At 39.0% G+C, this 144179-nt stretch overlaps 4 protein-coding genes and 1 non-coding gene across 30 annotated transcripts in view; 2 read left to right on the top strand and 3 right to left on the bottom strand.

Annotated features, from left to right (window-relative positions):
- The window catches only part of LOC115444506 (mucin-17-like), a 66858-nt gene extending 2704 nt beyond the window's left edge, over nt 1-64154 (top strand). Inside the window, exons 1-17 of one of the 24 annotated variants that reach the window (XM_037440268.1) lie at nt 1938-2137; nt 30132-30336; nt 30700-30984; nt 31353-31724; nt 31904-32239; nt 35962-36418; nt 39305-42670; nt 45401-45621; nt 46376-48334; nt 49139-50905; nt 51739-52446; nt 53133-54896; nt 55774-56676; nt 58320-59027; nt 59506-59814; nt 62795-63160; nt 63412-64154. In XM_037440268.1, coding sequence (XP_037296165.1) covers nt 30136-30336; nt 30700-30984; nt 31353-31724; nt 31904-32239; nt 35962-36418; nt 39305-42670; nt 45401-45621; nt 46376-48334; nt 49139-50905; nt 51739-52446; nt 53133-54896; nt 55774-56676; nt 58320-59027; nt 59506-59814; nt 62795-63160; nt 63412-63471 — 13782 coding nt within the window. In that variant the 5' untranslated portion in view covers nt 1938-2137; nt 30132-30135 and the 3' untranslated portion in view covers nt 63472-64154. Of the gene's footprint in view, nt 1-1937; nt 2138-25279; nt 25344-25861; nt 25976-30131; nt 30337-30699; nt 30985-31352; nt 31725-31903; nt 32240-35961; nt 42671-45400; nt 45622-46375; nt 48335-49138; nt 50906-51738; nt 52447-53132; nt 54897-55773; nt 56677-58319; nt 59028-59505; nt 59815-62794; nt 63161-63411 lie in introns of those variants that run through there. The other 23 variants (XM_037440261.1, XM_037440253.1, XM_037440265.1 and 20 more) reach the window with 23 other exon arrangements.
- Nucleotides 64155-71492: 7338 nt separating this feature from the next.
- On the bottom strand, nt 71493-78606 carry LOC115444537 (cyclin-dependent kinase 6). The gene is made up of 7 exons (XM_030170349.2): nt 78302-78606; nt 76415-76583; nt 75304-75442; nt 74869-75036; nt 73062-73222; nt 72346-72481; nt 71493-71842 (listed from the first exon to the last, which is right to left on the bottom strand). The coding sequence occupies exons 1-7, from the start codon at nt 78411-78413 to the stop codon at nt 71756-71758; spliced, it is 972 nt and encodes a 323-aa protein (XP_030026209.1). The 5' UTR covers nt 78414-78606; the 3' UTR covers nt 71493-71755.
- Nucleotides 78607-80372: 1766 nt separating this feature from the next.
- On the bottom strand, nt 80373-80444 carry Trnap-cgg. The gene has a single exon. It is a non-coding gene; the product is annotated as a tRNA-Pro (tRNA).
- A 391-nt stretch (nt 80445-80835) lies between these two features.
- LOC115444518 lies at nt 80836-112412 on the top strand. Of its 3 annotated transcripts, none has more exons than XM_037440059.1 (21): nt 80836-81161; nt 92469-92670; nt 98521-100080; nt 100190-100396; nt 100698-100877; nt 101226-101403; nt 101494-101567; nt 101819-101934; nt 102242-102316; nt 102834-102950; nt 103402-103549; nt 103642-103720; nt 104163-104303; nt 105228-105261; nt 105398-106033; nt 107074-107182; nt 107488-107556; nt 108408-108490; nt 109134-109216; nt 109559-109665; nt 110126-110364. In XM_037440059.1, the coding sequence occupies exons 2-20, from the start codon at nt 92589-92591 to the stop codon at nt 109620-109622; spliced, it is 4035 nt and encodes a 1344-aa protein (XP_037295956.1). In that variant the 5' UTR covers nt 80836-81161; nt 92469-92588; the 3' UTR covers nt 109623-109665; nt 110126-110364. The 3 variants fall into 3 exon arrangements, with proteins under 3 accessions (XP_037295956.1, XP_037295958.1, XP_037295957.1); XM_037440060.1 differs by lacking the exon at nt 80836-81161 and adding an exon at nt 87564-87622; XM_037440061.1 differs by lacking the exon at nt 105398-106033 and having other exon boundaries at nt 80838-81161; nt 105228-105353; nt 110126-112412.
- A 708-nt stretch (nt 112413-113120) lies between these two features.
- LOC115444539 lies at nt 113121-123093 on the bottom strand. Its single transcript, XM_030170355.2, has 10 exons — nt 123060-123093; nt 117273-117362; nt 116864-117025; nt 116164-116333; nt 115795-115924; nt 115291-115432; nt 114898-114989; nt 114581-114722; nt 114012-114208; nt 113121-113747 (listed from the first exon to the last, which is right to left on the bottom strand). The coding sequence occupies exons 2-10, from the start codon at nt 117349-117351 to the stop codon at nt 113626-113628; spliced, it is 1236 nt and encodes a 411-aa protein (XP_030026215.1). The 5' UTR covers nt 117352-117362; nt 123060-123093; the 3' UTR covers nt 113121-113625.
- Nucleotides 123094-144179: the final 21086 nt, after the last annotated feature.

Here is a 144179-nt window from a genome sequence, read left to right as displayed (position 1 = left end):
ATATTTGCTATATAGGAAATAAACTATACAGCAAATATTTTCAACGAGCATGTTTTCTGAGTCTGAGATATCTCATATTTCTCAAAATTGTTTTAAATCCTTATCTATGACGACATTACACCGAAACGTTTTCGTGTTTCCACTCAATAACCAAACTACTCATGTTTGTTGGGCCGTATGCTGTGTTGATTCAACCTTTATAATACCGTTTAGTATACTCGGATATACTACGACTCTTAGTGATAGATCTACGGGGAGAATTAGTGGGAATTTGTGTGTGGAAATTTTAAAAAAGTTGTATAATTGTAAAATGTAGGTAGATATTGTAACTTTGACTTTACGGATGAACAACACCTCAGTCCCCCCCGTGACCATGAAGGCTGCAAAGTCTTCGAAACGTCGGGAGAAAAATAAAAAACAAAAAACCGCGATAGAATCCGGAAAATTAGTTTAATTTCAATGTCTAACATTCGCGTAAATATAAGAAATCATTAGGATCAGTGGGGTTATGCCAATACGGATCTGCAAATGTTTTGTTAGGCAGCCTTTGATTTACATAATTTTCTTTTTTAATTCCCGGTATTAGTGCAGCACGTCCTATTATCGAAGGTATTTGATGGCGTTGGTCTATCACAGCTCAAATATTATAACAGGTTCCATAGACTTCTGACATCTTAAGCTTACAGTATCTCTGATTTGTTTTTTCGTGACACGTGACGTACTGGCATCTCTATCATGTGATGTTAAATGTGAATAATCAAATCAAAGTATAAATAAAAGATTATCTTATATTTGTTTTGGAGCTGAGAGTTGCTTGATCTTTTATGAAGCAAAATCAGAATCTAAATGCGCTCGCCTTCTGCTCGACGCGCTCGGGCTTATCGCAATTTATAGCTATATACAGCGTGCTGCAAGCTCACCGAGTATAATTTTACATTCAGCCGTGGCAGGACTATGTGCCAAGCATGCTTCTTTGAAAACTGTTTAAGTGACTACTTAAGTAGTATATTTAAGAGACAGCGGTTTCTATAATGCCTTTAGTGACAAAGACTAAGTATATTGCTGGTACCCCTGGTGACGCACGCTTTGCACATACTTTAGACTAACTATACATTTATGTCACTATGTATTGTTATCGAATATTAACAAAATTTGTATTTAGTGATGTATTGAATGACAGCTGTGTCAATAACTACACTGATCGGTTTAGTGGAACCGTACAAAACAAACTAGGAAATTACGCATATGTTGTTGGCGCGACCAATATGCGAATCAGTATAAGTACATGTTGAACGTCATATTATAAATCTGTACAAATCTCTGTTTTGTGAGAAAGGGATATAGGTTCTAAAGTTCCCTCTAGGTGGTGAATCTTTTATATAATTTTATTTTATTTAGGCATAGCTACAGAGTATAAATTATAATTATACAAAAAAAATAACGGGTATAGTATTATTAACAGTGCTAAATTCAAACTCCGATAAAAGCTACGCACATCATTAATATTATTATTTTACTGTAACGTCTCCAGTAGACAAACAGTGTTGTGTTCCAATTTGGTGTATATATTATAGATATTAGAAAATTGTTGGCTATAAGACAGATAATTAGGTATTATGACATCTAATGCGGTGTGACGAGTGTGGAATAATGTCATGCAATACTTTGTAGATCATAGTTTCAATTGGCATTGTTACCATGACTTATTACCAGGGGTACGGTCTACAGGTTAGTCACTATATTGCAAAAATACTAAGCTTAAAATAATGTTAGATTATCTCGACAAAAGCTGTTGGATGTAAGATTGAGTTATCGCCTCGACGTTCGATCGTATAAATAAAGATCAGCGCAGAGTTTTAGAACACCCTGTGAACGACAACTCCAAAGATATGAAAAGTCTTTACAAAATAAATGATTGTTTATTAATTACAAAACACATGTACGGACGGTATCAGTTTATCGAAATCGACAAGCAATCGCCGCGCGTCGCAGCTATGAGCCGCGATAGTACATGTGCTGCCTCTGTTACGCGTTGTGAAAAACTGAACCAGTGAGTGGACCTGGATCATCTTCCTGGCCCTAGGTCCTGCTATAATTGGGGACCAGGCGGTGTCGCGCGCTGTCACCACACCCTCACGTAAGTTCCTTAGTCTGGTGGCGATCGTGCACTTCGCTTTTGGTGTGTTAGTTAATGGATGCTGCAATGATATGTCGTTGATTTGACATCAGTGACCTAGGCAGCTAGACCTAGCGGCTAGTTTTATCGTTTTGTTTAACTGATTACGGATCAGAATTGCATACTATTAGGACTAGCTTGGGACCTGCGTGAGGTTATAACAATTTTGTTATCGCGTAGCATAAGATAAACAAATTAGCAGATAATATTTTGGGAACGTAAAGTGCCTGTATAAGCGCATTTTTTTATTTTTGTTTTATTTTATTTATTTTTATAGATAAGATGTTGCTCAATATAAAGCTAAATAGGAAAGCTTGAGTCCGCCATCTGTTGGATGACGAAGTTATGCCAAAGACGTTAATGTTTTGTTAAGTTTTATAAACTTTTAAGAAGTACGGGAACGGAATTACTCTTAAAGGGTTTACTGAATTATTCATAATAATATGTCGTAGGTACTAATAGCCACGAAGGCCTGAGTCTATCCAAGCCTGTGCCGAAGGTAAACAAGAGTAATTCAGATGCGACACAGATATTTAGCGTGATCCAATCAGTCTCGGTGCAGGAATTGAAGCACAGCCTTCGGTCCAAATGACACCTGGGCCACGGTCTGTCTGCAATTTTTTTAAATATTTATGAACTTTAAGTTTTTTTTTTAAGAAATATAGTGATATATTAAAAACAATGTAGATAAAAAACCTTGGACGCTAAATATCGCTCTCACATGTTGATAAGGTGATATCTAATTATTTAATCTTTGCATTATAATATAATTTGGATAGAGATTAGAGTTATAAGGGGGAATAACGAGCGCCTTTCTCGACCTCAGTAGCAACAACTAGTAAGAGGTAAATAAGTTTCACATTAGGTTAATGTATTTTTATGATGTGCACGATAGCCTAGTATAGGAATAGAAAATACTGCTGAGACGAAGGACCACAGGTTCAAAACCCAAGCTACACACATTTTCAAACTTATGCATTTACCTATTGTCTATCAATAATTATATTATTAATTGGTCGCTTTAACGGCGAAGGATAACATGGCGAGGTAATCTACATACCTAAGAATATTCCATAACAATTTCGAAGGTTTATGAATTCTGCCAACCCGCACTAGATCAGCGTAATGGAAGGAAGCATAAATCCTCTCACTAGTGGCTAGTATATAATACAAGACCTGATTTGTTTTCGGGCACGTGTAAATAACTATTCTGAACCGAATAATGTCAATTTACGTTCCATATCGCCTCGCTCGACCGCGTCAAAATTATGTCGGTCCGTTCTAAAACTGTTCATGACGACTTCCAGGTCAGATGGTTCTAATCTGTACGAGCTTTTTGATTCTTGAGACTTATTTGAGTAATTCGGTATGATTTGGCCGAAGGGGTCGTAGTTTCACACCTACATAGCCTACCCTGCGTTCACCATTAGATTTAACACAGCCTTGTCAAAGCAAAGGTTCACTAGTTGTCTGCCTGCCCCTTGAGGGATGGCAACGTGACCTACCGTTACTATTATCGTACCACAATAAAAATCATTTGAAACGTATGCAGGGAAAACATTAATCGGAGCGATTAAGGCGATTAAGTTGATTAAGACGTTATCGGTTTAGGGTAATCTCTATTTGCTGTGCTATCTGTTGCAGTACTTAGAGGACGTCGCTTAGCGCCATTTGAGTTGTCTATGTCGGATCGAATAGGGCTGTCACTCCTTCAATACGAAAATTAAAAATGTATAGTGTCATATATAAATATTTAAATACTGTATGAATAGTTCCAACTTAACATAACTTATGAGTATTTTGGTATTGTTGATCGTAGGTATTGTGATTCTATTCGAAGGACATTAGAGTTTTGCAAATACTTAGTTTTATAAAACGGCATCTAATGTCTCATTGAACGAGCATCCTGGAAGTTTGTGACAAATGGACTAGAAATCTGTAAATAACTTGAGAATTTTCACAAGGTTGGGTCTCTAACAACTGTCCCTGAAATGACATGATTCGTGTATTAGGTATATTTTTCTGCTTAATAATAATCGTTAAAACCAATAATTGGGAAATCAATGAAACAAAATACTTTTTAGGCTAATCACTGGTCTTACTTCTCACTTGCTTTCTCTTATTAATACATTTATAGTCCGTCGCAAGTTATCAGAGGAGATATAGTGACATAACACATTTATTCGGACACTGATTTCATTGTAGTATATAAATAAGACATGAATACAGGCTTAAATGATATGGTATTCACGTAGGAATTTCATATTATCAATTATTGGACTAATTAATTTATCAGACGAAATGTTTTTGTTCTTAATATACGCACCTACCTACAATGTACATAGATATTTAAATATATCGCTTCTTTGTTTAGTGTCGTATACATACTAAAACATTAGAGGTCCTAAATTAATATCTAATGTGGTCAATCTGTTCGAGCTTAGGAGTTTTGTGACGGGGAAATCCCTGTATTATATGAGTTTAGAAGGCCTGAAAATGTAGCGACAGGCGCGCCATCGATGACGCGACAATATGGAGAATTGATTATACATATTATATGTTTTCATTTCTTAATTACAAGCTTACGAAAACTTAAATTGATGACAATTACCGTTCAAACATTTCATAAATATTATGTACAGGAATTACTTAGACATGTTTGTTAGAGAATTAATATGGAAATCTATATTTACAGTAAATACTTATAATAAGTTCGTTAATACATTTTCAACAGTATTTTCATAATTCCTTGTAAACTTTCCGTGTATAGTAATATAATTATCAATTATAGGATTTTTCTTTTACTATTATTAAAAGATCTGCCAATTATAATTAGTTAATGTAATTGTTTTAAAATAAGTTATAAGTAATTAGATTATCATTCGATGATATATATGCCTAAAGTAATCTTCAATCAAATAATATTTGTCACAAGTCAATTATGCGGGAAAATTTAGTTATTTAATTTAAGATTATATCTAGAAATAGTCATTTAATCGCGTATAAAACATTCAATGAATATTGATGTTTCGTGTATTGTTAGATTAACATTACACGTTATCTTCGAACAAAGCATTGTCGAGCATTTTTAGGGAATCTTCCACGCGGGCGATGCTTCGAGCAAAACCAGATTATGTATTGATAACTTTTAGACACTCAATTTTGAATCCTTTCATACGGCATTAAGTAATGCATTTGCTACTCTCATTTGAGTAAAACCTCACTCAGACAGGGCAGTGTACTAAGCTCAGAGAACAGTTAGCAAATACAATTACATTTCTCAAATCTCATTACCCTGTTAGGGAAACCGGCGTGAGGTAATTATAAAGCAAGAATACAGAAGACGCACAGTCTCTCGTTGTAAACTTTAAATATATTTTTGCTGCAGCATTTGCTGCTGGATGCTTTGGCGTAACAGGAATAAAGATGTTTCCGCCTTATTTGATTACCAAAGTAATGGTAGGCATTTAAACACGGAATCTATTAGTAATAGTCGTGTGCGTGGTAATTGCGATGCGTCGGCGAGGCCTCTGCCGGCTGCCGCTCGGCCACCAGTATCGTGACCCATCTGCTTGTAACATTGGCGTGTGATGCATCGTCGGACTTCTTGTATCTAAGGGTCAAAATATACACGTTGTTTTGCGCATCGGCGATTGATAATAGCCGTTTGTTAAACAGTTAACAAAAAAGAAAATGGTAGAGCCACATTGGAGACTTATTTGTTCAGAATGGCTCGAACGTGGTTTTATCTCAGTCTTACAGAAAACCCGTGTGAGAGTTTGACCTAGCGTATCGGATGTCCAAAATCCAAACATCTCGAGTCCTTCCTTAATCAATATTCCTTTACCTGTATGATGGCCCAATTGTTCTTTATATGCTACCCTATGGTTTATAGAAATGTTTTTTAATAAATTATTACAATGTACGACCATTTGTAAGACATATATTTCGCCATTATATTAAAAATCGATAGTGTTTGCGGCATTTTGATGTAATTACTGCGATGCGCCCGGCATTGATGGGTCGGCGTGACTCGAGCGCGTGCGCATGCGTGAACACATTTCGGCCTCTAGGCTCCACATCCTTAATCGAGCAGAAATAATTAGTGTTAGAGATATTTTATTACTTAACCACGACCTTTTGTTTATTACTGTAAGCTCGGAAACATGATACGTGAGTAATATGAACAATTATTAAGAGGTCAAGTGCGTTGCATCGATTACTTGTGATAGAGAAATGTAAGTCAAATGGTTCGTGCAGTATGTTGCGCTGACTACGTATCCTAGGTAAGAGGAAGGATGCAGTAAAGATGTATCGCCGAAAGGGTATACGTATAGCTAACGTATATTTGGAATAAATTTCGGATACTCGTGTGTGTCTAAAGGTGGAGAGCAAATAAGATTTTTCTGGGACAAATTTTCGAGGAAACGTCTTAGACTACGGGTGTAAATCTAGCTAATTACGAACCTATGCCGTTAATATAGGATATTGGACAATTTCGGAAGTTAATTTCCACGGCAGCGAAGTATCGCAACTGCATGCCTTTATTACTGGTGTGGCGGACATAATTCATTCATTATTTGTTTAGCGACGACCTCCGACCGCACACCGGCATTGAGAAACCCGCGCGGGACAAATAATTCACTTTTTAATAATAAACATTTGATTCACTTAGTCAATGGTTTACCTCTGATTCTAATGTTATGGAAGGAAGACACTAATAAGTGGTATCTAGTTACAGCACAGATTAACGATATATTAGTTGGCGTAATCTATATCGTAAATAACATTATGAAGCTAATCACATTGTGACTAATATAACGTGACGTCACTTCGCTTGTAGTTCAATCCTATTTCTTACTAATATTATAAATTCGAAAGTTTAAATGCTTGTGCGTTTGGATGTTTGTTAGAAGAACATTCAAATAGTTGAATGGATTGGGATGAAATATAGCACACGGGTAGTCTATGCTCTGGATTAACACATAGGGTACTTATCCACTAATTAGCTTGGAATTTTTAAATCTAATTAATTTAAATAGATGTCACTAGCATCGATCAGATGGCGCTACAGATCGGTACAGTGTTGTCGGGAATTTATTAGCAGGAAAATCTTCTAATGCGGGCAACGTCGCGAGCAAACCTAGTATATAATATTACCCTAGGTGATTACAATAACACATATACTCATGCTTTTTATCCTCGAAAAGTTCCATAGAGGCGCCACTGGTGCACCCACTTTGTGCCGTACGTATTTCGTCCCATACTTAGAGGCAAGTCTATCGCCACGCCAGGCACAAATTCCAGTCTTCGAGTAGAACAGTTGAGTAGAACAACCCAATATCATTTTGCCCACAACCTGGCGATCAAACCAGGGAACTCAGCATTGCATCACAACAAATATAGGTAATAAATACTAATTTATCCGGCGACCTCCTTTTTTTTATAAAATATTATACTCTCTTTGAGCAGGCTCAACAGAAAGACAGTGGCACAGGGCTGGTATTATTAATAATAACAGGGTAGTTATATAGATCTTCCAGCCCGTGAATTCGTAGCCAATGATATAATTACTTTTAAGTAATTATAAATTCACGAATTTCAGTGTTCGCTTTTGGCGGCTGCGTTTCCGCAAATATCAGGTATTCAAAACTAAACAACCATAAAGATACTGTATGTTATGTCGAAGGATGTAGTACATACGTGACCTTTCCATAGCTAGCTCGTTTGTCTGTGAATATTTATTGGTAAACAATTAATTTTGGTGTTAGTGAGTATATTATTTTCTGATGGAAGAATAGAACGCCGCATTTTAAGGTATTTATGTTTTATATTTTTTTATGGTAAGTTATCACTAAAAATCTAATATTTCTTCGCCCTTTAAATAATGAAGAGGGATTTGAATTTGATGTATCTGGCAATTGCATACGAAACGTAACAGCAGGGATGCCACTTTACATTATTTTTTTTAAAGTCGTTGGTATCAACTCGGATGACACAGTTGCCACATGAGCCGGTTTCTTTTCAAACTAGGCGGGATTTTACCACCTTGGGGGGAAATTTGAGGGATATGAAACGTACTGTTTTTTTTATGTATAGTCTTCTTTTTAGATAGAATATTGAAAAATTTAAATGATCAATTTTTGGTTGCTACCGGATACCATTTTTGGGCGGATGTTTTCCGAAAGTTCAACGTTTGGGGATTTCTTAGCCCAGTTTTGAGGTGTTATAAAATAGACAGCTGGTAACACTGCCGAATGAGAAGACACATTCATTCTTAACTGCCTGAAGTCTATATATTAAAACTTTTGCCCACGCTTTCGATAGAGATAAGATTTATTAGCTAATCCGTACCTTTAGCAGGATTTTAAGTGTTATGCATTATATATAGTATTTTAATATCTAGTTTACGTATTTCTCTAAAGTTGTTGATTTGTGCAAATTTCTATACAAAAAATTATTGAAACTGAAGAACTTAAGGTACTCTATGACGCTTAAACGCATGGTAGAGGTATTGAAGTATATTACATATTAATTATAAACATTGCTTTCAAGTGATTTAGTTATATTTATAAAAATATTCTTTTAATGCTCTGTAAATTGAATCAGATTTTTTTACGTAACGAGCATACAAACTGACTCGGCTTTTGATATAGATCGACTAAAACTTAATTTCAATTATCAAACAAGCTACTGTCGCCACGAGTCTGTAGGAGTGGCTTGGTATGTTTCCGAGCATGTGTTTAGATATAGAAACATGCATTTACGATGTCATGTTTAGTGTAAGAGCTACTACACCATCACAAAGGAAAGTCACAAACAGATAGCGGATCTTAATTTCGGTACAATCTGTAACAAAATATTTACGATGAATTACAAATTCTTTATAATATTATTTTATGATGAGTAATGGAAAGATAAACGGATCAATTATGTTTATTTTTGTGCGCTGACAAATATAGCGCGCTTCAAATAAGCCTTTTATTTTTTTCTATTGCTTTGAATGATGAGACGAGCTTGCCGTTCGCCTGATGGTAAGTGATACGACCGCCCATACACAGTAGAAACACTGTTCAATACCTTGATTTACAAAGTATTGTTTAATATTCCATTGCGCTGCCATTACATTGGTTCTTCACCTAGCCCTAAGTAAATGTCAGCAATGCACCCAAGTTTCTGTTGATATCTACAAAGGCGTTGTATGAATCGTGGAGAAATCTTAACAATAGATTGATTGACCTGCTGGTCAATGGTTAAAAACCGCTGCAACAGTAAATTTTTAGAAACCATCTCGTATCTAACGAGTAGTGTACGCGAGTACCCGCGCACGTATACCCGTGATTAGTATTTCATGTTACAATACGCGGTATCGCAAAGATTTGCGGCGATTGCTGAGATTTCCATGAAATGCGCCGCGCCGCCTCTAGCTGCTATCTGGCCGATAATCACTCCGTTCGTGTAAAGCCTAATTGAAGGGCGGATTACTCGCCGTTTATCACACAAATATTTCTCAGAGTTGTCGCTTTAAACGGCTTGCGTGACGCGTTCCGGCGACTAGAGGACAGTGTGGCTTTTTAGGGACCTGTTGCAGATATCACTCGGTTACCTTACGAACATAATATAGGGGACTCCGCGGCTTAGAAATCGCAGTGGGGTTGATTGGTAGTAGGGAAGGACATGGGGGAAGTAAGAGCAAAGACGAACAGCCGTGTCAGTAGTATTAATGACACCATATATGTAAGGTCAGACTGGAAAATCTGTTTGTATGGATGCTGCGTCTCTGAAGAGCTGGAGGAAAATTTTGATTCTGGTCAGGTCTTGTACAAGCTACTCTACTGGTAGTTAGGTTACAAAGGATTAATGTCGAATATGAAGTATGAACATTGTCGTCGCGCGATTTTGCGATTTTGCTATAAAAATTTCGGAGGTACCTATGCTTATAGTCATTAGGCTAGCATGGATGAATAAAGTAATCCAGTAGGTACTTAGTATGGATGGCATGCGTTCTGCTGTAGTTCTACTAATTTAATTATTATGGCGTATTTGAGCTAATATTTGCGTTATTTGGAAAATCAATAATAACTTGGTATAAAGGAAGGAATTAATATTGCTTTGTTCCAAACGCGCAAATACATTGATACATACACCACCATTAGAAAATACCTTCATTGTCTCATAAAAATATTAATCATATACTTACATTATCAAATTTAAGATCGAATTGCATTTTTTGTATGTACCTATCTAATAACTTTATCGTGTAGTACCATTAGTTGATATTGTGTTACGGTGCTTGGGTGAGCTGAATTCCTTGTGGTATGTTTTGTTGGCTGAAATGTTGCAAATGCGAACGGGTTACAACGAATATATTTTATTACAATGATATTTAAATGTTAAATTAATTTACTACACAAATTTTAAGTCTTAGATCAGGGAATGGGAATGTCCCCTTTCGAGATTATGTTGATTTCACCCGAAATCATAAACCATAAAATAATATTGGAATGTTGTAAAAGACTGCAGTATTGTGTAATATAATGCGTAACGTCGCGGGACTTTCCCGTCGACACTTACATACACACCATACCCGCGACATCGCGCCTTTTTATTGAAAATTATGCAGTTTGAAATTTTGTTCGAATTAAAGACTATTTTGTCTATATAAAACATTTATTCAATATAAATTTCAGTTACATTTATGGACAATTTGCTGCAATTAAAGGCACCTACTTCAAACTAGTCTATGCTTAAGGGATAAATGGATAAAAAATATGAATCTAATATACTTCTTATATACTTTCATTATTAATTAATTAGCATTATATTAGTTTCTGTTTATAAAGGACTGGACTCTCTGGACCATAACAGTAACAACGCCATTTCTATATACTTATCTGTGAATTATAAAGCAATGGCACTGCACTCTTTGCTAATATTATGTATAAAGAAAAAAGCCGTAGAAATCTTGTATTTTTGTTTGTAATAGATCAACTCAGAAACTACTTGACCGATTTTGACAATTCTTTCACCTATCGGTAGCTACAGGAGTGTCATAGGCTAATTTTAATCCTTTTTGGCGTTAACTCAGGCGGACCACGAGCGAAAGCCAGTATGTATATAGGCTAGCATGTCTTAAGTGTTTATGGGCGGTGGAAACTAAACCACATTAGGTGAGCTGCTAACTCAAGGTAGAGTTTTCCAGGTGGTAGGTCCGAAACGTACCCATACAGAGATGTTCTGCTTTGCAGGTACCATCAATAAATCCCTGTGGAATGGGGGCGTTTGGAATGTTCCACCACGGTATCCTGCCTGCCTGTCGTAAGAGGCGACTAATACGAAGGGGGTCGTCGGCGGGCAGCAGGGGGCTGTCCGCCCTAGCGCATTTTCGTGCACTTTTGCACATGTTTCGGTTGACCCCCGGGATGGACGGCAGTGTGTAGTTGGCCTCATGCTGCCGTAGACGCCGAGGGCGTCCTTCGGTGCGCGGGGGCTTCTAAGTGTAGCATGTTGTAAAATAAAACATTTTAAAAGTAAAATGCTGGCAATACACAGACAGGCTGTGCCATCTTTATATAAGCATACATAATTAAATTAATACCACTTGAAGATAACGTGTAAATCTCTTTCCTAAGACCCGTTGTAAAGATACCGCTTCTGCAAACCAAAACACAGTTTATGGGTTTAATCTACAACACACGTTCGCGCGATATGAAACTCGCCCGATTGGGAAAAATATATTATCAATTACCTAATACTTTACCACCTTCTTTTTTTTTAAGATTCAGTATTTATTTTTGTTTAGCTTTCTTTCCTTAATTTGTTAAGCATTGTAGAGGACATTATGGTTTTTTATGTTTGGTTCGCGAATTTTCGACATTGATATTAAACTACTTAATGGATTTTCTTGTAGTTTTTATACCTATAATTTTATTCCTGACGTTTTGAAGACTTTGTAGCCTCCATGTTTCGCCCCATGACCAAAAATCCGTTAAGGCGATACCTCAAGGTCCATTTTCATACATTTTGTTTCGGCTTTAATCTGGGTAACTAAACAAGTATTGGCAAGTAAAGAATTTAAATTCACGTCTAGTTAGTGATTAGTTCTCGCAGTTGAAGAAAAATGTAAAAATAATTAATAATCATGGATATTTCTGCCTTTAAAATTTCGTCATATTAAATTTTAAAGGCCGAAATATCCATGATTATTAATTATTTTACGTTTTTCTTCAACTGCGAGAACTAATCACTAACTAGACGTGAATTTAAATTCTTTACTTGCCAATACTTGTTTAGTTACCCAGATTAAAGCCGAAACAAAATGTATGAAAATGGACCTTGAGCTACCACCTTAAGTAATTTTATTTCAATTATTGACGGGTTGGCGTTTGACAACCGCACGACTAGATGTAAACAGGAATATTTAAAACTTTGGTTGGCAAAGTAGTGCATTGAATTATACTGTTACCTCATATTTTATGTTTAGCTTTATATTGATCGTTACACGGCAAAACATAATAACAGCACGAAAAACGACAAGATTTAACTATGGCGTTGAGTGTCTATTTTTATCATTATGTATTCTATTCATGAAAGTGGTAGGTCGTGTCCAGAACGAACGGGACGACGAGCACAGCGCTCTAAGGTCAGTCGTCGGAGGAGACGTCTTGCTGCCGGCCGTGGTCGCTTCCATGGTCGGTATCCAGAGGTCCTGGCGTGCGGTAGCCCACTTCTGCGAGGTGGTCCTCTCGCAGATGGCGCGTGCCGAGAGGGATCGGTAAAGGGAGAAGCTCTCCCGCCGCCAGAGAAGACGTAGGGGGCGTCGGGTGGATGACGGACTGGCGTCTCCGGCCCTTTCAACTGAGGGCGTTTGGAGAATTCCACCGCGGTATTGCCTGTCGTAAGAGGTGACTAATAGGGGCCAGCGTGGTGACCCCAGGGATGGATGGCAGCGTGGAAGGTAGGCGTCGTGCTGCCGTTGACGCTGAGAGAGTCCTTCGGTTACGCAGGGGCTCCACTTCCCATAGGAGACGGGTCGCAGCAGGCGACATCGCGCAGGAGCAGCTGCGGACGAAAGACTTAGACAATCCGTCAGAGGAAGCCCGGAGCTGTCCCTAATGCGCCGAATAGGGCCACCGCGGAGTTTTAGTTGGTATGCCGAGCGTTGCATATAGGGTAAAGGACTCGGCCTGGCGGTCACCTGAAGATCTTCATCAAATCCGGGCGGCACAACGCCGGCTCGTAAAGCATGGTGACCCCAACATAACCGCTCAGTCGCCCCCCACGAATGCTGGACGGAAGTAATTAAGCACTGTCTCCGCGAAACCAATAAAAAAAACAATTCTTACCCAGAAATGGCACTTTTTGCAATCGAAACATAGCGCGTTTTCAATCTTTGAAGTAAGTAATAGAAGATTACAAATGAGAATAACTCTCACCTAAGGAATACTTCACGGTATAGGACAGTGGTCCCCGAATCCAGCCATTCACCGCCAGGGCTCTTATAAAAGCGCTGTTGCAGATAATTGAGGAATATGAACTGATAGCGCACTATCGCGGGCGGCGGCGTCAATAGTGCCGTATCGGACCACGATCTGCCATTACACGATACACATCGCGGTAATTATAATTAACGAACAACACAACCGCTTGTATCACTACTGATATATCTACCGGTTTCGAGGTACCTACCGATGTTTCTAGGGATCCGTAAGCAGAGGAACGAACGAAATTCCTCTGGTCAACTTTGTTTGTTTGCAATAGATAGCTGCCTATTCTCGATATGTTGTGCAGATAACTTCACAAATAGAAGTGACAAAAGTATAGGGAACCTTCGTAGCGCTTGTCCGACTCCCACTTGACTGGATTTTTTGTAATCCAATGCCGGCAGTTGCACATGGCGGTAACCGCAGCGATGTCTAAGTGACATGTCGATCAATGCACGACGGTTTACTTCCACGGTCTATTCTCTTTAATGTCGAGCTGCCTATACAAACAAATAATTAATTGACAAGAAATTAATTGTTTCAGCAGGTCCAAAAATTTTCTTTTCGGATAAACCTTCCGCAGAGTGTAAATAATAAAAATGACCTCGGGAGCTACAACATGATTTACAATGACCAAAGTTTACAAAGGAGTTACTACTTTTTAAATAAGTCGCCTAAATGGCTAATCGCCAAGTATTTCGTGCGTTGTGTTTACAGAACATTGAAACGATTTGTTTGTTTTTATTGTGAGTTAAGTGCTGCTCGTGGCTTCGTCCTTGTAAAAAGTATTTCTTGCTAGAGAAATCCCTAAATTACTGTAAAGGTCAATTACACCATCTGTACGAAGCCTGCGCTCTCCACTTAAAAAAATAAATATTTCCCACGGGACCAAATTACCGGGATAACATCAGCGTATTTGTTAATCCAGGACATAGACTATCCGTATGCAAATTTCTAAATGTGATCTAAATCCGTTTAACCGTTTCTGGGTTTAATTTTAACAAACATTCACACTTCCAAAAATGTTTATAAACATTAGCATTTATAATATATGTAAGAAAAGTATTAGTATTTAGTGAATAAGTTCCTGGGCAGTCTTAATAAGTAAAACTGCGGCAGACTCATGCGTCAAACGGCAGCGCGGCGGTGTTACCCTCCTTGTGTTCGCCTAATCGATTTTTAATAACTTAATTAATTAGTTTAATTATATATTAATTTTATTATTTTTACATCGCCGCTTTTTGACTCATTGCAGATTTGTATCAAAATTACTTATTATCAGATGCTATATTACTTAGTGGATATTGAAATTGCATTTTTTATCACGTGGAAGTGATTGCGTTCGGCCACGTTTGCTCACAACTGTGCGCAGTTAGCTTTACGAGGTTTTGTATTACTAAATCAGGAATAGAAAATTACGAAGCCAGAACCATCAGATGTTCCTCATGTTTGCCTACTTATAATAAAAACGTCGCCAATGAGTAAATTGCCAGCATTGTTGTGTTCCGGATATATTTGGCAGAGATATTTATCATCATCATCATCAACCGCAGAATGTCCACTGTTGAACACGGGCCTCCTCCAAAGATTTCCACATCGACCTACTGTAAGCGGCCCGCAGGGAAATTAATAGGGATTAATATTTTTTTCTTTTTTTTATTGCTTTTAATGACGAGACGAGCTTGCTGTTCGCGTGATGGTAAGCGATATGACCGACCATCAACAGTAGTAACACCATCCAACATTGAATTACAAAGTATTGTTTGGTATTCCACTGCGCTCGCCATCCTGAGACATGAGATGTTAAGTCTTATTATGTCCAGTACTTACACTGGTTATCATGTTCTTCAAACCGGAACACAACAGTGACTATACACTGCTGCTTGGCGGTAAAAATAGACATTGCGGTGGTACCTATCCAGGCGGACTCTCACATATTAGAGACCTACTACCAGTAGAGTCCGTCGCTATTGGCGTTAAGGATAGTATAAAGATATTTTAACTAAGGCCCCTGGTCTTCAGTCAACGTACGCTGTCACTAGTCTACTTTAAAAATAAAACCGAAAAATGTGATACTAGCCAAGGCCTGCATATCTAAACTTTATCTGTTATTTGGCTGTTAACATGGTCTCACCTCGACCTAGCAATGTCAGTGATTTGGAAGTAGGATTGTTGGAATCATTATCAATCGATAACGCGTTCCCTATGATACCGATTTTATAATTTACGATCGAAAGTTAACATATGTGACGCAGCAAGCGCAGTGTTAGTTACATTTGTCTTATTTTGAATAGTAGCTGGATATTCACACGTGTCTCTGGGCCGTGTATAAGTACCGTGGCCTCTGTTAATTAGTGATTTAGGAGGTGCTTGCTGTACTATTGCTGATTATAAGCACTCATCTTTGCATCAGTTATTTGTCAAAATTAGTTTTATTGATGATTGACACAGCTGCTGCTAACAATAGTAGTAGCAGTGTGGCAAAAAAAGACAAAACGTTGTTATATTACATGTGAATATACATGCACATGAAATCCAGGTCTAGCGTACAAAAACTAATTGTCAATTACTTTTGACAATTTACCATAGATAGGTATGTAATAAAACATAGTCAAATATAACCTATTGATAAGGAATATTGGAAAAATTCGATCTAAATCCAATTATGTCGCAATGTAGATCTCCTGATACTACAATCGCGTTGATTGAACAACACCAGCACTCCACAGTGTAGGTGCGCGCCGCGGCTCTCAGCACTACACGTAACAATTGTTTTCAACATGCAAAACAATATTTATGCTATTGTATTAACAGCTATAAACATTTACACATAATAATTGTTTGAAATATTTTGTAACCTGGTCACACGTTTCATGTTATGCACTGGGAGTAGACAAATCTCATCGAAGATAAGGTCAACAAAATACAGTTTCCATAGCACACGCGCCTTTCATTTAAGAGCAAATGGTAGACGAAATGACATGAGGCCCAAACCCACCTATGCTAATGCCACGCGCCCATTGTGGGTGTTTCGTTTATCAACGTAGGTCTGTTAAGATGGCGCGGTCACTCGACTTAAGTGAGTTCTTACTCGCAATACCCGCAATATCTGAAGAATCGAGGATGTTGTTGGATTTAAAGGATAACGAATAGATAGATTTTAGAGGAGGGAGAGGGCTACCGAAAACCTCACTCATTATAGGAAACGCAATGACAAGCAGTCAATTTACTTTAGTTATTATGAGACAGTGAAGCTACCCTGGTGTACCCGGGCCGCCTGCAGATAAAACAAAACCTTAACCACTTGCTTGCGTGATATCTTTAAAATAAAATAAAAGTTCATTTTAGATTATTGTATGTTTAAACGTTTTGTCAAGGGAACCACTGAATCCGCTAAATTGGTTTTTGAGTTTAATATGGATAGACCAAGTCATTAATTAATATTCAATCCGGAAGATATATCATGGATTTTTGTTCTGTACTTCTATATAAACGAAGCCATGATCAATAATAACGAATAAGTAAACGACAGCCTACATTACCGAGCAGACAGCGGGGCGTCGCCGGGCCCGACACGGCGCGATTGCAACAGTGATAAAGGCATTAACATATTTAGAATACGTGACGTCAGGCGTGATAGCGATGCTTTTGTCCACCAAAATCTTACCATCAATGTAGTAGAATATAGAAACAATAAATATACACTTAATTAAATCGGAACCCAAAAGACCGGCTGCCAGACTTCAAGACGTGAGCTCATTTTGCGTAGATTGGACCGTCAACAGTTAAACTTGAAAAGCAAAATTGTATTATTGTATAATGTAGGTAGATATTGTAACTTGGACTTTTCGGATGACAAAAACCTTAATCCGCCCCGTGACCACTAGGGTGTTTTCGAAACGTTGGGAGGAAATTATAATATAAAATCTTAAATATAGTTCTATTTTAATGTCTAACATTCGCGTAAACCTAAGAAATCATTATAGAAAATCAGATTATAATATGATTTAAATTAGAAATACGTAGCTCTGCTTCTTGAAAAACGAAGCTGCGCTGTATGTCGTATATAATTAAGTTTTCGCCACCTATTCAGAATCTTACCGACTTTAGAGAAGTTGAAAACTTCCTCTGTTCTTCAACACAGCAAACACTTGAGTTTTGAAGGACTTGGTACTAGTCAGTGCAATTAACAAATTTTATAATGTGTATTGACTTAGGGAGACTATATCCTGTGTTATATTCAGGGTTCAAAATGTTCTTACTAAAGACAGAAATACTTCAAGGCGGGATGCGAGTGAGCGCTTTGCATTTGTAAATCCATAGATATAAAGAAAACATTATATTACAGTCATACTTCCCTGGTAACTCTTGAAGAGCTATCAACTCATCAACTTGTCATTGTAATAAATCAAAGAAACACACTCGAGGTTTATTAGTACTTTATCGCCATATCAATGCACGATTCTAAGAATATGATATATAGGTACTTAAGAATAATTTCATGGAAAGCAAAACGGATTGACTTTACCACGATCATAATTTATAATATTAGTTAAAATTTATAAAATTAATATACTGCAGGATTTATATTATGGAACTTGAACCCTTAAATCAGCGGTCGTTCGTTTCGCCGGATCGTTCCATTCTCATCTAAGCTTTTGCTTGAAGCTTGAGTGGTATCTTTTGACAGCTACTAAAAGGGAAATAATTAAAATAGTTATATATCTGCCAGAACGATATTATTAAACAGATCAATGGATCGTGTTTGCTGAAAATGATAACTGTTTTATTCGTGCATAATTTTTACGACTAATGTATCATACAGTCACTCGTCAAAATAACGTAATTAACAGTAAAACGCCAAGCAGAAATATGAAGTAGGTACTGTAATCCTGGGACTGGGTTGAGGATCCACCACCCTAGAACCACTAGGTACTTAATATACATACCTGTGTACGAAGACAAAATAATTACACATTACAACTTGGCGGCAGAAATAAAGCAATGCCTAAGGAAACCCAGCGTACGAGGTATCCACCAACAAATAATTGTCTGGAAAGTACTAGTCGTTTATTTTTATATCCAAATAAATACTTAAGGATTTCGTATCAATATCTTTGCGTTGTTCATATATTTTTTAATTCGATAACAATCTACAGATGGTTATCAGAATACTTTGGTATTTAATCCTATTGTGAACATAATCTCATTACCGTGCAATAACGTCATTTAAAATATTTTTAGGCAGTGACACCAGAGTTGTTCTGTTTAATGCGGGTGCTATTATGATTTTGTTTTCGTGGGGAAAGTGGGAGTAGCAGTGTTAAAAATTCTGAGGTGACTGGCGACTTATGACCCAGTGTGAAGGTTTCTGGCCCGCGGAACTATCACCGCTGCGGCGAGATTCTAAAACTATCATGAATACGGCATACACTGTCAAATCAATCAAAACCACGCGATAGTCCTCTTTGGCGTATTAGGCTATCGGACGTACCACGTCAAATACCGTCTCTATAATGCCTTTATTATTTTCCCGAAACATGCCGTATAAACTGATCTTTATGTTTATGTAAATGTTTGACATTGATCGCCTGTGTGTTAACCTAATTCACAGCAACTTTTTTAATACTTAGTTCCTTCAAGGAAATTATAACCTCACTGAATGTAAAAGTGAGACAAATGCACAACCATTGTCATTTTTAATTCGTTTTTGTTATACTAGATCATTATAGCCAGTGTAAGTATTAGACATTATAAGACTTAACACCTCATGTCTCAGGATGGCGAGCGCAGTGGAATACTAAACAATAGTTTGTAATTCAAGGTGCTGGATCATATTTCTACTGTTTATGGGCGGTTGTATCGCTCAGCATCAGGCGAACGGCAAGCTAGTCTCGTCGTTCAATGCAATAAAAAATAACTTCATCCTACAAATATTTTTATCAACAATTAAATAATCAGCGTTTAATAAACCATTTCGATGTTTCGAGTTAATCTAAGGTGATATTAAAAACCGATTCTCGGTCAAGAGTGAGGGTCGAGGATGTGTGGCGGAGCGGCGGCGGGGGGGGGGGGTGTTGTCAGTATTGCCGATAATCTGTAGATTAAAGGATAAGCTCGCATATAGAATTAAATTAATGACTTTAATGTTGATTAACATCGAAACAGGTATCTGATGATGATGGAGAGGTTTCAGATGAGTGAATACGTATTGACTGTGATACACCCGCGACATGTAGAGCTGTAGTCATATATGCAGCTGTATTCGTCGTAAGACTACGTGATGTCGCATATTGTATTGGCAGTGATATTTTGAGATGAATGAAGTGCGAAACCCAAATAGCCGACTGCCTTGATGGCGTAGTTGTCACGTGCTACGACTGCAGCGTTGAGGACTCGGGTTCGATCCCCAAATCGGGCAATAATACTGGGTTTTTTCTACCCAATATTAGCTCGAAGTCGAATTTGTACCTGAAATGAAGACAGGCTCACCCCATATCACATTACGAGACGGAATACGCTCGACGGAATGTGCACCAGTTCTGTCTCTGCCTGTGTGTATGTAACAGTTATGTACTGAAATAGATCTTTAGTCAATTATTTGGTTTGTGCTGTAATGTTCGCATTCTTTCTGTCTTTTATAAAGTAGCGACTAAAGTCTATGTCGTTTACCTTATAATATGATAGAGGTATAGAATTTAGTATGAATGGTAAGATTTGTGATGATGAATTGCCTATCGTTTAATATTATGCTTAATATAAAAATGTGTTGCTTATGTCTGCAAATTAAATATAAAAAAAATACACATCGATCGATAACCTCCTCTTTTTTTAAGACGATAAAATCTGAAAAAAAATATATATTTTAATGTAAATTAAGAATATTTTTGAGTTCGGTATATCACGATTGACAGTCCGAGTTTGATGCCACTAGATGAATGACCGATATTTATAAATTAATTGAGTAATAACAATTAATTAATATTACTCATAATAAAGATATCATTGTGATTATCAAATAAATTGTTTATTGAAATGCATTATACCAGATGTCAAGTATGAATAAAACGGCAACAACCAGAAACACTTGTTTTCAGAACTTGAAATATCGTTGATATATTATCTTAATAAGAACAATACGTTCTTATCTAATGAAATATTTATATTAAAAGACTATAATCTAGTTGGGAATGGTAAGGTCTGCAGATTCAGATGTCCGCAGGTTCAAAACCCAACGCACACACCACTGAGTTTACAAAGTTATGTGCGTATCAATTATAGTTCACTATAACCGTGAGCGAAAACTTCGTGAGGAAACCTACATATCTGAGAATTCTCTATAGGAATTTCGGAGGTATGTGAAGTCTGCTAACTCTAGGCCAGCGAGGTAGACTAAGGCCTAAACCCTGTTAGTAGTAGAGGACACCCGTGCTCAACAGTGGATAGTACAGTGGGCATACGGGGATGGTATTATTGTAAAAAATAATTGAGCTAAGAAAGGAATACCTACTTACTAATACTTAGTCTAGTTTGTACGCCAAACAGTTTGAAGCAGCTCCGGTTTGAACACAAGTACCTTTCACGTCAAACTAATTGCTGCTCTTCGAATATATTATCATAATATGGGCAAGATATATTAAAGACATGATTTCAATTATGTTTCTAAATAAATGGTAAGCAAACACAATAGTTGTGATACGTTAACTGACTAATAACATTTACATGCACATCGTGTAACAAGCCCTAAGTGTTGTTACTCGTTATGATATAAGACGAATGAGCAGGTTGCTTATCTATGATAAGTCTCTAACATCCATAAATCCCTATATTTATAGAGGAAATATTATGAGCGTTATGTTTATCTTTAAAGAGGAGGACAATGCAATGACTGAAAAACTCACTGAAATAACAGAACACAACAGCGAAGTTGCTAGGAAAAGTGGATTTATTAATATTAACTTACTATTACTATTACTATCTACATACCATGAAGCCATATTTTTATAAACAAAATTGTTCTTCGTAATTACGATTCCTTTTTATTTTTCCAATAACTTTTACACTGAAATAATACCCCCGTCGTCGTTATGCGATGCGCAGACATCCGGTTAAAAACCAAATATTTTTGTAATTAATTGTAGGCGACTGTAGCGATTCATTAGTTTTTAATAAATACCATGTTTAATTACGGAACATCCTTGCCCGCGAAATTCTTTACGACATATTTTTCTTGCAGTAACAACCTCTTTATCATGATTCCGGATTTTTTTTTGTAGTCAAAGAGCCTTATCAATAAATTTATTTTATTCTATAATCAATGTAATCAGTTTTCTTTCTTTACACAACCACTGTTATAATCCTATAGGTACAATTGTATAATTGCTGGAACAAATAGTCAAAATAAGATTCATTAAAAATCTTTATGCTTCTTGAAATTATATTTATATATTACACATTGTCATTTTGATATTGCGTTACTAAATGAAACCACATAATTATCTTCTTGAAAATAAAACTTTACAATTAATTACTCGAACCGTAGATGTAAAATAAAAAAGTGTAAATTTCAAATAAAATAAATATCAACAAAATTAAATAAATGAAACTCGGTATTTTGGCAAAAATATTCGTAATTCGTGGAAAATTTTTGGCACACTTTTAGCAGAGGCAAAGACGAGTATGTGGTTTCATTTATTAACACAATGTCAATATAACCGTGTATGACGTGCATTTAGTCCAGCCTTTTATTCGAAACACAAACTCAAATGTTTAATTATTTGTATAGAGTTGTCGACTTCTTAACTGTTGAATATTAACAATTGACAAGACACGAGGCCAATTTTCCGGAACTCTCTGTACTTAGTCATTAATGTATGTTCCTCATTATCTACACATTTATCGTTATTATTTATGCATGTAAATGTAATCAGATCGCATCAGTTCTCAGAATTCGGCTGTTCTATCCAATTATATACAAGTGTTAATTTAATTGGCTGTCATTGGCTGATCAACTGATAATTCCTTCGCCGCATCTATGATTATTCTATGACGATTTCCGCCCACCGGCTATGGAAGTAGAGAAAAGATGAGGGTCCGTAGCCAAGATGCCTTTCTACTAGTGGTAAAAGGTGAAGTTTTCAAAAAGGAAAGGCGACTCTGCATATAGATGCTAATGTGTGTAAATGTCGTCGGCAAATCATTTAAAATGAATACATTTTTCATGAAAGGGACGCCGGCAGGAATCGGGTTAAATGTATGGTTATACATGATCATTTTGACTTGCGTTACTAAATGAAACCACATACTTAACTTCTTGGAAATAATACTTTACAATAAGTTATTTGAGCCATAGACCATAGATGCAAAATAAAAAAGTGTATGTTTCATTCATTCTTATTTTACGCGCCCTAATGACACTATTACTACTCTAAGAGAATTTGTTGCAACGGCAACATCATACTTTCAGTTGGGAATACACTCACACTCGCCATATTCGCATTTAACTAAAAAATTATCAAAAAATTAGAAAACTAAAATAATAAAAAGAATTTTGGTTAAAATATTAGTAATTAATAAATGATTTTCGGCATAATGTCTGCAAAGGTGAAGACGAGTATGTGGTTTCATTTCGTAACGCAATGTCAAAATGACCCTGTATATTAGAATGATAACAGATTGATTAGACCTATGGACAGGTCTAATCAATCGATAAATTAATCAACCTGTCGCCGTCCACTGCTGTACGCACATCTCCTCAAGTGAGCATCAACCATCCTGGTTTGATCAGCCCGCATCCATCCCTTTCCCAGCCTTTTTCAAGTCGTCAGTTCATCGCGCACTTGTCTGCTCTGATGAAATTTACCACACGGGACGATCATATCCTGAATTAGCACATAGACTACTTTATATCTTAAAAATTGTCTCCCGTAGGAAACCTTGAAGTTATTATCTGATATTTTTATTGGGTAACACACTATTTAAGGACTTTTGCAACAAGAAAGGCTTTTAAAGGGAACGAAGCCTCGACCAAAATCTATTTTGATATTGTGTGAGAAGCGTTGCGAACTTCTTCGCCGATATAGGTTTAAGGTAACCTACCAGTCTTTCACTAACTGCTCGACCTGTAACGACCCGTGAAAAAAACATCAGAGTTTTTGTATTTATACTAACACCACTGACCGAGATAATATAAGTTATTTAAATAATGAACATACTTACACACTAGCCTCTTACCCACAACTCACTCCAATACCAGTTCGTTGGAATTTTCACGCATATTGAAAAATATATATTTTGCTTCAGGCCCCGCCTCAAGCGAAGCCTCCTGCTGCCTTCAGCAATTGATTCCATATTTAATAGCGCGCGAGTAATGGACTGGAATATGTCAATAAACCATATTATATCGACTGTAGGTCTTCTTGAAAATTTTAAACTACCAAATTATTCCTTATTAAATTGTCTATCTAATAGTGTGTGTAAATTAAAATTATGTATATTTTAGGAGACAATTTTCATTATGAAATTAACGTAGCAACATCCACATAATAAAAAATCTAAAATAACCACAAATAAGATAACATACGGTAGTAATAGATATGATGTTTAATTTGCTTTTCTATTTGTATTATAAGTTTCTAAATATACGGTTAGCGTGCTTCGTTAGGGGTAGGGCATACATCTTTTCTATAGAATAACGAATCAGCTAGTGATAGCCTTCTTTCTTCTTCTTCTTGCCCAACCGCTACGGTGTAGTGAGTCCAAGGTCTAACTAGGAAAAATATCACCCAATACAATTTGACTTTGGGCCAACATTTACACTGATCCACTGAGGCTAAGTCTCAGCTGCTCGATGGACGTACACGAGGAAATTGGTTAGCTAGTTTGTATACAGGAATGGTAAAGTGGATCCCACTACAGCTGATGGTAAGAGTAGTGGCGTCTGGAGTGTCGACTGACGAGGGGGATTACCCTTCGTCAATTATACTTGCCTATTTGAAAAACTTTATATACAGGCTGATGCTATACCTAATTTAGTACGTAGATTACTATGGGAGGTTTTACACCTTGACTACGATGGTGGCTATGCCGGCTACAATTAATAAAAATAATTGTAGCCGGTATAGCAATATAATAATTCCAAAAAATATTGTACTGTTTCAGTAATTAGTACGGTTATCAGGTGTATCGTGATAGTCAGGTAATCATTTTGGCAAAACACCGGTGTACTAAGCAATTAGGTCAATAATAAATGATAAGTGCATATTACGAAAATAGACATTAGTGCATTTTATGGAAAAAAACACAATAGAAATTTACTGCGTTTGCTGACTGTTCAAAGGGAAGCGACTCTTTCATATGTCTTGTGATTGCATAGCTATTCACATTCATTTCCTGCGAGACAAAGAAACCCTAATAGTTCCATTGCCAGAAACCTTTAAAAAAATATGCAAAAATGACATTTATTAATTATGCGTACCTAAAGCTCTACCACCGATGCCTTTCATACGTTTCCGCTAGATTTGTTTTTTATCAAAAGCGTCGCAATCTAAATAACGTTGACGTTGTAGATCTTGAGAGATAACATGTTTTGATTCAGATAAATAATAGATATATTACGTGCCGACCGCGCCGCCCTTTGTTCAGCACCACGCTCATTTAGTTAACACTTGAGTGAACAGTGCCAGGTTAGTTGTGGAACAAACTAATTACGTACGAAAGGATTGTAGAGAAAACTATTTTGGAATTATTTTAAGTAAATAAAAAAGAGTTAAATAAAAGATTTATTTCCATATTTGAATCTTAAAATGTTGCGGCGAACTTTATTTCTAAATCTTAATCACCTCTGCTTGACACGTGGTGATTTTATATTTGAATGAAAAACTCAAATTATTACAATTTAAATGTTTAATTTTTGCCCAAAAATTTTAAAAATTTCCAATTTTCCAACAACTTTTCATCTTTTTAAAATGTTATTTATTTTTTCAACAACTGAAATTTTTTGTAATTCTACAATCTCTTCGTGAAACTATTATTAAGGATTCAGTGAAGGAGATATTTACGTGCAAACAAATGACATTTTGTGAATTGGAAAAACAAAATGGCGGATTGAAACCATTTTTTTATAATTGGATTGTCCATCTGAATTCGGTGAATTTTGAAAAGTCTATTTAGTTCTGACTCATTTTTACTACTTCCAGAATCTTATAGTGATTTCTCGGAACCAATAAGTGTAGTGGACATTCTTTGTTTGTGCCCCAATAAAACATAGATTCTAAGTGACAGTGATTATTTTTACGCCAACAGAAGACTTTCTAAGGTAATAAAAGTCTTTTTAAGTAAAGCGTGACTTACACAAAAATTTCTCGCATGACAGAGACGAAAATATTAAAAATATTTCTTTTGTGAGAATCTAATGATTTTTAAGTTATTAACAGGGAGATCAATTAATAATTATAAAACAGATTATACAATATCTCGATATAATACGTTCTCGATAACAATAATTTTTCATAATATTCTCGTCTCTGTCATGCGAGATACGGTTTTTACATAAATTGAGCATTATAAAGGACAGAATTTTAAGATATTTAAACAATTCCAAAGTGGTCGATAATTCCCCAGATTCTTAAGTTTATAATCTCGAAAATAAAAATTCACGGAATAAATATGATGCAATAAGGGGCCGCGGATTCGATCCCCGCACGGGGTGTTGAATAATTTATACTAATATTGCAAGGCGGCAGTGATTTTTGAGTGCACTAATTATCTAAGAATCCTTTTTTTTATAACTTTATGACGAGAAAATAGAAAAAAGCAAAGCCACCCGAAATTAGATTGTAACAAAGCATTACTTGGCACCTCAATACCCACGTCATCTTGAGACATTAGAAAATCTCGCACTGCGCACTATTACACATTGTATGCAATTTACTTCAAATCGGAACATAATACTTGTATAATGCACTTCTTCGAATAAAATATATAATGCAGTGATCCCCAGTCGGAATCTCGCAAGCGAGAGATATACCACTGAGAGCCAGAAATGTTTGAACTAGGACTATTGTGTCACGGTTTGAAAGACATTGCAGCTTGATTAATTATTGGTTATAAAGACTTCTTCCTTGAGTGACGAGCGTAGTGGAGAATCACGCAATACTTTGCAATTCAAAATTCTATTACTACTGTTTATGGACCGTCCATCGCTTACAAGCTAGTGGCATACCCGTCTTACCATTCAGCTGCAACAAAAAGGAAGCTTAGAACATTTTATGTTTTGACATAAGTAATAAATTTGAATATTCCTACATAGATTGCATACTGCATCGGGAGGTAAAGGCAGATGCGTAGCTAGTGCAGCCACAATTTGCTGAGATTATTAGTCTCATCGCAATAGATGTCTCACTACATTGGGACAAAATCTAAGTTCCAGCAACTTGTGTCTCGCGAATATGGTTACTATCTTAATCTAAAACTTCTGGATTGTATAACTAAGTTTAACTATGTAACTCGGTGAACTTTTGTTAACTTATTTTTAAGATTTCAAGACGATAGGATTAAGTAATTTTAAAAACTTTTTGCGGTAATTGGCTTATCTATTGTGTTCATTTCGTCGTCTATTTGTTGGTTACTCATAGCTATGAGCCGCTCAAATAAAAAAAAAAAATATTCCAAAAAATGTATATTGTGACTATTATTTCGTGAACAGTAGTTTTACAAGTCAGAATGATTAGGGACTGTGATGAGTCACTGATATTCCGCCAAGGCAAATAAATAGATAAGAATAAGTTTCATCATTCATATTTCACTCGTCGGATTTTGGACTCGTCAGTGTCTTCAGGAGTTAATATGACGAAAGGGTACTTCCTTCTGACACTGTTTCGCTGTTCGTGTTCCTGTTTCTGACAATGAACGGCTTTTGCAAAAATAGCGACATATTGAACTTATTATCAAAGCTCCGTGTGATGTAACTCAACACTACGATATTTGATGATAAGAAACATAATGCGCAGTAACAAAGTTTAAGCAACAGTGTTTGTACACTTGGTGGTAATGTTTCCACTCTGGGATCTCAATGTTTATTTGTATACACATCGATAGGCTCGAATATATTATAATTATGATATGTCTAACACGAGCTCTGGAAATTGTAAGTTTAAGGAGTTCTTAATAAAATACCGTTTAATATGTATCTGAAGCGGAGTCATTGCCCATCACAAAAGTAGTCTCTGTGTCCTCAAACAAAAGGTACAGAGTTGTTACAAAGTTGTTACGTTCTTGTTTGATACGTACTTGTTTTTCGTAAGTGAGCTAGCGTGTTTAGAAGTTTATAATCGTATTGCAATATAAAAGAGCTTTGTTTTACTAGGGGATCGTATTCGTTACTTCAATGCCTTTATGCACTAAGAAAGCTGTGAGGAAATCAACCAGACGATTGGTAATAAAGAAACGTCATATTGCCGTTCAGTAATTAGTTAATTTGATACCTTTATATTATTAATTATTAATACAAACAATTACTAATTATTATATTATATCCTGCGTACCTGGCTGATCTCCGTTGTGATTGGCCGCTGTAGACGAATTTGGGCTAGGAGGGATTAAAGTCAATTCAATTAGATAACCTTTTTTTTTATTTCTTTCTCTTTCCTAATAAAGAATGTGAAAAATTTACTAAATTATTAATAAGGAGCAAGGTCTTATAGATCAGTTAAACGTAAAGCGGAGATGAAGGCGATAGATAGGTACATTCATTAATAATATTATTCTATTTTTGGACGTAACTAAATTGAATCACTATTAGGCTACCTGCCCAGTGCCGAGCATTGGGGCAAAGTTAAAATCTTCAATATTTAAAAATATCTAATTAGCCCAGTGAAATTAGGTAAAAAAAGGGGTCAACCTCGGAATGAAAGATAATAAGCTGGAAATTGGTAAAAACCTTTGTTTTGTCGCCCTAAATATTGTCTCAAAAGTCACAAATGCTATTGTGTCCGCGTCTTAAGATATTGAAGGTCAAAGGTCACAAAAAACGATTTTTCGCGAATATCTCGGTTCCTATTTCTTAAATGATATTTTCACCTATCATCAAAGTTGTAGAGTATAAAATTCTCTACAACTTTTGTCTAAACTTTTTTATACGATCAACCGTTTTTGAGGTAGAGCGCGAAGAGTGCGCAGCGTACAGTCTATATGAGCTAATGCAGGGTCAAGCGTGAGTTACGGTTATCAGTACGTTGTATAAAGTCAATTATTGACAAAAAATTATAATTATTAAGCAATGCCCATTATTTCTGTACCTATTATTAATTATTTATATGTAATTATTCATCAAATTAACAAAACTAAATAAACCCGTACAATTGTCATCACTTCCACCAACAAGTGTAGCAGCCCGTCAACATATCAATCATGTCTACTACCAGATTCAAACGTGGCTAGGGAAAAACTTAGAACCTCAAGAATGGGGCTGGAATCTTGAAAATGAAATCCTGGAGCCCATAACAACGTTATTACCTCCAGCACCAGCCGAACTACTAAACACAATATTTTGCAATTGCAAAAATGGTTGTGGTTCCCGCTGTGGATGCAGAAAATCAGGGCTACTATGTTCTTTAGCTTGTGCCCAGTGCAATGGACAAGCTCGCCTCAACGCTCCACTATATCCAAGTAATCCCGATGAAGAAAGCACATACGATCCTGAAATTCTAGAAGGTTTGGAAATGAATATGACCGATAATGAGGATGATGACAATGAATTGAATATTTTAGAGCGACAACAAGAAGAATACGACGAAGAAGAAGATAACTAGCTTCCATTCGCAATTTCATTCGATTCACAAATTATTTTAATATTTAAACTCACATTTTAATAAATGTATAACATGCCATATTTAATGATAAATAAAGGTATATCTAAAATATATTTCCTTACTGTCTTTTTTATTTTTAAAATATAATTAAAATAGATAATCCAGAATTAATAATATACTATAGTTGAATAATTAAATATAAATAATTAATATTAAGTACAGAAATAATGGGCATTGCTTAATAATTATAATTTTTTGTCAATAATTGACTTTATACAACGTACTGATAACCGTAACTCACGCTTGACCCTGCATTAGCTCATATAGACTGTACGCTGCGCACTCTTCGCGCTCTACCTCAAAAACGGTTGATCGTATAAAAAAAAAGTTTAGACAAAAGTTGTAGAGAATTTTATACTCTATAACTTTGATGATTAGTGAAAATATCATTTAAGCACTAGGAACCGAGATATTCGCGAAAAATCGTTTTTTGTGACCTTTGACCTTCAATATCTTAAGACGCGGACACAATAGCATTTGTGACTTTTGAGACAATATTTAGGGCGACAAAACAAAGGTTCTTACCAATTTCCAGCTTATTATCTTTCATTCCGAGGTGAAACCCCTAATATGATTGGGTTAAATATATATTTTTGTTTCCAGACGTATGATGTATAAAGCAGCGATATTCCTGACGATAATAGCTGCATCCTCGGCCCAGTACCTGCCAAACGGCTGCCCCTCAAACTTCCACATACATCTCCTGCTGCCGCACGAGACAGACTGCTCTAGCTACTACCAGTGCAGCTATGGAATGCGAATACAAAGGAGTTGTGCTTCCGGGACACATTTCGATCCAGCGTTACAGGTACTAGCGATATGTTCATGTTTTGCTCTTAAGATAACATTTCATCACCGGTCTAGGCACAAAGTACTTAGGCTGCATAATTGGGTTCTGAGTTCGATTCCTTGTTCGATCAATACCTATGATTTTATCAGTATTCAATACAGTATTTTTATGATAACAATATCAAAAAAGACAACTCTTGCCTTTGTCTTCTAAAATAGCGAAGGTAATGTGGTTGACAATCGAGATGGAGAAAAGAAGTTTGAAAGTCCTTCCTTCTTTATTATGATTTTAGTACTTTAATTCCCCAAAAACGTTACACCAATTCAACTTTAATTGCAGCGATATTCAGATCGCGCCACTATATAATCTATATATTTCTAGCGCTGCGACCTCCCAGAAAACGTGAAATGCGGTAAACCGCCCGACCCGGGCGAGCCCGCAGCTGACCCTTCCCCCGAGCCGTCCGCCGAGCCCAGCGGCGCAGCGGTCAGCTTCCAAGCCGTCGCCGACACTCGCGCCTTCCGTCCCAACGGCTGCCCCGTCGACATTCACACCTCGTACCTGCTGCCGCACGAGACCAACTGCGCGCTGTACTACCAGTGCGTGCACGGGAACAGAGTACAGATGCCTTGTAGTCCCGGTACACTCTTTGATTATCCTTCGCAGGTGAGTTCACAATTATTTAGCTATATTTGAATTTATTGTTTTGTTTTAGACTTACTTGGTGACGTTGATGTGACTTTGTTTTACCTTATGCCTTGTATTTCTTATTAATTTTATTGCTGATTTAAAATGTCCGTAGTTATATCAGTGATCTTTAATGGTTTTTTATAAATATATAATATTAATTATTCTTATAAATTGTTGAGAATGTATTTTTTTTCATTGACCTCGTAACTGTCAACTGTAACACGCTTGTATACTAGACATTGTTGTGGTGGTTACGGAATTACACCAAGTATAACAGCTACGGAATCACTTTGTTGGCCACAGCTTAATCCTAGAAACCTGTTTCATATATCGGTTTTTTATAGGGGTGCGTGTTTCCATTTATGGCGAACTGTAACGCGCGACCAACGACGCCTTCGGCATCTACAACTACTCAATCAACAACCACAACTAGAACAACAACTACTCCTTCAACAACCACAACCAGAACAACCACCACGCCCTCTACAACAACGACAAGAACCACCACCACCCCTTCAACAACAACGACGAGGCCCACGACCCCGTCAACCAGTACGACAGTAGGGCAGTTCCTGCCTAATGGTTGTCCGGCCGACTTCCACGTGCACCTCCTGCTGCCGCACGAGACCGACTGCGCGAAGTTTTATCAGTGCGCGCACGGCGTCAGAGTAGAGATGAACTGCGCGCCCGGTGTATGGTTCGATTTTAACCATCAGGTTAGAAATTTAAAATTATATTTGTGATATAGTTCCGATATATTTGAATAGTGAGATAATCAATTCGTTTGCGTGATGGTCAAGTGGTACAACTGCTTATAAACAGTGATAGAGAGGTCTAGCCGGTATATCGACCACTTTTATATTTCGGTCCAATTTCCTATATGGGTTGATTACAGGGATGCGTGTTTCCATTTATGGCGGACTGTAACGCGCGACCGTCGACGCCTTCGGCATCCACAACTGCTCCATTAACAACTACAACTAGAACAACTACCCTATCAACAACCACAACAAGAACAACAACCACCCCGTCAACAACAACGACGAGGCCCACAACCCCATCAACCAGTACGACAGCAGGGCAGTTTCTGCCTAATGGTTGTCCGGCCGACTTCCACGTGCATCATCTGCTGCCGCACGAGACCGACTGCGCCAAGTTTTATCAGTGCGCGCACGGCGTCAGAGTAGAGATGAACTGCGCGCCTGGCACATGGTTCGATTTCAACCTTCAGGTTAGATATTTAAAATAATATTTATCCTATAGTTTCCATACATGTCAATAGTGAGACAATCAACTCGTTCGCATGACGGTCTAGTGGTACAGCTGCAAATAGAGAGGTCTAGTAGGTATACAGGCCACTTTTGGATTTCGGTGGGTAAGCAGTTGTATACTAATAATAAGAAAACCTTGCCTCACTCATTTACGAATTATCGTCTGCTTAATGTTTTAAAATAATCTCTAAAAATTTCTTGTTTATATTCTTCTAAAATTACGGTACTCACGTGCTACGAATTGAACAAAATATAAATAGCGCGCGATATTTAAAAAAAAAGTAAACTACGTCGATATTTAATAATGGAAATATAATATCATTTCTCTTCAAAGCGGCGATAGCCTAGTTGGTTGTGGAACGGACTGCCTAGACGAATGTCCGCAGGTTCGAAACGCAAGGGCACACACCTCTAACTTTTCTAAAATTAAGTGTGTATTCTCTCTGAATTATCGCTTGCTTTAACGGTGAAGGAAAACATTGTGAGGAAACCTGCATACCTGAGAAATTCTCTATAGGAATTTCGAGGGTATGTGAAGTCTACCAATCCGCACTAGGCCAGCGTGGTGGACTAAGGCCTAATCCCTCTCAGTAGTAGAGGAGGCCCGTGCCCAGCAGTGGGACAGTATATAATACAGGGCTGATATTATTATATATTCTCTTACAGTCTATTCCGGATGAGTGAAAGTTAAGGTTTTAATAGTGAATTCCATCAAAAGTTAGGTTCTAGATATTAAAATTAAATGCTCCGATAACCAAATAAGTAATAAGGGGATAATCTGTTTCTCGGCCGGTATGCTAAGACCTAACATTACCTGCTTAATTTAGTGGATTACATTATATAATATTACCCGAACATTTCTTTAAAAAAAAACATAAGTCTCGTTAATTACATAGTATTTGAGATGACGGCCACATTATGTTATTATCACCTAATATTTTCTATATAACGCATTTAAGTTTTGTAATATTTGACGTACGAAATTAAATTGATTTCGACCATTTAAAATTTATATCGGCGAAAAATAACCAGTATATCGATTTACGGCTAGTAAAACACAAAAATATTGATGATAAATTTAAGTAAATAGTTAAACTTCTTGGTTAGATACATTAGAATATGGACCTGCACTGTAAACACACTTGCAAACACCTGTAATGTTGCCCAGGCATGTATTTTAATCAATTAGACATCATTATTTGTCAACCAAGCGGCCGATAATAAATAAATTTTCGAATTGTTTTACGTCCGGTACAACTACATAATATTTATCTAGGTGTCGTTCAAGTAATAAATAAATATTTTATTAGTTATGTAAGTAAATGCAATCCTAGTTCCTGTGTCTATATATTTTTTTGAATTTATAGTATATCTTATTTTTCAATAAGATATACTATTTATTTATAATTATTTATTTATTTATTTATTATAATTCAATGAAAGTTTACAGCACTTAGCCAAAACACTTACATCTAACAATATAATCTAACTCTAAATCTAACAATATTATGACAGCGATAACAATAAAATAAAATTCAAACAAATAACAAAATAACTAAAATTATTTCCAACACTTAACTTACTAAGGAACATTTTGAAGCGTTTCTAAATATAACTTAATACTATTGTAAACATGACAAGGTTTGTTATAAAATATATCCAGATCTGTGTGATGAGCGTGCACGGCATTGAGAAGTGCGACCGCCCGGGTGGTAGGTGCTGACGCGGCGCGACGTGTGCGCACTCCCCGCGGCAATGCAAACAGATTCCTGCGCCTACGCGGGCCCTCCACTCTCTCATCACTAACTAAAAACCGAGCCGGTCAATTAACAAGATATACATGCTTTGGTACGGGTTCCACACTATAGCGTTGTATTCAAGTCTACTACGGACATAGGCTTTGTATAGCGTTATTACTGCTCTGGAGCCCTTAAAAGTATAACAAACCCTCATTACAAAGCCTAGAATTTTGTTGGCCCCTTCACAGGTGGTCAAAATATGTTGTTGGAAGGACAACCGAGAGTCTAATATTACTCCCAAATCTTTAATTTGGTCAACTCGATCTATTAATTTACCACCAATGTGATAGCCAAATTGCAATGGTTCGCGCTTTCGAGAAAATTATATGGTTTTACATTTAACTATATTAAAATTTAGCCGATTTTCCACACTCCAATTAAAAACAGCATCTATATCATTTTGCAAGGCTATGCAGTCTTCAGATCTATTTACGCTAACAAACAATTTTAGATCATCTGCAAAAAGAAGGCAGTGTGCAGTATTGACTACCTTCAACAGATCATTGATCATAATTATGAATAAAGTCGGCCCTAAAGAACTACCTTGACTAACGCCTGATCTTGTATAGTAAGAATCTGACTCACATCCATTCAGACGTACGTATTGCATTCGATCCTGTAGATAAGATGCAATAAAAAGGAGTAACTTTGGTGTGAAGTCCAAAGACGCCATTTTACAAAGAAGGATATCGTTATCCACAATGTCGAACGCTTTACTAAAATCGAAATACGCAGAGTCCACCTGTCTACCGGCATCCATCTCAATGGTCGCGTAATCAATAAAGTTAATATGGTTCGTTGCCGTCGACCGTTTCGCCCTAAAACCGTGCTGCTCGTCAGCAACCCAGACAGCGATTTGCTGTCTTATGCTGTGATCAATAATACTCTCAAATAACTTACCAAATTCTGTATTTGGTAGCACCGCTATAGGTCTATACGTGGTAATATTTTTGGTCGCACTGTCTTTAGGGACAGGCGTTACCCTGGATATTTTCCATTGCTTCGGATAGGTCGATGTCTTAAGAGAAAGGTTGTAGAGGTATAATAATAATAGCGGCTCTTCCAAGATCGAAAAACAGTCCTTCACTAGGAAAGGCGGAATCTCATCAGGACCAGCGGCAGAGTTAGGTGAATTGCAAGTCGAAGCTCTGACGAACTAATACTCTTGATGGCTACTCTAGCAGCACTACCCGCTTGATCTCTATCACTGTCTCGTTGGGCTAGCAGAACGTCCAGCTGCGGTTTACCCTCATGAAAAACCGAACTGAAGTAGCTTGCAAAGGCATTTGTAGCCTGCTGCCCCATTACTTTTTCAGTGTCATATTCATATTACAGTGATCTTCATCACTTACAATTATTTGTAGACTATAGAATTACGGTCGAAAACCGGGATTTACGGCCAAAAAGTAAAATCTGTGGCCGAAAACGAGCTAAATAATATTATCGCGAGTAAGATTTTTTATAATTCTTACATTACATCTATTAATATACCAGATTATACAATTTGCATTACATACTACATACGCGTCCAAACATACTTAAGTTGCTGATCGGCGATAACGCTTTCTTTAAAAATTAATTTAAAAAAATGATCTTGAAGTAGCTTATTCGTTAAAATGGTCACAGTAGGTGAAATCACCTTAATAGAATTGAGTCCTTTGTATTACAACCCTTTTGTATAGCACTGAACTGCGGTCGTTAACCTAAAACATTCAACCAGTGGCAACAAGCTCCACAAATTAAACTCCTATTTTAATAGATGTAATGTACCGGCAGCAATTTATTAATAACAATACTATTTTCAATTGAAGTAAATATCTGTCACATTACTTTTTTTTAAATTGCTTTCAATTTATTTTGTCATAACAAAACCCTTCTTTTAGGTTTGCAGTTGGCCATTTATGGTTGACTGTGTACCTGGTTCAACTACAACTACAACCACGACAACATCAACAACACCTCAACCAACAGCTCCCCCATCTACAGAAATAACTCACCCTCCTCCGACCACCCAGACAACGACAGAAGAGATACAGAGTCCGGAGACCACAGCTGCAACAGATGTTAATACCACACCACCCAGCACTGCAGTTCCGTCAACCAGTGAAGCGTCAACTAGCGGGTCAACAGATGAGTCCACTACGAGCTATTCTACAACACGTGAACCTAGCACAACAGAAAATCTCACTCCGGGGCCTCCGTCTACAACAGGGTATTCTACAACTGGCTACCCCACAACAGGATATCCCACAACAGAAGAACCTAAAACGACAGATTATCCTACAACGGAAGACTCTAGCACAACAGAAGAACCTTCAACAGAGGCTCCTTCTACAACAGGTTATCCTACGACTGGCTACCCCACAACAGGATATCCCACAACAGAAGAACCTAAAACGACGGCTTATCCTACAACGGAAGAATCTAGCACAACAGAAGAACCTTTAACAGAGGCTCCTTCTACAACAGGGTATCCTACAACTGGCTACCCCACAACAGGATATCCCACAACAGAAGTACCTAAAACGACGGCTTATCCTACAACGGAAGAATCTAGCACAACAGAAGAATCATCAACAGAGGCTACTTCTACAACAGAGCATCCTACAACAGGTTATCCTACAACTGGCTACCCCACAACAGGATATCCCACAACAGAAGAACCTAAGACGACGGCTTATCCTACAACGGAAGAATCTAGCACAACAGAAGAACCATCAACAGAGGCTACTTCTACAACAGAGCATCCTACAACAGGTTATCCTACAACTGGCTACCCTACAACAGGATATCCCACAACAGAAGAACCTAAAACGACGGCTTATCCTGCAACTGAAGAATCTAGCACAACAGAAGAACCATCAACAGAGGCTCCTTCTACAACAGGGTATCCTACGACTGGCTACCCTACAACAGGATACCCCACAACAGGATATCCCACAACAGAAGAACCTAAAACGACGGCTTATCCTACAACAGAAGAATCTAGCACAACAGAAGAACCATCAACAGAGGCTCCTTCTACAACAGAGCAACCTACAACAGGTTATCCTACAACTGGCTACCCCACAACAGAAGAACCTAAAACGACAGATTATCCTATAACGGAAGAATCTAGCACAACAGATGAACCTTTAACAGAGGCTCCTTCTACAACAGGGTATCCTACGACTGGCTACCCTACAACAGGATATCCCACAACAGAAGAACCTAAAACGACGGCTTATCCTACAACGGAAGAATCTAGCACAACAGAAGAACCTTCAACAGAGGCTCCTTCTACAACAGGGTATCCTACAACAGGCTACCCTACAACAGGATACCCCACAACAGGATATTCCACAACAGAGGAACCTAAAACGACGGATTATCCTACAACGGAAGAATCTAGCACAACAGAAGAACCTTTAACAGAGGCTCCTTCTACAACAGGGTATCCTACAACAGGCTACCCCACAACAGGATATCCCACAACAGAAGAACCTAAAACGACAGATTATCCTACAACGGAAGAATCTAGCACAACAGAAGAACCTTTAACAGAGGCTCCTTCTACAACAGGGTATCCTACAACTGGCTACCCCACAACAGGATATCCCGCAACAGAAGAACCTAAGACGACGGCTTATCCTACCACGGAAGAATCTAGCACAACAGAAGAACCATCAACAGAGGCTCCTTCTACAACAGAGCAACCTACAACAGGTTATCCTACAACTGGCTACCCTACAACAGGATTCCCCACAACAGGATATCCCATAACAGAAGAACCTAAAACGACGGCTTATCCTACAACGGAAGAATCTAGCACAACAGAAGAACCTTTAACAGAGGCTCCTTCTACAACAGGGTATCCTACAACTGGCTACCCCACAACAGAAGAACCTAAAACGACAGATTATCCTACAACGGAAGAATCTAGCACAACAGAAGAACCTTTAACAGAGGCTCCTTCTACAACAGGGTATCCTACAACTGGCTACCCTACAACAGGATATCCCACAACAGAAGAACCTAAAACGACGGCTTATCCTACAACGGAAGAATCCAGCACAACAGTAGAACCTTCAACAAAGGCTCCTTCTACAACAGGGTATCCTACAACAGGTTATCCTACTACAGGCTACCCTATAACAGGATACCCCACAACAGGATATTCCACAACAGAAGAACCTAAAACGACGGATTATCCTACAACGGAAGAATCTAGCACAACAGTAGAACCTTCAACAAAGGCTCCTTCTACAACAGGGTATCCTACAACAGGTTATCCTACTACAGGCTACCCTATAACAGGATACCCCACAACAGGATATTCCACAACAGAAGAACCTAAAACGACGGATTATCCTACAACGGAAGAATCTAGCACAACAGAAGAACCTTTAACAGAGGCTCCTTATACAACAGGGTATCCTACAACAGGCTACCCCACAACAGGATATCCCACAACAGGATATCCCACAACAGAAGAACCTAAAACGACAGATTATCCTACAACGGAAGAATCTAGCACAACAGAAGAACCTTCAACAGAGGCTCCTTCTACAACAGCGTATCCTACAACAGCTTATCCTACCACTGGCTACCCTACAACAGGATACCCCACAACAGGATATCCCACAACAGAAGAACCTAAAACGACGGCTTATCCTACAACGGAAGAATCTAGCACAACAGAAGAACCTTCATCAGAGGCTCCTTCTACAACAGGGTATCCTACAACAGATTATCCTACAACTGGCTATCCTACAACAGGTTACCCCACAACAGAATATCCCACAACAGGAGAACCTAAAACGACGGCTTATCCTACAACGGAAGAATCTAGCACAACAGAAGAACCTTTAACAGAGGCTCCTTCTACAACAGGGTATCCTACAACAGATTATCCTACGACTGGGTACCCTACAACACGGTACCCCACAACAGAATATCCCACAACAGAAGAACCTAAAACGACGGATTATCCTACAACGGAAGAATCTAGCACAACAGAAGAACCTAAAACGACGGATTATCCTACAACGGAAGAATCTAGCACAACAGAAGAACCTTTTACAGAGGCTCCTTCTACAACAGGGTATCCTACAACTGGCTACCCCACAACAGAAGAACCTAAAACGACAGATTATCTTACAACGGAAGAATCTAGCACAACAGAAGAACCTTTAACAGAGGCTCCTTCTACAACAGGGTATCCTACGACTGGCTACCCTACAACAGGGTATCCTACGACTGGCTACCCTACAACAGGATATCCCACAACAGAAGAACCTAAAACGACGGCTTATCCTACAACGGAAGAATCTAGCACAACAGAAGAACCTTCAACAGAGGCTCCTTCTACAACAGCGTATCCTACAACAGCTTATCCTACCACTGGCTACCCTACAACAGGATACCCCACAACAGGATATCCCACAACAGAAGAACCTAAAACGACGGCTTATCCTACAACGGAAGAATCTAGCACAACAGAAGAACCTTCATCAGAGGCTCCTTCTACAACAGGGTATCCTACAACAGGGTATCCTACAACAGGTTATCCTACAACAGGCTACACTACAACAGGCTACCCCACAACAGGATATCCCACAACAGTAGAACCTAAAACGACAGATTATCCTACAACGGAAGAATCTAGCACAACAGAAGAACCTTTAACAGAGGCTCCTTCTACAACAGGGTATCCTACAACTGGCTACCCTACAACAGGATATCCCACAACAGGATATCCCACAACAGAAGAACCTAAAACGACAGATTATCCTACAACGGAAGAATCTAGCACAACAGAAGAACCTTTAACAGAGGCTCCTTCTACAACAGGGTATTCTACAACAGGTTATCCCACGACAGGATATACTTCAACAGAAGGACCTAAAACGACGGCTTATCCTACAACAGAAGAATCTAGCACAACAGAAGAACCATCAACAGAGGCTCCTTCTACAACAGAGCAACCTACAACAGGTTATCCTACAACTGGCTACCCTACAACAGGATTCCCCACAACAGGATATCCCATAACAGAAGAACCTAAAACGACGGCTTATCCTACAACGGAAGAATCTAGCACAACAGAAGAACCTTCAACAGAGGCTCCTTCTACAACAGCGTATCCTACAACAGCTTATCCTACCACTGGCTACCCTACAACGGGATACCCCACAACAGGATATCCCACAACAGAAGAACCTAAAACGACGGCTTATCCTACAACGGAAGAATCTAGCACAACAGAAGAACCTTCATCAGAGGCTCCTTCTACAACAGGGTATCCTACAACAGGGTATCCTACAACAGGTTATCCTACAACTGGCTATCCTACAACAGGTTACCCCACAACAGAATATCCCACAACAGGATATCCCACAACAGAAGAACCTAAAACGACGGCTTATCCTACAACGGAAGAATCTAGCACAACAGAAGAACCTTTAACAGAGGCTCCTTCTACAACAGGGTATCCTACAACAGATTATCCTACGACTGGGTACCCTACAACACGGTACCCCACAACAGAATATCCCACAACAGAAGAACCTAAAACGACGGCTTATCCTACAACGGAAGAATCTAGCACAACAGAAGAACCTTCAACAAAGGCTCCTTCTACAACAGGGTATCCTACAACAGGTTATCCTACAACAGGCTACCCTACAACAGGATACCCCACAACAGGATATTCCACAACAGAAGAACCTAAAACGACGGATTATTCTACAACGGAAGAATCTAGCACAACAGAAGAACCTTTTACAGAGGCTCCTTCTACAACAGGGTATCCTACAACTGGCTACCCCACAACAGAAGAACCTAAAACGACAGATTATCCTACAACGGAAGAATCTAGCACAACAGAAGAACCTTTAACAGAGGCTCCTTCTACAACAGGGTATCCTACGACTGGCTACCCTACAACAGGATATCCCACAATAGAAGAACCTAAAACGACGGCTTATCCTACAACGGAAGAATCTAGCACAACAGAAGAACCTTCAACAGAGGCTCCTTCTACAACAGCGTATCCTACAACAGCTTATCCTACCACTGGCTACCCTACAACAGGATACCCTACAACAGGATATCCCACAGCAGAAGAACCTAAAACGACGGCTTATCCTACAACGGAAGAATCTAGCACAACAGAAGAACCTTCATCAGAGGCTCCTTCTACAACAGGGTATCCTACAACAGGGTATCCTACAACAGGTTATCCTACAACAGGCTACCCTACAACAGGCTACCCCACAACAGGATATCCCACAACAGAAGAACCTAAAACGACAGATTATCCTACAACGGAAGAATCTAGCACAACAGAAGAACCTTTAACAGAGGCTCCTTCTACAACAGGGTATCTTACAACTGGCTACCCTACAACAGGATATCCCACAACAGGATATCCTTCAACAGAAGGACCTAAAACGACGGCTTATCCTACAACAGAAGAATCTAGCACAACAGAAGAACCATCAACAGAGGCTCCTTCTACAACAGAGCAACCTACAACAGGTTATCCTACAACTGGCTACCCTACAACAGGATTCCCCACAACAGGATATCCCATAACAGAAGAACCTAAAACGACGGCTTATCCTACAACGGAAGAATCTAGCACAACAGAAGAACCTTTAACAGAGGCTCCTACAACAGGGTATCCTACAACTGGCTACCCCACAACAGAAGAACCTAAAACGACAGATTATCCTACAACGGAAGAATCTAGCACAACAGAAGAACCTTCATCAGAGGCTCCTTCTACAACAGGGTATCCTACAACAGGGTATCCTACAACAGGCTACCCTACAACAGGCTACCCCACAACAGGATATCCCACAACAGAAGAACCTAAAACGACAGATTATCCTACAACGGAAGAATCTAGCACAACAGAAGAACCTTTAACAAAGGCTCCTTCTACAACAGGGTATCCTACAACTGGCTACCCTACAACTGGCTACCCCACAACAGGATATCCAACAACAGAAGAACCTAAAACGACACATTATCCTACAACGAAAGAATCTAGCACAACAGAAGAGCCTTTAACAGAGGTTCCATCTACAACACGTTATCCTACAACGGAAGAATCTAGCACAACAGAAGAACCTTTAACAGAGGCTCCTTCCACATCAGAGTATCCAACGACTGGCTACCCTACAACAGGATACCCCACAACAGGATATCCCACAACAGAAGAACCTAAAGCGACAGATTATCCTACAACGGAAGAATCTAGCACAACAGAAGAACCTTTAACAGAGGCTCCTTCTACAACAGGGTATCCTACAACAGGTTATCCTACAACAGATTGTCCTACGACTGGGTACCCTACAACACGGTTCCCCACAACAGGATATCCCACAACGGAAGAACCTAAAACAACAGATTATCCTACAACGGAAGAACCTAGCACAACAGAAAAACCTTTACCAGAGACGCCTTCTACAACAGGGTATCCTACAACAGGTTATCCCACGACAGGCGATTCCACAACTGAAATATTTACGACGGATGCAACAGTCGATTCTACAACACATTCTGCTAGCACAACGGACCAAAGCACGGAAATAATTACTACTGGTAAGTGTTATTCGATAAATATTTTATGAATGGGGCGACTGATAGCATTTTTTTTATCGTAACTGACAAGAAAACTGCATTGTGTATTACTTGTTTTCCTATTATTATAAGCTCAAATCGGTACTATTTGTTTTATTTTTAATGAAGAAATACAAAATTGCTTTTTCATCTATTATCAGGTTACTGCCGTTGCTACCTGCTGAAATAAGTTACTTTGGAAGCACCGAATACGAGTATAATCTATGGTGTCTATACATTGATATGTGTGTGGTATAAATTAAAATCACTTTCTGCGTAGATATCTGTCAAACTTTGCTTTTAGTGGCCACATTGAGCGCATTAGAACCGGATGCGGGGTTTTCCTGACGGAAACCTATTCCGAAACTTCTTAAAGTGAGGGCAGAATTCCCATCGGCTGTCCAATTCTAAACTCAAGTACTTCATACTCGTGCCGATGGAACTCCGCAACCCCTCCTTGATAATGGCACCGGCCGGTGGCCTTTGCCGAGGCCCGGGTAAACAAGTATCCTCGGTCTTCCCGAAGACTATTTTCAAACCTAAACATCGATTTCGAGTCACTATATGGCCGGTGCTCGCCGCCGCCAGAATTGAGGCATCTTGGAAGGTACCGGATGTCACTGTGACTAGCGTGTTGTTGGCATAACATGTGACGACGACACCCTAGTGGTTGTTCCTACGGAGCACCCAATCGTACCCGACGTTCCACAAAAGAAAGCGCAAAACCGTGCCCAATGGGACACTTGGCGACATCGCTCTTCGGTGCCTTCCGTCGGTGCTCAGATTCACCACTTCTCTATCAGATAGATACGCGTGCACCAGATTCCGAAGATAGGATGACACCACATGGTACCGCAGTGCTTCGTAGATGCAGGGCCAGGTCAGCGAATCGAAGGCGTTGGAAATATTTAAAGACACCGCAATCACTACCTTGCCCCTACCCATTGCATCCTACACATGCAACTTCATCTTCAGAATCGCATGGACGGTGGAACGTGCCCTCCGAAAATCGAACTGGTTGTCGGCTACATTTGGACCTATCCTCTCGAGGTGCTCGACGAAGCGAGCATGAACAATTCGCTCGAAGAGTTTGGCGACCTCGTGAGTAACACGATGGGCTGGTAAGCCAAGGGCGACTCTGCGATTCATCCTTCCTTTTTCAGCAGGACGAGCTTCCCGATTTTCCATCGCACCGGTAAGACGCCCTGCTTCCAACAGGTGGAGAACAAATTCCGGAGCCTCGGTTCCAGGTGCTTGAGGGCTAATACCCACGGCACTTTCGTTGGTGTCATCGGTGGCCGGGAACAAGGTGGCGACTACATTGGTCAGTAGGTCTGGCTGGAGACTGCGACAGCGATATTGCTGATGGGTGAAGCTTGTTCATAACCAAACAATAAGGGCGCCCCCACGGATTTGCCCCCACGCAAAAATGCCTTATGTGCCACGTAAGGCGGGCCGGTCGCTGAACAATACACGGCCACCCTTAGCGCTCTCTTCGCCTGTTTGTAGAGGCCGTAGAGCCGGTGTTCCTGGTCTACGAGGTCCTGGCTTCTCAGTCGGCGACGGCAATGCTTGGCGTATCAACGGCACGAAACGACCTAAACGACAGATCAACAATTGATCCACCGTTGTGACACACGCACGTGTCCACTGATCCTCTGTTTAGGAGGACCAGGCCGAGAGATCACTGTCCTCCAGGACCTCACCACAAATGTCGGTCACCGGCGAGACTCAGACCGCGGATTTGGCGTTGAAGTCACCGGCGACGACCGTCGGGCGAGGTTGACCTAATTTTCGTTCAACCAGGAATCGTAGCTGAATGACAAAGGATTCGAACTAACGTAGTGGTCTGTTGGGATTAAAATAGATTTCGACAAGTCAAATGCCTCCCAACACAATTTCCTGGTCCTTTGCTACTTTTTCGATGGGCGGGGAGCGTGCAGCTCCCTGGGTGATAATAGCCACCGAACTGTCGATGTTGGCCGCCTAGTTATCACGGAGCGGGATAAAATAAGACTCGGCAACCTAGACCACTTACATCGACCTGTGCGCCAGGCTTTGGGATAACACGTCTTGGTCGCTATTTCTTTTTGTTTGGCCCATATATAAAAAATATAGGGACTCACTTAAAAGAAACATCGACGCTCCACAAAGCCTTTAGTCGCTGAAAACTCTCAAAGAGTCTCCAATCATTATCTGCGACCAGACAAGCCACAAGTCCTTGCCGAAAAATACCGATTCTTGCCTAGGATTATTCGCGAGGCTATTGAAAAAATACACCTGAATATCAGTAGAAAAGGTGGTTGGAAGCTTGCACAAGCCTCGGATATGGTTCTTCATTTAATTAAATTGAAACCCAAAAGACATTGTGAGATCATTGTGCGTAGATTGGACAGCTAAAAAAACTTGTATAGTTGTAAAATTTAGGTAAATATTGTAACTTCACTTGCGGATAACCAACACCTCAGTCCGCCCAGTGATCATGAGAGGTGCAAAGTCTTCGAAACCTGGGGAGAAAATAATAATATAAATAACCGCGATAAAATCCATAAAGACTTAATATTAATGGAATCTAAATAATATATACAGGTTTAAATAAATAATTACCTATTTAATTTCATTTCGTATGATAAATTAATTTGAAACTTTATACAAATCGGCATTACCGTGTGCTACATTTAGCAGCCTTACCTTATCATATTGTCTCCTTAGAGTCTGGAACTTCAACTACAACCGGAAGCTCAGTAACAACGGAAGTGTTCGAGACCACGTCCACGGCGCCGCTGACAACCCTCGCGTCCATTTGCCCACCCGGCTTCTTTGGGAACTTGCCGCATCCCGACCGCTGTGACGCTTACTTCATGTGCATGCCGGGAGGCAACGCACTGCAGCTGTTCTGTATTGAAGGATTCGAATTCGATCCTGAGGCTGACGTGAGTACAGTATCTCTGTTATATTTTTCGTAGCGGAACGGGAAAATTATTATGTAGTACCATCATCATCAGCCACAGGATGTCCATTGCTGAACATTGGCTTTCCCCAAAAAATTTCAGATCGACATAATGAAAGGAACCCGCATCTATTTACCTTCTGAGACTTTTATTAGGTCATCTGTCCACTATATGAGTGAACAGAAATAAATAGCTATGAAGTCTTAGTATAAAGGTACAGGGTTATTTTGATATTGCGTTACTAAATGAAACCACATACTCGTCTTAACTAGTGCTGAAATTGTGCCAAAAATTATTCATTAATAACGAATATTTTATAAACAAAAATGCTGATTTTAGTTTAATGATTTTTTTTTATCATTGTGTAGTTTAATGCGAATATTGCGTGAGCCTGAGTGTATCTCTGAATTGGAAGTATGATGTTGCCGGTGTGATGAATTCTCTTAGAGTAGAAGTAGTGGCATTAGAAAGCGTAAAATTAAAATTACTTCTTATTAATATTTACTTAGTCAAATCCAACACTTTTTATTTACATTTACGGCTCAAGTAACTTATTGTAAAGTGTTATTTCCAAATAGATAAGTATGTGGTTTCTTTTAGCAACGCAATGTCATAATTACCTTGAATAATATAAGTGTTATTTTTTTAATGTCTAATTGAGGTTACAGACATTTTATAAAGTACATAATATTATAAAATTTGAAAACGTAACGGGACATGTTATTTTGTCTAACAGAGATGTGTGGTAATAGCCGAAGGCGGGTGCACCCTAGGAGGGACCAGACCACCAGCCGTGTCCAGTACCCCTGCCAGCACGACAGATGCAGCTGCAACCACAGAGGAACCAGCCACAACACCCACCCAGGGCGCAGACACTACTACTAACGCCAACCCAATGACAACTGAAGTCGCTACTTCTGGTATTTCTACCGAAGGCACAACACCAGCCGCTTCCACTGTAGACCAGGAGACTAATACACCAGAAGCCCTTTCTACAACGGAAGCCGCTACTACTGGAATCCCTACCGAAGGCACAATTCCAACAGCTTCTACTATAGACCAAGAGACTACTCCAACAGAAGTCCTCTCTACAACTGAAGCCGCTACTTCTGGCATTCCTACCGAAGGCACAACACCAGCCGCTTCTACTGTAGACCAGGAGACCACTACACCAGAAGTCCTTTCCACAACGGAAGCCGCTACTTCTGGAATTCCTACCGAAAGCACAACACCAGCCGCTTCTACTATAGACCAGGAGACTACTACACCAGAAGTCCTCTCTACAACTGAAGCCGCTACTTCTGGCATTCCTACCGAAGGCACAACACCAGCAGCTTCTACTAAAGACCAAGAGACTACTCCACCAGAAGTCCTCTCTACAACTGAAGCCGCTACAACTGGAATCCCTACCGAAGGCACAACACCAGCAGCTTCTACTATAGACCAAGAGACTACTCCAACAGAAGGCCTCTCTACCACTGAAGCCGCTACTTCTGGCATTCCTACCGAAGGCACAACACCAGCCACTTCTACTGTAGACCAGGAGACCACTACACAAGAAGTCCTCTCTACAACTGAAGCCGCTACTTCGGGCATTCCTACCGAAGGTACGACACCAGCTGCTTCTACTATAGACCAGGAGACTACTACACCAGAAGTCCTTTTTACAACTGAAGCCGCTACTTCTGGCATTCCTACCGAAGGCACAACACTAGCCGCTTCCACTATAGACCAGGAGACTACTACACCAGAAGCCCTTTCTACAACTGAAGCCGCTACTACTGGAATCCCCACCGAAGGCACAACACCAGCAGCTTCTACTATAGACCAGGAGACTACTCCAACAGAAGTCCTCTCTACAACTGAAGCCGCTACTTCCGGCATTCCTACCGAAGGCACAACATCAGCCGCTTCCACTATAGACCAGGAGACTACTACACCAGAAGCCCTTTCTACAACTGAAGCCGCTACTACTGGAATCCCCACCGAAGGCACAACACCAGCAGCTTCTACTATAGACCAGGAGACTACTCCAACAGAAGTCCTCTCTACAACTGAAGCCGCTACTTCTGGCATTCCTACCGAAGGCACAACATCAGCCACTTCTACTGTAGACCAGGAGGCCAGTACACCAGAAGTCCTTTCCACAACGGAAGCCGCTACTTCTGGAATTCCTACCGAAGGTACAACACCAGCCGCTTCCACTATAGACCAGGAGACTACTACACCAGAAGTCCTTTCTACAACTGAAGCCGCTACTTCTGGAATTCCTACCGAAGGTACAACACCAGCCGCTTCTACTGTAGACCAGGAGACCACTACACAAGAAGTCTTCTTTACAACTGAAGCCGCTACTTCTGGTATTACTACCGTAGGTACGACGCCGGCCGCTTCTACTTTAGATCAAGAGACAACTACACCAGAAGTCTTCTCTACAACTGAAGCCGCTATTTCTGGCATTCCTACCGAAGGCACAACACCAGCCGCTTCTACTGTAGACCAGGAGACCACTACAATAGAAGTCCTCTCTACAACTGAAGCCGCTACTACAATGCCCGCGTCCATTTGCCCTCCCGGCTTCTTTGGGAACTTACCGCATCCCGACCGCTGCGACGCCTACTTCATGTGCATGCCGGGAGGCAACGCATTGAAGCTGTTCTGTATTGAAGGATTCGAATTCGATCCTGAGGCTGACGTGAGTATAGTATCTCTGTTATATTTTTCGTAGCGGAACGGGAAAATTATTATGTAGTATCATCATCATCATCAGCTGCAGGATGTCCTTTGCTGAACTTTGGCCTTCCCCAATAAAATCCAGATCGACCTAATGAAAGCAACCCGCATCTAGCTACTTTTATTAGACCATCTGTCCACCATATGAGTGGAAATCCGACACTGCGCGTGCCACTTCATCGCATAGACCCTTTTCAATCCCAGAAATAAACAACGATGAAGTAATACATAGGTACAGAGTTATTTTGACATTGCGTTACTAAATTAAATCAGATACTCGTCTTCACCTTTGCTAACATTGTGCCAAAATCATCCATTAATAACGAATATTTTATAACCAAAAATCCTGATTTTAGTTTTCTGATTTTTTCATCATTGTGTAATTTAATGCGCATATGGCGTGTGCGTGGGTGTATCTCTGACTGAAAGTATAATGTTGCCGCTGCGACGAATTCTCTAAGAGTAGTAGTACTGGCATTAGGAAGCGTAAAATTAAAATTACTTTTAATTAATATTTGTTTTGTTCTGAACTAACACCATTATATTTTACATTTACGGCTCAAGTAACTTATTGTAAAGTATAATTTCCAAGTAGCGAAATATTTGCTTTCTTTTAGCAACGAAATGTCATAATTATGATGTATAATATACATGTAATTTTTATATATGTCTAATTGAAATTACAGACTATAGATAACATTTTATATACCTACATAATATTATAAAGTTTAAAAAAGGTAACAGGACATGTTATTTTGTCTAACAGAGATGTGTGGTGATAGCCGAAGGCGGGTGCACTCTCGGAGGGACCAGACCACCAGCCGTGACCAGTACCCCCGCCAGCACGACAGATGTAGCTGCAACCACAGAGGAACCAGCCACAACACCCACCCAGGGCGCGGAAACTACTACTACCGCCGACCCAATGACAACTGAAGCCGCTACTTCTGGCATTTCTACCGAAGGCTCGACACCGGCTGCTTCCACTGTAGACCAGGAGACCACTACACAAGAAGTCCTCTCTACAACGGAAGCCGCTACTTCTGGCATTCCTACCGAAGGCACAACACCAACCGCTTCTACTGTAGACCAGGAGACCACTACACCAGAAGTCCTCTCTACAACTGAAGCCGCGACTTCTGGCATTCCTACCGAAGGCACAACACCAGCCGCTTCTACTGTAGACCAGGAGACCACTACACCTGAAGTCCTCTCTACAACTGAAGCCGCTACTTCTGGCATTCCTACCGAAGGCACAACACCAGCCGCTTCTACTATAGACCAGGAGACTACTACACCAGAAGTCCTTTCTACAAGTGAAGCCGCTACTTCTGGAATTCCTACCGAAGGCACAACACCAGCCGCTTCTACTGTAGACCAGGAGACCACTACACCAGAAGTCCTTTCCACAACTGAAGCCGCTACTTCTGGCATTCCTACCGAAGGCACAACACCAGCCGCTTCTACTGTAGACCAGGAGACCACTACACCAGAAGACCTTTCTACAACTGAAGCTGCTACTAATGGCATTCCTACCGAAGGCACAACATCAGCCGCTTCTACTGTAGACCAGGAGACTACTTCACCAGAAGTCCTACCTACAACTGAAGCCGCTACTTCTGGCATTCCTACCGAAGGCACAACACCAGCCGCATCTACTGTAGACCAGGAGACCACTACACCAGAAGTCCTCTCTACAACTGAAGCCGCTACTTCTGGCATTCCTACCGAAGGCACAACACCAGCCGCTTCTACTGTAGACCAGGAGACCACTACACCAGAAGTCCTCTCTACAACTGAAGCCGCTACTTCTGGCATTCCTACCGAAGGCACAACACCAGCCGCTTCTACTGTAGTACAGGAGACCACTACACCAGAAGTCCTCTCTACAACTGAAGCCGCTACTTCTGGAATTCCTACCGAAGGCACAACACCAGCCGCTTCTACTGTAGACCAGGAGACCACTACACCAGAAGTCCTTTCCACAACTGAAGCCGCTACTTCTGGCATTCCTACCGAAGGCACAACACCAGCCGCTTCTACTGTAGACCAGGAGACCATTACACCAGAAGTCCTTTCCACAACTGAAGCCGCTACTTCTGGCATTCCTACCGAAGGCACAACACCAGCCGCTTCTACTGTAGACCAGGAGACCACTACACCAGAAGTCCTCTCTACAACTGAAGCCGCTACTTCTGGCATTCCTACCGAAGGCACAACAGCAGCCGCTTCTACTGTAGATCAGGAGACCACTACACCAGAAGTCCATTCCACAACTGAAGCCGCTACTTCTGGAATTCCTACCGAAGGCACAACATCAGCTGCTTCCACTGCAGACCAGGAGGCAACTACACAAGAAGTCCTTTCTACAACTGAAGCCACCACCACAATACCCGCTTCCATTTGCCCACCCGGCTTCTTTGGGAACTTGCCGCATCCCGACCGCTGCGACGCCTACTTCATGTGCATGCCGGGAGGCAACGCATTGCAGCTGTTCTGTATTGAAGGATTCGAATTCGATCCTGAGGCTGACGTAAGTATAGTATCTTTGGAATATTTTTCGTAGCGGAATGGGCAACTATTATGTAGTATCATCATCATTATCAGCTGCAGGATGTTCATTGCTGATAATTGGCTTTCCCAAAAAAATTCCAGATCGACTTAATAAAAGCAACCCGCATCTAGCTACCTTCTGCAACTTTTATAAGGTCATCTGTCCACCATATGAGTGGACGTTCAACGCAACCCGCGCCACTTCATAGCATATACCCTTTTAAATGCCATAAATAAACAAAGATTAAGTCTTTTTATAGTATAAATACAGGTTTACATTGACATTGCGTTACAAAATGAAACCACATACTTATCTTCACTGCCACACACTTATCTTTGCTGACATTATGCCAAATATCATGCAATAATAACGAATATTTTATAACCAAAATTCCTGATTTTAGTTTCCTCATTTTGTTATCATTGTGTAATTTAATGCGCATATGGCTTGTGCGTGAGTGTATCTCTGACTGAAAGTATAATGTTGCCGCTGCGACAAATTCTCTAAGAGTATAGTAGTGGCATTAGGAAGCGAAAAATTAAAATTACTTTTAATTATTATTTGTTTTGTTCTGAAATAACACCCTTATATTTTACAGGTAAGGCTCAAGTAACATATTGTAAAGTATAATTTCCAAGTAGCGAAATATTTGCTTTCTTTTGGCAACGAAATGTCATAATTATGATGTATAATATACATGTAATTTTTATCTATGTTTAATTGAAATTACAGACTATATATAACATTTTATATACCTACATAATATTATAAAGCTTAAAAAAGGTAACAGGACATGTTATTTTGTCTAACAGAGATGTGTGGTGATAGCCGAAGGCGGGTGCACTCTCGGAGGGACCAGACCACCAGCCGTGCCCAGTACCCCTGCTATCACGACAGATGCAGCTGCAACCACAGAGGAACCAGCCACAACACCCACCCAGGGCGCGGACACTACTACTAACGCCGACCCAATGACTATTGAAGCCGCTACTACTGGAGTTCCTACTGAAGGCACAACACCGGCAGCTTCTACTATAGACCAGGAGACTACTCCAACAGAAGTCCTCTCTACAACTGAAGTCGCTACTTCTGGCATTCCTACAGATGGCACAACACCCGCTGTTTCTACAGTAGACCAGGAGACCACTACACCGGACTTCCTCTCTACAACTGAAGCCGCTACTTCTGGCATTCCTACTGAACGCACAACACCAGGCGCTTCTACTGTAGACCAGGAGGCAACTACACAAGAAGTCCTCTCTACAACTGAAGCCGCTACTTCTGGCATTCCTACTGAAGGTACAACACCAGCCGCATCTACTGTAGACCAGGAGGCAACTACACAAGAAGTCCTCTCTACAACTGAAGCCGCAACTACGACCCCCGCGCCCATCTGCCCACCCGGCTTCTTTGGGCAGGTGCCGCACCCTGACCGCTGCGACGCCTACTTCATGTGCATCTCTGGGACTGCGCTCGAACTTTTCTGTGTCGAAGGGTTTGAGTTCGACCCGATGGTTGACGTAAGTAATATTAAGTAGGTTCTCAATTTTCGACTATGGAATAAGATGTAGATAATAAACGAAAATGAGACAACCCATTAAACCACGCCAGACCAACCAACAGGTTTATTGCTCTTACCTGCCAATTGTGTTGTTTCGGACGCCACGAACCAGTATGCACTCATTAGTCTCTTCGACTTCGAAGAACGTTGTAACCAGTATAGTTACTGAGCACTATGACATTTCATATACAAAGTCTCATGATAATGAACGGTTTTTTTTGCCATTTTATACTTTACTAGCTTATGATTGCGCCTCCTCCCGTGTGATTTTTTTTCGGTACAATAGTCCTGCTATATATTTTCCTAGGGTCTCAAACTATCTCCATACGAAATTTTATCTAAAACCGTTCGGTAATTTTTGAGTTCATGGCGACAGATGTGGCGGGGCACTTTGTTTTCTAATATATTTTTAGAACTGTTTATGAGTAACAATTTTGAGCCTTCTTCGATAAATGGGCTATCCAATATTAAAAGAATTTTTCATTTCTAACCAGTAGTTCCTGAGATAAGCACGTTCAAACATACAAAATCTTCACTCTGATATAGTAGTATAGATAGATAACGATAATGAAATGCGTTTCACATTGCATCTATAATTTGAACATATTGAGAAATTAAATTCGAATAAAACTTCTTTTGTTACAGAAATGTGTGTTGATCTCTGAAGGAGGGTGTACACTAGGTGGCAACAGACCTGCGGGTAGTACTACTGAAAGTTCCTATGAAACGACAAGGATTCCTACCGAAGGCACAACACCAGCCGCTTCTACTGTAGACCAGAAAGCAACTACACAAGAAGTCCTCTCTACAACTGAAGCCGCTACTTCTGGCATTCCTACCGAAGGCACAACACCAGCCGCTTCTACTATAGACCAGGACACCACTACACCAGAAGTCCTCTCGACAACTGAAGCCGCTACTTCTGGCATTCCTACCGAAGGCACAACACCAGCCGCTTCTACTGTAGACCAGGAGACCACTACACCAGAAGTCCTCTCTACAACTGAAGCCGCTACTTCTGGCATTCCTACCGAAGGCACAAAACCAGCCGCTTCTACTGTAGACCAGGAGACCACTACACCAGAAGTCCTTTCTACAACTGAAGCCGTTACTTCTGGCATTCCTACCGAAGGCACAACACCAGCCGCTTCTACTGTAGACCAGGAGACCATTACACCAGAAGTCCTCTCTACAACTGAAGCCGCTACTTCTGGCATTCCTACCGAAGGCACAACACCAGCCGCTTCTACTGTAGACCAGGAGACCACTACACCAGAAGTCCTCTCTACAACTGAAGCCGCTACTTCTGGCATTCCTACCGAAGGCACAACACGAGCCGCTTCTACTGTAGACCAGGAGACCACTACACCAGAAGTCCTCTCTACAACTGAAGCCGCTACTTCTGGCATTCCTACCGAAGGCACAAAACCAGCCGCTTCTACTGTAGACCAGGAGACCACTACACTAGAAGTCCTTTCTACAACTGAAGCCGTTACTTCTGGCATTCCTACCGAAGGCACAACACCAGCCGCTTCTACTGTAGACCAGGAGACCACTACACCAGAAGTCCTCTCTACAACTGAAGCCGCTACTTCTGGCATTCCTACCGAAGGCACAACACCAGCCGCTTCTACTGTAGACCAGGAGACCACTACACCAGAAGTCCTCTCTACAACTGAAGCCGCTACTTCTGGCATTCCTACCGAAGGCACAACACCAGCCGCTTCTACTAAAGACCAGAAAACCACTACACCAGAAGTCCTCTCTACAACTGAAGCCGCTACTTCTGGCATTCCTACCGAAGGCACAACACCAGCCGCTTCTACTATAGACCAGGAAACCACTACACCAGAAGTCCTCTCTACAACTGAAGCCGCTACTTCTGGCATTCCTACCGAAGGCACAACACCAGCCGCTTCTACTGTAGACCAGGACACCACTACACAAGAAGTTTTCTCTACAACTGAAGCCGCTACTTCTGGAATTCCTACCGAAGGCACAACACCAGCCGCTTCTACAGTAGACCAGGAGGCAACTACACAAGAAGTCCTCTCTACAACTGAAGCCGCTACTTCTGGCATTCCTACCGAAGGCACAACACCAGCCGCTTCTACTGTAGACCAGGACACCACTACACAAGAAGGCCTCTCTACAACTGAAGCCGCTACTTCTGGCATTCCTACCGAAGGCACAACACCAGCTGCTTCTACAGTAGACCAGGAGGCAACTACAAAAGAAGTCCTCTCTACAACTGAAGCCGCAACTACGACCCCCGCGCCCATCTGCCCACCCGGCTTCTTTGGACAGGTGCCGCACCCTGACCGCTGCGACGCCTACTTTATGTGCATCCCTGGGACTGCGCTCGAACTTTTCTGTGTGGAAGGATTTGAGTTCGACCCGATGGTTGACGTAAGTAATATTAAGTAGGTTCTCAATTTTCGACTATGGAATAAGATGTAGATAATAAACGAAAATGAGACAACCCATTAAACCACGCCAGACCAACCAACAGGTTTATTGCTCTTACCTGCCAATTGTGTTGTTTCGGACGCCACGAACCAGTATGCACTCACTAGTCTCTTCGACTTCGAAGAACGTTGTAACCAGTATAGTTACTGAGCACTATTACATTTCATATACAAAGTCTCATGATAATAAACGGATGTTTTTGCCATTTTATACTTTAATAGCTTATGCTCGTGACTCCGCCTGCGTAAAGGAGTTTTCTGAGATAAAAGTCCAGCTATATATTTTCCCAGGGTAGGAGGTGGCCTGTTCCCCCCAGGTTGTCAGACTATCGCCAAATCAAATTTTATCTAAAACCGTTGGGTAGTTTTTGAGTTTATTGCGTTTAGACTGCCCGACAGATGCGGAGGGGGACTTTGTTTTTAATACATTTTTTTAGAACTTTTTAAGAGTTACTATTTCGTCATACATGTTTGTTGCGTAACTTTAACCGTTTAAGCAGCGCACCCTACGGAAGCTTTCAAAAATAATAAATTTTCCTCGTATTAGCATAATTTTTCATTTATGATCCGCTTTTATTGGTTAAAGCGAGATGTTATATAGTCTTGAGCCTTCCTCAATAAATGGCCTACGAATATTAAGAGAAATTTTTAATTCGAACCAGTAGTTCCAGAGATTAGCGTGTTAAAACAAACTAACAAACTTTTCAGCTTTATATAGTAGTATAGATAGATAATGATAATGAAATGTGGTTCACATTGCATGTATAAATGCAATATATTGAATATATTAAATTCGATTAACACTACTTTTGTTACAGAAATGCGTGTTAATCTCTGAAGGAGGATGTACACTAGGTGGCAATAGACCTCCTGCGGGTACTACCACTGAAAGTTCCTATGAAACGACAAGCATTCCTACCGAAGGCACAACACCAGACGCTTCTACTATAGACCAGGAGGCAACTACACAAGAAGTACTTTCTACAACTAAAGCCGCTACTTCTGGCATTCCTACCGAAGGCACAACACCAGCCACTTTTACTGTAGACCAGGAGGCAACTACACAAGAAGTCCTCTTTACAACTGAAGCCGCTACTTCTGGCATTCCTACTCAAGGTACAATACCAGCCGCTTCTACTGTAGACCAAGAGGCAACTACTCAAGAAGTACTTTCTACAACTGAAGCCGCTACTTCTGGAATTCCTACTGAAGGTACAACACCAGCCGCTTCTACTGTAGACCAGGAGGCAACTACACCAGAAGTACTTTCTACAACTGAAGCCGCTACTTCTGGCATTCCTACTGAAAGTACAACACCAGCCGCTTCTACTGTAGACCAGGAGGCAACTACACCAGAAGTACTTTCTACAATTGAAGGCGCTAGTTCTGGCATTCCTACCGAAGGCACTACACCAGCCGCTTCTACTGTAGACCAGGAGACTACTCCAACAGAAGTCCTTTCTACAACTGAAGCCGCTACTTCTGGCATTCCTACCGAAGGCACAACACCAACTGCTTCTACAGTAGACCAGGAGGCAACTACACAAGAAGTCCTCTCTACAACTGAAGCCGCAACTACGACCCCCGCGCCCATCTGCCCACCCGGCTTCTTTGGACAGGTGCCGCACCCTGACCGCTGCGACGCCTACTTCATGTGCATCCCTGGGACTGCGCTCGAACTTTTCTGTGTGGAAGGATTTGAGTTCGACCCAATCGTTGACGTAAGTAATATTAATTAGGTTCCCATTTTTTTACTTGTTATATGTTGACTGTCACAGTGGCGTAATTGTAATTGTACACAGTACAAGTACGACTACCACGCTGAGGTACTGAGTTCGAATCCCGGTTTGGGCCAAAATAATCGAGAATAGGTTTTTCCATTTTAAAAAAAATACTCAGTCGCAGCTCGGAGTCAGGAAGTTGGCGGTGCGATACCCCCGCGCCTTGGATAGCACGTAAAGTCGTTGCTCCTGTGCTTGATCTCTCTCCGGTCATGTCGAATTGCCATCACACCGAACTATGAGAGTGAAGGAACAGAGAGTGCACTTGTGTTTTGCGCACACACTTGTGCATTATAATATATCCTGCATACCTGGCTAAGCTCCGTTGAGATTGGCCGCCGTGGCCGAAATTTGGCTAGGAGAGATTTATTGTTACATGTCATTGATGTTATAGAATTCAGGATTTTATTATCTCCTATCTTCATCACGTTTGCCAAAAATATAGATAACAAACAAAAATGAAACAACCCATTAAACCACTCCAGATCAACCAACAGGTTTATTGCTCTTACCCGCCAATTGTGTTGTTTCGAACGCCACGAACCAGTATGCACTCACTAGTCTCTTCGACTTCGAAGAACGTTGTAACCAGTATAGTTACTGAGCACTATGACATTTCATATACAAAGTCTTATGATAATAAACGAATATTTTTGCCATTTTATACTTGAATAGCTTACGCTCGTGGCTCCGCCCGCGTAAAGGAGTTTTCTGGGATAAAAGTCCTGCTATATATTTTCCCAGGAGAGAAAGTCGCCTATATTCCCTCCAGGATCTCAAACTATCTCCATAAAATCAAATTTCATTTAAAACCGTTGGGTAGTTTTTGAGTTTATAGCATTCAGACTGGCCGACAGATGCGGCGGGGGGCTTTAATATATTTTTTAGAACTTTTTAAGACTAACAAGTCCTTTCGTAAATAGTCTCGATAGCCTATTTGGGTGTGAAACGAACTACCACGACGAATGTCTGAGGATTAAAATGCCTAGGGCACACACCTCTCAATTTTATAGAATTATGTGTGTATCCTTTGTGAATTATCGCTTGGTTTAACGGTGAAGGGAAACATCGTGAAAAAATCTGCATACCGTGTAGTTCTCCATAGAAATTTTGAGGGTGTGTGAAGTCTACCAATCGGCACAAGGCTAGCACGGTGGACTAAGGCCTTATCCCTCTCAGTAATTCTTCTCAGCTTAATATAATAGTTTAGATAATGATAGTGAAATGTGGTTCACATTGCATCTATAACTTTTTTTTTTGCTTTGAATGACGAGACGAGCTTGCCGTTCGCCTTATGATAAGCGATACTACCGCCCATAAACAGTAGAAAAACCATCCAACACCTTGATTATCAAGTATTGTTTGGTATTCTACTGCGCTCACCATTCTGGAACGTGAGATGCTAAGTCTCTTAATGTCTCGTAGTTACACTGGCTACAATGTCCTTCAAATCAGAACACAACAGTGACTACACACTGATGCTTGACGGCAGAAATAGACATTGCGATGGTACCTATCCAGGCGAATTCACACATATGACAGACCATATATATTTAATTCGAATAATACTTCTTTTGTTTCAGAAATGTGTGTTGATATCTGAAGGAGGATGTACACTAGGTGGCAACAGACCTGCGGGTAGTACCACTGAAAATTCTGACGAAACGACAAGCATTCCTACCAAAGGTACAACACCAGCCACTTCTACTGTAGACCAGGAGACCACTACACCAGAAGTCCTCTCTACAACTGAAGCCGCTACTTCTGGCATTCCTACCGAAGGCACAACACCAGCCGCTTCTACTGTAGACCAGGAGACCACTACACCAGAAGTTCTCTCTACAACTGAAGTCGCTACTTCTGGCATTCCTACCGAAGGCACAACACCAACCGCTTCTACTGTAGACCAGGAGACCACTACACCAGAAGTCCTCTCTACAACTGAAACCGCTACTTCTGGCATTCCTACCGAAGGCACAACAGCAGCCGCTTCTAGTGTAGACCAGGGGACCACTACACCAGAAGTTCTCTCTACAACTGAAGTCGCTACTTCTGGCATTCCTACCGAAGGCACAACACCAACCGCTTCTATTGTAGACCAGGAGACCACTACACAAGAAGTCCTCTCTACAACTGAAGCTGCTACAATCCCCGCGTCCATCTGCCCACCCGGCTTCTTCGGGAACGTACCGCACCCCGAGAACTGTAACGCTTACTTCATGTGCATGCCGGGCGGCAATGTTCTCCCGCTATTCTGTGGCACTGGATACGAATTCGACGTAATTGTTGACGTAAGTTCTTCTTCAGATGCAGACTTGTTTTTAAGGGGTTCCAATTTTGTACTGTGGTGGAATATTCTTAGGCTTTCTTAAGATTGAAATATCATTCTCTAAAATCTGTGACGCGTTCTTTTTAAATTGGTTAGATTTTGATATTACTGTTATGCATGAGAAAAAGAGGAAAAGTATATGAGTAAAAATATGACGACATACTTGAGACCAGTATTACAGATATGTAAAGTGTTAGAAATCCACACTTGTTACCGGGCATAACGCATGTAGGACTATCGAATACTCGACTGTCATCAAATACTGACTGACCTAGACAGTATCATATTGAAAATAAATGTATAAATATCGCTTGGTATTTTATATTAAGTTGACATAATTGATAGAATTACTTTAACAGAGGGGCGAGGTTAAAAGTCGAAAATTTGAAATGTGATGAACTTCGTTAAAAAAATTAATGTTAACAATTTTTGTTTAACAGGGATGCGTGCCGATTGCGGAAGGTGGCTGTACCCTCGGAGGAACTAGACCTGCCAGCACGACGGAACCCGCTTCAACAATGGAGACAACTAATGGCGTGGACCTGACTACGGCACCTCCGACTGCAGTCACCACAGAATCCTATGTATCAACAACAGAAAGTTCCACGACTGTGCCACCAGTTTGTCCCCCAGGATTCATCGGTGCCATACCACATCCAGAGCAGTGCGACGCTTTCTACATGTGTACAGCAGGAGTGACGTTACCATTGTTATGTGTGGAAGGATCTGAGTTCGACCCAGCGTCAGGAGTAAGTACTATACAGTAGACCTGGTGCTAGGATACCTATATGTTATATCCGCCTGGATAGCGACCACCGTACACAAGGTGTTAAAACCGGGATCAGCCTGTGTATACACGGTACCAACAGACCGGCACTATTGCATCGACTGACAAGGGGATTCATGTCTCGTGAGTCGACATTCTTTTATACCCCACTCCACTTACCATCATGGGCAGTGGGGTCACTTTACCGTGCGAAATAAAAAAAACAAAAACATTACCAAGCGGCAGCTACCACTAACACTTATAATCGGATTTTAATGTTTAGTCTTATACAGAAAAAAGGATAAAACTATATTTTTTATAATAATGCCAGCAAACGAAGAAACGTTTCACCTGATTATATACTCGTATGTTCCCGACTGTCTATAAATACCTATAAGATCAAAATTACAGTGCGTTAAAAATACCATGGTGGAATTTCGCAGAAAGAAAATAAAAAGGAATAAGAGCGGATATGATCGAATCCTCTTTATCTGATCATAAACAGATATTTCTAGAGATTAGGACGCTTAGCACCACAAAGAAATAAAAAAATACAATACCATGCAATTAATTATCGCAATCTCTATAACGAAACATTAAAAGCGGACTATATTAATGATAATAATGATTTCTACTATTTGGAGACATTTATTTTAGAACAAGTGACCAAAAGTAAATTAATAAAACATAAAATATTAAATCCTCCACAAAAGGATTGGATATGCAAACACATAATTAACTCAATTAATACACGTAATGAATATTGGGAACAACTAAAAATTAATCCGAATGACAAAAGATTACAGAAGAATTTTACTGACGAAAAAGATAAAGTTAAAGATATGATTAGGGCACGTAAGAAAAAATATTATTGTGACTTGTTTGAAAAAACCTATAAGCGTCCCAAAAAAATGTGGGAACTTATTAATAGTCTAGCATTAAATAAGATTAAAGATAACAAAGGTCCTCCCAAACTAATGACGGATTCTGGACTTATTACGGATGGCACTGCCATTTGCAATACGCTTAATAACTTTTTCTCGGCTGTTGGTCTGGAACTGGCCAATAAAATTCCCAATTTATATCATATTAATAGTGATAGTACACTAATATTGCACGAAAATATTTCGGCGTATAATAACACTCTAAAAGAACTCTCACAATGTAGTGCAAAAGAAGTATCAAAAATTATAGATAATTTAGATAGTAACACTAGTACTGGCTTAGATGGCATTAGCACTAAAGCAATAAAATGTTTGAAACCCATAATCGTAGATAGGTTAACTAATTGTATTAATAATTGCTTGGCACGTGGTGTCTTTCCCGATACACTAAAGGTCGCTAAAGTGAGTCCAATTTATAAATCCGGTTGTAAATTGGACCCTAATAATACCGTCCAATATCAGTCTTACCTGTATTGTCAAAAATATTTGAACGTATTTTATATGATCGCTTAAACAATTATCTAGTGGACAAAAAAATTCTGATAAACCAGCAATACGGTTTCCGTCAGAAATCGAGTACTCTCACGGCTGCGATTGATTTAATTACCAAAATAAAGACCAACATTGATAAAAAAAATTTAGCCCTAGGTATTTTTATAGACTTAAAAAAAGCCTTCGACACTGTAAGCCACAAAAAGTTAATAGAAAAATTGAATAATATAGGCGTTTGTGACACTGCCCTTGATATATTTACATCATACTTAAGAAACAGGCAGCAAGTTGTAAAAATTAATAATTTTATTAGTTCCACCCAGAACTTAACCTATGGCATTCCCCAGGGGTCTATCGTTGGTCCATTATTATTTCTAATATATATAAATAACATTAGCAACATTGGACTGACTGGAAATCTTACACTATATGCAGATGACACATGCCTTTTTTATTTTGATAATTCTATCCATGATATGATATCGGATGCGCAAAGGGACCTAAATTTGCTCAACGAATGGCTTAAATACAATTTACTTACAGTTAATACGGCCAAAACATCATTCATGATTTTTGCCGCAAAAAATAAAACCATACCGGATTTTACACCTCTCACTATGAATAACGACATGCTACGACGTTCCAATCAAGAAAAATATCTTGGCTTATGGCTTGACGAAAAATTGACATGGAAAGTGCATATCGATCATGTTAGAACAAAACTTATCTCAATATTAGGAGCTTTGTATAAGTCATCACACTGTATTCCCATTAAAGTCCGGCCCGTTATATACAATTCATTAATCAAATCACATTTGGAATATCTCATTGAAATTTGGGGTTCGGCGGCTGTTACCAACCTTAGCGTCCTGCAAAGAACTCAAAATAAAATAAATAAAATATTATACAACTATCACTATCGTGCACCAACAGCACAATTATACGAAAAAACAAAAATATTAAATCTAAAACAACTTTACACATATTACACTTGCATCCTTATTAAAAACATAAACACAAAATCTATACAATCTAATATCAACTTTATAACTAAAATTCATAAACATAATTTAAGAAACAAACCCAAACTTCAACTTACTAATGCCCGAACTAATCACGGAAAGAAAACAATATTATTTGAAGGAGTACAGTTGTATAATAGCTTACCTAACGAATTAAAGGAATGTAATAATATAATACTTTTTAAAAATAAACTAAAAAAAATTGTGTGTATGCTTTATCTATAGATTGCTTATCCAGCAGCCTGGATTTAAAATTTGTTAAATTTGTAAAATATTTATTTATATCTCATTGTAAGTGAACTGTAAGTTTTTATGAGAATAAAATTCTTTAAACCCATATGAGACGAAGCAAATTACATTTACCGTGCAGGCCGAAAAATCTGTAACTTAACAAATTTTCTTGCGAGGCTCTTCCTACTACAGCTAAAATAGACAACTCACATATTGCAGAACCCCTTACAACTTGTTATCACTGTTTACTTAGTAATCTATTTTTTTTTTGCAGACTTGTGTACTAATAGCTGAAGGAGGATGTACTCTGGGCAAGAGAACAACGCCTGCCTCGGACGGCTCAGAAGCCACTGAACATGTCTCAACAGCAGAGCCGACAACCGCAGCGAGTATGACAACATCTGACAACATAGATTTTACCTCAGCGCCTCTCGGAGATAACACTGATGCGGACAGCGTGCAGACGACTGCGGCAGCCCCAGAGGCGAGCACCCAGGCTCCGGAGACCATCATCTGCGCGCCGGGCGTGTTCGGCAACGTCCCCCACCCCTACAAGTGCGACAGATACTTCCACTGCACGCCGGGACATATGCTCGAGCTCTTCTGCCCAACTGGATACGAGTTTGATCCTCACTTACAGGTAAATTAATTTTCATCTTGATTTTCAGATCTTGGTGGCAATTTTTATATAGCTTTTGATCTGGTTTTAATTCTTAATCTAATTCAGACTTAGTCAATGGGGTTGATTAGCAAAAGGGATTGGAAAAGCAAACTTAAAATAGTGTATTTGTACTATTTTCCAATATAACAAACAATGACTGATTGATAAAATATACAAATTATGTTTTTGTATTAGAATAAGGAAAAACATAATTTTATTTAATGTTACAGACTTGCGCGCCGATCTCGGTCCACGGTTGCACCGCGAACAAAATTAACGGACAGGCATAAACAACGGACACTCGACGAATATCTGTGGCAAATAGCATAATTATCGCCCTGAAATCAGAATAATTGACGCAGACTTACTGTATAGAAATCAGATCGCGCACAAAAAATGAACTTTATATTAGTGGCGTAAAGTACATTTTAAATAGTGCATAGTTATAAATGAGCATTGGAAGTTAATAGTAAATTAATGTGAATAAAAAAGTATGGTCACATAATAAATATGTCAATGCTTTAATTTTTTTCGCGGCGATAGTTTCGCGTCGACAATAAAGCCGCATGGTAAAGCGCACAATATTTATCGATGTAATACTTACGGAATATAATGATAGGTAATAATTAATATTATAAATGATTTACGTATTTGGATGTCGAGATAATTTATGAAACGACTGAAGTAATTATGATAATGCTTTCACTACTAGGAAGGTACAGTATCCATGAGAGCTATGGAATTATATCCCCGAAACGAACTTAAACGTAGACGGGGCCGCGGGCAAAACTAGTTGTTTACATTGAACATTCTACATAAATATATAGAAAAGACTAAACCAAAGCTTAACAATAAATTAATTACATCGATAAAAATTAATGTGTTAATTGTAAACATACTGTTTACAAAGACATATACTTGTTTTGTAATATATTGTAATATATTTTGTACTTATTATATGAAATGTTGAAATTATATGCGTTTTATTTTTCGTTAATCTTGAAGGCTGACAAATAGCTCAGTAACTATTTACAAACCCAGACTGCTGGAGCTAAATCACTTCAGGCAGACGTCTGATGCTGAACCTTTGAAAGTAAACGCAAATAGCTCGTAGTGCATTGTCGAACATTTTACGATATCTTTCGTCGATATTACTGCGCAAATATTTGATGTGTATTCGATTAGGCCTAACACATAATATAATACTTACCAATACATTAATTTTCCTGAAAATATACACAAAAATCAAATTTCATGTTTGACGCGACCTGCGCACGCGCCGTGCGCACCCAGTGTAACAAACAAGTGTTAAAACAATATGGCGCCGCGCGACACAAGGTAGTGTAAATGGGTAATTTTTGATAAAATTTATTTACTTCACGGAGACAGGAATGACTGGATAAAATATTGTTTGCTGGGTTAAAATAAAATTAATTGCGTACACTGTAAAAGTTGACATTACTGTTTTTAATTAATTACTCATGAGTATTCAAAACATAGACAATACTAACGGTAACAGAATTTTGCGTGTAAAGGAACGCAACAATACATCGAAATATTAAAAAAAAATATGGAAATTTTCAAACGGAGGGTCATTATATATGTTGATATTAAATACGGTTTACTAAGTTTGTTAGTTACCGAGCGAATTATTGGACGTTATGCACTTGATGAAGATCGACGATTGGATACGAAATAAAAATATATATTTTTTTATAAAAGTTTATTTGTCATTTGCAAAAAGTTAAGCTAGAGTAAATTGACACAGCAACCATAAAGCAATGTGGAGTATAAATCCGAGTGCCAGGTTTTCTACATAATCCATCGTACTGTTTACTGCAGGTTGTACAGGAGTCATGCAATGCCATCAGCTGCATTTTACTAAAATTTTACTAAAATACTGTAGTTAGTAGTCCAGTGAATTAAAGTGATAGGTATTATACATTTCCATTGAATATTTTATTTATAGTTTCAGATTAGTCGTAACTTCGCACCCACTTACAAATTAAAATTAGAGCAACGTAATTTTTACCATTTGTATTATCATATTGAATTGTATGTTTATTATTATTAAAAACATTTTTGGAGCGTACGGGTACTAACATAATATAGAAATCTAGTTTCTATATTATGTTAGTACTCGTATGCGATATTGAAATGGGCCGGAACACATATGGCGAAAACCGTAGTTACATCTCTGCCTACTCATTCTGGGATAAAAGCGTGATGTGAGTGTTGCTTGTTAGTGGTGGTGGACATGATCGCGGTGCACTATGTAGAAACTCTCGCGCCCATGATCAACGTGCAAGCTGGCGAGTATGGCCGCCGCGACACCAGGGTCGGAGCAGCCATTAATTCTTATATCTAACTACAAATTTCCATACAAAAGTATGGCGTATAAGGGACACTTGAACGTCACAGCACATAATAATTATCTGCAATATTCGGTTTAAATATTAGTGATAAATTTTTTTTGTTTGTTTTTTTTTTATTTGTGAAAATATATCTAAAAATATATACTTTAACGTTCTAGTGTCCGACCGAAGGTTAATTTCTGGTCGAAGCGAAGCGGTTTCGAACACAGAAATCTATAAATTAATTCAGGACGTTATAATAATAACATTTTGAAATACACAATGTAATTTCATTGCGGTCCATACTGGCCGAGAACCGAAAGGGCCAAAGCCAAAGCTTCGGTCGGACACTGTATTAAAGTGTCTACTAGGCTAACCTTAAATAATTACTAACCTAAAAATGCAACGATAAGGAACAATCTAATACATTTGAAGCACCGTATAGAGGCCTAATAACCCGTCATGTTGTTTACATGCTTTACAAAATGAAATTATTGAGGTAAATTTAAGAGTCCCGTTTCCTTTATCATGGCCTTATATGGCCTTACACAACCATTATTATTGTCTACATATATTATTATTTTAGTATAAAAAAATGCTTAGCTGGACATAGAGTATGGACAGCGCCTTCCTGAGCTCAATTGAATATAGCCATAGTATGAGAGAGATAAAGCGAACTTGCGGCCAGTAACTATCTAAAGCGTCGTACGTTGCGCACTAAAAATGAAATGACCTAGATCAAATATGATCTGTAAAAACTCGAAAACGCGTTTGGATGTCGGTTTATTGGAAAACCAGATACATTAAATGTTGATGTAGGTTACTTTAGTTATAAGGATATTTAAATTGATTCTAACTATAAATATGTACTTTTTTCAATAATTTTAAAGTAAAAAAAAAAACTGATTGTCAGATATCTGACATTCTTAGTAAAGGCCAGGTTAAAAGTACCCTGAACTGGCGGGAATGAATGAAAAGATTGATGAAGGTGGGGGAAGCGAGAGAAGTATGTCACTATTGTGGAAAATGGCAGTCCATAGTATATGATACTCCGTTTTTTTTACTGCTTTTAATGACGAGATGAGCTTGCCGTTCGCCTGATGGTAAGCGATACGACCGCCCATACACAGTAGAAATACACCAACACCTTGACAAAGTAATATTTGGTATTCCACTGCGCACGCCATCCTGAGACATGAGATGTTAAGTCTTATTATGTCCAGTAGTTACACTGGCTACAATGTCACTGACCCATTCACGGCTAACTGGATAGGAAGTATGCTGAGGAAAAGAGCAGTGCAGGTGACAGTCAATGTCACTGTCCGAGCCCTGTATCGAGGGGCTGCCCACAGATGGGAGTCATTTCACCACTCCTGGGGAATCTCGTAGTGGACGAGACACTGTCGGCTATGCAGACGATGTAGCGATCCTTATAATAGGAGAATTTGAAAGAGTTCTATGCGATCTTATGCAAGGAGCTCTCAAAATTGTCTAGCGATGGTGCTCAGAACAAGGATTGACGGTAAATCCATCGAAACCAGAACTTGTATTGTTCACAAGAAAGCGAACTACAGACAACTTCCGCTTACCTAAACTCCAAGGCACCACGCTGTCTCTCACTAGAAAGGCGAAATATCTAGGATCATTCTCGGCGATAAACTGTTATGGAATAAACATCTGGACCACAAACAAGGCCTGTATCACATGTAATGAAAGAGACTTCTTGACAAAACCTGGGGTGTACACTCCAAAATCCTCAGACGGCTATACACTGCGGTGGTACGGCCAATCATCACCTACGGAGATGTAGTCTGGTGGCCCAGAACCACACTATCTACAGCCAAGAACAAACTTCAGTATTTTCAAAGATTAGCTTGTAAAGCTATGACGGGCTGCATGAAAACACCTACGGCAGCACTTGAGGTCCTGTTGGGACTACCGCCCTTGGATCTGTTTATTCAACAAGAGGCGGCCTCAGCAGCAATCAGGTTAAAGACACTCAAGCTCTGAGGTACATCAAAAGATGCCCACGACGAAATCCTGGAAGAAGCTATAAACTACCAAACATTGATGGCTGCTCCCAACGACAGGGTACCCAAACCCAAAGATCTGTATCTTCGGCAAAAACTACACTGCCCAGTTGACCGAAGAACAACATGACTGGTCTGATGCACATATACTGCGAATATACACCGATGGTTCAAAGACCAAGACAGAATCGGGGGCTGGTGTGTTCTCACCAGAATTAACATCAAGATATCAATGGCCTTAGGCGAATACAGTTCCATCTACCAAGGCGAATGTGTCGCCATCACACAGGCAGCCAAGGCAGTGGAAAAGCGGGGCCTTAATAGCCATAAAATACGTATTCGCTAGCGCTGCGGTATTACGAGCCCTTGACCTCAAGACTATTCAATCAGGGTTCATACTAGAGTGCCACCAGGCACTGGAAGATATAGGGAAGACTAATTCAGTCACCCTACTGTAGATAAAGGGGCACAGTGGCTCTCTAGGTGACAACGCAGCTGATGAGCTGGCTAAAAGAGGATCGGACCTGATATTGTTGGGTCAGGGTCCAATAATGCCGCTCCCCTTCCACTAGCTGAGAACATGGCTGCGTCAAAGAATACAAAAACACGCAGATCAATGGGCGAATATCAGTATTTGCAGACAGCAACTCGGGAAACCTAGTCCCCGGATCCTTGTCTGACTAAACACCTTCTATCTTAAGAATAGTTGTAAGGACTATTACTGGACATTGCCCACTAAAAACATTTATATGTTTCAGATATGACCGACAGCCCCCTATACAGAGGATGTCTGTTGGCCGACGAAACAGCTTCTACTACAAGTGTAGCTGCGTCACTCCGAGAAGTATGTGGAGACACCAGGAGTATCCTGCGCTTCTGGTCGGAGTAAGGCTGGCTTGTTTTATAGCTGGCATACACATCACGCACAATGGCCTGACTATTTTACGGGCTAAGTGGGCTAAGGGATAAGGAGCCCACGACCTAAACCAATACCAATACCAAAGGATGTCGTTTAGACCGGCGGTATACAGTTAGATATGGCTTTATTTAATCAGGTTAATTTCGTGAACTGCCTTGTCCATACCCTATATCTGTTGTGTTGAGAAACAAAATACATTGTAGTCTATAGCTTGTCACCACTTAACTAATAAACTTAATTTTAACTTAATGTCTAGTAAGGCTCAAAAACTTCTTAACTGACGGAAGAGGACGCCAAGCGAAAGTAAATCACACGTCAATAAGACGTCAGTTACCAACGTAAAAACATACGCTTTTTACGTTGCACTAGCTTTTGCTCACGGCTTTGTCCTCGTGAAGGAGTTTTCCGGGATAAAAGTCCCGTTATATATTTTCCCGGGATAGAAAGTAGCCTAACCATTCCAAGGTCTGAAACTATCTCGACAAGAAATTTCATAAAAATACTTTCAGTAGAGTTTGAGAAATAACAGACAGAAAAGGGGCACTTTGTTTTATAATATAGTATAGAAGCTTGAAAAAAAATATTTAAGTCTCATAATAATTGCGTTATTTTATATAAACAATCCCTTAATCTTCGATCCAAGTCCTGGAGTACATTAATCACATGTCATTTCTAAGCATACCAATAGTTTTTTTTTTTAATTGGTACATTTTCGCGACGAATTCTAAAAGCCATCGGGATTGTTTATCCAAAGCGACAGATAGACGATGCTGTTACAAAACACATTTTTTTTTGTTTTTTTAATTTCAGCATTTTCGATATTTTTTTATTTTTACTAAAAATATAAAATCGAACTCACAGTAGTAAATTAATCACAAAAAATTTATATTTGGCCACTTTTAGATTTTGTACTGTTAACAACTGGAGTGACTATGAACACTTAGCAATACGACCGAAATAATAGCCAATTTTTTTTATTGCTTTTAAAGGCGAGACGAGCCTGTCGTTCGCGTGATGGTAAGCGTTACGACCGCCCATAAACAGTAGAAACACCATCCAACACCAACTACAAAGTATTGTTTGGTATTCCACTGCGTTCGCCATCCTGAGACGTGAGATGTTAAGTCTTATTATGTCCAGTAGTTACACTGGCTACAATGTCAACCGGAACACAACAGTGACTAAACACTATTGCTTGGCGGCAGAACTAGACATTGCGGTGGTACCTACCCAGGAGGACTCTCACATACGAGAGACCTACCACCAGTAATTTTTATTGTTTTAGCTCATCAACCAAAATTATTCTTAAATTTTTCCCCAACATCCTAGTATTTTGCAAAATCCTGGATCCTCCCTTAATTTTAAAAGCATAAAATAGTGATGTAACGTTTATTCAAGTTTATAATATCCGCAAAAAAAATGAACCCATTTAACTGTTCCTCCTCATATTCAAAACTTTAATATCGTGGCTGTGAGGTGTTTTAACATTGCCTTTGTTTCTATTTAAACAAAATAAAGTTATAACATAGGTAATTGCGTCGGTTTAAAGTCCCTTCTAACTTTTAATTAGGTCATAAGTGTCAAATTTGTCTGTTCCTTTAGTTATATCTAATGTATGTATTGTCATTTCTTTGTTGTATTTTAATTTACTATAGAAACAAAAACCTTACGACTTAAAAATATTTCTTTCGAATTAAAAATGTTTTGTGTTATAATATTACTAGGAACAGAAGCGATTTTATTTAATCGCCCCCTCGAGTAGAGAGAGACAGCGAGTAACTGCTCCACTCTTCCAACCTCCTCATCTGTAGACGTGTTTTCACAACAAAGAATGCAGGACACGACACAAATATCCTCACTAATATAATTTTCTACTAACAATATATTATGACACAAAATATTTAAATATTAGCAGTATGACACTGAACGGAGTTGGACAATGATTAGTTAATTTAATATGGAAATTAATGAAACAAAACACAGGCATTATGTTCGTCGAGGAACTTCGCCGCTGCCTTCGTTTAAATTAAATAAACTTTAGTTTTTTATCGACAAATATATTCGTAGGTATTCACATAACTTGTGCGGATACGAATATCCGTTACATCACTAGTAAAGCTTTGTCACATAGAAACTCATCCGAAAGTGTATAGTGTGAAGCAGTGTCGTTTTATGTGAAGCGGACAGCGAAATATGAGGACTTTAATTATTTTTTATTGGATTATAAAGAGACGAGCAAGCCGCTCGTCTGATGTTAGTTAGTTAGTACCAACATACAGAGCTTTGCATTAAAATCAGTTCGACACCCTGACCCAAGACAGGTTAAATCTCATAATGCGTTAATTACTGCATAATCAGCTTTAAATAAATAAATAAACCTAAGTATTCCTATGTTTACGCGAATTTTCGACATTCAAATAATTTTCTGTTTTTATGTTTAATTTTTCTCTCTAGTCCATTGAATTGTTACAATTTAAGAACCGAATATTGCATTTGTTAGACGACGCAATTTTATTTTTTGGATATGTGTGGGGTGTCAATAGAAGCTTAACCTCAAGTTTGTGGGGTCGCCACCCTTGTCCCCCGGCCGCCACCTTGGAAAAAGGGGTGAAAACACTTTTTTCGCGATATCTCGGAAACTATGCGTCTTACTAACAATTTGTAAAGTCATAATTTGTAGGAAATTGTTTTACCTACAAATATATTTATATAACATTTTGCCCTAAATTAAATATTAAAGAAGTTATAAGCAAAAAAGTGAGAAAAATTAATAAATAATTTCTTTTTTTGCTCTATAACTTTATTTTTATACAGTTTATAAAACAAATACCTCAGACCAATCTTGTAGATGATCTTTTGAGGAAAATTGTTCCCTATAATTTTTTTAATTTGATTTGTCTTGTTTGTAAGACGCATAGTTTCCGAGATATCGCGAAAAAAGTGTTTTCACCCCTTTTTCCAAGATGGCGACCGGGGGACAAGGGTGGCGACCCCACAAACTTGAGGTTAAGCATCTATTGACCCCCCACACATGTCCCAAAAATAAAATTGCGTCCTCTAAAAAATGCAAAGCTCATGAACATTTCAATGGGCTACTCAAAGTTTCAAAGACTCGAGCGTTCATGGTGACGAGGCGGTATTAAGTATTGATCTTCTAAGGCTCCTATTACATTTATTCACTTCAAAACTTGACTTATCTGGTTTCCGTAGTTGGTAGTTGGTCCTCATACGTCTGCTGTCCACACCTCACGAGCAGGTGCATCGGTCGTCATTACATAAGCGGTTCTTCAGTGAAGTACGGATGCTCGAGGCAGTCCATGGCGGTCAGACGCTTGGACGGCTCGAACACCAGCATACCCTGCGGAACAACACATATTAATTAGAGTCCATCGATATGTATGTACTACATATTAGATTTGACGTTGCGAAAATTCACTGTGTTCAACTGAATTGAACTGCAATCCACTCAAACTGACTTTAGTATGGTCAATATTGACAGCTTGTGGTTGTGTACGGAGCAGACTCATAATATAAGAACTCGACTCTAAGTGTAAACCTGGATTTGAACAAAAAATATTAGTCCACTAAGTAAAATTATTTGTTGTTCACGTGAATAAATAGGTTATCACAGTTACGTTTTGGTTGCCATTTTATTTCAGATTTTGAACAAATAGTTTAGGTCATTGACGTATATTCTATAGACACGAACGTCCTCGTCATAAATATAAACAGAAAAAGCCTGAACAGGGAATATCGACATCGGCTACTTTTTAAACATTTGACACGAATTCAACGCAGCCAAGGTCATGAGTTAAACCTAGAAATAGGGAAAAAGGTGTGATGTATATAATGTAGAGAGACCTTGATCAAGTCGAGTGCGAGAGGCGTGATCCCGGGGATGACGTCGGCGAGGTCCTGCGGCTCGTAGTCCGGGAAGCTGTCGATCATCACCGACACGTTCTCCGGCCACTGCTCGCGCGGCGGACGGCCGATCAGCCTGGACACCATGTTGGAACATGTATTCGTGATATTACACTAATATTTGCTCACTTAGAGATTACTGGAATTCTGATATTTTGTGAAAACTTTTGTACAATTTATTTTGAAATGACAGATGCTATTTAACTAGAGCCATTCAAAAATTGTACACATGTATCATGAGACTCATTATAAATCAATCAATACAGTGAGAAATATTTGGATGGATACCAAGCTTTCGATACTAACTAATCTACGTATTTTAAGTTCACATAATTTTGTTTTCGCTGGTATAAAATTTTGTCATTGCAGTGACACTGTTGTTAAGTGGTGAGGTGGTGTTGTGGTGAGGTGGTGTTGTGGTGAGGTGGTGTTGTGATGAGGTGATGAGGTGGTGAGGTGGTGTTGTGGTGAGGTGGTGTTGTGGTGAGGTGGTGTTGTGATGAGGTGGTGAGGTAGTGTTGTGGTGAGGTGGGGTTGTGGTGAGGTGGTGTTGTGGTGAGGTGATGTTGTGGTGAGGTAGTGTTGTGATGAGGTGGTGTTGTGGTGTTGTGTTGTGGAGAGGTGGTGTTGCGGTGAGGTAATGTAAAGTGAAGTACCGGAAGATGCGGTGCAGCTGGTCGGTGTCGGCGGCGCCGGGAAGCAGCGCGCGGCGCGAGTGCAGCTGCGCGAGCACGCAGGCGCACGACCACACGTCCACCGCCGTGTTGTACGACACGCCCAGCAGCACCTCCGGCGGCCGGTACCACAGCGTCACCACCTGCCACGACACAATGTAACATCCGGCTCAAACGGCAAATCTCTATAATGTTATAACTTTTTTTTTTTTTTATTATACGGGCAGATAAAGTGTCGATTGATGAGAGAGGGTTATCCCTCGCCAGTCAACACAAGTATGCTGGCCCGTAGAGATAGAACGTTAACTTACTCGACACGGATACTACTTAGTCTGGCCATAAATACTGTTACACTTAATTATAAAAAAATATTACATTTGAATTTCGAATCTGTCATTTTTATACGATTGTTCATTGTGTTTTCTCATTTTGGCGCCAATACATTGTAAAATATTTTGCGATATTAAAATGGTGTGGGGTGATAAAGAGAACCGAATCGCTGTGATAGCATTACACAAAGTAGGTATGGAGCCAAATGCAATTTTTAAAACTCTCCATACACTTGGTATTAGTAAAATGTTTGTGTACCGGGCTATTAATAGGTACAATGAGACCTCCTCTGTTTGTGACAGAAAAGATCTGGCCGTCCACGTAGTGTTCGTACGAAAAAGGTGGTCAAAGCAGTAAGGGAAAGAATTCGAAGAAATCCTGTCCGAAAGCAAAAGATTTTATCTCGGGAAATGAAGATAGCACCTAGAACCATGTCGCGTATTTTAAAAGATGACTTAGGACTTGCAGTCTATAAGAGACGCACTGGCCATTTCTTAACTGATAATTTAAAGAAGAATAGGGTGGTAAAATCGAAACAACTACTGAAGCGGTACGCAAAGGGAGGTCACAGAAAAATTTTGTTTACGGATGAGAAAATTTTTACAATTGAGCAACATTTTAACAAACAAAATGACCGTATTTATGCTCAAAGCTCTAAGGAAGCTTCCCAATTAGTCGACAGAGTGCAACGTGGACATTATCCGACTTCAGTGATGGTTTGGTGGGGTGTTAGCTATGAAGGAGTGACTGAGCCATATTTTTGTGAAAAGGTATCAAAACATCGGCACAAGTGTATCAAGATACCATTCTTGAGAAGGTAGTTAAGCCCCTTAACATCACCATGTTCAATAACCAAGTATGGTCCTTCCAGCAAGACTCGGCGCCGGGTCATAAAGCTCGGTCCACGCAGTCTTGGTTGGAATCGAACGTTTCGGACTTCATCAGAGCTGAAGACTGGCCGTCGTCTAGTCCCGATCTTAATCCGCTGGATTATGATTTGTGGTCAGTTTTAGAGAGTACAGCTTGCTCTAAACGCCATGATAATTTGGAGTCCCTAAAACAATCTATACGATTGGCAGTGAAGAATTTTCCCATGGAAAGAGTGCGTGCTTCTATTGATAACTGGCCTCATCGTTTAAAGGACTGTATTGCAGCCAATGGAGACCACTTCGAATAAGCTTTTTATATTTTTAATTGTTTTATATTTATGTATTAAACTGACACACTGTAAAAGTAATAAATGTTATTTGCAGTTAACAATTTTCTTTTTTCTTTATTACAATATTTATGGCAAGACTAGGTATACGATATTACATGAATTTCTACTAGAGGTACTAGGACATGGTTATTTACTTATGTTGTTTTGGGAAGGAAATAGAGATGGTAGAAAAAATGGTTTAAAGTACTTGCCATCAGACAACATGTAGTACAAAAAGCCAGAGTATAGTAATGTGCGTACCACGCTGGTGAGCTTCATCTCGGTGTCGTAAGTCTTGGCGAGCCCGAAGTCCGCCACCTTCACGCGCCCCGCGCTCGTCACCAGCAGGTTGTGCGGCTTGAGGTCGCGGTGCACGATGCGGTGCGAGTGCAGGAAGTCGATGCCCGACAGGATGTCGTACGACATGCACTGCAACCGATACAAGACTATTTGTTATGGATCCTCGACTTTAGCCCTCAGGACGAGGAAACATCTATAAATCTGATTCTCACTTAAAATATATTGAGTGTCAAATAAAAAGGTCAATCTATTTAAAAACAGAGTATTTTACCCTACATAATTACAGTATCGTTGGTCATTATTTACAGCCTACATTATCACGGACAATGTAATTATAAAAAATTAATAAATAAGTACCTACCCAAGTTTTCTGAATTGATGCGTGGTGAGACATACCCTGATCCTGGCCTGCGACAGCGGCCCCGGAGCCCGGCTGAGGTACGAGTCCAGGTCCTGCTCAACATGCTCGAACACCAGGTACAGCACCAGCTGTTCGCGGTCCATTGCCTGCCCCCCGTGGCACACGTCCAGCAGTCTATGAGCAGGTGGAACTTGAAAATTCTGATTGTATCCATTCAAACAGGCCGCAATCATTGTGTCAACTGGCGAGGGACAACTATCATCGTACGTCCGTCCACTCGCCATCAAGTACAGTGGGGTCACTTTGCCATGATCACTTATATTGGATATATCACCAAAGCGTCTTAATAGGATTTTTATTCACATTTGTACTAGAATATTGGTGACTAATTGGTAACTGTAATGTTGGCGTAAGAAAGGGGAGGAAAAACTAAGATATAACCAAACCTAGTATCCATTGACAATCGCTATACTATATGTCAATTTATTACTACTAAGTAATTTGGTTATACTTAAGCATGCACCGGGCAGGTGATGTAGCGTAGTCTTCGGGTGCTACGCTTGTGGCGCACAATATTTACAGACCAGTGGCTGTCAATGACGAAGCGTCCATACAGCCGGATTCCTACCGTCTTCCCTTTTAGGTTTATTTATGTTTGTCTTTTGTGTAATATTGACAATTTTTTGTTAACTAAAGATTTTTTTTACCACGGATTATCTGTTTGAAGAAGCGGCGATAGCCTAGTTGGGTGTGGAACGGACTGCCGAGACGAATGTCCGCAGGTTCAAATCCCAAGGGCATATATCTCTGACTTTTCTAAAATCACGTGTGTATTCTTTGTGAATTTATCGTTCGCTTTAACGGTGAAGAAAAACATCGTGAGAAACCTGCACATCTGAGAAGTTCTCTATAGGAATTTCGAAGGTGTGTGAAGTCTACCAATCTGCACTAGACCAGCGTGTTGGACTAAGCCTAATCCCTCTCAGTAATACAGGAGGCCCATGCTCAGCAATGGGCAATTATATAATATAATACTGATATTATTATATATCTTTTGAAGAATTTCACCTTTCGGCACTGGTGGCTGATGACCTCTGTACTTAATCACTCAAGTTTTAATATAATTTCTAATTATAAAGTTCCTACCTGACAATATTAGGGTGCCTGTGCGCCTCCAGCTGCCTCAGTAGCGCTATCTCCCTGACGGTGGAGAGCGGCATGCCGTCCTCCGTGAGCGGCACGCGGACCTTCTTCATCGCCACTATCTGACCCGAGTTGTGCAGGTCCCGCGCCTTGTACACCGTGCCATAAGCGCCTGGAACCATACTAATTAAGTTACTTCTGTTTTAAAAAACTTGTAACACAGTAAATGAACCTAAGAAACTTAAGCTTTGATGCATATTCTGTAAAATGTTTATTATAATAATACATAATATATCAGCCCTGTATTATATACTGTTACAATGCTGGGCACGGGCCTTCTCTACTACTGAGAAGCATTAGGCCTTAGTGCACCACGCTGGCCTAGTGCAGATTGGTAGGCTTCACAGACCAATTACAATAGAGAACTTCTCAGGTATGCAGATTGAAGGTTTCCTCATGATTTATTCCTTCATAGTCAAAGCAAGCTATAATTCAGCAAGAATAAACACATAATTTAGAAATAACAAAGGTGCATTCCCTAGGGTTTTGAATGGACATTCTTTGCAGCAGTCTATTCCATAACCAACTAGGCAATCATCGCTTTTAGGTAACACAGACGTGTTGCAACTAGTAAGTTTATTGATCAAATGACTGTAATCATGTTTCACAGCAAATGCCTATAAATTTTGCTATTTCTTTTGCACAATATAAAATGGTGTCAACAGATATAGCGAGACAAGATATACATGTACATAACATTTGCAATTGAATGTGTAGATGTTAATCTATAATTATCTTTTACAATTTGGGGATTCATCAAACTTGACATAAACACAAGTCTTCTACAATAGTAGGAAGGCAGAACCATGCTATTACTTTTTCACTTTGATATTACTGCATCTTAGTGTAGCTTCTGAACAATACCCTTTATTAAATGAGCTGTAGAATAAAATTCACTTAGTTTTTATGTCTGACTGCATGCCTGATGGCAATCAGTTCCAAAGAATACCTATAACTATAGTAACATTAACTTGCTCAAGGCTCTACCTTTTTGAAACATTTTGATAGGATAAGTAATGTAAATATAACATAAGTTTAATCTTAATTCGGCTACGGGCATTCAAACTAACACTTTATAATAATTTGTTACATTGTATTGTACCAATTATTAGCATAATGTTTTTTTAAAGTGTATGTACAAACTTTTACCAAATAAATAAAAAAAGGAAATAAAAGAAGGGACTTTGTTTTAAACTATGTAAATTATGGATTGTAATTATTCTTTATGATAAATAAATACTATTTACATATGGAGGTCTTACCTTTCATTAGAAACATTCAAATATAGAATACATTTTATTATAATACATAAAACGGTATTCATATTCATGCATTGCAAGGATTTGGAACAGAACCTCACATTTAAAACAAGATTGTTATAAACTATTATAATTTTCGGTTGGGAGATAATATATTTTGGTGGTGTATGAAAGTTTTGGTGATAAAGTACACAAAAATAAATAAAATACTGTTTTGTAAGAACCATGAAAAATACTTAATCAAAACTGTTTCTTATCCAAACTAAATTTGAGGCAATGTTTTAAAAATCCCACAGACAATCCAAACAAATACAACTGAAAATGTTCATTATATTAAATATGTTGGCGACTAATATCCTACGCAGTCTTTAAATATCATATATTGGAAGGATAGCAAAGTACAATAACTACCATACGTACTGGCACACTTTGGTATAGAAATAAGACACAATGACAACATCAACAAAAAAATGCGCGAAATCGGCAATCACCGGCACATGGTATTTAAGAGGTTATTAATTAAGATAAATATTCATTAATATTGTAATTATGTATGTATGTACATATGTACCTGTTCCAATAATATTTAGTTCTTCATATTTTTTTTCATTCTGAAACAGGGCACTGACATCGTTCACTGAAGTAACAGTAGTCGCAGCTTGGGAACTGCTGGAAGCTGACATATTATTCACTTCTTGCACTAAAAGAATACCCACTAATAATAGTGAATATCTTAAGTACTCAGAACAAGAATATTTGTGATATTGCTTTTATACACCAGCTGCACGTTGTATAAACCTAATAAATAAGTTTTGAAAAAAATAAACAAACTGGCTCATTAAATAACAAGTTTCAACGACATTGTAGTGCTGGGTGTTTGGGTATCGCGTAATATTCGAATAATTAAATTCATGTTTCGATTTCAATTTGTAGTAAGATGTCATTTATGTTGTGACGTAGTAATTCTAGTTAAGAATTATAAGTAAAAGACACAATAATTAAATATTTAATATTATTATGTTTTGCGTGCAATATGTGTACTTACTAAATATTTGTTTTTCAAATACATTGTTCATAGTTGACATGTACCCTGCAATAAAATAAATATTATGCGATTTAAGAGCTCGACTGGATTGAAAATTTAACCAATAATAATAATATTTTAATAATTAATTGACACTGCAAACATTGTAATGAATATATCGTCTATTCGAATAAATCCAACATTATTTGCGCCTCACTAGCGATAACAGTTGGCTGAGAGGGGAGCGGCGATAGGGGATGTTACACCTGAGAAACCATCTGTTGCGTTTTAACGGACTAGAATGCTGGGTCGTAGCTAGACTTGAATTTAAGGTAGGGCAGCTGTTATTGCAAGCAGGGCGGAAATAAAAATGTTATTAAATCTGATCTGCTCAATCGATTTTTGGTTTCCTTGACTCGTGGGCGTGTGCAAAAAAAAAATGAATACTTAGGTAATTGTTAAAGTAATATACAGTGTAACAAAATTCCCATAAATCTCGAAAGAGTGTTATTTCACCCATCAATACGAATAACTCTTACAATGAAACCAACTTCCAAATCGTAAAATAAAAATCCCGCTGCTCCATATATTTTTATTGAGTAATAATGTACAATTTTGTTAATTATTAAGATAGGGCATTACTATTTTAAGGTAGGGCATTGCCCCGCAATGCCCCCCCCCCCCTAGCTACGGCCCTGCTAGAATGAGGGAGGGCATTGTGCACTTATGCTATATTGTACAAGATATCTACAGATATAAAGAAGCTGATTTATTCCCATATAAAAATTATTCTCATGACGCCGCTTTGCCTAGAGATCATTTTCGGGAATCCTGGAGCGAGCTTTGGACACCTAGCGGCCTGTTAAAATGCGAATTTATTAGTTAAAGAATAAGTTATATAGTGTATAGTAATTATTACTAACGTATGAAATGAAACGTTTTTTTCATTCACTGTTGAAGTATAATTTGTACATTCTCTAAAATCAAAGGAAGGCATTTTATTTGAAAAAATTTGTAAGCCGACTAGCCGCGACAGTGGTTGGAGGTTAACTAAGTGAATGTCGGGCAATTACCTTCCTTTCGTCTTGCCTGTTTTGGCCTAGGATAACGTATCTATGTAATAAAAACGTCTTAGTATTCAACGTGTTCTATTTGTAATATTTAGAAAATGTCAAAATTTTACTGTTTTTCCTATTTTAAGTATATTTATTTTAAATAAGTATATTCGTCTGATCCTATTCCGTAATTTCCCTGTCCGCATTTTATATAAGTACTGTTGTTTCCCTAAATTTATTTTAGAAATTATTTCTGCAACTTATTTTATAAACTGTTCAACCATAACCGTTGACTTTGGCAAATGCACAAACCGTGCCTTGCTAAAGAAGGAAAGAAAAAAAGAATCCGTAACTGCATTTGCACCCTGCCATCTAGCGAGAGACCATGAATTTAGAAAAGTACGAAACGCCATCTAGTATGGTGAAGACATAATTAAGTGATGCGATGTGTATTGTTAAAATTATATTTTAAAAACTTTATAGATGGTTCCTTTTACATTAAAAAAATCAGTTTCATCTTGTACAATGGTAACATAAAAGACAACTATAGTTATCAATATAGCGGGCTCGTCCGGGATTTGAACCCGGGACCTCTCGCACCCGAAGCGAGAATCATACCCCTAGACCAACGAGCCTTATAACACCAATACGAATTTAATTATTAGTTTTCTAATCAATGACGTATAATATAATTAAATTTTTAAAAATAAAAGAGTTGTGGTTATGTATTAATTTAAAAATAATCACAATACGAAATCTGCTATACACAGTGAAAACACAAAGTAAATGAAAAAAAGAAAATATTTATGTGAATAACTAATTATTTTGAATACGTGATACAAACTGCTTGTAATTTTCAAAATGCTATCAAAACATTGAGTTTGAGAAATACTAGAATTATGACGATATTTTAGAAAGTTGAAGCGGGAAAGGAGAAAAAAATTACCGCTACATCACACCCTATATCTATCTCTTTCTATCTCACATCAAATATATCTGTCACTTCACTCTCGCACATGAATTCGATAGAATTTACCGCGACACGGCAGCCGGCAGTTGGATGCAGACGTTTCTGCGCGCGCATGTTTGAACTGTGAGGCGGAGTTATCGAGTGAAATTAAAGATAAAATACCTTTTTCATGATTAAAAAAAAGTTTCTATCAAAGTTGAAAAGTGTTTATTTCTTAAAAAAATAATTGCGAAGTTTTATTTGAAAAGAAATCACGTGTGCGTATGGAAGTGACTCCATATAAAATGTGAAAGTTTGTTCATGTTAAAGAAAACACTGTGCGATCTTTTTTGCGACTATAATCTAGATTGTGTTTGGACATCTCATTGACCCTTTTTGAACAGTGAGTATTTTGTTATTATTTTGTAAATTGCAGGGAATTCATCGAATATTTTTGAATTTTTTTACTTGGCGTGTAGAATTTTGCTATTCGTTTTTAGAGTGTAGGTATACAGTTCAGAGAAAGTTCGTAGACATAACTTAAAACTTGTTTGAATTTGTCAGTTGGTGTTTAATATAACTTTAAAACGGTTTACGAGCGGTTTCCACCGTTATGTGGGAATCTCGCAATTGGAAAAACCGCATATGTTTGACATGCGTTTTTGTCTCAAATGATTGAAGCGAGAATAACTAAGTAGTTGTTTAATATTCCACTTTATTACCTACCTTACTTATTTCCACAAGTTGTCTACGAAGTAGTAATATTATGTGTTTGACTAACAATCTTGTTGCTTTAGAAATAAGTGTAACTATACTACACTGTGAAGCATACTAAAAATATCACGATAACGAACAAGTCATTATGTCCGTTGCCAGTCACCGGCATTATGCCGGTCTACCTAACCACACAATCTGAATGCGGCGTGTCATTGAAGTGTACCGAAGAAAGATTTTATTTGTATATACACCCATTTTGATACGGAGCTTCTTTAGATCCGGTGGCTAAATATATGGATACCCTCTAACCAGCAACAAAAAAGTTATATTTCTGTTATGCACTCACTTGCGAGCTAAAGATCTCGAGTGCTGTGTGCATTCAGTTCTTTTCTTCCATCTCATTCCTCAAATGTGGGACCTGCGCAATAAACATCCAAGCATATTGCAGAAAGCATTTGACTTGGGTTTTACGCCTACTCGTCTGTTAAACATCAATCCAGAAGGGATCCAGGACCGATTGTTTTGAGAAAACCCACTCCAAGTGTTGGACACTTATGTATCCACACAAGACTGGAAGTGTATGGGAATGTGATTCCAAAAAGGGTGAACTACCTACCTCTTACTTGATTTTGGATTCGAACATGCGACCACAGGTTTCACATTCGTAATTCGGCACTAGTCCAACGGGTTAGTCATATTTGCAAATTTCATATGAAATGAAAAGTAGTATCGTGTCCTACATTGTTCCGTCGCGTGTTTCAAAATTCGGTTTGTTGGAGAAATTTTTACTTTTTAACTACTAAGGTGTTAGCCACCGTGTTATGCAACTGCGCCGTCGTGTATAGTAAGTTCATAAGAAATAGTTTCTCGAGGAAAAAGTTCGTTTCGGCAATGACGTCAGCTGTTGCAGCTACAATAGAATGTTTCGTGTTCATTGAAGTGTAGCTGCATTTTCTTTTTACACTCTCTGGTGTTGGTGTGGGGTATATCTTGTATTTGATTAGGTATTCAAGTGGTCGGTAATTGCAGGCAATAGTCAATAACTTCTGTTAACGTGACAAAAAACATCATGGTATTTGCCAAGTTGCATTCCGGAATCATTCTGTGTACTTACATCTGATAAGACAGGCAGACATAATTCAGGTGATTGTCAAGAGTTGCGACGTCTCCCATTGCTGGTTATCATAATTTGGATCATGATCTACATGCATTTACAATTTAAATTGTGAGTCAAACTAATTAAGAATCGCTTTACGGTTTTTTTACAACGCGACATTTCAATGATATTTTTTACAACAATGTAAAACGTTTCCAAAACCCATTTTACTGAGAAAAAGGATTTTTAATTTAAATAAATGACGAGAAAAGTCTCTTGTCTGACAAAATCAGTGCCAACTCAAAATGAATAACAAAGCACTGACAGCACGATACAGCACTCATCTGACCTAACACTTCAAGCAAGGCGAGTCTTCTACCAGTAGTTCAGGGAGTTTGTATTCACTTACCTATTCTTCTTGTTTAAAAACCATCATAAATCCACTAAAGCTGGCTGGCACGAGCCGCTTCAATTGGCGTTTGTAATTTCTAACTGTATGTTCACGCTAGTGGTCACGTGTGTGGGCAGTCGGCTGTGGAGACGCACCGGTCCCGTTGTCCGCAGATCCGTAGTTCCACTCGAATGAATCTGCTTAGTTGGGAGCTACCAATACTTTAGTAACTACTACTAATCTAGAAATTATTGTTTTTAAAGCTATTCAGAATCGCTTTTTTTCTATCCCGTAATGGCAAAGGTAGATAGAACTTGTGATCTTAATTAATGTATAATAATGGGATTGATCAACATCTGATGTTATACTGCTTTATGTTTTATGAAATAGGTTTATGAAAACTATCTCCATTAAAGTCTAGTGCCTCTAAGAAATTAAAAATCTAGTACATATGATGTCAATCTTGAGTATGAGTTTCTTCGCCGCACCGTCTTCACAGCAATACGTTCCGAGCGGTAGTACATTCATAACGATGTAAAGTTCTTTGAAAACACACAAATTAAATAAATAAAAACACAAGTTTCAATTTAAATTAGATTGCATTTAGTTTGCTGATCAGAAGTTGAAGCAGCTTATTCTAAACAGGACTGCATAGCATGTAAACAAACATGTAGGAATTATAAGAGCATACACTTAGCAAGCGACAGACATTTGGTCTGTTCTAAAATTTACCTGGTTTAGCCTAAAAGTCCACAACCCTACCCAAAGGATCGATAAAGCTCTTTGTGACCCCTCATTCAGTGCTATAGTCAAGGCCGAACTGCAGTATGACAAATGAAGCGTGTGGTTCAAACAATTTGCTGGTGATAGGATATGTTTTATATTACTGGATAGCGACCACCGTACACAAGGTGTTAAAACCCGCCACAGTGGGCCACGTAATTATCTCGCGTTCCGGGATCAGCCATTGTATATTCAGTTCCAACAGGCCGGCATAATTGTGTCGACAGCCAAAGGGGTAATCTTTCGTCAGTCGACGCTCTATTGGACCTCACTCTATTTACCATTCGGTGCAATAGGATCACATTCCCGGGCCCATACAAAAAAAAAAGAAAAAATGATGCCACTAAAGTACTTATTCCAAATTTTGTTCTATCAATGAGTCATTTTTTTTTTGGAAAGTGATCTCTAGCTTAGTCAGAACTTATTCTACGCCCTTGCAGTAAACGAGAGTATTTGAGGGCACCGGGTACTGCGCAGGTAACAGTGACCTAAAACGCGTTACGTAAAACCGGTTGTGGTGTGGCCCGCTGACCGCATCGCTGGGGGCTAGGGCCTGCGTACACGGGACTTACGCTCGTATATCATACTAATTAAAAATATATGCCTTATTTCGGGGATCACCAATGAATGCTGTGATAACCGTGTCTTCTTCCAAAATATGAACAAAGTATAAAACTGCAATAGATAATGGATCTCTTGTTTGCGTGCAGTCTATCTGGATTAACCGCAATATTTTTTTTGCTGTCGTAATTTCCGAGCACTGTTGTGTTCCAGTGAGAAAGCCATTGTAGCGGATGTTAGGTATGATCAGAAATAATATCAAATGTCTCTTAATGTTGAGCACAGTGCAATCGTAAGTGCCTTGCAGTTTGTAAATCTAAGTTGTCAATAATATTGTAAAGGTAGTCAGTGTCTTTTTTTTATGCGGTCACATCAAACTGACGCCACTACACCTGATGGTAAGTGGAGTGGAGTCCAATAGAATGTCGACAATCGAGAGATGATTACCTCTGGGCAGTCGACACAATAATGTCCAAGAAAGCGTCAATATAAACAAACAAATTAAATGACAAGGTTGTAATCTCGTCCCATTCGTTGCAGTTATCTCATTGCATTAATGTACACGGGCCTTTAGTTGTACAAACAAGTTTGTGAGTGACCGGTAGCACGCCCCACATACATTGAAGGACGGGTCTCATTTAACGAAGCTAAGAAAACTTCGTGAGGAATATTACAATTACCTAATAATTCAAGAGAATTCTCCATAAGAATTTCGAAGGTAGTTGAAGTCAACACTCACTATACCGGCGAGGTGGTCTAAGGCTCTAACCCCATCATAAGTAGCAGAGCTCCTGGCTCTGTAATGGAACAACATGTAACACTAATCTAGTATTGAGGCCAAGGAACCTTTGTAGTCCCACCAATTTTGAAAATCTTGATAAAATAATTTCATGAAAAAATATCAAGAAAAATCTTTGATCAATATGAAAAAAATCATGAGGAATCAGGCTTTCTATCAGTCACACTACCTTATTTTTATGTTAAAATTTATAAATTATGGGAATACTTGATAGTTTAGTGCCTGAGTGGATAGTGACCGTAGATAATACATATGGTGAAAAATTCTATGGTGGTAACAATTAGGGTTAGTTAGTTCTATTATCGTTTGGCTGAGTATGATACCAATACAGATTTTTACCGTACCGGGGGCCTTATTTCTCTATCATAGAGTAGGTACTAGGTACAAGATCTTGTGTAAGGCACCTGCTGTCGATAATTACACCTTACCGACGACTTCGCACAACTAACACGACGGCATAATCCTGATAATCCTTAAATATGTAACGTCCCATATTAGTCGTTTTAGATAACCTATTGTACTGTGCTCTATTGGAGTGCAGTTACTTTATTACCCAGGGCCGACACTTCTGTGTCAAATAAGGCCAGGGTTTTAACCTGTATACCGGTGTGAAAAGTTGGCCAGCAACGCCGACATTCTGGACTTCCTTTGCGACTCGAGATTATCTGTAAAAAAACTCACTTTCCCATTCTAGAATAAAAAGCCCTGGGAAGGTCTTAGCAATTTCAAAATGAGAAACCACCTCCCGTATGGAAAATGTCGATCTCCCTTTCGTGTCATATTAGCTGACATGTGGGTAGTTAATGCGTCTGTTATCAACAGAACGGAACTATGAAAAGTTATCGACGTGTGACAGATATTTTCACTTCGTTACATCATAGGTACCTGAGAGTTCTGTTGTTCAATATAGGTACATTATATCGAAGTTTCAATTAGGGTTATAAGGCCAATGTGGATGGAAGAGCCGGTAGGAGTCGGCTGCACCGAACCTTCGAATGTCAGGTATCTGACATTCTTAGTAAAGGCCAGGTCAAAAGTACCCGGAACCGGCGGGAATGCATGAAAAGATTGATGAAGGTGGAGGAAGCGCGAGAAGTATGCCAGAATCGTGCAAAGTGGCAATCCATAGTGTCTGCTATACCGATGGGATAGAGGCGTGATACTATGTATGTTTGTATGTACAATTATTTTTTTAGCGAAGAGGTAGCCATGTCAGTGTAGGGATACTCATCAGGCAGTCATCAATAGGTGGAGGTGGTAGGTCTCTTATATACCAGAACGAGTCTAGGTTCTTTCCTGTTTTTATATTATTTGGCCCCTAGATACAAGAGGAAGTTTATTCGACTAGGAAGGCACCACCGTAAGGACTTTTTCTGTTGCTGCGGAACATTGTGCAAACAATTTGAAGGACCTTAGATATTATAATTACTAGGCAATATAAGATCAAACATCTAGTTTTAGGGTGAGACAGACGCAGTTGTGTCTTAACATTAGATCAACGAGATCTTAGTCTCATTTAGTTGCCCAAAATCTTGTTTGTCTCAATAAAGTTCTAGAAAAAGAACAAGTTGTGTTAACTGAAAGATGTCTTAGAGGTAAAACACGTTTCATTGTCAACTGCAAGTTCTCAATGGAGCCATCTGCAACCACAAGCGTATATGTTCGGAATTTGGAATGTTTAGTTGAATAACCAGTTCCAACATACAGCTATATAACTGTACGAGGCATGTATATTTCACGTATCTATGCGACCTACATCACTTACATAGTATGTTGCTGCGTGGTATAACTAAGGACAGGTCCTGTGCACACATTGATCTGTGGTTTTCACTAGGCTATGTTAAAAAAGAACCTAGATTGTTCTAAAAATTTGAAAAACAAAAGAACGATCAATAAATAAGTACAAGATTAAATTATATTTTTATAAACCTATATTTGTCTCTGGTTTAGTTATAGTCGGTTCCCAGGATAAAATATAGCCTATATATAGTCCACAAAGATAATGTAATTACAAAGTGAACGCATTTTCTGAATATATTCAGTACTTTAGACATCACCCATTAAATCTAAACTTGAAATCTTTATTAACACTAAACAGGAGTTAGTCATCTGATCACAATTCACAATTGTTCATTTGTTTTGTTTATTTAGTTTACTTCTACTCATTTCTTGGGTATTTCTATTGTTTTACTATACATTTGTGACATCAAACATCGGCTGAAGAATTACAATCATTATCTACAACTGGCTCGAGCAGAACGCAACATCTAACAGTTGTGCATAGAAATTTAAACAACGTGTGAAAAATTTACAATGGCGTATCGGTAGAAATGATCTCTGAGATAACCCAGTGAACTTTGAATTAGGGACAACGTAGTTTTAAATTTTAGTTGTTTTATGGTGCTGAATAGGCAGGTGTTCAGAGTGTGGGTAGGAATTGTGCTGTCAGGCATTAAGACCTGTTAGTGGATACATTTTACGGTGATACATAATCGTTCTGCTGCCCTGTTATTGTCAGTAAGTTGTTATGGTTCATTTAGATTAGTGGTTAATAAGTCGCCAAATAACTTGACAGCATGAAGTCCTTGGATCTTGACTTGTTTAATTTTAAACCTCTTCTATTCTTCTATTAACAAGGTCTTGTCTCTCTAGCTGGTAGGCAGTGACATATTATGTGGCTTTTCATCTATTGTATTGTGTGTGTGCTTTATATATTGTATAAAATATTATTATCTGGCTATTGTTAAAGTAAAGCTTTTTTATATTCCCTTTTTTCTATATATGGGAACATGTAATTGGTGTATAGTTATTTTTGTATTATTTTATGTCATTTGAACACTGTGTGTCGTTAAAATAAATAACTCGAGCATGAATATGACGATAAATAATAATTATTAGTTACCAATACATCCGAATAAGTTGTTTATACATTCGCATACGTGAGTATTCGTCTGTACTCAGCAAGTATCTAAATCAGAGGTTTAATATTAGTCTCTGTTCGATTGAATATTTTTGACTTACACTTCTAGTTCTGCTTCCACAGTTAAGTGTAAAACTTTATATTTCAGTACAATCAGCTGTTTACTAACCAATTGTTAGTTTAGTAATAAGCTATGGGAACTGCCAGTTACTAATTAATTTTGTATAATTTTGTCGTGAGTTTAATACAAGTTGTGTGTTGTGCCTTTGTCACAAATCATTTCGTAGATATCAACTACTGAAATGTTTAATAGAAGTTCAGAAAATCATACAAATTTGTTTTCGCCTGGGTATTGAACCCGCGGCCTCGCTTCACGGCTGGCTCAACACCCACTGCGCCATTATCTCGGGCCATACAAAATGAGTGTGTTCATACAAAGAAACCTCTCGACCCCATAAGGAGCTCGTGGAAGTTCGTTCACACCCAACGGTTTTCGACAAAATGTTTATGTATGGTAATTTAATAGTTTTGCATCATTCTCCCATTTTAGTTTCGTTGTGTTCCGTTACGCGCGCGCCATTTTGATATAATTATAATAGCTATTATAGCATTGTATATGATGAGTTCCTGTACCTTGTTTATACAACTATTTTAGGGTTTGTTTTATTAAGGTTATAGTCTGCCTGTTTGTCTTACGTTCTTCAGCTCTGCTTTATTTTGGCCTTGTTACGTCGAGTCGTGGGAAAATAACATTATATTATATTTGATAAAATGACACACTAAATATCACAAAAACATCTGTCTTACCTTAGATATTAAGGAAAATCTCTTAAATATAATACTTTTGCCGCTAGTGCCTGCATTAGGAGGGGGAATCAGGCAACCGTCCAGAGCCACGCGCGATACCTTTGGGACATTTTTAAGCATGCTAGCTAAGAACTGTTAAATTGGGAAGCTTTGTAGCTCCACCCGAGGCCTGGCGTCAGTTGTCTTTTTTGCTTTCATCTGATGTCTTGCGTTGGATCTCTATTTATTTAAACTTGTTTTTCGTCCCAGGACGTGATGGGTGTGTGCCTATCGCCATATTGGGTACAAATTTCAGTGCTAGAGAAATCAAATATGATTTTAAAAACATAGGTTATTTAATTGTGCGGATTAAAAACCAATAACTAAATCTTTTTCGCATTTTCATTCGCATCAAAATTCCCCTCTTGTCAAGATTTCCTTCACCTCACCCCCTTTCTGCAGATTTACCAGCTCGTAAGTGATCACGCACAAGTATAAAAACTGTGTTGCGTCCACAGCTATGTGGGTCACGCGGCTCCACCTGCGGGCCTTAACCACCGTTACGCGGATGTTATGCGCACGTACTCGCTCTACTATTGACTTTTGTAACTCAGAGGATAGCTACAAGCTTGTCACCCTAAAGGCAGGACTAATCTTAGAGGGACATATGTTGAGGTATAAGTCGTAGAAATGTGCTTTAATATTTCTAAAATTGATCTTGTATCCAAAGAAGTAATTTGGTCATCAGTCAATTAGATCGGCGTTATCTCGAGTTATATGACTTATAAATTATCAACAGAATAATAGTTGTACGATAATTTCATCACATTGTTTTCTATAAAATAGAGGATCTTTCTTATTCGTTCCGTAGATAAAACTGTTCCTAAATGCAGCCACTACATGCGTAGAACGTTATCTTAAAGAGTAAATTGTAATGATGTAAAATGAAAGATCAAAAATTATGAGGCCCTTTCTTATGAATCATTTGACCTCCATACACCAAAATGCGACTAAACTATTTTTATGGCCGCTTCACGCCGATACCTATAACTTGTTTTAAAAAAACTGACCTGGATACAAAAAGATTGAAATGACCCACCTTTAAAGCGAAAAATTCGAAGGGCAAGAGTTTTTTTGGATATTTTGTAATCTCTTCAATTATACTGAAAAAAATACTGGAGCTGTTAATTCTGAAAGCTTTCTTAGAACAGTCCACTCTGATCCAACCAGAATTCATGCAGCAAAACTGTTTGCAACACTACTTTTGACAACTCTAATGAGAACGAACCGTCGAAGGCTTTATCATCTAGCTTGAGTATACGGATAAGCCTCTTCTTTCTAACTGGGTCACGTCTTTGTATTGTCGAGGACATGCGTCAGCACGCAGCAGGAACTTGCAGCAATGTTACACAACACGTAAGGCTGCCGTGCGTCACCGTGGGGTGATTCGCGTTTCGCAATGGCGGACGCTGATGACGCTGAGGTCGTGACAATTTCGGTAATCTTTAGAAAATTATTTTGTAATACAATGTTAAACGCTCTTTTTACAGTAAACATTATATTAGCAAAATAATTACAGAATACAATTTTAGACATTTTTCTTGACAACGCCCAACCAGAGAGATTAATAGAATAGTCGCCGCGTGACATATCTTCTCTTCAGCCAGCCTGCGCGCGCAGCCGAATACTTCCGGAAACGCCCGATGTCATCGACTAGGATAGCGGCGCGTAACAACAACTTTGTACTACTAAAATACCTGTGGTAGATTCCGAGGAAATAACAAATTCGTCCCAGCTCCAGTTGTCAGTGATGAAAGCTTCCGATTATATCGTTAATGTTTGGTTTGTAAGTTGTAATTGATAATTGACAAGACTTGTATCGTAGTTTGGGTCGGGGTTTCAGGTGTATAAGTATGATAAAAATACCTCAATCATATCCTGAACTTTTTCGCACAAGACAGTCCAATTTGTCTTGTTAATTTCTATGTCATTCTGTTTTTTGTAGCACCTTAACAGTTACGTCATTCACGAAATGTTATACATAGCATTGATAGAAACTAGCACGCTGTACCCAATGACTAGGTGCTAATACAATACAAACGGCACGCAGCGAGAATTTTAAACGTATGATTAGCGTTGCGGAAATATGTGGGGCGCGTTGCAAACATTGGCCGGCACCGATACACCAATGTTTGACCAAACGCAGATCCGCTACTGCTCCGGATGCGTTCGGAATTGCTGATTGCGTTGGATTTGATGATGGAGATGTGAAAGTTAATCTGCTTTAGTTGTTGGTAAAGTTGCGTTGACAAGCAATATTGACAGGGACACAAAAAGCTCTTACTTCCGAGTCTTCATTCTTTCTTGACTCTCTTTCACGCTGTCATACTTCTGGTATTTTGAATGTGGGAAGGTGACAGCAGTCACTGACCGTCACATGACTCATTCATTAGTTTGCCGACCTTTTTTACAAGAGGCCATCGGGGCAGATACTAGAACGTTTTGACTATGTTTGCTAGTAAGCAAAATTGTGCAAACATTGTTCTACTCCATCTATATTATATTGTAGTCTTCTCGTACATGAGGAAATCTCATGTTGATAAGCTCAGTAGTGATAGTTTACTTTATGATTCAAATAGTGCGAGTTGTAATTTTCCAATTAGCCCTAGCATTGACCTTCAGATAAAGATCTTGCTCGTAACTAAATAAACTTCTTCAGACAGGTCCGGATGTAACACGGCATGCCATAGGACGTAATGTAGAGTCTTGGAATATATTGAACACAAAAACAGTATACTTACCGTAACATTGTTCCGTAAATGCGAACAATACTGAGAACCGATAATGATTAGCGGTGACGACGCCTAATGCAGAAGGACGTGGGTTTCGTAAACAACACAGTCGATATTATGATTTTTGATTTAATCTTTATAAATTAAACTCTGGAAGTGTTTTTATATGCAACAACAATCTGTAATGATTTGTACACTGTTATGTAGCAATCTAGAAACAAAGTCTGTACAAATAATTAAACTCAGTAGATATAATTTATTTATGATAACTTTACATAATTCATTACAAAATATATTTTAATTTAATTGTTGTTTTCCCTAATATATTTTTAATTACGTGTACAAAACATCTTTTCATTTTTCTCATTTATTAGTCTAGAAGCTTTCAAAGCCGTAGCGAATGTTTTACATCGTTTTTGCAAGGAAAAACGTGCGCCCGCGCATGTCCAGTGCTATTTGTGCCAAACTATGCGCTGTAACTGTTACGCGGTTGTTATTCAACAATGGTGTCCGTTGGCACACATCGCCATGTTGGCATGTAGACCATATTTTTGAACCTTATTTTGGTGTTGAATAACTGTATATAGTTAATTTCATTATCATGTCCCTACTTTCAAAGAACAATTTTCCTTGAGCCTAAGAAAGTATTTCGAAGTCTTTAGTCGAGTCTGATGCTAATGAGGTTCTTAAAGGGATCTTATAGTTACTTGTGTAATTAAGACCAAAAAGTGATATTGCGACGTGATTTAAGTTGACAACTCATTTAGTCCACAACAATGACTAAGTTTACAGTAAATAGTTTTATTTACCGATTGGTGTCCATTTCTTCATTACCCATAATTTAATTCTCTTCGTTTTGTTTCAGGTGTAGCTGGTAGTGACGAATGTGATAACAATGACAAGGACTATAAAAAGCTCTAGTGTTATAATGTGATTATCGCGGGACGGATGGACAGTGAATACGTCAGTTTCCCGCCAAAACGAAATGGCCGCTGTTAGAGTAAGATGGCGGACGCGGAGGTGCCTCGGCGTCGTTTGTCTTATGATGTTCATACATGTTGCTAATGGTGAGTACAAACTTAAAAACATACAAACTTATCATTTCCTTGCCTCCAGTCTTAGCAAGAGAATAAAATAATATCGATAGGTTATAAACATAATGATTTCTAAAGTTTACGCGAATGTTAGACATTTAAATTAAACTTTTTTACGCATTTTATCGCGGTTTTAATATTTTATTGTGAGCTCATTCTGCCTAGATCGGACCACCAACAGCTAAAATATTTTAAAAAGTTGTATAATTATAAAATGTAGGTAGATATTGTAACTCTGACTTTGCGGTTGAACAAAACCTCAGTCCCCCCCGTGACCATGAAGGCTGCAAAGTCTTCAAAACGTCGGGAGAAAAGTAAAATATTAAAACCGCGCTAAAATTCGTAAAATAGTTTAATTTAAAAGGTTATAAACATAACTCGCTCTTAATTTAAACGTAACTTAGACGTAAGCTGGATGATAAAATATTGTTCAATAAACAAGTTGATAGAATAAACAGTTCTGCTAGTTATAAATACAAGTTTACGGATAGTTGGAATCTTATTGGCCAGAAGATTGCAGGTGAAGAGAGCTACGTTAACGAAGGTTGGTTTGTAGAAATAAGAAATCCCTCTACAGCAAACAACATGTCATTTACTATTAAATGAGAGCGAAAGTTCTGGCCAAAAATAGTTATCTTTATTTCATCTCTGCATTAATCTCTTCATATTATGTTAGCATAATACCTACCTTTGCGGGCAAGCCCAGTATCACATAATGGAGAGTAATCATTTGTGCCTAGTATACACTCACCATATCTCGAATCATGAGTTCGTGGTTGGGGATAGGAATTTTTGGAATTCTTGGCTCCCAATTAAGTTGAGGTTGGAAAAAATGTTTTAATTACTTTCATAAACGGTAGTTTCGCGATGTGGCCAGCAATACCTACTACATTACAAAAAATGTGGTTCATATGGGCAGGGATTAAAACTTTACTTTCCTTTCCTCAACAGTCACCGGCAAGGTGTTTTTTTTAGGCACGGCATAGTGACCTAGTCAGGTTGAGTTAGAGTGTCGACTGATGAGACACGATTGTCCCTCACCAGTCGACAGAATTATGTAAGCTTGTTGTAATATGGCGTCAAATTGTAGTGGTGTTCACTTACTGCTCTAGACCGGCTTGCTCTGCATAAAACCTACACAGCAAAACATCAACATTCAAATATACATCAAATTCAAAAGCAACCTTTTTGCTAGTTATATAAAACTCAAAAAATCCATTTACACATTTTTTACATTCACCAAACGAAAAAGAAAACATAAAAAGCGTTAGTGGATTGATAGATGGATGTAAAAAGTGTCGGGCAAATGACCCCGTGTCCTTGAGGCTGCAGGCCGGCTCGCCGCGCCGCACTGAGCAGAGAGGAGCTATTAGTAAACACCGGACTGAAGGCTGCAGGGCCGTGGGTAATGGGTGAAATTGACCTTGGATGCTGGTTCAGACGGCTATAATTTTCTCAGTTTGAATATTGTTGATTTTATCTCTTACATAAGGTTTTCAAGAACGAAGAATAAATCTTTGATTTAGGATTCTTAAGTGTTGTGAAACTGAAAAGTAGAGGTTGTTTCGTTTCGTTTGTCTGTGTATTTATCTATGGTATTAAGCTTTAACTAAAATTATGATTTGAAATTTGAAGTTTGCTTTTAACCGACTTTAAAAAAAGGAGGAGGTTATCAATTAGACTGTATTATTTATGTTCGTTACCTCAGAACTTTTGACTGGGTGAACCGATTGGTCATTAAACTTGCTAATTAAGTTAGATAAATACATGAACAAATGTACGATAACAATGTTTTATTTTTATTAGGCACCTACTCCAAAATTGGTTATCAGTATATAGGTAATGTTAAATATTTTTTTGGTTTTTGAAGGCGGTATAATCTTTTGCTAAAAAGTTTTTTTAAAAGTAATATAATAGTGTTCTTGGCTAGCCAGACAAACAATATTTCGATTCTCTCAGCAAAGGTGTTATTATTACCCGACGTCAAATAAGGAGAAGGTTCTAAATTCAAATGATTTTTTTTTTTATAAGGTAGAGTGACCGAGGTTTGCCCGGTTGCAAAGCTGTTTTCAATAATCCTAGTAAAACCTTAGCAAACTATTTCAGAATATACTATGGGTTTATGCGTCTGCATCCACAATTGAAATAGCATCTACGAATGGTTTCAAAGGCACTGTCATTTTGAACCTAGCTGAAAACTTTCTATAGAATCTCGTGACAATCGGCAAGTTATTATTTCCATGAAATCAACTTTTTTTTAACATAAAGTTCATTATTATTTTTTTAATTTTCTTCATGAATTTTTAATTCTATACACTATTACGCCGTTAAGACTGCGTGTTTTGATTTCGGAAATTAATGCCTCATACGGAGAGAGGTGCAGCGCGGAGCGGCGTTTCAACAGACGCCATTGTTTCACACGATACGTGGCACCGTGTGCCGACAAACCGAAAGCATTCCCAAACATTCCGGTGAAACTACTACTACTACCTCACGGAATTCATGTTAAAAATTTCATTCATTGACTCTTTATAGAGAAGAAATAAAGAAAGAAATATATTTTGCAACAAACGTAATATACATATATGGAATAAACAAACAAAACAGACAAAAAGCAATTAAAAAAGCAACCAACTCAGCAATATGCTGGCAGTTTAGCCAGCGCTGGTCTTCCGTTGCGCCGTTTCTTTGTTGATTTCACGGAGGACAAAAAACTCTCTCAATCGAAAAACGATTTTTTTTATTGAATTCGAACCTTTGTGAAGAAACTAGTAATATTTTAGCCAGTGTAAATAGCGTTCATAATAAGACTTAACATATCATGTCTCAGGATGGCGAACGCAGTGGAATACCAAACAATACTTTGTAATTCAAGGTGTTGAACGGTGTTTCTACTGTTTATTGACTGTCGTATCGCTTACCATCAGGCGAACGGCAAGCACGTCACATCATTCAAAGCAACAAAAAAAAAAGTATGGTCCACACAAAACCGGTCTTGCGCTGTGGGCACCAATACCTAGATCAATCTATTTTTTTGTGTCAGAATCCGCAATTACTAAACTCAACGCTACGCCCAGCCTCAGTTCTCATTCACAAATCACCACGTCGGGTTTCGAACACGTAACCTTTCGCTTCAGGTACCCGCGCGGCGCGGCGCTCGTAAAATAAGTTGGTTACTTTCACTACTCCACATCCGCCAACTCGGTTTATCTCGACTTGCAATGCATTATGAACTGTCAGTTTGGATCGCTGTTAAAGTCAAATTACTCACAATAATATTAATATGTTTACGCAACTGAATGGGACGGTCAACTCACCTGATGTTAATATATATTCTGAGTTAGTTTTTGCCATGGTTACACGTTCCAATCCAATCCAATTTATTTAGTTTGTCTGTATCGTTTCTACTACAGTTCTGCCAATGTCAAGTTTGAAAAGGAGAGGACACATGTGCTATATGTAGTGAAATAAATCTTTGGCCGGATGAATATGAAAACAAAGATAATGTATACGAATGGAATAAAAAAGCAAAACAAATAGTTACATGGTATGCTATTGGAATTATAGCGCCTAAAGTTCACGCTGTCAAATTTGCAAATACGGCTACGGAGCGCTGTTCAAATTTCCTTATAATTTACTTAAATGAAACTATCACTTAGCGAATTAAACAGAAAACACACAGATTTTGTGTCCCGAAGCGCTTAAATTTGGCAAACCCTACACTGGAATATCCGAGCTTAGAATTTATAATCTACCGCCCATAAACTAATAATTTACAATACTAAAGGAATCACGGGTAGTCTATTGAACTAATGCCTCATTTAAACTATGGACTAATAACTTGAGCATTGAATTATGAATAAACAATACACCCGAATAAGCTGTTTATACACTCGTGTTCTTAACTATTCGTCTGTACTCGGGAATATATAAATTAGGGGAGTAAAGAAAGGAATAAGAATTAGATAAAAGAGGGTGTTACTTATCTAGACAGGTATCTCATGCAAAAGCATGGGTGGTATCTACTTTTAACCTATCATTTCATCCAATACCGCAGCAGCATGGCTCATGAAAGAATAACAATATTTCATGAAAAGTCGCTTACAAAGGAAAGACGTTATTGTAAAACCCTCACAAGCCGTGCTTCACAGCTTCCCACCCGATATCCAATCTCGTTAGTTTCCGCTAGAATGGTCTCGAGGCGGTCTGGCCCGCACGCAGCTCGCTCGGTGAGACAACGCTTTCTCAGCGTCCGCCCGCCGAGAGCGTGATGGCATGTGAATCTACTTGGTTAGGGCGACCACATACGGGGAATTGTTTTAGATATGAACTGTAAAATGTTATAAGTACACTTTCGTGATAGCAAAACAAAGTTTTGTCTCAATCTTGGCGTTAATAACTCTTACTTAACCCGATGATAATAATACTCATATTAGTATCGACACTTACCCGAATTCCCGCCTCATTTCACAAGGCTACTTTGAAGCAACAGACCTCCTTTGACAACAAGGTGGACACTTTCCCGTCCGTGTACAAGAAGTTGACGGGTCGCGTAGTCACCTTCGAGTTCTCGAACCACACTTGTAAACTAAGTCTTCTTAACGTACCCATTATTTGCCAAGAATATTTCCGTCACATCACATAGAGATACATATTTGACGCATACTTTGCTACTTAAAAGGTTTACAAGTCTTAAGTCGTTGTTACCAATTTCCAACTAATTTGGAATCAGTATTGCGTGTTTGAAGAGACACTATCCATAACAAAACAATGGAAATAGAAACAACATCACAAACAGGTGTAATCAAATTAAATTACCAAAACATTGTCAAAAATGCAATTTGTGAGCACCCTGTATTATCGCGCGATGCGTTGCGCGAACAATAACTTCGCGGTAGAGTGCTCCGCGGAGATATGCGGGACGAGACGCTCTGTATTACGCAAATGTGTGGATTGGTACAGGAACTTGCTTCACATATATCATAGCCTCTGTGGTGTAGTAGACTGTGAGCTGGATTAAAAGTGTGAAGCGGTGCTTTCATTTCCCGACGTGTATGTTTGTGTGAACCGATCTTTTGTTTGGATTGTGGGGCTGACTCTTCTTTATAGTGCTATGGAGATAGACATCAATAGATATTTTGGTGTTTGGTGGGTGTTTATAGACACTGAAGATCACATTTAAAAAACAGTGTCATACTTATTTGTTGAACCTTAAAATATCTACTTTCTTTGGCACTGCTGTAATTTTAGGCAACAAACTGCTAGTGCACGTGTTCATATAAAATAAATCGTATATTGGAAAGCGTTAATGAAATTCACTAATGGAATTTCCGTTCTAAAACACAGTAGAGATTAAGTCACTATCAAACAAATCATTTTTGAGATATGCACGTAATAGTTTTTTGTTATTTTCTTTTTTGCGTCTGAGTTGCACGTGTATTGGTAGGTCGCTCGCCTTATGAAACGCTCCAATACTACTTACTCGTTTTAATACAATAAACACATATTTGAGTATCATATTCGTATAGACTCAAATAACTAGTCACAAAAATAAAATCAATACAATATAATTTATAATCTGGCCTTACTAGTGATTTTTTTATTTAATTTAATTTGAAAATATAGGTGGCGTTCTTCATATTTTTCTATGATAGGTAAATGGTTATGAATTTCAGTTATTATTGATTTGTTGATTACTAGATGGCGTTAACTGCCTCCGTAGTCTGTACAATTATAAACTTTAATGGATATTGCGATAATAATTTATATGACATATATATCTATTACACTGTTTCATATTAATTATAATGTTTTATTTTCCAGGATATGAAGAAACGTATACAATATCTCAACTGTCACCAAAGTCAGGCTCCATCGGCGAGTCGACGCACATCGTGCTACAGACGAGCACGGTGCAGGACCTGCCCTTCAGCATAGAGCCCAGCGTCAAGCACCACGATGACGTCACCGAACTCACCACCGACGAACATGTCATGCCCAAATCAGCAGAATTCATCGTACGAGAATCAAGATCCATCAATGATGACATTCCATCATCAAACAACGAGATTGATTCGGAATTAGAAGTGCATAATAAGAGGAAGTATTACGACATACATCCAACTAAAACTGTAAATTATTACAACAGTGATGACGGTGTCATCCTGCCCTCAGAGCGGTTCGGAGACAGGCTCGACTTCAAGTTTCCGGGGGAAGGACAGCGGGTCCCGAAAGCGCGGGCGCTGGCGCCGACGGGACCCAGAATACGGCCTACTGCAGTGCAGCCGATCTTTGCCACGGCCACCCCTAGAGACGAGGGGCGGCAGAACTCGGACATACAGAATATTATTACTGGTATAGTTAAGTTGTTGAATGGTAACGTGAACGTTCAAGCTAACTCTCAGCTTCTGAACGGGAGACCTGGAAGACCGGTGGCTTCCAGGATAAACAACCGCGGTCCTCCAAGGATTACGGACGTCCCGCTAGACTTCGACAAGATCACTCCGCCTCCCCACCCCTTCATGCCCACAAAAACTCCTCCGCCTTATCCATTCGATCGACCTCCCCATCATGGGGTCAATTTACCTGAGCAAATTGTGCCTCCATTGAATCGGCCAGGGCTCCACCGGCCCTTGCCTCCATGGCAGCGGCCGAGACCACGACCACCGAATAGACGACCCAACCCTGGCCTTCCCATGTACAAACCGGTGCCAATACACCACGATCCAGTAGAAACGTCTCAAGAAGCAAATGAAAATGAAACCACACATTCTGAAAATAATATACATCAAGATGAAATGCCTTTAATAAACCTACCAGACACCAACACAACAGAAGCTCCAGAGAAGGAGGAATTTAAAACCACTACCGAAACAAGTACAACAACTTCTACAACAGAAACAACAACAACGTCGACGACAACAGAAAAACCGACAACAACGTCTACTACTACGACAACAACTGAGAAGCCAACAACAACGTCAACAACAACGACGACAACGACAACCACCGAGAAACCAACGACAGAAACAACGAAGCAAACAACGACTACAGATAAACCAACTACAACAGAAAAACTGACGACATCAGAGAAACCAAAGACTGAGAAACCTACCAAAATAGACAAAGATAAGAAGAAAGACAGTACCGCTGTGGTCGAAAAGAAACATAAAGTCAATGAAGATAAGGTTGTTAATAAAATTGCTAAAAATGAGACAATGGTGGAACAGATCTTACAGCCGTCCATCCCGGAGAATAGACCGCAGTTCAGTTCGTCATCCGCCACTCCAACGCCTACTGAAGGCTTGCTGGAACATGTGACTTCCCCATTAGATTCTACTACACCGATAGAAATATCTTCAATCAACCAACAACCATTGCCCAGTAAGTATAACATAGATTATTGCAAGTCACATATCCTAAAATCATTATTTGAAAGAAATTTCTATATAGATTAAGTCAAAGGCATTAAAATTTGACTCACCAATTCCAGCATCCCAAGGTATGCCGTACCAACCGTACCGTCCTCGGCCGGGCATAGTCCTGGACGACACGGACTTCAAGCCGCACGGGTCGCGGTACCGGCCCGAGAGACCGGACGCGGCCGTCATCACTGCGCCCGAGGTCCGGCTGCCGGGCTACGGGGAGATCTTCGACGTCACTGTGTCCGCTATACAGGGACCTGGGGAGGCGGGCTCTGGTGAGAAATTACATTTTCTAAGCTTCACATAACCGCACCACATACTTTGAACCAGGCCATTGATGGCGTACGCAATAACTACTACACCTTCAGTTCCACTTGCATTAACCCTTTTATTTTGGTATATTGGTTTGGGAACTTTTACTCTACACCCTTGAAAAATTATATACGATTTATCTTTAATTATACTGGAATTCGACTTAAAAGGAACACTGATAATTTTTTATTGCTTACTTAATAGTGTCGTGTGTAAAATATGTTGCATGTTATAATAAATCTTGTAACTATCTTGTTTCCACAGTTCACATCGAGCACATAAACCCTGCATCAGTCGGAGAGCACGACGACATTATCGTGTCTCCGTCGGGCGAACAAGGGTTCGTGTCCATCGACGGGAAGCGCACCTACCTCAACCTGTTCGACAGCTCCACGCCCACCACGGGCGGACCCACGCGCGTCCACACGCCACCGCAGCATTCTGGTGAGTCTATATTACTTTCAGGGATTCGTGAGATAAATAATACTAAGACTGAAAATATACAAAGAATTAGAATAGAGTGCAATCGTGATTAACAACGACATATCTTGTTTATGTTTATATTATATTTATTTCATTTTACATCATCTAGAAAATAACTGTAAACGACGCGGCTCCCTTTATCACTTCATCGAACTTCATTATGGCTTTTATGACCAGACAACCCACACCAAGTCAGTGTGGTCGACTAAGCCCTAAATTTTCAGTAGTAGAAGAGGTCCATGCCCAACAGTGGAATAATAAATAATACAAGGCTGACGATTCTAACAACACAATTCCTTCAATTTCCAGTGCCACCAGTAGCCGCACCATCTCACCGTCCTCCACACAGCCCACACAGTCCAGGCCCACAGCTGGGCACAGGCGTGGCGATCCCAGCAGACGATGAGCCCGCGCCTCCAGTGAGAAGACCCGCGCCACCACAACTGCTCCGCCCGCACCAGTACGCCAGACCTACACCCGCTGTCAGGTATGTATGAAGAGATAACCAGCTCATTCACTTGACAGTACATCATCATTTAGTGGTGGGTTATGTAATGTTATTAACGTACTGTTTCAGGATCGACACGTGCATAGTCGGCGACGATTCGACGTGCGACCAATCGCAGAACGAGAAGTGTAGGACCGAAGCGGGTGAGTGTCGGTTTTGTCGGTCTCATGTCCAAAGAGTCGATGGTCAGCACAATTGGTTTCTTGTTCTGTGCCCATTTTCTATTGGCTACTATACAATCATCCAATTTGTACATACATACGCGAGTTACCCCTACCACAGTTCATCTGTGGTCATGACTTGTGTCGTTTACTGTACTGGATAACTTTGGAGTCCCAATTGTCTCCTTTATGAAAAAGAAAACCTGATGATAAGTTTAATGTATTCTGTGCAGGCATATCCTCCTGCCAGTGCCGGCCAGGATACGCGAGGAGAGTGCACCGCGACCCGTGCCGCAGGGTCGTGGCGCTCATACTGAACCTCAGGGTTGACAGGCTCTATGATAGAAAGGTACGGAACTTGTGAAGTATCCACATAATTACATGATATTATTAGGATTCTCCTATGATGAACAGAGAGTATAGTTCTTGAAATAAGAAAAACCCTGTTACAATTTTTCCCCTCCAAGATACCCCTTTAAGGTCTACTTTGTTTTCCTAGTTTTATGGTTCAAAAAACATCTTTAGCGTACTTATTTTAAGGGCCAGCTACCTCCCACATCATTGGAGCGATGAGGTGGGAAGTTTCTACTATCAATTAAGAAGGAAAACTCACTACTTAGTGGTATAACGAGTATAATAAAATGCTAACTTCGCAGGTGACGTGGGACGCGAAGTTGGCCGACAAGGACTCGGAGCCGTACCAACAATTGAGCTTTGAAGCTGTCAGAGCGGTAGGCCAAAATAGTTAACGTAAATTACTTTGAAGTTAAAGAGTTTATTGTATATAAAGATGTACGTTTAGTAATCTGAGTCGCACGTTTGTTTATAATAGTTTAGCGCATGACGAGTGTTTTGTGACGACCGTTTGATTTAGCACATATCGACGAATATATGCACGACAATTGCTGTATGAGCATTATTGGCAAGTACACACTTTCTTTTTATTTGTGACCTCACCGTACCTGATGGAGTGTAATAAGTGGAGTGGGGTCCCGTAGAATGTCGACTGACGAGAGATGATTATCCCACAATAGTCGACACAATTATGCCAGACAGTTGGAACCGAATAAACATAGGCTGATCACAAAATGCGACTTATTTTGTGAGCGACTATGCCGGGCTTTAATTAATACGCGGGTTTTAAGTTTCCATTTTAGGACCTTTAATTTCATCAAAAAGCCAGGACTTACCTGTAGCAAAATGAAGATCAGGCAAAGAGTCCATCCAATATGATTGAATATATTTCAGATCGACTCCGCGTTCTCGATGACGCCGTTCTCTGATGACTTCGTGCAAGGCGCCGTGAACGGACTGCACCGCGGCGACGGACAGCACGAGGGCGTCTTCGTCAACTACACCATACTGGTAAGCGTCACTCATTATTGGTATTGTGGTCATATCAAGGAAATTGACGATAATTTCCAACTTTAATCAGAAAAATAAAACACTTCAATGGTCCAAGGTTTTGAATGACAATGCTTCCAGAAATAATTATAAGTTTTTAGATAGTAGTGTGCTTGTCACTGGCATCAGAATTAAGTTTTATGTAGTCTGGTGATTTGATCATGGTATCTTAGGAATAAAAAAAAAAAATCGGATTTTATCGCGGTTTTTTATGTTAAAGTTTTGAAGACCTTGCAGCCTCCATGATCACGGGGCGGACTGAGTTGGTCACCCGAAAAGTTAGTTACAATTCATATTTAAAAATTATTTTTGCTGTTGATGGTCCGATTAACGCGGGATGAGCTTCCAGTCTTCAAGTCTGGCAGTCGGTAATAGTATTTTCCTTCAATATGATGGTTTGTGTGGTGTGCAGCTGCAGGAGACGGCGGAGACGCTGCGGCCGGCGGCGGCGAGCGACATCCAGAAGCACGTGGTGGGCGTGCTGCGGCGCCGCCACCACAACGTCGGCACCTCCGCGCTCTGGGTGCGCGCGCCCGCCGCCAGCGTGCCGCCGCTCGCAGGTACCACCACCACCACCACACCACCACCACACCACCACACACGCACGTGCTGGCGCTCTACACGACACTACACACTAATGCTTTGTCCCCAGACGTAGACGAGTGCTCGTCCCCGGAGCTGAACGACTGCCACGAGCTCGCCTCCTGCACCAACACCTGGGGAGGGTTCAAGTGAGTCTCATGCATTATTTTTGAAAATGTGATTACTGATCTATCTCAGGAAGGATTGGACGACTGAGTGCTCGGAGGAGCAATGGAAAATGTTTGGGAACGGTTGGGCCAAATCTCTAGCACTAAACTACAGCACACTTTGATGGACCTTTTATAACCCCACGGTCATCTTCTTCTACGCAGTAGAAACGACACGGCTTTAGCAATTGTCTCCAAATTTGAAATATGAGACCACTGAAATGCTAAGTTGACTGCTGATTTTTTTCAAAATAACCCAGCACTAGAGCTAGCTGGAATTTTAATCCTTCATTTTATGATCTAACTCATATACACAGCTATTAGACCTGGCTGTACTGAATATAAGGTCCAAATGGAATCTTTCAGAAAGCAAATTAGGCCGTGTAATATGTTTCCCTCTTCTGACTGTGTGGTATGTTCCCAGGTGCGCGTGTCCATCGTGGACCCTGGACACGTCCCCAGGGTCAGGTCCGGGCGCGGCGGGTCGGTGGTGCCGCGCATGCGCCGCCACACACTGCAGTGACCGAGGAGTGTGCAAGTACCACAACGGACAGCCTTACTGCACGTATGTATTTCATATTAACGTTTGTAGCTAATGCTTAGGGGTATCATTCGCATAAGTAAGAAGCGGCGATAGCCTAGTTGGTTGTGGAACGGATTGCCGAGACGAATGTCCGTAGGTTGAAATCCCAAGGGGACACACCTCTGACATTTCTAAAAAATTATGTGTGTATTCTTTGTGAATTATGACTTGCTTTAACGGTGAAGGAAAACATCGTGAGGAAACCTGCACATCTGAGAAGTTCTCTATAGGAATTTTCGAGGGTGTGTGAAGTCTACCAATCCGCACTAGGCCAGCGTGGTGGACTAAGGCCTAATCCCTCTCAGTAGAGGAGGCCCGTGCCCAGCAGTGGCACAGTATATTATTATAATATATTATTATTATATCATTCGAATTCCAAAGATACATTTGGTTAACCACTTTTAATGTAGTTTATAGTTATTAGTTTATCACAACATAAAATCGGCGAGACCGCGCATCGCTTAGTTGAGTCGCGACGCGGCGGCGCTCGCGGGGCGCGCGGGGACACTAGTTATAATGCACGACACTACATACTATGATTTTTTTATTTACTTACATGAAAACCTTGTTTTGTATTTCCTGTAGTTACCTAATATTATAATTATTATGCATTTTAATATTTTGATACTATTTTCTTTTAATTATTTTAACTATTTATTATCCCGCTGGTGTAGTTGTATCGCTTTCGCGGTAACAGCACGCTCCGTGGTCCCGAGTTCGAATCTCGGGTCGGGCAGTGCTAATGAGTTTTCCTGCTCAGTATCAGCCCGAAGTCTGGAATTCATGCCCAATATGGTGATAGGCTCGCCGCTATCGTATTATGGGAACGAACATACGTAGTGAACAGTGGGTGGTTTGGTTGCTTGTGGTCGCACCCGTTAAGTGTAAGGTGATGTGTGTCAATAGATGCTCGTCGGGGTACTACGGCTCGACGTGCGAGGTGGACGGGGAGGTGGTGGGCGCGGCGGCGGGCGCCTCGCTCGCGGCCGCGCTCGTCATCGCGCTCACGCTCGCCGCGCTGCTCTCCTGGAGGTACGCGCACACACACACGCACACACACACACTACACGTGCGAGGTGGACGGGGAGGTGGTGGGCGCGGCGGCGGGCGCCTCGCTCGCGGCCGCGCTCGTCATCGCGCTCACGCTCGCCGCGCTGCTCTCCTGGAGGTACGCGCACACACACACGCACACACACACACTACACGTGCGAGGTGGACGGGGAGGTGGTGGGCGCGGCGGCGGGCGCCTCGCTCGCGGCCGCGCTCGTCATCGCGCTCACGCTCGCCGCGCTGCTCTCCTGGAGGTACGCGCACACACACACGCACACACACACACTACACGTGCGAGGTGGACGGGGAGGTGGTGGGCGCGGCGGCGGGCGCCTCGCTCGCGGCCGCGCTCGTCATCGCGCTCACGCTCGCCGCGCTGCTCTCCTGGAGGTACGCGCACACACACACGCACACACACACACTACACGTGCGAGGTGGACGGGGAGGTGGTGGGCGCGGCGGCGGGCGCCTCGCTCGCGGCCGCGCTCGTCATCGCGCTCACGCTCGCCGCGCTGCTCTCCTGGAGGTACGCGCACACACACACGCACACACACACACTACACGTGCGAGGTGGACGGGGAGGTGGTGGGCGCGGCGGCGGGCGCCTCGCTCGCGGCCGCGCTCGTCATCGCGCTCACGCTCGCCGCGCTGCTCTCCTGGAGGTACGCGCACACACACACGCACACACACACACTACACGTGCGAGGTGGACGGGGAGGTGGTGGTGTGCAGACATAAAATAAACTTTTATTAGGATTTTATCGCAGTTTATTATATTATAATTTTCTTCCGACGTTCAAGAAACCGTGAGCTTATTCTACGTAAATCGGAACCTCACCTGCTATTTTGTTATTGTGCAATGTAGGTAGATACTGTAAGTTTGCCCGCGGGATACGGCCCAACATACGTTGGAGTCCTGCCCAGCCTGGGACGATGAGCGCAGCGCTCTCGTTTCAGTCGTCGGAGGAGATCTCTCGCTGCCGGCCGTGGTCGCTTCCATGGTCAGCAGCCCGGAGGCCTGGCGTGCGGTAGCCCACTTCTGCGAGGTGGTCCTCTCGCAGAAGGAGAGTGCCGAGAGGGATCGGGAACGGGCCGATCCCTCCCGCCGTCAGAGGAGACGTAGGAGGCGCCGGGTGGACGACTGACCGGCGTCTCCCGCCCTGTGGAATGGGGGCGTTTGGAGAATTCCACCACGGTATCCCCTGCCTGTCGTAAGAGGCGACTAACAGGGGCCACGAAGGGGTCGTCGGCGGGCAGCAGGGGGCTGTCCGCCCTAGTGCATTTCTGTGCATCTCTGCACATTTGTCGGTTGACCCCCGGGATGGACGGCAGTGTGTAGTTGGCCTCACGCTGCCGTAGACGCCGAGGGCGTCCTTCGGTGCGCGGGGGCTTCTGAGCCCCCCCCCATAGGAGACGGGCCGTAAGGCGGCACCGCGCAGGGGCGGCTGCGGTCGCAGACTAGACACTTATACGTCAGAGGAAGCCCGCAGCCGTCCCTAATGCGCCGAAGAGGGCCACCGCGGAGTTTTAAGTTTGCCTTTTTGAACGACCAACACCTCAGTCCGCCCCGTGGAAGATGCAAAGTCTTCGAAACGTTGGGAGAACATTATAAGATATAATTCCAAAAACTAGGTTTATTTCGATATCAACAATTGTATTGAGTCATATGTACACTAATCTAATAATCACGCTATATTTGTAGCCGCAAATGGTCCCGCGAGCAGAAGGCAGTGGGCATGGGCTCGCCGGTGTTCAACTACATGGCGGCCAACACCATCAAGACGCCGCCGGTGGGACAGCCGCCATACCAGGTAACGGAGAATTTCATGACCTACCCTCTGACGGTAAACATTACTATCATAGCATGCCGCCCTATTACACATTTTATGTAATTTTAGTTTTAGCCTAAAGCCTTTCGGTAGTAGAGGAAGGCCGTGCTCAACAGTGGGCAGTATATAATACAGGGCTAGTAATATTATTATGAGCATTCTTGAGTGTGTTTAGTCTAGATACGAATAAAATTAGCTAAGGTCATAAAGATTTATAACTTATTACATAATTATCGAGTAAACAGACCAAAGCTATCCGTCTATTGAAATGGTATCCTTCCCCGCAGGTGACGCTGGAGGAGCGCATGCGCTGGGCTCAGATCGCGGAGGCGATGGTGCAGGCCAACCACTACGCCGTGAGTAGAAACCACTCAATCACAATTTATGTATAATTTTGATAAACACATGCATAATTTTAGAAATGCAAGATCAAATGATTTAAATCCGTTCTTTAACTGCAAATAAATGTATACGTAAAGATCGGATCACAGCGTATAGACGTGTTTCGACATATTTGAATAAACAAGCCTGAAGGTTTTCTGGGGTCGCTAAAAATGGTGTCGGAAAACCAAAATTATGTCACAATAGCAAGTTATTTGATTTATACGATGTTACACCACCTACGATCTTACCCCAACGAACCTTACTAGGTGTTGCTCGGGGCTTTGCTGTCGTCGAAAACCTTTCTCCCTACAAAAGTTTTTTAATACTGTAGCGTTTTATAGCGCGACATAGATGTAGGCCGTTATACGGCGGGTATTGGAAAATATGACTGTTAGCCATCATACCGCTTTCATAAATAATTGACGACTGTCTACTGTCTAAGATTTATGTTTAGATTGGTGACGAGGGCAGATTGAGAAGGTTCTTATGTTTACGTTTCTTTCACAATGTTGTTGTATATAGTTACTCCCTTATTCCTAAATGTTTTTTATCTAAGGAAGGAGTGTTCCTGTGATAACAAGTCTGTTTCTCAGTGCTGCGGCATGGCAGTCTTCGCAGTGCGTAGACATAGGGCCGTTGTGATTGGCTAATACTGAGATACAACTTGAATCTAGTTGGCTGTCAGATAAACAAAGCTGAGAAACAGATTTGTTATCACAGCAATGCTCCGTCCTTAGATAATAACGTCTATGATTAAGGGGGTTATATTATATGTTGTTGAAGTTTGTTTATCATTAATTTGTATTATTATGTGTTTCGTCAGCCGGACGCGCAGACGATGGCGACGCGTCCGTCCTCGGCGCTGTTCGGCGGGTACCCGACTCTACCGCCCGTGCCACTGCCCAGGTTGGTCCATTTCTATCAAATAAAGGAGGAGGAACTAGCTCTTTTCTAGGTATTACTAAATCGTTGTGAGCACGTTGAGTATTCTACTGTAGTTATTGTTTTAAAAAAAACAAACACACATCAAAACTTTATCTCAGAAGAGATAGATAGGGTTGCAACCAGAAGACACACTTTACATCCGTGGTACGTCTCATAATGTGATGGGAGCGAGCCTATGGCCATACTAAGCATAAATATCGGCTTCGCGCTGACACTGAGCAGAAAATCCCAATATCATTTTAACTGACTCGGGACGCGAAACCAGAACCACAGAGCGGTGGTGCACCACTCACGCAATACTACACCACTGAGGCAGTCTGTTAGTCTTTAAAGATTTTTTTGATACGGGTACAGAAAAGTGACCGCACTGCACCTGATGGTAAATGTAGTGGGGTCCCATAGAATGTCGACTGACGAGAGATGATTACCACTCGACAGTCGACACAATTGTGCCTGTTGGAAACGGATATTCATAGGCTGATCACGGAACGCGACACTTACGTGAGCCATTATGGCGGGTTTTAATACTTTTTGATACTACTTCATTTAGATATGTCTGATGATTTGTTATCAGGATGTGCTCAATATTGCGTGTTTTGTGCAGGATGGGCGTGCTCGGGAACCACTCGGGCACGTTGAACACGGTCGCCTCCCGCGGGAACACCACCTCACACCACAACCTCTACGGTGAGTCCTCAACACTCATTTCATTATTACAAGCAATTGTTTCTCTCTCCCGTCCAGAAATACTAGAAGACTCTTAATGAACTGCCGGTTTCATTTGTGCCTCTAATGAAACTGGCAGTTCATCTCTCCACATGAGGCTTCTTCTCCTTTCTGCATGAAGTCGCCAGAAATTTTAGGCATCAAGAGTATACAGGCGCCAGATGTTTAAATTGCTTGTATGCAAGACCCAGAAGTATATTAGATGTACTAATGATGTATTTCTATTTGTATAGATTACAATTTATTCTTCAACCGATGGTTTAGAATTCTCTGCGCATTCTGAGACGAGTTGTGGTGTTCTAGGCTATGGTGGGCACATGGAGTCCAGCAGTTCAGAAGCGTCGAGTCACGTGCAAGAGCGAGCTGACCTGCTGGTGCCCAGACCCAAGTCGAGAGCCAGGAGTATGCATGTAAGTACTATACGTGGTAAATTAATTGGTCTTTTACAATGTGACCAAACTACACCTGATGGCAAGAGTGAAGAGATAATTATCCTTCGCCCGTCGATATAATTATGTCGGCCTTATTGAAAGCGTATACATAGAGTGATCCTGGAATGCGACACAGTTATGTAGGCCACTGAAGCTATATAATTTCTTACCACTAACAACCGACGTTCTAGAAAATTCCTTGCGTTGTATCATGCATGCAGCATTTGAGTGGGATAAGAGTTAAAAAAATAACCACACATACCATAATCATAAAAAATATAAGATAAAACTAGGTACTGAACGTACTGCGTAAAACCGCGAGTCCAAATAAGATGATAATATTTGTATACCGTTATCCTTTCCTATGCTGAGAGACCTTCAGTGCCTTATTTATGTCTAACTCTATGTGATAATTAGCATCATTTACTTTTATTTTCAGAACCAAACAGGGATCTACTACGACGTGGACTACGAGAACGCCCCGGAGACGATATATGGGACTAAAGGGATACCTCTCTCCACGTACACCGTCAGCCGCGGACCGCCCTTCTACAGGAGCTAGGGTACACTGACTAGACCTTACAAAATCTAGAACGACTGCATTCAAAATAATCATTGACACGGGTTCAGTTGGGGTAAGATCGAATCATGGGGTAATATCGTTGATTCAAGATTACTACACTGTAACTAAAACTATTTTAGGTGCAAATAATTATGATTACAAAATAACACTTCAGCCTGTGTTGCTTGTATTAAGAAATATGGGGTTCAGCAATGTAGAGGTTGGTAATAAGGAAATTACAGCTTTAGCTTGAGGATTCTTGGTAATAAATCAAACTCCGAAGATTATTGTCAGTTATCTTCGAAGCTTCACGAGTACGTAATACACAGCCAAGTACTTAGATGGTGTAACAATTAGTAGACGTACTGTTTGAATAAAGGTATACATTACTTTTATACGGGTGGCTTGGTATGATAGCGTCTTCACACAACTACATACTTGCACATACGTAGCTGTCCAAGTGAGTGTCTCTATAGTAGTAATTTGGTAAATAACGGAATTACCCCCTAATCCGGTATTACACATACAATTAGTGAGTTGGGGTAATAACGGCTGTATTGTACTGATAGAAACGCCTGGGTGTACTTACTTTCCACCTGTGTACTCTATATGTCGCATGGAAAAAAAAACATACGTCAAAACCGTAGTAGTTGGTTTGAGGAAATGTTCTAAGAACAGACAGTCCTGTATAATTCGATTGTTATAGGTCTTCTCATTGATATTAAATCTGCATTCCAGTTAACCATCAGGTCGCTGGAGTCCCGGGATGAATATATGGGACTGAACTGTATATTCTTTGGACATGCGCGCCGGGAGGGGTGCAAGTAGGTGCACGTGCATCCTGAAATAAATCACAATAAATATAAGTCACTGAATAAACCTGCAACAATGGGAACTATCGACCACAGGGGTTTTTTATGATAAAGCATTTTCGAAAACTCGATTTGGATTGAAAAAAATCCTTTATGATATTATGTAGTATAATAGGTACAGATGCACCCCCCTAAAACTTATCTTGGCGGCGCTCAATTTAGGTACGATAAACCAATGCGGATGTATGGTTGCCAAACATCTACATTAAACAAGGGTGGTTATTTGTGTTTTCATTTAAAAAATTATTATATCCGGTGTTTACCTTCGGCTGGTTTGTAATCTTGTCATCGATGTATGATGTCCAGCTAAAGTATTGTGAAGTTAAATTGTCCAATTTTAGTTCTGGCAACGTTAAGCGTATGATTTTAATGGAAGATTGAGAAGTATAAAAAATAAAGCATTTTTATTAAGTAGTTTTGTCCATAAAATATTTATAATTAAGTGTAAATGTAAATATTAATTTCACGAACCTCCCAATATATTTCTACCTAGTCATAAGGATATATTTTTATCTCAATTTTGTCCAAAAACTTAACTCACGTAGTCGTTATGCGGCAAGAAGCGCAACATGACGATCAACATACGCTCATCATTTGCAATTCACGAATGAAATACCGCATAATTTATAGGCTCTGTTGAACAATATATAAGCCAATTGTTACTAAAGAAATATATTTTTATAATGTGCATTTTTAAGTGACCCTTTCTCACATATTTGATAGGTTTTTGAATTTTCGAAGAGAATACATGTGCCGGTAGATGGCCTTAGTCTCTCTTTAGTCTACGCATGTCGCCACTAGATGGCGTCATAACGAATTTGTGCAACGATTTTCTGCCTTCCGTCTTCGAATGTTAACAGAGGGCCTTCAGTAGTAAATAAAATTAATCAAATACCAGAAAATAAGACTGAAAAAGAAATATTCTCTTATATACTGCTATCAGTGTTTGAGCTGTTATTGTTTGCTCTTTCTGTATTACGTGAAATGCTACGAGAATGAAAGAGATAAAATATTGATTGTGATCCGCACAAAAATTATTGCCGTCAATGGTATTTAGAGGCAATAACGGATCTCGTCGACTTTTAGCTTCGTACTGATTTAAAAAGTATAAAGGGATTGATGTTTCGAAAGGTTGATAATGTTATTTACTGCTGAGAGTCTGTTGTAGATTAAGTTATATACTTAGAATAAAGACGCATTTATTGTACATTTGATTTATACGTTATATATACAGAGTTTTATATTATTTTTATAGAAATATTAAATTATAGATAAGTACGTGTGTATTCTTATTATTTCTTTGCAGTTAAAATCTACGATTCCTTAACAAAAATCTACACTTTTGTTCCTAGTAATTGGGTACCTGGGTAGAATGTGTTGATATCTTAAAATTGGGTTAACGCAAAGAAATTGAATAGTGTAGTTAATTATAGACCGAACATCAGGGCCAAATTTGTGCTCCAAAAGTTACCAGTTGGTAATAAGTACTTGTCTTATTTGAAATGTTTGTATGTCAAAATGTCATAACATCCTTTGATATTACTACAAAAATAACATATTTACAAAGAATATGCTTTATGAGCATTAAAAACGTATAAATCATGATATGGAAAAAATATGAAGTATTTTACATTGATGTTTTGTTATTTCATGATGGATTGAATAACCATCACATAAGCGCAAAATTTTTGTAGGACTATCTTATCAATGTCTGCTCTATATAATCTGAGAACTCTTTGGGTTAGGACTTTATTTTTTGTGACTGTAGGCTTTAATATTAAATATTTTTCCACGACAATACTTATGTTACTTGAAGAATTTGCATTCTATATATTTTGCGACTTTTCCTAATTGGATGATTACTTATGGGTAATAAAACAGTAAATATGTTGTCAAAATTTATTTATTTTCATAAAAAATACTCTTAAATCTAATTTAATAACGTAGTTATAAACTATAAATGCATTTCATTTCACTAAATTTACTAATAAATAATTTACTAAAGTAAGCTCTGAAGATTGAAAATAAATACTATAATATTACTTGTTCAGATGAAGCGAATTATTTAAAAACTTGTTCTTTTGAATAGTTCTTGCACGAATCTTTAAAATATCCCCGTTGACTCTTCATAATCCGACACAGTTGTTTCTTCATCTTTTTTAAACCGTACTGTAGATAATTAAAAAGCAATTAGTAGTAAGTAGCTTGCCACATACTATGCTATAAGATATTAAATCTCGTAATTCCCAGCAATTATAAACCTTTACCTATGGGCGTAGCTGGAGAGAAGGCAGGGGGGTTGGTTTTGCTCCCGCTAGCTGCCTCCCTAGGAAATCCGTAGTTACGCCAATGACTACCTACATATCATCTATTGAGTATTGATGTTAACATACCAAGCCATATTTGTTGCAAAAAGATATGACGGATGTAAAAAAATAAGCAGAAAAATATGGAGCAAACGCGTACAATTCGCTTCATATGTACATATTATCGTTAGAGGAGAGATCACTTCTTGAGATAGCAGTTGTTGAGTACATTGTAGTTGAACCGGTAGCCGGACTCCGGGATGTCGTCCGTCACCAGGTTGTCGCTGTGGAAGTGCACATACAGCGGTCCCGGAGGAGTAGCTGTGGACAGAACAATGCAATTAGAATCACGGTAGAATTTTGGTGTAAAACATTTGTTTTGACGTTATTTTTTACAGACATATTACAATTATTTTTGTTTCGTATCGTAAGGAAGAATGTTTTAAGTTTTGATACGAATGCCTTTGGGCACTATTTTGTGAAAGATGAGGCCACGATTCCTATATTCAAAATGTTCAAAATCAATGATACCGTCAGTTGAATAACTAGTTAGTACATATACAGTTGATTTTAATATAAACTCACAAGCAATAATTTGGTTAGCAGCACTCGTGCCGCAGAATTTGGACCCTCTCAACCCGTCAGCGGTCTCAGCCTCCGGGATGAACAAGTAGTCCTCGGATTGCGACACGCCGGCTGTTACCGGGTTGATCTGACAATCCGTGTCCACGTAAAGGTTATTCTCCTCGCGGTACGCCATGTCGTAACTCGCTGATGTTAGTCTAGAAACATGTAAGAGGGTAAAATGGATTTAAATTAAGTTACATAAAATCTTACGTTAAAAATAATGATATTTGGAAATAAAACGAGATTGTGACTGGAAAGAAAAAGACATCAAAGGCTGACAATATGATAGCAAATAATCATCTACTATAAGACGACGGGTATATCACACTATCGCCGTCGAATCCAAAGACCGTTAAGGCAGTGAATTCACAGCTATAGATATTACGACAGTTTGGTTTATAGTAACTGTTGAAGGACGCGACGTCTCTCCTTGTCGACATTTTTAAACTATACTGTACTTACCAGGTCTAGTGTAAGGTACAAAATCTTAGTGTATTATATGCTCGAAATGAGATTAAAGCACTCACTTAACACCGCAGACGTCAGGAGTTCGCTTGAAGCAGGTGGCGTAGGCTAGGTTGGCGATGTAAGGGCCGGCGCCGCGGTTGTAGTTGAACGACTCGAACGAGCCCGACCGGTCCGGGTAGTACTGCAGGCAGCCGGGAGGTGCTGGAGAGAATACAATTGTTTTATTCTTAACATGTATGTACCACGCAGTCAAATACACGAATATTCCACCAGGCCTCCTTGAAAATTGCAAACCGAGCATTTTCAGATCAGGCAATATACAAAAAAATGAACATATGCTATTTATAATTCTTCTCATTACGTAATTTTTACTCACCAATCATGTATTCGTCTCTGTCAGCCGAGGAACTCAATGGGGTTGATGGCAGGGAAGAGGTGATCGCTTCGAAGATACCATCGCGATACTTACTGGAAATTATAATCTACGTTAGATAATAGACTTAAGAATTTTATTGCATCGCGACCATTGTGCAAGGTTGAAATATAACAATTATGGCTTACATTTCTTTTGTCCGGAGCCACATTTCGGGAATAGCCTGAACGCCTTAATTTTAACGACAATTGAGAGATCCAATGTCTCGTCGATCATAATAGGGTTACGGTACACTTAGGCTGTACATTTTGTAACATCAGATCCAGTGAAGTCAAGTGTCAACTTATTTCTTTTCTAATATAGTCTTGTACAAAAAATAAGTCAAAGTTTTCTCACCCTAAAGTGTTGAAACACTCGAGCTGTGTGACCTTGATCTTCCACGTGGCCTGCGGCAGGTTCGGCTGCGTGCTGCGGTCCGCGATCTTAAAGTTGATCCTGATAGACCTGCTGTTGATCGACGCGTTTACTCGGATGTACACTGTGGAAATATTAATCGAGGTTATAAGAAGAACAGAACTGTCTCATTATTAAAAGTCTAATTACGAAAAATATGTCTATATAAAGAAACTACCCATCTACATTATTATAATAAATAGACAAAAGACGATGCAAACGACGCCAGTAGGTGCAATAGGCTTTGGGACATGAGTTTAATAACGTAAAGAAGTATAACTTGAATATTACTAAATATTTTTAAGTACAGGTCAATAACGAAGTACCAAAATTATCTTCTATAACATCTTAGTACTAAGAGAAAGTTTCTTTTCCATGCAAAACTCTCAAGTCATGACCTGGTCCGACAAACCGTATAAGGGTCTAAACTAAGTAGTGTTTACGTACTGTGCTGTCCGCTGTTGTCACCGCACAGTGAAGGGATCATGTCGGAGTTGGCCTGCAGGTTGGTCACTTGGAAGATGTCGTTTCTGCACGTGTAGCCCGGACGTTGGGTTACATTCTCAACAGCATCGATCTGCAACAAAATAGAAAATCTATTAAGTACTAATTGTCTGTTAATATTTATTAAGAAGAATATTATAGAGTCGTAATGAATATAGGGTTTTCGCATGAATGGACTGGGCTTTCCTTTTAAATTCTATACGGTTTACTAATAAACTTTACTAACTTTTCTGGTATTCTTAAAATATTAAGGTTCTATTGTACTAAACAACGCCATCTATTAACCTAAATGAGTACTACAATCAAACTAACCGTGGTAGGTGGCGCCAGGTTGAAAGTTTCGAAGTCAATTCGGAGCTGACAGACATTGTTATTGTTGATCTCGACGTTATAGGAGCATTCCAGACCTGAGGACTCTCGGTTCAGCGGCGGGTTGATGAACACGGCTACCTTTGTGTTTGTGCGGATGTCACACGCGTTAACTGAGAATGTCAGAATACTTATTTAACATAAATAAAAATATGTGTTTAAAGAGGTTAAGTCAACACAACATTCAGTCAGTAATATAACTATATAATTTAGTAATCGATACAATAGGGTACCGGACTCATTTTTGTTCTTTACATTTTTAATTTTCATTACATAAGGAATTATTAAATTCCGGTAAGAAATCAACAAGTTATAAGTCTTTGAATTTCGGTGGAAGGGGTAATTAACAAGAAACAGAAAAGAGACGAAATATCCACATGTGACGTCATCGCGAATTACGACGCGTGCGAAAGAAAGAGATGAAGCGATATCCCCACATCGCGCCCACTTCTGCACATTACAATATTTTAAATATCAATTACTCGCTCATTTCTGAACCAATTTTTATGTAGTTTTCGCAGGGGTGCTTTTTTTCGTATTATTAACCATTACATATAGAATAATATACAAAATCAAGCATAGGCCGGTCCCCTATTATATATGATTCGAATTCTTTATAAGTGAACTGATAAATCCAACTCACGCGAGCAGCAAGTTGCGAAGACGCCGCAGAAGCCGATGGCCTTCCCGCCCTGCGTATTGCACTGGTTGCGCGCAAGGCACACGCCACCAGTGGACCGATCCGAACCTAGGCAAGGCTCACCGTTGCCCACGTTGAAGATGCTCCCCGGCGCCTGACGCGGAGCTGGAAGGAATTATTGTTCAGTGCCATCTAGCGGTACCGTGGGTTCAACATATGCAGTCACGAGAAGAAGTGTAAGCAAACCTACCGTCACAAATGTTAACATTTTAATAAATCTTATAGAAGAATTTATAACTACTCTAATAAGTAGTTAAGTAAATTTAATTAAATTAAATTATTATCTATTATTACATCAAATGAATGTATCGGAAGCATCTTGATTATCTAATATTTATAGATAGGTACTCACATCTGTGTATGTCTCCTGCAGATCCATAATGCGCGGTGACGAACAACAGCAATAATTTACTTAACGTGTTTACCGCCATCTTTATTGTGTCTGTAAATTAAAATATATTCTGCTGTACCTTTACATTTTACAACATTACAAAATGAAATTTGCAAAACATAAACACTGGTCCCTTGATTCGTATATAACAGACTTTATAGAACCATAGGCGAGCAAGAAACAGAGGCTGCAAGTGCGATCTTACAGTAACACAACTACAAGTTTGAAGTCTGGAAATCTCTACATAAGTATTGACTATTGATTTGGTTCCGAAGTTTCAGTAGACAGCTACACTATCGCTATTAAGCTCTTTTTATATTCACAACGAATATAAATCCAACATAGCTGCGAGCAAAACACTACGATTCACAAACTCCCGTTAACTTATACTGCATATCGTTATAGACAATATAAAAGTGCACATATTTATCACCGACGATGCCTCACGCAGTTAACCTCAAACGCATAATGAACTGACGTTTTCACCAATATCGCCGCAATTAGGAGCACACGAGAGCCGACACAGCCACGGGCTTTCTACGAGTTTCTAATTGCATTTTCCTTATAAGCTACATAGACTTGTATACCAATCTTATACGTATTGTTATTCTAGAAATGTCTGGGACAATACACTTCTGGGCTTGGGTAGAACCCTACTTTTCACATATTGTTATTGAAGCAAATCGGCTTATTAAGACGCTGCGCAGCTAAAAACTTATCATGAAATCTAAACTGTTACAGAAGTTGATAATTTGATAATTTTCGTCAACAACTTGAGCGTCTGCGCGCGGTCTCTTGGCTACTCCATGTCCACAAATACCCACAACACTTAAGAAATCGTGAGCGCGCGTTACGAATATTTAAGGACAGGAAAATGTGACTAGAAAGTGATAGAGACATTGGGATTCCCGCATCTCTCCGATTCCAAGAAACGCCACCACAAGCAGCAATATAATATCTTAGTTCTTGATAGTTTTAAGTGACAGTGGTGGATACTAGTCGGAAGACAGTTTGTCTGTACATTTGTCCTGTTGATAATAATACTGAAGTATAATAAGGGGCGATTTTGTTATACAAGCTGAGAACTCACGCCACATTTTGTAATTCTTAAATATCAAATTATTTTTTATCATAATATTTGCCACTCTAGCAGCCATTTTCAATTAACGATTTCAATCTCCATCCGATTCCGAGAAAAATCCAATAAAATATCATCTGTTAGCATGTCATGTGAAACGTTGTTCTGCCTGGTCTATTTTAGAAAAGAAAGAAAAGCGATCGGGATTATTTATTGAAAATGGCGGTAAATATTATTAACACTCGGTGTTTAAGACAGCTTACAATTATTCTGACGAATGACGAAAGATCTCAATAAGCTAACAAGTAAAGAAATAATTATTGAATTTGCCACTATTTCATACAATAAAATTAATAGTGATTTTCATTCAACATTCCATGAGCGAAATGCGAATTAACAATAATAATCCCGCTGCGTCTGAAGGTTGCTAGGCGGAAGACTATAATGACCAGGTATTATGTTCTTTGGCACACGCTCATGGGATAACGGTGTTCCTTAGCTGCCTCATGCGTCGGTAAATGTTAACGCATTATCCATCATTCCCAGTTTCAAGGACCGTTATGTGCTATGGTACGGTGGTACAAGGTTCGAATCGTAAAATGATCTTGTTAGTTTTTTACGGCACTACACGTGGTAAGTGAAGTATCGTCCAGATTATCGACTGTTGAGAGATGATTACCCCTTGTGAGTCGACACAATTATGCTCGCAGTTTTGAACAAAAGCTGATCCTGGAACGCGATATACCTTATGAATTTATTTATTTCGAATAGTAAGCGAATACTTGTATTGATAAAGAATACAAATTGTTACGTTATTTTATTATTATTCCCGCAATATTGCTACTATTCGTAACGACAGGTCTTTGAATCGTGGAACCCTGAGTTCGATCTTTAACTACATGTATTCTGATTTGAAAAACGCTTCTGTCATGGAACAGAAATTACTTTTTAAACAGTTCTGGATGCCCGACATCTACCTCATTGTGAAGGTAACATACTAAATAGGGTACCGGACTCATTTTTGTTCTTTACTATTATCAAATATTTACATTATATAAATTATAACACAGAAGGAATTATTGAAATCCGGTAAAAAATTAACAAGTTATATGTGTTTGAATTTCGGTAGAAGGGGTAATTAACAAGAAACAGAAAAGAGACGAAATACCCACATGTGACGTCATCGGGAATTACGACGCGTGCAAAAGAAAGAGATGAAGCGATATCCCCACATCGCGCCCACTTCGGCACATTACAATACTTTAAATATGAATTACTCGCTCATTTTTTAACTAATTTTTATGCAGTTTTCGCAGGAGTGCTTCTTTTTCGTATTATTAACCATTACATATATAATAATGTACAAAATCAAGCATAGGCCGGTCCCCTATTATAAAAAAATATAATTACAGTTAACTGTATTTAGCTTAACAGTAAAACACACAAGCAACAAAACCGGCACCGATAACATCATTTAGAACTCCAATGTGTTTTGACAGCTTCAGAGGGCGTCACAGTCGATTTGTTTCTGAGCGGAATACCGCTAACTGTAGCAGATTGGAACCGGTCGCGGCGCGCTGGCAACACGAGAGCCGGCCACAACGGTACAGGCCCTTTCGCAGTAAAAAATCGGAAAATAACCTGCCCAAAATTGATTACTCTGATAAGTTAATTGGTAAGCATCTCTGGAGCCGTAGAAAATGTTACGTAGCAAACACATTGTACTCATTAGGAACAACATATTAAGCTTCATCAGGTCGAGAAGTTACATTTGCTCCCATGTCCTACAAGTCGGAAATATTCACACGAGACTTGGTGTTAGAAATACGTAGTTTAGCTTTTGCTCGCATCTATCTAAATTCTTGGCAACTAGTCGCTGTTTTAATGGTACGAAAGGTCCCATAACTCGCGGAGCTTCCGTAAGCTTTCGCGCGAATAACGGGCCGAGCTTATTGTAAGCGCTGTTAAAGCATTACAAGAAGTTATAAATCAACAATATAATATTTGTGTTGTACTGTAAGTAATTTTTTTTTATTTGAATTTGAAAATAAAGGGACGTAAAGCTATAATTTGTGAAGTGTGTGCACAAACGTGGCTTACAGGTGTATTGACACGAAATGTTGAATACCTACTTAATCTGTATAACAGGGCTTTATTTCATAATTATTAAAACTCTTTATTGTTCATTTAGTACAGTTAAAAACTGTTATGGTGCTATATGTATGCATAAATTATAAATAAATAATAACGAGTAGTATACGGACTCATTAAGTAAATATTCGTATTGAGATTTTAGAATATTCATTACACTTCCTGATGGAAATGTAGAAAATAAAAATCAGAAAATGTAGGTTTTAATTCAATTAAGAGCAACCAACATTTCACCGCACTCGTCATATAATAAAATTACAGTCAATCTGCATAGGAATCAATCAGATAAATAACTGGTATAAGTGAATCTACATATTTGTGTAACGAAGTTATCATGCGACTGAACTAGCGGGCAAATGTGATATCGGCCTGATTTTTTGTTTTACATTCCGGTTTAGACATAAAATTGAGATGTTATCCTAGATATTTTACAGTTTGACTAGTTCCTCGAAACGTCTTTATTTATTTTAGGAAGGCGCACCTACATTTATAATTATTATTACAATACCTATTTTACCTAGTGCTTATATATCATATGTTGTACAACTAGGAGATTGACTACATAATTAAGCTTTTGTAGTAATTAATAATTTGTAAATTTATATAAAACAATAATGTGCATCTAGTGGACCTACTGCTGTGTTTCGGTTTAAAAAACTGGGTATGCCTTGAGTAGTAAGAATTGAGTTGGGCTTTAGACATGAATTGTATCTCGAAATGAAGAGAGCAGTAAAGTCGTTTTACGTATATAAATTTTAATGACCCGATGAACTTGGTATTCAGAATAAATCGAAGCAAAGCCTTTCCACGAAGAAAGTTGTAACCGAAAACTATCATTTCTTATAATAAAGGCTCTTTAAATTATTAATTATCAAATATTTATGGTAAGTACTTATTGAGTCCTTAAAAGGTTCGAAAAATAAATCATATATTTTAACACGTTTCTATTTATAGCGCGTATATCATACACTATAAGCAATATGAGAGACATCGCGACCCTGTATATGATATGCCAATCTATTTCACTGACCGTTGAGATACGAAAAAATATGTCTATAGCCCATTTATTCTAGCTATTACCGCTTCCCAGCCAGATCCTAAATCCAGTAGCCGCCCAACCATTACAGATTTAGACTAATTTACATTCCAAATTCCCAAAACTAAGGCAATAACTAAAATCCAGCTAAGTGAACCACGTATTTTCCATATAATGGACAGCAGAACAGACAGACGGCGCGGTGTAATATTAAGGAACACACGTGGGCTTCGTCTCGCGAATAAAGCGGTATATAATTTAATTAACTCAGTGCTGTTGTACCCAGGGGCATAGATTTTTGGCAGGGGAAGCATAGTACGGGAAATATAATATAGGATTTTAAGGTTACGAAAACGCCAGTCGACCTTACGTCACGAACGAACGGACAAGAATGTGTTATAGTGAACTTTTGAAAACGAACATTGCTTATTGCTGGTGGTGGGATATATTTGATATCCGCCCGGATAACTACCACTGTACAAGGTGTTAAAACCCGCCATGGTGGCCCACGTAAGTGTGTCGCGTTCCGGAATCAGCTTCTGGATATCCGATTCCAACAGGCCGACATAATTGTGTTAAGCCGAGGGGTAATCATCTCTCGTCAGTCGACATTCTATTGGCCCGCACTCCACTTAGCATCAGGTGCAGTGCGGTAATTTACCATGCACGTACAAAAAAAATGTCTCTAAAAATTTTCGACGCAGTATGGCCACAACAAAATACAAACACAGGAATTAAGAACCTCTACTTTCTTGGAACTTAAAAAAGCTACCTAAATATAATATTGTGCTACATTTTTTTTACCGTTCATTTCGCACTCCGTCGATCAATATTTTTAAGGTAATGAGAACATGACCATACACAGGTCGATGCACAAAAACTTGCATGATGGAACGATAAACAGACACTGATTAATTATTCGATAGTAAGGCGTCGCGCAGACGGCTAGGATTCTTATTTTTTGCACTACTAATGATGGGAGGTGCAATGATAGGTATAGTACTGAGATGACCTCTTTGGGGGTCATGACAAAGTTATTAATTTTAGAGCCTAGGTGTGATAAGTAAAGACACATGTAGAGAGTAGGTATTGTATCACTTCAAGTCGAATATCACAACGATTAATGTTAAGTCGATCTTAATGTAGAGTTGAATAGCTCAAATACAATTTGTTTTTAATTATACTTAAGCTCACGCCTCTATCTACAGATGGGTAGGTGAAAATACTACTTGGTTGACATTTTAAAGTTACGTTGGAAGTAAAAAGGGCGAATTTTATGCCAAACCATAAATTGCAGTCCTGAAAATTCAACTTTGTTTTTTCGAACAACTCACTTCTTCTTAATACTTGGTAAACTGAATTATTATAACTTCTAATTAAATTTCGGGAGTTTGTTTGTTTTACACCTTTTTCAACCACGTGTATGAGATTCGATCAGTAAAGGCTGATGTAAACACAAGTTAATAATATAAGGTGTACGTACGTGCGCGTGCGTCGGCGAGCGGCGGCGGGACCGCGGTCCGAGCCACTGCCGTCACTTATATAGAGATGAGATGAGCTGAGCGAGGCGCGGAGGTCGACATAGCGAGTGCTTCAACATATATATACCACAGTAATATTATAAATGAATAGGTAATTATCCACGATAATGTTACTGCACTTGGCGTGTAAACTTAAACGAATAAATATCGTAGCAACAAAACAAAAAGCTTACAAAAGCTAAGATCGTATGATACATTTATTACAAACAGTAAGGACACAGGACTGTATTAGTCAAACGATTTGATAAAGTTCGCAGGAACACGCTGGATGCAGGCCGCTTTTGACAGGTGCGTCTGAATAAATTGGGGTTTATGTTTAGCAGTGGACTTCATGTGGCCGAAGATAATGTTCAATAATTAATAGTGTATCGAATCAAAGGTTTCTATCAGTCAATCAGTGATCCGATCTACATACCCGTATATCTCTATTCTATTATTCATGACTAAAAATACACACATTCACACAATCGACCATGTGTATTTTGTCCCATAGCCTATCGCCATCCGAGCCAAAATTCCAGATTCCGGCTTGATACTGTGTAGAAATGCCTAAAATTTTGCCCGATACGGGGACGGAACTTGAGACCTCAGCACTACAGTCCCGTAATACAACCACGCCACAGTCACTATTAAAGATGCCGTTAATTTAAAATCAGTCTGGCTCTCAGACCACAATTCTTTCTCCGACTTCTCGTTTATTTAATTATATTGCTAAACAATTAAATACAGCAGTTTGGGCTGTCCGTAATCTCGGAATCGTAACCGGTACTATACGATGCGTACTCGTAAGGGCCACTGAGTTCAACGGACAAACTGAATGTGGAATCCAAATGTTGAATGAAGTGGTGACGTGCCGACTTTTGTTTCTTAAATTATAGTATCGCCTTCGCATAGTAGTGACTAATAACCTGGATTCAATTCTCTGGTCGGATTAAGCGAAAATGTCTTTCATTTGTCTGGAATTGCTTGTTGAATTTCAGACATGTGTCCAGTCCTGAAAGTTAGGTCAAATCGTGTCTGAAAAATGCATGAAGAGTGCATACAGCTTACTCTATATTGGAGTCAAATTAGGCCTAAGGGGAGCAAGTCTATAAACGAAATTATAAACATAATATTTTTATACAGTGTACTTGTAAATGGCATAGTATAACAGAGTTCTAATTATGCTATTAATTATGCAAATGTAAACAATTGGTCTACCGATAAAGTAGAGTGCTGAATTTAATGTACAAATACTAGTAGAGCCCTCGGACTGATAGAGTAGTACAATTGACTATTGTTTACTCTACTCGTGTCCAGCGGGCTTTTATAGTTACCTAAGATATGAGAGATCGTGATTACTGCTTCACTCGATGCAATGGTCAAAAAATGAAGAGACAACTGCGGGTTGGAAGGATTCGTAATTTCCACATTATGCATGTACCTACAAGAGTTAAAAGTTAATGAGAGTTTAAGTGATTTTAACATTAGGTACACATACTGGGTCGCTTTGTCAGAAATATATACAGTCACATAGTAAATTTTTGTATTTGTTTTATTACTTGAATGTAGAGCTTGCCGTTCACCGAATAACCGATATGACCGCCCATAAACAGTAGAAACACCATCCAACACATTGTGTGTTTAGCGAAACATATAATTTGATACGTATTCATGTCAATCGTTAATAATCAATCAATCAGCTCTTATGTTAATTTATGTCACGCAAATCATTACTGGCCAGTGTAAGACTTCACATCTCATGTCTCAGGATGGCGAGCACAGTGGAATACTAAACAATACTTTGTTTTTCAAGGTGTTGGATGGTGTTTCTACTGTTTATGGGCGGTCGTATCGCTTACCATCAGGCGAACGGCGAGCTCGTCTCATAATTCAAAGCAATAAAAAGAAAAAGAAAAAAAAGGAGTAAGTATGTTTTTCAAAATTCTGCATGGTATTTCTACTATATAATCAACAGCAACCTGCAAACAGTATTCATGGTAAGCGAAACGACCGCCCAAAACGACATCGGCGATCGACATACCCGCCTCTTTATTCAATTGCAATAAAAACCGTAAAGGAACCCAAAACCTCCTAGTTCGCAGCCCCACATACATGTCCCGCTATATATAGATTCAATATTTGTGACCGGTACCTATATTTACTCAGACGAGTTTTAAAAAAAAAGAATACATAATATTTACTAATCGTTTAAAGAATTTTGGAGAAGAAAACAGCCTGTCTCCGTGGCGTGGTGGTATTGCGTGCACGGTGCGCCTACCACTGTGAAGTCTCGGATTCCTTTTCCGGGCTAGCCAATGATATTGTTTTTTTCAGTATTAGCCGGGAATCTGGAATTTATGTTTTATATAGCGATAAACTGTCATGGGAATTGGGATGAAAATAAATATGGCGAAAAATGGGTGCACTAGTTGCGTCTCTGCCTGTCCCTTCGAAAAACAAAGTGGCGTATGTGTGCAATTCTTTGGTCTCCCTAAACTTTCCTTTTCTTTAAAGTCGCTAGTACATCCCCCATCGTTCTAGAATTGTGTTTATTATGCTCAAATGAGAAGGAGAAGGAGCTGGTTAAAGATTAAGCTGCGCTCTTTTTAAAGATGGCATTTAAAGAATTCCGTTAGGATATCCTCTGAATGCAATAAGAGGCGACCAAAAAGGGGTTACTGTCGCGGCCGCACAGCGGGAAATAATCTTGCGCAACATATTGCTCACAACTTGCTACCATAACACGGTACAACATGACAGGGCACACTCAATTAGAAATCAATAAAAATAAGCGCTTAAAACGTAAAAAGGTACAACCGCGTTAAATGAATCGGATATCTAAAAAAGTTTATTTATGTAGGTACTTAAATGTGGACGCAGAGCCATTAAATTTTATTTGAGTGGGCGTTAGTTGCGTAAACATAGAATGAATGTGTATAACGGAATCCGAATTATGTTTTAGCACATTGTTGATAATAACACGTTAGGTCGTCTCCCCGGATATAGTTTATATTACTGAACCTAGGACAAACCTAGGACGTAGCTGTCGATTGACGGGTAGTCAGAAAAAACTTGATAACTTTTTAATCCGCCAAGTTCTCAGCATCGACAGAGAAGCCTGATGTTTCGGCAAAAGTCCGATGCGTGTAATCGGCGTCCCTGACCATGTTAGTCGATAGAACACAATTGTAATATCAATATTTCATTTTATACCAATTTAAGGCAGATTTTTTGTTAACAATGTGACAACTTTTCTATATTTTTTTTAAGTCGGTTAAAACTCGAATTAACGTGTCCATTAATGTACAATGTCACCTCGAAGTTTTGCTACGAGAATCATTTATTTTTGATGCGGACTGTCGTTCGCCCAGGGTCACAGAACTTGCAAGTTAAATTGACGTCATAAATGCCGGTTTAATGGTCATTGAACAGGGTGGGCGTGTTAACTACGAAATTAGATCCTAACTTTGATTCTCACATAAAACTGTGTGAGAATTAAGCAACGGTAAAGCTGAGTTCAATCGTTGACTAGCAGTCCCGGATCTTGAATTTTTTGGAGGCGGAGCAAAATCTGGATAATGCTGTCCCCGACCACCGATATTTTTACTTTTGTCATCATTGTCATCATCATTTTGCGCCCCGCGGGAAATAATTTATGTGTGTAATGTACAGGGCCCTTATTCTGTATGATAGTGTAAACGCATAACGCGGCCGTGGCATGTTATTTTCGAGAAATGTGCGTGGAATGGTATTCTGTATGCCAAATCGTATAGTCCTAAACGTGAGGCGTTGCGTTACGTGTTTGTTGCGCACTATCAAAGTAACGTGTGGCATAGAGAATAAGGGCCCTGAATGTCTCAGTAGTCAAAGTTGCGTTAATGATGAGATGTGTATTCGTCAGCCAAGTTTGAATTTGCCGCCCTCTAAATTCGCCGCCCGGGGCACGGGCCCTGGTTTGCCCCCCCTAGATCCGCGGCTGTTGACTAAGTACCTGTTAAAGTAAGCTTGGGGACACGAATAGGGGGTTTCGTTACATAATCATTAATATTCTACACTCCGGCGGCTAATACGTGATATCTCTATTACAGGAAAGAGTTAACTGTAAGTTTATCAAACACATGTTTATATAGTTCGTACGGGATATATATAATAATAACGCGTGTGTTTTTTCATGGTGGTTATAACCCAGTGGCGAAGGCTCCCATATAACTCGATTCCTGACGGCTTCTCCTAGTGTAGAATTTCTGTAGAATCTTATAATCATCAGAATGTTTTGCAGGCCGCATTTATGCATATTACTACCTATAAGTTGTATTGGAAATTTCACGTTTCTCCACTGGTATAACCTCCATAAATATTTGAGGACCATTTTTTAGCATTGGTGCAGTTAGCTAAGAAACGTCTCTGGATCGGTCTACACGTAGAATCAAACCGTGTCCTTTATTTCATACTTCACTAAGTGTTGGGCTGAGGCTCTATAAAAGCATGGAAATGCATCTAATGATTTTGTAAACATCCTGTTTTATCATGAAGGACAGATTCACTCGAAGAACTAAAGCAGCTAGATTTTTGCCTACAGTTTAGGAAATAGGTGTCCTTCCCCAAATGTTCGGAGATTTGATAGCAAAAAAGCTGTGGCCTTTACGTCACACATCAGAAAATCGTGAGTTTCCGAACTCCATACACTTATGATCTGCCCAATGTTTAATAAATTATGAGAGGCTTAATTGTGCGGAGTGCCGTTAGCGGGTCGCGTGGTCGTGCACATTATAAGTTCAATGCACTGATAAGTGAAACGCACACAGCACCACGAGCCATTCGATGGTAAACATACGTGATGGGTATTGTGAGTTCATCATGACTTAGCAATCCATCAAATTTGCAGATCGTAAACATTACCAAACTAGATATGCCTGCAATGGTGCCTGCGTGGACTTAGACCTATCTCATACCCTTGCATCAGGACCTCCAGTAGTAGCGACACCTTCCCCGTAAAAAAACATACGACGGGCCTGGCTCGTCTTCACTGTGTGGCCATCTGCCCACGACTCATCCTATATGTTACACCTAGTAATGCTTAATATTTATCAGTTATAAGATTTTGAATCCAATACTTAAGTGTTTTTAAAGTGTAATGAACGTGTCTGCGAACATAAATAATTATAAGTTGTTTTATATTCTGCGCATCTTCTATTTTTTTTAAGAAATTCAGGTACTAGTACACAAGATTTGTTTTGCTTTCAAAGGATATGGTGTAATTATTCAGTATCATGATTTATGATGCTTAATACGACTCGATTGCAGTGCTCTTAAGAATTTTTTAATTAACAGCTCCGAGTGATGTCCACGTTGTATGATTCTTCGGGCAGGCATTTAGCTGCAAGCCAGGGGAATCCTTCTGTCTTCATCCAGTTGTCTATAACTGCTTATAATATTAACATGATTAGACTGGAGTTAGAGGATATTTGCGATTTTTTATAGTAGGAATATAAAGAGTCGCTTGAAATGTATTGTTTCATTAATTTCTCTGTGATACCTAGTCAACCATTCATTCATTCAGATTGTGAAGCATGAATAATCTGGTCGTTACGTGGGTCCACTGCTTACGATACAAATCAATGGCGAACAAAATTGCAGCTCTACCAAGGAGCATAAACTATTTCGTCAGCTCTATGACCTAAATTATATCTATATGAGATTTCAAATCTATGAAATAACCCGTTACGAAATATCATCATCATATCAGCCCTGTATTATATATGTCCCACTGCTGGGCAATTGCCTCCTCTACTACTGAGAGCTATTAGACCTTAGTCCACCAAGCTGGTCTTGTGCGGATTGGTAGACTTCACACACTCAAAATTGCTATAAAGAACTTCTCAGGTATGCAGGTTTCCTCACGATGTTTTCCTTTACCGAAATATCTTAAAGAAGTTATAATAATCTAATGAAATTTCACATGGTACGTTGCATGTGGGCGGATCTTTCTGGAAGACTATACATTTTAGCATAATATAGTTGTATTCGATTTTGCGGGCAAGATAAGTGGCCGACGCAGTGTAGGTATGCACTTTGAATATAATTTATATTCTTCAATGTATATGCTCCTAGCGCCACCTATCGATTTCATTATAAAATGTCTATAGGCAAGCTTTAGCTCTAGCAAAGTACAGCGCGATACAAAAAAGTTCTAAGAGTTTCGGGTAGATAGCGCTTTTAATAATTTACATTAAATGAACGATGTACTAGGAAAAAAACAATGTAGACAATACCCACTACAATATCACTACTATAATATTGTGAATTAATATTGAATTACCTTTAGGTAAAAAAAATCAACTTGTATCATTTCAATATCCCAATACAAGCGAAAAATTTTATTACAAGAATATATTTAAATTACTTATTTAAAAAATTTATCTATTTATAATTTATTATATTTTCCATCAAACTTAACACAACGATTAGAATAATTTAAATATTATAACTTATAGCTACTTATGTACTTATAGCCTACATGGCGAGACTATCATATTTTGTAAGAAGGTGGGATACCGCCACATTGCATATTATTGCATCCAAATATTAGTAATATTTATCGGGTTTCGTTTTGAAAGACATTTTAGTCGATATCACAGATCCCCGAAGGGAAAGGCAGAAGCGCAATTGGTACACGCACTTTTTGTCGCGCGTATTCCTTCCCATAACATGATAGGAGGCGAGCCTATCGCTATATTAGGCCCAAATTCCAGACTCCGGGCTGATACTGAGTAGAAAAGGTATTGAATACAAGACCTCAGCAGTGTAGTCGTACCACGCCACCAGGACAGTCTTCATTGAATTATCATTAAATCAATGTTTGGGATGTTGTTATTGTTTAAGGGTACTCTTATAGCTGGATAGTATTTGATAGTAATCAAGCGAGCACCTAGCTCGTCTGTTCATTCAATTACATTAAAATTGTTCATGAAATTTTTACATCTTTTAATTTGTATTTGTTTCCAGCGCTTGTTATGAGGTCTCATCCTAAGCAATACGTTTCCAGAAAATCCGTTACTTTTATAATTTCTTAAGGAAGACCCCAAAATCTTTTAAAGTCCAAACACCCACTAGGCACTAGACATTAATCTGTAACTTATAACGATCCTATAGCCCAAGTTTTTGAACAGCCCGAAGCGTCTCTGCCTACCCTGTCAATACTAAACATTCTTAAACATAACAAAGAGAGTTTGCACTGCAACTCGTTAGGAGCTGGGCCGGGTAGGCACGACTGTATGAAAGAAAATGTACGAGTACAAATGCATATTTTAATCCGAACTTATTACTGTTAGTTATTTTATATGGAGATGTTTGTACCAACTCCGGGGTTTGGGTATTTCTATTAATGGGAGAGGACCATTTATTTCTGTTAATAATGTGAATGCATTATATTTTATTTAAAGACTTTGTAGTTAGTATTTTAGATTGTGTACTGTTAGCTATTTGTTTATGGATTAGGCGACATCTATTATAAAGATTTTTATGGTATGGTTATGCTGGTTTCATCAGTCTTACCGATATCGACTTTGAGGAGTACAGCATTATCCGAGTGAGCATTGGACCAAGTCTCTTACCTAATGTATACCCTACACCGGCATAAAAATCAAAACCCGCGGTGGTCGTCATGATTATAACCTACATTACAGTATAATTGGTGAGGTGGATTACAGAATGCAATTGAATTCAAATCTCGTGATTACAATAATTTCGTACAATATTAAGTTTTTTTCGTAATTTAATTGCTCTCTACTGTCCTCCTACTATTTCTCTATATCCCTCTTTATTAGTGATTGAATATTTATTGAAGAGTAGAGATACATTATTTGTACAAGCGGATAGCGAGATGAACAGATCACTCGCCTGATTACGTATTACCATCGTCTCTAACACTTAATATTGTAAACTAGTTTAAGCAGAGAGTGGGTTTGGAAGGTAATGGGGATTTATTGAGCTTCCAACAATATCATAAAGCAAGCATAGCACAACAACTTAACGGTTTTTTTCATGCCGCTTTTATGTGAGACTGCTATCACCGCAGTCGAACCAAAAACTAAACTAACCATACTTATAGATGAATAAGAACTAAATACGATAGAGTTGGTAGTATCAGCTCTATATCCGTGCACAAATGCACCCGCGAATGATTCCCGCCACTTGCGAGTCAGTCCGCAATAAGTCTGGATTTGTAAGGGACTATCTCTGTCGCGGGAACACTTTCGACGTACGTTAAAAGCAGAAATGTCTGTATTTAGGAAGGAAATTTATTTATTTTTAGTACTATTATGGTTTTATAACCAAATCTTCACATTCATATTATTACAGTTTTTTTAATACGGGCATGTCAAAGTGTCCCCACTAAGTCTAATGGTAAGCGGAGTGGGGTTCGGATACAGTGTCAACTGACGAGAGATGGTTATAGCTCGCCACTCGACACAATTATGCCGGCCTGATTGAACATACACAAGTAGATTCTAGAACGCGGTATTCTTACTTGGGCCTCTGTGGTGGATACACTTTGTGTACCATAGTGTCCGATCGGATATAAAATATATCCAACCACCAGCAATAAATTATATCCAGCTCACATACAACTACAAGAGATTGTTTTAAACATGTTAATTGGTAATACCATTCTGAAAATTGTTTCACTATGTTAGTAAAATTATCTATTATATTTTTTTATAGTAGCACTATACTGGTACCATAATTACCAGAAAGAATGGCTGAAATAGGCTGATGCTGTTGATTGATTTGTGAATGATAATCCCATTGATCCAGAAAATGACGTAACGTGTTGGTACCTGATAGTAATCGCATTCCTGTGGCGTATTTCATCAGGTCAGGCTTTCGAGTCAATCAATGCTTAGTCAAGCCACTATAACTTACTTAGAACTCGGAGCCTTCATGTGGTAGGTGCAGTGAATGTTGAATTTTGGCTAACAAGAGACTATATACGGCCCATACAATCGCTTAATACTATATTCCAGAGCTTGGAATATTTATATGCAACCTGCGGGAATTCACAGAAATGGCTCGTAGATGTATTGAAACCAATTGTTAAGATTAAGGCGATACCTCAAGGTCCATTTTCATACATTTTGTTTCACCTTTAATCTGGGTAACTAAACAAGTATTGGCAAGTAAAGAATTTAAATTCACGTCTAGTTAGTGATTAGTTCTCGCAGTTGAAAGAAAAACGTAAAAATAATTAATAATCATGGATATTTCGGCCTTTAAAATTTCGTCATATTAAATTTTAAAGGCCGAAATATCCATGATTACCCAGATTAAAGGTGAAACAAAATGTATGAAAATGGACCTTGAGGTATCGCCTTAATAATTAATTTCTTTGTCTAACGTCGCATTAGTATTTTAACTAACTTTAATAAATAAATAAATTTGTAACTCTCGACTTCATCTACTGATTACGTAAAATAAAAAAGTATTGTAGGCATTAAGGAAAATATAAAAGGATATTTTGACTTTCTTTTATTGTTTGAATAACTTTGATATGTGTTGTGATATGTATTTATGATAAGTACTAATCAGCCTTAATCATAATTAAAATTAAAAAACTCTAGACTTTTTACAAAATAACAAAATTTTATATTGCAAGCAACATATCCAGTATTACCACTCATGATCCGGCCATTATTGGAAATGCACATTCTGATCCCACTACAAACAATTTGATGCGCACATTTTGCGTTTTGCGAGAAAAATTATATTCATTTCAACGTAAATCATTACTTTTACTGCAACATCGCTTATAATGAGTCAAGTATAATAAAAAGTTTAGTAATAATGCTTAGGATATGAAACTGACGTTTTCCTAGAAGACGCTTTACTGGTGGTAGGTCTCTCATATGTGAGAGTACGCCTGGGTAAGTACCACCTTGATGTGTATTTTGGCCGCCAAGCAACAGTGTGTAATAACTTTTGTGTTCCGGTTTGAAGGACATTGTAGCCAGTGTAACTACTGGGCATAATGAGAATTAATATCTCATGTCTCAGGATGGCGAACGCAGTGGAAATACTAAACAATTCTTTATAATTCAGGGTCTTGGATGGTGTTTCTACTATTTATGGGCGGTCGTATTGCTTACCATCAGGCGAACGGCAAGCTCATCTCATCATTCAAAGCAATAAAAAAAAAACAATATGCTAAGAAGTTAGAGACCATATTTGTATTTACCTGGATAGCGACCACCGTACTCAAGTTTAAAAACCCGCCATGGTTGCCCATGTAGTGTGTCTCGTCAGATCAGCTTGCATATATCCGGTTTGACACCGGCCGGCATAATTGTGTCAACTGGCGAGAGGTATCTCTCATCAGCGTACTCTATCTAGAACCTTCTCTACTTACCTGATGGTAAGTAGTACCTGATGGTAAGTAGTACCTGATGGTAAGTAGTACCTGATGGTAAGTAGTACCTGATGGTAAGTAGTACCTGATGGTAAGTAGTACCGGATGGTAAGTAGTACCTGATGGTAAGTAGTACCTGATGGTAAGTAGTACCTGATGGTAAGTAGTACCTGATGGTAAGTAGTACCTGATGGTAAGTAGTACTTGATGGTTAGTAGTACCTGATGGTTAGTAGTACCTGATGGTAAGTAGTACCTGATGGTAAGTAGTACCTGATGGTAAGTAGTACCTGATGGTAAGTAGTACCTGATGGTAAGTAGTACCTGATGGTAAGTAGTACCTGATGGTAAGTAGAGAAGGTGCAGTGAGGACAATTTACCGTTCCCGTATAAAAATAAAATAGCTAGAGCTCATGCATCTCAGTTGGGAAGCAGGAAGGGTTTTACAGGGCTTTTGTTCCTGGTCGTGTTCGATATCTAGGATAATAATGTTTATGTTTGATTTGTCGTGTGTCCCGGATAATCTGATATTGTCGCGATGTAGTTGCTTCTACAATATCAAATCCATACCTCCATAATACTTATACCAATAGTTTCTATTAAAGAAAAAGGAATATGTAGAAGAGGCAAGACATTACAAATATGCGATCATCGATATATTATTTGAACACTCACTGTGTTTGCAGTTCCGGCGATGTTGACAAGATGGCGGTATATGCACTAATTGTACGGCCACATGTTCAACTGAAGTGTACTTCAATCCGGTATAAGTTGTCATTTTACTTATACTCTATTTAAAGCGCTTTAGCACCGCATGTTTAAAAGTTTGGTTAGAAGATGATTGATGTTTTAGTGCCTCAGCGAACTTTAGTTCTAACTGCAGATTTTGAACAAATAGTTTATATGGACGTTTGTGTCTATAGAATATACGTCAATGTATGCAATCAAAGTTTTTATTTGTATTATGTAAACGACGAAACTATGACTTAATTTTCACAAATTCTGCATAAAATTGTAGATACAACATGAAATAAGTAACAAAAACTATTAGATCACACGTCAGATTGACGTTCACATATCAACACTGAATGTCCGTAAAAGACGATCATATCACGAATGGCATTAAGTTTTAGTAAAAACTATCAATTGTTAATTGACTAATGCACGCTAGAAAACTAGAATTATTTATCACTGTAACTTTTGATTAAAAAATAAGTTGTCTTAGAGGTTATATAATGACATCGAATTTTCGTTATTTTTTATCAAATATGTATTCAGTAACGACAACGGATTATATTTATTTATTTTTAGTAATTACCATCAAATCCATCTACTTATACTAGAAATACTCTGCAAACCATGGGTTCAACATCTATCTCTGTTCACCCTTCAAGAAAAAACACGTAAAGGTATATTAAAAAGCGATTCCAACGGCAAATCATAAAAATTACCGCGTCTTTGATAATAACTTTATATTAGATGATTTTTTGTGTCGCGTCGCCTTCGAAACACGTAATTTGTCACGTTCGGTATGCGCGGGCATGTCGTACACACATGCATTTTTAATAACAAGACAAGGCCTTCACGCCGGCTCAAAGTCACCCAGGAGAGTACATCATGCTGGATTATGGAGACTATCTACCTGAAAGTGGCAGTAGGGGAGGGGATCGGGAAGGTGTTTCCAAAAGGGACGTAACATATAGATACCAATGTGCTGAGCGGTCTGCAAATCGTTCTGATATTAATAGGGGACCGGCCTGTGTTCGATTTTGTACATTATTCTATATGAAATTGTTGATAATACGAAAAAAAAACCCTCCTGCGAAAACTGCATTAAAATTGGTTAAAAAATGAGCCAGTAATTCATATTTCAAATATTACTATGTGCCGAAGTGGGCGCGAAGTGGGGATATAGCTTCATCTCTTTCTTTCGCACGCGTCGTAATGCCCGATGACGTCACACGTGGGTATTGCGCCTCTTTTCTGTTTCTTGTTACTTACCCCTTCTACCGAAATTAAAAGACATAACTTGTTGATTTACCGGATTTAAATAATTCTTTCTGTGTTATAACTTATATAACGTAAATATTTGATAATAATAAAGAACAAAAATGAGTCCGGTCCCCTATTAGATTCTACGGAAATTCTAAATATAGGGAAGCGGGCGGGAATCGGGTCATATGGACCTTTCACCACTGGAGGTAATGAAGAGGTCAGTAGATGCAAGTGGTCTTGAGATAAATTGTTAATCATTTCTTATATTTACGCGAATGTTAGAAATTGAAATAAAACGGACATTGGATTTGCGGACAGCCCCCCCCCCCCCCCTCTCAGTGACCATGAAGGCTGCAGTCTTCGAAACATCGGGAGAAATAATAATATTAACACCCGCGATAAAATTCGTCCAATAGTTTTATTTCAATGATAAATGGTTATTTTAAGTTTTATTATAATTTTATTTATTTCATGGAAAATTAGTTAAATAACAGAAAAATTTGCTTATCTATTCCTCTTTAATGAAATTTATGCATAACTATCTCTATTTACCCCTTTATAATATGTTGTTTTAATAGCAGGCCGGCAAAGTCTTGGCGACCAGGATATTCCGCGTCGATGGACTCCATATTTACCTGTACAAATCAATGAAAAAAGATGCAAGCCGCTTGTCTGGTGGTAATCGACTTCAAGACCAGCCGAAGTTTGAAACAACTGTGCTTATGGAGTATTACAGTGGGCTGCTCAACCAGAGACAAGAACAAGACTCATTATATAAAAATATTAACATCTTTATACATCAAAGAGTCAGTCGCTTTTTCCAGTAATAAGATTTATTTTATGCGTTATATGGATTAGAATACGATGGGACTGACATTCCGCCTTTGGATATAATTTGGATTTCCTAAATAAAATAGAATAAAAAATATATAAGTATAACACTGTCAAACGAGGTTTAATATTTTTTCTTTATTTTTATTTTTCTTTATTTAACAAAAGTCATAATACAGAACCCAATCATTATTTACAATACTTAAGCACTAAATAACACTAAGACTTGATGACAATCTAGTCAAAGGAAGACATTCCTTAAACATATAGAAAAAAAATATTTATTACGTCATACCATTATAATTATTAGCTTAATAACTAAGAATAAACAATCGAAGATTTAATGGTTTCTTACCGTTAGAACTCTATAATAAGATAAGATAAGATAAAATAAGATAATTTATTTGTAAATAAATTATAATAATATACAGATTTACTGCAAGTGTTGACTTATGAGCTCTCTACTCTACTAACCTTAATGTCCAGAGTATACAAAGTCGTTAGGTTCTAAATAGCCATCCCACAGCTTCCATTACTAAATTTACCTCTAATTAATGACCTAAATAAATATAGCGGCAAAAACTTACGCAAACTTTTTCCATCTTAATCGCGTAACGTCATTTGAGTGCGGTCGATTGCACTGTTGGGTAACTTTACGTTAACTAATAGTTAAATTTATGCCGATACCGTCTGTTAAGTTTCCTCAAGACGTCTGCAGATGATATTTTTACAAACTGGTAATTGTTTCAAATTAACATACATTGACAATGAACTCTTTTTATTGTCAGAACCCACTATTTTTTGGAAAAGAGTTAATTTCATGTAAAGTATTGGTACTCGACGGAAATAAAATATTCGAGAGCTGCCGCAGATTTATTTTAACATATACCAAATCTTGATGTTTTGTATATTACTAGTAATGCCATTTTCACAAAATAAATATTATAAAACTTAATGTAGAGTCACACACATCGCTAGTTTAATGTCATGTGCCACCTAGCAACACCACCAATAACTTTAAATAATAACCGCATCGTCCTTGTCTTAGTAAATTTGCATGTTAACTCTCATAGTATCCAGTCATAAATGCAACAGCACGTTAACACTAAGTGGTGCCAAAAATAAGCAAATCTGTAGTACGCAGACAGATTTACTGGAGCTGCTAGTGGCCGTAACTATACGCCTTTTTAATTCAATTCCTTTACTATCTGAATATTCTAACAGTAAGTTACCCGTCGGATAAGACGCTGGTGCCATCCGCCCGCCTCAGGTGTTCTGTAATACGCTGTGAGTGACTTGTCCTTTCGTTGCTAATCGTTGTTTTGCTACACAGGATGTATATTGAGGCGGTTTTAGAGCCTCGCAGCCCGGAGGAAGGTTAAGAGGGCCTGGGAGGTAATCCGAGACACCAAGTTTAGACTTAAAAATGGCTTAGACCTGAATTCTGGGATGGGCTAGCGGCAAAATGGCGGCGAAATTATAAAGTTGTATATGAATCGATAATCTCATAGACTATTTTGTTATATTACGAGAGACTATACTAAATTCTGCTCTTGATATATTTTTCGTAGTAGACGGAGCAAAATACACAAAGCTAAAACAAACAAATACATACTGACATATGACGCCTTCATCCTCGACAGGTATGCAGAGGTACAACCAGGGCATTCACTTTTCGCTTTGTCTTCCGTCCCATGATTAAGAGCGCTTTTACCATACCGGGCACAAACAAGATGGAGACAACTAGCAACATTGCTGAGGGTATCGTAAACACTGCCCCCTGTATACAAATGTACTGATATCTCTACATACTGTACTAATGAACCTTTTGAAACATGTTACGGATTGCCAGGTGCCCTGAAATCACCTTTCAAATCAAACTCTGAATATTAGTTCATGTCGCTTCAAAAAGATCTGATACGTTAGTTTTCAATTCGCCTATACAGATAAAAAAAAAAAATTATTGATATAGTGCACCTTCAGAGATAACCCATTACTAAACGAAATTCTTCAAGAAATTAGTTATTATTTTCATATTTCTTAAAATTATGTAATTTCCTGGTGGTAGGTGTCTCATATGTGAGAGTCCACCTGGGAAGGTACAACCGCAATGTCTATTTCTGCCGCCAAGAAAACTCGTAGAAACAGAAGAAAATCATTGAAATAAAATAATATCATATAAATTACGTATTAATACTAAAACCTAAACTATAAGGGAGGTCTCAACCAGTTCAGTTCCAAATCCTGTAACATAAAGAAGGTGTCATTAACAGATCAATTGTAAAAAAAGAACATCAATCAATGGCTGATACTGCATTAAGATGGCTCAAGGACCTTCCTCTAGCTAAAAAGAGCGTCAATTCATTTTTAATAGATATTATGGTCTAGTCGTACTGCTTTCTGCCAGTATTCCCACTCTAGACCCAACATACATTTACCAACACGAAACAGTTGATCAATGAAGTTCATACGAACCGGGAACCAGAGTCGGCAAGTGTTTGCGAAATATATGCTAAATAAAAAACACGCGAAAAATATAAACAAATAAAATATATATTTTCGTGTGAATAGTAATATTTCGCGAGCGGCGCGCGGCTCGAGTGCTCCACGAAAAAACATCATAGGGATGGGAATGGTAGTGTCGATAAATTTATTTTCTAATTTAGCTTGACCAGGAAAATAAAAATCTCGCCATGATGCAGCATTTTCTTGTACTAATATTGTCGATGCTTGAAAGGCAATAATATCTAAGCGACAATCAGTAAATTTTTGAGTAGAGTGATTTAAAGTTTCGATTTTAATATAAAAATTCATAACAATTCAACTTTTTATTTTATAAAGATATAGTCTAATGATAGAATATTCTATTCATAGAATACATTTTCTGTACATTTGTCGCTTAGATATGATAGCCTTTCAACCGTCGATGTTATTTAAAAACGGAAGGCAAATTCGGGTGCATCTTCGCATGAAATGATCTATATAATTTTCTTTTCTTTTTTTATTGTGGTTTGATCTTAAGCGACAAATTGGCTTTACTGCACCTGATGTTAAGCGAAGTGAAATCTACAGAAAGTGCCGACCGACCAAAGATACAAGCATCCCCGGACGGTCGGCACAGTCATGCTGGCCTGCATAATTGCTTCTTCACACTCCGCTTGCAGGACCTCAAGTTATAGGAAGGAGGGAACATGTATGCTGGCAAACCATTCCACAGCCTGATGTTGCGGCACAGATATTAGTTTCCGAACCTTTTGGTTTGCGCCGAGATGGAAGACACCAATGATCTGTGGTGCCGCAAGCCAGCATGCGTGGTTCTCGAAAGGAATGGTGAGGATGGGATAAGATTTAACAATTCCTGAGAGTTATTTTTATATATAGTAATATTTATTCCTCTATGATATCTATTTTGAATATCTATGATATCTATTTTGATATCTATAGTGAATTCATCATTACTACATACTAGTGTATATCTAGGTAGGTAAATATATTGATTGTAAATAAACTTCTTGCGCTAAGTTCATAAGCACTAATCATATTCGATTAAACAGTCGAACATAAATAGTGATTCAGTTTCAATATATACTGTTCCATTGCTGGGCACGGGCCTCCTCTACTACTGAGAGGGATTAGGCCTTAGTCCACCACGCACTCATAGTTCCATCCTTACTAACAATATAGAAGTAATTAATCCCTACTTCTTAGTTTTTGGATATGAAGTTTTATTTTATCGATAATATTCCATCGACACGTCCTCCTCCTCACTCTAATATGAAGTGAATGCCCAAAGTTTGCATACCTATTTGTAGATTTTCCGCCAGGGGGCTTTTTATACTATTGCATTTTAACTGAAACTTTTTAACTAACAGTCAGTTAAAATATAAGCCGTGTCTACATTAGTAAGAGGACTCTATGCGAGAAATGTCTGAGTAGGTGCTGCCGCGCTATCTATTTGCACCAAGCAATAGGTAATTTGTTTAATGGGGACCGTAGCCGAGGTAACTTTCTATAATGATTGATGCTAATAGACATTTTTTTTGCAATAACATTATGCTATGCTATGTGCGTGCATTAGCTTATATAACTATTGTGACTATGTACAAGAAAGACTTGGAAAAAAAATACAAAAGAAGTACTGAACAATTGATGACAAAAAAGAAAGCCCGGAGTTTCTTTCTGCCTTTCTTCTTTGGGTAGTCATCACTTAGGTAGCTAGTGAAAGGCTGGTAGGTTAGCTAGGTTAGGGCTCATGTCCTCGCCGGTGAGGATCGCGACGCGCTACCCTTCTATTTCCCCCTACTTGCCAGCCCGAGCTGGTTACTTCGGTTTGTACCTTGTCTTTTGTATAAATTTTATCCCTAATTTAAAATGTCCATAGTTATATAAGTAATTTTAATAGTTGTTTAGAAATAATAATAATTATTATTCTTTGTTTTGACGTATCATAAATGCAACTTTGTTCGCCTACGTGATAAATAAAGTATTTTATTTTATTTTTTATCGATAAGTCTATCGCTAAAATATGTCATTCGCATACATAACGTTAGCGTTAACGATTATAATACGTATAGAATGCTTCCTCTGCTCTTTTCTCGTTTGATGGACATTATACCGAAAATAACTATGGGGTCTATTTAATATTTAGTTCAGGTGTGGTGCTGCTATTATTTAAAAGCTATTACAGTATAAGATATTATATTGATGATATACATGTTTGAGATTAGGTTGCTCGGATTCACACATGTTCTATAATAAATAAGATAAATAAATATTTTGATTGTAATAATGTTATTTGTTTAAAAATATGATGTATTATGAATAGTACTGAGAAGGATTAAGCCTTAGTCCACACGCTGGCCTAGTGCGGATTGGTAGACTTCACACACCTTCCAAATTCCTATAGAGAACTTCTCAGGTATCCAGGTTTCCTCACGATATTTTATTTCACCCTTAAAGCAAGCGATAATTCACAAAGAATACACATATATTTTTTTAGAAAAGTCAGAAGTGTGTGCCCTTGGGTTTTGAACCTGCAGACATTCGTCTTGGCATGGCAGTCCGTTCCACCACCAACTAGGCTATCGCCGCTTACTTTACTTTTGAAAAATATCAAATTATTTTAAAGCTTTTGATTGCTATTGTATGTTTTTTATATTGTTACAAGATTATATTTTTAATGTTACGTAAGAACGGTTGTGCTCATTAGCTTAATTTTAGCGTGCCACTCGCAAACTGTTCAAACGCACCTACATATTTAAAAAAATCTTTCTTGAGTGATAATTCATGTCGCATCACCATATCGTGGTTTTATGTAATTGGAAATTAATGTAAAATAAAACCGTGTTGTGAATATCGCCCGCGGCACTACACCGGACATTCAACACTGGAATCCACTCTGTGGTACAACACTATTAACAATAGTGTATCAATAAACTATTTTAATTCATTGCCTAATTAGTGTTCAAGTTTATCGACAGTGATAAAAAATATGTGAATACAAGAACGCAAAATTGCAGCGTGGCACCTGATATAGACATAAAGTTAAGCAATGCCTTGTCTTCGTCTAGATTCTAGACTAACTCTAGGAGGTATTGTAGTGTAATTTGAATCTAATTCTATTTTATTACCTATAATACCTAGCGAGCATTAGGGCCACTAGCTTATAAAAACAATATTTACTATGTGACATTTCAATATGAAAATCGAATTGCATTTTATCGTTAACCAGCTTTTGCTCGCGGCTCCGCCCGCGTGAAAGAATGTTTCTATTCGAACCAGTAGTTCCTGAGATTATCTCGTTCAAATAAACAAACTCTTCAGCTTTATAATAATTTAAGAAATTCTATTGTGTATCTGTCAAAAACTATTTAATTACTTTATTTTTATTAGATACGTTTTCGTTTATAATACTGCTTCTGGTGACTTCATCGGGGATGAGAACGAAACTAAGACTTTATTCCGTAATGAAATAAAATATCCAGTAGTATTAAAACATATCTTGAACTAAATACCGTGACATAAAAAGGAAAACGCGACACAACATCGACGCAAACAATTTGCAACAAAACAAACGGCTTGTAAATGAGAGCGGAGTTTCTTTTTAAATACATTTCGCTTGGTTAGTGGTACCATGAGATCCTACGGGTTCCTGATATTAACTTTGCAGAGATGAGACGAGTAGATCGTAGATATAATGCTAAGTAATGTCATACAGAATTTAAATTACTAAGCACGCCATCTTGAACATTACTTGTATCATCATTAGCAAAATAATATTTGTTGTGGCATATAAGCCTCAAAATTCAGATCGTCTTGTGGAAAAGGCTTGCATTCAGCATTACATCGTATTATTATCAGAGCATGTTTTATAGTCAAATTAATAAGTAATAGATCTGAATCAAAGGGTTATAATTCTGTAATAATTTTGATTAATTTGGTGTGGTCAGATAAATACATAACGACTAGTTTTTGTAAGGAAATTATATTCGGATGAATTATTGCGCATCTTTAAAAATGAAAAAATTAATGGAAAATAGCGATTGAGGATAAAAAAGTGTGTTTACAACTTTACGGTCCGAATGAATCGCAACAGCTCGGTTGTCACTTTAGGACAGTTTTATTCACGGTTGACAAGACCATATTGTAAGCGTCGTACATAGCCTTCAACAATATTTTTGATTAAAATAAATAGAATAATATATTAGTCACATAGGCGAACATAGTAACACTTCTGACAGATAATAATTATAATTTACAATTAGTAACTACAGATATTTAGGTACAGACGTTTACTGCTAGAGGTAAACTTATAAAAGCAAAGTAGAATGTAACTAAAAAGGCCTCTCAGGCTGGGAGGTAAGAGTAGAAAATATATTTACTGTGTTTTATTAAAATTATGTCAAAGATGCGTACCAATCCTCGCCAGGATAAATTGGCCCTAACATAGCTAATCTACCAGCTTTTTCACTAGCTACATAACAAAGACCATAAAGAAGAAAGGCAGAAAGACACTTCGGGCTTACTCTTTAACAAAATAGTGCACAACACTGCACACGTCGACAGATGTGTAGACTGTCAATTTTACTGTCTTCAAAGATAAGTACAGAACATCGCAGGAGACGGCCAGAGATTGACACCAGACGGAGTGAAGACCTAAGTAAAATTCCCTATTTATGAAAAATATTTCTATATGTAGTAGGGGTGGATTTCATGTCTACAATAGGGGGTAGGTACGGATGTCGCTAATTGGTACGCCCCGAGCTAGCTCGCGTAACGGATGTACGTAGCGCATTTGTACTTATACTTATAGATGGTGCCGTTCTTGTAGTGATTTTGTTAGGTAAAAATAACTTTGGATTCTTGTCGAATGGCCTAGGGCTCGATCGGGTTTAGCGGGGCGTGTTTTTGTTAATTTTGTATAATATTTTCAGAATGTTTTCTCTTGTGTAGCGTGGTTAGACTCGTGCAGCGAGGCATTACCTAAATACTGAAAGATAGCTGACATTTATTTTTATATGCAACTGGGTAGCTACTTATTTGAAACCTGGGAGCCTTTGGTTTGGTGCAGCAATTCACGCTTCGGTCAGCTAACTTAAATCGCATAGACAGGGCGAACGTCGGTGCGTATACCTTTCTTTGTCGATATTATTGTATTTGAACTGTCTTGTAATTTCAGATGGCAAAAGAATCGAGTGTAGACCATATACTGGCAAGCGCAGCGTTTGCCGCACACCTACAAGGTGGACAGAGGTTCTGATAAAGGTCGTAAGAGCTCGGTGGATTCATGCCGCTTCCAATAGTTCGGTTTGGAAATATTTTGGGAAAGCCAGTGTGCGAGCAGTGGACTT

Source organism: Manduca sexta, chromosome 18 (genome assembly GCF_014839805.1).
Source record: "Manduca sexta isolate Smith_Timp_Sample1 chromosome 18, JHU_Msex_v1.0, whole genome shotgun sequence".
Lineage (NCBI taxonomy): Eukaryota > Metazoa > Arthropoda > Insecta > Lepidoptera > Sphingidae > Manduca > Manduca sexta.
Note: the sequence above shows the minus strand (reverse complement) of the source record. Positions and strands in the feature narration are given on the sequence as shown.

Excerpts from the sequence above, each read along its gene's own strand:
- LOC115444537 (XM_030170349.2), bottom strand. The coding sequence starts at position 78,413 with ATGTCAGCTTCCAGCAGTTCCCAAGCTGCGACTACTGTTACTTCAGTG. Across the intron at positions 76,584-78,301 it reads ACTAAATATTATTGGAACAG|GCGCTTATGGCACGGTGTAC; the intron begins GTACATATGTAC and ends GTATGGTTCCAG. Across the intron at positions 72,482-73,061 it reads CAGCTGCACCGCATCTTCCG|GCTGATCGGCCGTCCGCCGC; the intron begins GTACTTCACTTT and ends CATGGTGTCCAG.
- LOC115444518 (XM_037440059.1), top strand. The coding sequence starts at position 92,589 with ATGGCCGCTGTTAGAGTAAGATGGCGGACGCGGAGGTGCCTCGGCGTC. Across the intron at positions 101,935-102,241 it reads ACAGGCTCTATGATAGAAAG|GTGACGTGGGACGCGAAGTT; the intron begins GTACGGAACTTG and ends CTAACTTCGCAG. Across the intron at positions 107,183-107,487 it reads TGGGACAGCCGCCATACCAG|GTGACGCTGGAGGAGCGCAT; the intron begins GTAACGGAGAAT and ends CCTTCCCCGCAG.
- LOC115444539 (XM_030170355.2), bottom strand. The coding sequence starts at position 117,351 with ATGGCGGTAAACACGTTAAGTAAATTATTGCTGTTGTTCGTCACCGCG. Across the intron at positions 115,925-116,163 it reads ACCTGGCGCCACCTACCACG|ATCGATGCTGTTGAGAATGT; the intron begins GTTAGTTTGATT and ends ATTTTGTTGCAG. Across the intron at positions 113,748-114,011 it reads TGCTAACCAAATTATTGCTT|CTACTCCTCCGGGACCGCTG; the intron begins GTGAGTTTATAT and ends TTCTGTCCACAG.